Here is a 144,179-nt window from a genome sequence, read left to right as displayed (position 1 = left end):
GTTCTTGTTTAGCTTTTTTTATTTGAAATTTTAACATTTTATCATAATTCTTATATTCATTTTTATATGCAAGTATGTTGGGATATTTCCTATATTTTTTATATAACTTTTCTTTAGTATTTATCTTCAGTATGAGATCTTTAGTAATCCTTGATATGAATCTTTCAAATTTAGTATAATCAATTTTTGTTTTGGAGTATTCTTTATTATTTTTAATACTCTTTTGATCTTGAAAATCAATGTAACCAAGTATTGGATAGTGATCAGTAACGTGTGTTTTAAGTACAGAGAATTGTTGTAAAGTATTTTTATTTGATCTGTAAAAAACATGATCAATGCAAGTACCTCCTTCATGTAATTCTCTGGTTACTGACTCCTGTAAAGCAATGAAGCCATTTACAGCCATTATGTCAAGATAATGTGATACCTCATTATTATTCTCTAATATATTAATGTTTAAATCCCAAGTGATTAACATGCTTTTTTTTGTTTTTGAAATAAAGGCCTTCAACTCCTCATTGAACTGTGAAATAGTATATGAGTGAGATCTATATAGTAATAAAATATCAATATCACAATCTGGCAGGTTAGTACATAAGCTTTCAGCAGTTATGAAATTGCAAGGGTTTTTGAGGCTTTTAATTGATTTATTAATATACATAATGGACCCCCCCCCCTGATTTGTTATACGTTCTACAGTTAGAATATGTTTGATAATCATTCAAATGATCATAATTAACAATGACATAATTGAATAATTCCTCTTCCTTTAACCATATTTCTGTTAGGCATATAATATCTATATGTTGTGATAATGACCTCAAAAATACCAGAAAATTATCAGAATTGGATTTTAAACTTTGTATATTCAAGATGAGGATATTAATGTTCTTGCTGCTTTTTAAGGAATAATTAAAAAAATTATTTACTTCACATATTTCCTCCAGAGTAGGTTGTTGTTGGTACGAGTCTATTATATCATTTTCATTGTTCATCAGCACTCAACTTTTTGAGGTCTTCCTCATCCCTTATTCTTATGATTCTAGAGTCATCAAGTCTCCGGAGGAAAATTTTTCCATCTTTTGCCCAAGCATACTTGAAGTCGTTGCTCTTTTTAAACTCTCTGGTCAGGAAAAACAAACGTTTGCTCTCCTGTGAAAGATGTTCATTTATATATATTCTGTTGGATGCGAAGTTGGGGTTTACTGTATCAGCTGTCAATTCTTGAGACTTTGCCTTTTGTATCCATAATTTTTTTGAGTGTTCACTTGCAAATCTTATTATTATAGGTTTGCTTTTATTTTCATTTCTTGTGGGTACTCTATGCAGGTTCTCTATTTCTGTGTTTTCCTGTATCCCTATTTCTTGCTTTATTACATTCACAATTTCTACGATATTTTCTGAAGGCATCTCTGGAACTCCATTTATTTCAATGTTGTTTTTTCTACTCTTGTTTTCTATGTCATTTATTCTGATTTTGAGCTCCTTTACTTCTTTTTTTAGGTTTCGATTTTCTGATTTAATTTCTTTATTTTCCTTATCGATACTTTCAATGCATAATTTCATTTCACATGTCTTTTTCCCGAGATCCTCAACACACTGTGAATTAAAAGTAATTGCCTTTGCTATGTCAACTGTTTCTTTGTTCAGCTCCTCTTGTCTTGTTGCCAGTTTTCCGATTGCAGCAGTAAAATCATTTTTCATCTCCTGTCGAAGTTTCTCAATGATTTTTTCCAGTTTGTCAAGTTTATCGTCAAAGCCAGCTTTGATTTTTTCGATTCTCTCCGCATTAACACTTTCACACTTGGGGCATAAATAAGCATCTTTTTTTATTTTAGCCATTCTTCTAAAAGCACTCTCGCTTGTTCCTACACAAACCGGGTGTAGCATCAGAGCACATTTTTTACATTGAAATACCCCAGTCTTGTCCACAATTCAATTCAATTCGCCGACAATAGCCCCGGCAAATCGTCTAGGGACAATTTACTGCCGAATCCCTTTCGGGGGGGCTAATGCGGGTTTTTTATTGTTTATGAAAAAATATATACAAAGCAAGACAAAAGAAAAATATTTACATGATATATACATTATATACATAAAGATTTCACGCCGCTATGTAAACCGACATTTTTCATTTTTTTTTTTTTTTTTTTTAATGCACAACCATTCATAGCCCTGATCACAGTTTGTCCCGGGGGTCTCTTGGGCCGTGACTTGGTCGCTAACTTATTGTTCAATGGCGCCGTGTTGCTGCCTGTGCTGCCAGTCTGCTGGATCTTCTCGTAGGCTGATCTGGTCTAGTTGTGTGGTTGCCAATGTCTATTCTCCTCCGGTGGAGTTTTTCAATGCCCTCTTTTTCGAGATAGCGCACGAGATTCTCAAGAGTTCGTGATTCTTTTTCGAGCCGGCTCATCCTCCTAAACCACTCCTTCACCAGCTCCTGCCTTGGTTTGATCAGGTGGAAGACTTTTGTGTAAGGGCAGCTGGTGGCATAGTGGAGTGGTGTGCCGACTTCTCCGCACATACATTTGTTGTTGTTAGATATTTTGAATCTCTCGAGGTAGCTGGGGAATGGTCCATGACCAGTAAAGAAAATGGCTTTCTCTCGGGACCATCCCACAGCCCTCCATCCGACTCGAGGTAGGATATCGTGAATCAGTCTGCCTGGGTGTTCAGGTTCGTCCCAGTCCTCCTGCCACATTTTTAATAAGTGACTTTTCAGAAGTCTTTTGGCATGGGAAGGGGGAAGCTTAATTAACATTGCGCTCTGAGCAGATTTGGTGGTTTTCTTGGCGAGTTTATCCACCAACTCGTTGCCATGGATACCAGAATGACCTCGCACCCAGTGCAGACTGACATTTCTGTTGGTGGTCAGGTAGTTGCGGATCTGTCTGGCATTGTGGTGTCGTGTGAGCGGGTCTCTTATTGCTTCCAGGCTAGCTCTGCTATCCGTGAAAATCCTTATTCTGTCCTCTGTTTTTATGGCTTGCTCTGTAGCCATTTTGAGGGCCCACAGCTCCGCTTGGAAGACACTGCAACCGTCCTGCAGCCTCGCGGCCCATTGATTGGTAGTGATTCCATCAGTCAGCCATATAAGGGCTGCTGCCGTCCCGTCCGCTGTTTGGGAGCCGTCTGTGTAGATTGCTTTGCATTTGGGGTCCACGAGTTGCTCATCGGTTGTTATCTGGGCATCGATGGGCTCACTGGCAGGGTGTTGGGTCCATCCTATCGCATTTCTTTCATAATTGGTTGAGTCAAGGTGTATTCCTGCTGACGTGATGTTTCTTCCCAGCCTGGTGAGTCTGGCGTATTTTGCAAGGAATTGCGTGATCAAGGCCAACGGAGGAGTACCTGCCAGCACCTGCATTGCCATGGTAGACGTCGTGCGGTAACATCTAGTCATGTACAGGAGAAATCCTCTTTGTGCGGAATTCAGCATGCGCTGCGTTCTAACCGTCATAGAGGACCCCCATGCGGCTGCTCCATATGTAATTATCTTAACCGCAACTTGGGTATAGAGAATCCTTCGGTATTTTGTTTTGAGGCCCCACTGCGGTCCCGCTGCATTCCGCATTCGCTGTAGGGTCCTCATTGCCTTTGCCTTTTGCTCCTTCATGTGTGCTAAAAAATTTAGTTTGCCATCTATGGTTAGACCTAGACACTTGAGGGTAGCAGAATGTCTAATTGGCTCCCCATTCAGTTTGATAGTGGGACGGGATTTCTCACTAAACCAAATGTACCGGCACTTGTCTGCAGCAATTTCCAAGTCGTACTCTGTTAACCAATCACTGACTATCTTCATCGCAGTCGCCCCTCTAGCCGTCACGCCATTAATTTTCGGGGCCGATAAAAGGAGGAGGACGTCATCTGCATACGCTTGTATTCTCACTCCTTCCGGCCAATTGCGTTTGAGCAGTTGATCTGCCACCAGGTTCCATAACATGGGGCCCGAGCATGAGCCCTGCGGGCAGCCTCTGGTCTGGTGATGAGAGACGAACTGTCCTTGTGTCTCCATGCCTATAACTCTGTCCAACAGGAGATTCTCCAGAGTTGCTGTTATTTCACGTGGCGCCGGAATTGATTTTAGGAGCTTTCGGAGAATGGGGAATCTCAGTGAATTAAATGCTCCTTTTATGTCCAGGGACACAAGTGCCACATAGCGGTTGCTTCTTTTTGCCCCATCGATGGCGTCCAGCAGGTCACAGAGTGCCTCTTCTGTGGAGCGGCCCATGCGAAAGCCATATTGGTGCTGGTGAAAAAAATTCACTTTGTCGAGGTGATAAGTGAGACGTTGCACCAGAATTCGCTCCAGAATCTTGCCCATGTGTGGCAGCAATGTGATGGGCCGGAACGAGTCCAAGTTGTCGGGGGATCTGCCATTCTTAAGGAACATTAACACTTGTCCCGTTTTAAAAGCCGCAGGCACTGAATTCAGTCCGAGGCATTTGTTGTATAGGGCATCGAGGATATCTGGAAATTTTTCGTGTATAATGGTCAGCATGGGGATCGTTATTTTGTCAGGCCCTGGCGACTTTTTCTTGCCTGTTTTCGCTAGTGCTCTCTCGATTTCGTTTTTAGTAATGCTAGGTTCCGGATTGACATTGGTTGCGATGTGAAAAACATTCTCATCTTCGTTAGATATATATTCAGCCAGATCTGCGCTCTCATCTATTGGGTATAGTGTGTGTAGTTGGGCCTCTACTGCTTCGAGGATCGTTTTCTTCCCATCACCTAGGAGTAGCACTTGTGGGGGGAGCGTGGACTTTCTCACCGTAGCCTTGTAGACAGCGCCAAATGGGTTGACTGCACTATGACAGAATGCGCGCCATGCGTCCGTTTTTGCTGCTGTCATTTGTTTGGTGTAAATGGCCTTCTGCTTCTTATATTTGGTTAGGGCTTCTGCCTTGTTCGCATCGGCTGATTTCTCCCATCTTTTGTGCAGGGCCCTTAGTTTTCTTCTCTCTTCTGCCAGCTTAGGTGACCACCACCTCACCTCTCTATTAGCCAGTCTGTGTTGGGATTGGAGTGTTCTTTCGCCAATTAACTTTAACGTCTGCATGAGAGAGGTGGTGGTATGCTCAAGTTGCTCGATGTTGTTGCAATTTGATATTTTATCTAGCCAGTCTGTGGCTTGCTTCCCGAACTTGTTAGCAAATATTTTCAGTCTTCTCTGGGAGGAACTAAACTTTACTCTGTGTTCCACCAGAGGGGCGTCATTGAGCCACCAGTGGAGATACTTGTGGCTGCTCTGTGTGACCTCTTCCCCTACCTGCCAGTTAGTTGGGCTTTCCTGTCTCGTATTCGTTAGTGAGAGGTCTGGCCATCCTTCTGAGTCCCCGAGCTGATATGTCGGTCTGATGTTATCCCCGTTGAGGATATACAGATCTCGCTCTATGACCATATCCAAGATGGCCTGTCCCCTATCGTCCTCCCGTTTATAGTTCCAATAACTATTTTTACCGTTCAGGTCCATTGCAGTATGCGTAGGTGTAGAGCCTGCTTTTCTATATATTGTTGAAATTTCCTCCAATGCTGGCGTGATGTCTTGAATTGGAGAGCAGTAGCTGCAGATGAGGATATGCTCTTTCCCCATCAGGCCGATTTTTATTGCAACCGTGTGGTCGTGCACCGCCAGCGTTGCTCCTCTAATATTTGGATTTGGAATAAATATGGCAGCCTTTAGGTTAGCAGAGGACCATTTTTGCCAAGCCATCGGGATCCCCTTTAATTTCCCGTTTGCAACCCATGGCTCTTGAACGAGGATTATGTCCACCCGGAGTTCTGCCACTGTTTGCATCAGTTGGTTTGTGGCTTTCCGAGCATGGTCCATGTTAATCTGTAAAATTCTGACTTTGCTGTCGGGTGATGGATTTACTCCCACGTGAGAAGGAAGCAGTTTATTGGTTGATAGTTTAGACATACCAAGTTAGTCACCGATGCTCTTCTCTTTTCCTGTCTTTAATGACGTTTGATTATTGGTTTGAGTGTCTCTCGACCTGTGCTGCACTGCGCTGCGCCCCGTTATATGCTTTGAAGCAGGGGCAGTTCAGACTTGAAGCCATATGATCTGACCTGAATCGGGTGCCCTTTGCCTGGTTTGACCACAGACAGTTTATGCAGTGCAGTTTGTTCATCTGGCAGTCCCGGGTATTGTGTCTGTCTGCGCATTTAGCGCAGAATGGATCGCCTGATCTGCAGTCTGCTGCTTTGTGCCCGAATGCTTGGCACTTAAAACAGCGATTGGTGACCTTGAATTCCGATATCCTGTAGTCCAAGAAGCCCAAGAGTAGATGTCCCCTACGCAAGGCTTCAACACTTTTTTTACTTATTGGTACCTGAAATACCAGGTGTCCGGTGTCTGGGTTCTTAGAGCGTAGGGAGGTCTTGAAGATAACCGCGTCTTCGGGGGTGGAGAAGGCTTTAGCTAGTAACTTTGCCACCTTCTCTGAGGTCGATGTACGTCTAACCTCCCTCACCATAATATGGTGTCTTGCTTTGCCTGGAAGCTTTGTATCTAGGGTTTCTCTCAGGTGCTCAACGTTAAGTATCGCTTGTCGAATGGTCTCACTATCCCCCTCACTGAAACAGTCAACAGCAAAGCCTCGGGATATTTTTCTGATGGCTTTGATTTTGATCTCATTTTCACAGGAGCTGAAGTGATCTTCTAATAAGTATGGAATATTCGTATCTTCCCCTTCCAGGCGAGGGTAGATCAAAACTGTGTGCACCGTATTGCGCAGCAAAGCCTGTGAGTACAGCTGGCGTGAGCCAGTATTCCTCCACGCCTCTCTTAAGTTCTTGTTGGGATTGGCAAGGCTGCTTTCCTCTCCGTTGCCTCTGTTTATCCTTGTCTCAACTCTCTTGGGTTTGGTGTTGTCTGTCGCGGTTCTTTTTTTCATATTGTTTTCTATTCCCCCTGCCACTACTTTTCCGATCCCTGCTCCTTCTCTTCCTTTACCATCTTTAGCTTGGGGTCTGCTTACCGTTCTTTTGTTGAGATTGTATGTGGCATTGCTACTTGTTGAAGGGGCGAGATGATTGTGGATTGCTATTTGTAGTCTTTCTCCATAGAAGCCACTGTTGATCCGGATCTTATCATTTGACTTGACTTGTTCAGTTTCTTGCAAGTTGTGGACAGGTTTGTGTTGGCCGCGGTTGTCATGGCTCTTCTCCTGTCCATGGGAATTAGTGGTCATTAGTTGTGGCATCTTTTGGTGCGTTGCTGTGGGCCCTGAAGTTAATACGCTCTTATTTGCTCCAATGTCTTGATTCCGCGGAACACCTGGATGCGTTTCAATATGGGGATGTTGTGCTCGCCACCTTTTCCAGGGGTATCCTGCCATCGCCAATAGTCTCTCCTGGCAGCTCTTTTGTGTGATACTCTGGGGTACGTTCTTTCCCACTTCTGTTTCTCCAGCCGTGAGATCCTCACTGATTGAGGTGGGTACTTCCGAATGAACTTTCTGCTCCGCAACTTCTGCCTGTACGCTTGACGCTCCCGATCCCGTCACTGGATCCTGTGTCTTAGTACTCTCGTTGCACGCTGTCGGGCTGGATTCCTCCTCTGTTTGTGTCCCTACTGATGTATGAGTTTTTTGTATTTTATTTCCCGCGGGTTCCTCTTCTCCCGGTTTCGACCCTTCCAAATCGTTGAATCTGTGGTGCCCCCCTCTACTTGCTGGTGGCTGTGTCCACTGAAGGTTGTGATTATCCGACTCATCTTGGGGCATATCGTAGGCCAGTGGGTCAATTTCATTCGCCAAATACAACTGTAGTAATTTGCTCCCATTCGGGTCATCCGTGGGAAATATTTGCCCGTCTGCCGTCCTGAATGTATCGATTGCAGCGTTGGGGGCGTGGCTAATCCTGGCTTGATCTATAATTTCTCGCAGGAGGTTGAATGCCTCGTGTTGCCTCCCTTTCGGTACCAAAGGGCGCTCTTTCTTACCCCCTTTCCTTGGGGAGGTTAGTAGAGTCCACAGTTGCTGTGCCGCTTTTACCTCAAGATGCTCTTTTTTTAGGAATTTTGTCACCTTACACTTGCGTTTAGAGGGTGTGAGCACCGGCCTGAGTGCGCTCCCACATGCTGACTGTTCAGTGTCCCCTTTATCAGGGGGAGGGGACGCAAGTTTGTTTGTTTTCTTTTTTTTTAACGTTATGGCCTTTCGCTTGACACGTTTAGGCCAGGGAGTCGATATTTGTCCCTTGTTTTTTGGGGTTGCGAGAAAACTACAATCGGCACTGTTTTGTGTTTCCACTTCTGTGTCGCTGGTTATCCATTCCTCAGAGTGGAGATCGGCATTAAAGCCCTCCTGCAGCAGGCTGGCCCCCTCGATGCTGCCATTTTGGGGGGTTGAATTAGGACGGTCCGACATTTCCAGCATAATTCTTTCCTCAGTGGTATCGGGTGTCCATATAAGCAGGGATCTCTTCATTGTTTCTATATAACCCCTCTTTTTTTTTACGAGATGCAAAAAAGAATAGTAGCAGCAATTCACAACAAAAATTTTGCAGTCCAAAAAAAAAAAAGCGATGGGGGTGGAGAGGTTGTGTATGCAGGAATCGTATTTACACGAGGGAAAAGAAGAAACACCCCTTGAATGGCTTGGGGCGAGTTTGTGTGGACGATTTCCTTTCCCTTCCTCACAGATTGAGTGAGAGAGGGGGGGTCGTTGTCACCAGCTTGTCTTCCTTCATTGTCCTTCTTTACATATGCTCGTAGTGTTTTCTTCTCTCTTAGGCCAGTGGAAAGAAAATGGCGAAGAAGAATATTTAAAAATGTTATGGAGTCTGAACAGCTCGATCCATAGAGACAAAAATCTTTAAGGTGGATTAGCGCCTTTCACGAGTCTTTGGACTACTAGTGATTGAGATCAGAAATTTGGGCGGGGGAGTATATCTATTTCCCTAAGGGGTTGCTTCGTGAAAAATATAAAGCAGATGACTTACCCCGTTATTCAAAAGTGGATTTCCATTTACGGTTATCCAATATGATACGAAAGAGGCGAGGATCACATATCACTGTCGCAAAAATATCGCCTGTATCCCATGTTGAAACAGTCCACACCCGAATACACACACACACACACACTCACAAAAATGTTGCTTTCTGCTCCTTGAAATCAGACCTGAACGTCAGAATATCGTGATCAAAATTATCCAGAATATGCGCCGCGAATTACACTCTACAAAACAAAAGCAAAACTTGGGTTTTTGCTAACAGTTGATTTTTACAGCAGCTCTCGCACTCTCCGGGCAGGGAAAAACTTGACCGTCGGCTAAACACATACGCGCCGCAGGGAGAATGGGGGAGCTATCGTATAGAGAGCCAAACTGGACACGTCTTAACCGTATGCCTGTTAAGACAGCACTAGTCTTGTCCACAACGGCACCTTTACAGTTCTCACATTCCATACTTCCCGATTTTTTTTTATGTTTCACTTTTTGACTCACAGATGTCACTACGATTGTTGTTTTGTTGTGAATTTGTTACATGTGCTTTTTATGTTTACATTATATATTTTGATAAATTTACGTGAATTTTATATTTTTCGTGTACTTGGTACTTACATTTTTCAGAATACAATCCCTATCATGTAATACCTTGTTAAAATTCGTCTAATATTCACAAAAAATAGAGAGCTCTCGAACGTAGGTGTTTGTAAACAAAGGCGGCGTTGCCAACCGCCAGTTAGAGTCATACAGTTAGATTGGAAATCGTTATTTATATCAGTCAATGGATCTGCGAATGCAAGTCGTCTTCAGATTTTATACGAAAGATCCTCTGGATAAATCGTCCTAACGTAAGAATATTTTGCCGTCACGGGTCCAACAGTACTTATAGTTGTGTTCCACTTAAAATTTTCGCACTTTAAGGAACAGTACTTTTAGTTCGGGTGTGAGATGTTCGCTGAAATAAACAGAGACGTCCATAAATCTTGGATTTATTTCGGAGGCCCTGATTGACGGCACATGGCACATAACCATTTTTTGTTTTTATCGGCTGTGAATTTCCGAAAAGCTTTTTCACTAATACCACCACACAGATATGAATTTGAATTACACTTAGAGCACTGGATTCGGTCAGAATCCACTACTATGATATCCGAGCAGGACTTAAAAGACAATTCCCTAGACGTTCGATACTTAGATAAGTCTGTTCGTAGTCCGATTCCTTAGACGATTGTTATATTTAATGAAGCAAATAATTAAAATTTTGAGCGGATAAAAACAGCTAGTAAACAGAGGTTATTATAAGTTTTTTGAGGAGCGAAAATAAAACGTAACCGCACAACGTGCATGCTGTTGCCAAAAAAAAAAAAAAAAAAATATTCGACATAGATTTATTCAAGTAAAAACACTTTTTGGTGCTTCTCCGAACACAGACTACCTCTAATTTGCTTTCTTTTAATTTTTGTGTACGTATTTACAGAAATTTCCAATTTTTTTCAAGGTATTTCACCCTATTAGCATCAATGCCCCCCCCCCTCCCTTTTGAATTTTTTCCCAACCACTTCCTGCCAGCATTTGGAGCTCTTCAACTGACGCACTGTTCAAAATGCCATTTAGCCTATGGGTCGCTGCTTTTGCGTCTCCAAATTACATGGAAAGTTCATAAATTTTCTACAAGGTAGTGTTCTAATCTTTTTATCATTTGGCACGTACTCGTATCGCTATATCATTACGGTACTTTGATAATTCTATCTGCCATATTTTAGGAGTTGTTCCAGATTTTGTGAAATTTCCTGTACTTTATTTCTCTGAAATATTTGTCCTTATTCAAGTGGCCATAACTTTCGAATGGATGAAGGTAGAGCAATGGAACAAGTGTCAAGATATACTAAATCGGACATGCGCTACACGATCATAACCACAACTCCAGCCCGGTAAAAAAACTCTTGAACAATACATTATAGCCCGCTGATCTTAGAACATACGACCCCCCCCCCCCCTCCACTCCAGCGGTTCTAATCTGTTCGTGGGCAAGCAAACTTCCTTTGTGTTCCTTTCTTTCCCTTTTGTTCGTTGAAAAACCGATTCCAGGTAGGTCCAGTCAAGAATCGTTCACAACACCGTACAAATTACTGAACAACCAGTTGCGAATGCTTTCATTGTATGATCCGCGCGCTAATGTATACTTGCCTTTACAGGTAGAAAATGATTATAAGAGGCTGCACATACATCAATGTATACGCGATCTTCAAGTGGTCATAGCTATTAAATGGATGAAGATAGAGCGATGAAACAAGAGTCTAGATATACTAAATCGGACATGCGTTTCACGATAAAAACAACCAAAACGCCATCCAGTGGAACATTCTTGCACTTTTTTACCTTGTCTTGACAAATCAACGGACTTTGAAAAAAATGACAATTTAAATTTGTGAAATTCTATTTAATGAGATAATATATAAAGCTTACTCAAATACAACTTACTCAAGCTTACTCTGGCTGTCAAAATTTTTAACTTTTAATACCATTTATTACTACTAATTTCAAAAACTATCAATGTCTCAGAAAATTTTCTTCAAATGTTACGGGGTGAATTTCGGTATTAAATCAAGAGTTGCAAATTTGACCAATTTGCATTTTTTTAACTGTAAATCGCTTAAAATCTTTGATTTTCACATTACTTTAATTTTAAAGAGCTAAGAGCAACCTTTTTCATCTCTCAGCACACTTTTTTAACAAAGCTTACTCAAATTCATCATCTTTATTAAAATCATGGATGAAGATAATTTTAATAACATACAAATTATATTATGATAATTTTGTGCTCAGATGACAAAATGTTATAAGTCACACTTTCAAGGAATTTTACTTCTTTCTAATGGAATTACTTCATTCTAAATTCTTGGAATTCTTTATTATGGAAATTTTATGGAATTTTTATTCCGGAATGTCGTTTATTAATTTTTAGAAGGTGGCAAAATGTCATGTCTCTTTCAGTTTACGAGAAAACAACAGAGGAAAATTGTGATGTCAAAAAGATACAGAATCACCTGTTCGCAAATTGTTATTTGCAATTTTCCGTCTTGGAAATTTTAAAAGAGTGACTTATAACATTTTGCCATCGGAGTACAGAATTATGACCATAAATATTAATCTCGCTTATTTACCGCGATCACCGTTCCTTTCGTGAAGTACGTTTTGATGAATTACGATTAACAATAAACTATTGTTATATTTCCCACCATCAGAAATACTTTAATACTTTTTTCAATAATATTTTAGTTTTTACTTACAATTGGTAACTTTTTTTCCACGACATGTGGGAAAAGAAAAGTGAACCGAAGCACCGATTAATTCGTTTTATTTATTTTAAACGCGGAATTCCTTTTCATTAAATATTTAAGTATTCAAAGCTTTGAATTAAACATTATTTTAATGTGTTATTTATGTACTCGGGAGCTTCGATTCAACTAGTTTCGTCCATATATTTTGTAGCCCTCTCTAATACGAGTGTTGTCTTTGCGGAACACAGTGAGATTCGCTACAGACACATTGCTATCTCTGAGTTCAATATTAACATGCCTGCAACGTCGTCGAAATAACCTGTAGGCCCCCAGTTTGGGCAGGTCCTTTGTGCACATCTACGACGTATCCTAAATCACGCTAAAGAACAGACAATTCGAATACCGACGACCCATCTCTGCTATTAGCGGTCAATCACACGAAATATATGGACCCTCGCCAATAAATCTTTTCAAGAGCAACGTCGAAAAGCACTAACACTACGCTCTATTTTAACCGTTCTACAGTGGCCTAGGCTGTGACGAGCATAAAATGGCGTTCGCGCTCCTCAAAAGAACGGGCGTCTTTTTAACGAGATCACCCTTCGACGAAGTGAAACTAGTCAACTGAGATCGGTTCCGGAGTTTTTTTTATAGGATAATTAGTTTCATTGTTGGGTTTTCAAACAGTTGTAATTGTCTATTAACATGTGATTGTTTGAACCAAAAACATCGCCAAACAGTGGATAGACAAGTATTTGTGCCATTGTTGTCTAGGTACACATTGTTTCACAACTATGCAAGATGGTGGAAAAAAGTTTAAGGACAAATGAAAAATTACCATATCTTGAATACTTTGGGATACGTAGAAATTTTAATTACAATTACAAGTAGCTATACAGAACTAAAAATTTTTCAGTGAAAAAAAAATTGAGGAGTGCTGAACTGTCTCAGAAAAAAAAAAATCTACGTGATAATCTCGTGTGATAGAAGTGAAACTTCTAGGTTTGACATGACTAGATTCCCGAATTTCCAAAAATTTGTAATTATAAATATGCCAATGTAATATAAATTATGTCAAATAAAGTTTAAAAATGCATTAAAAACAGCTTGCAAGCATGATAAAATAACCCGACAATGTAATTGAGTAAAAACTTTTTTTAAATAAAAGGTGCGTTATGACAGGGCAGCCAATTAGGAGCTGGCACTGCGACGTAACAATATTTGCGTTTGCGTGCGAAATATACTCTCGTGTGGCCAGGGGGGGGGGGAGGGCGCGTAACGGTGGGTAATGAAAAAGGTGATCAACTGTCTTTGTCCGACACAAAGCATCTACAAATCCATCCAACCCCGCCCAACCTTATTTTATTATACCCAAGAATGTTTATGACATTCCTCCCACCACCACAACCCATCTGTTCTCGGACCTTCATCATTCAATCTAATCAGTTGTCATGGCGATGCTTTGACGTGCGATGTTTTTGTTGGCGATGGGGCTGATTTAGGGTGCCCCGGAATATCACATTATCACATTGCCCGGGGGCCCATAGTGCTTATAAGACGGCCCGGACAATATTTAATGCCTTATGTTTACGCAAGGATTTGAAGTAAATTCTTCGGTTTGGTAAGATTTATTCTAGTACCTCCTGCTTTACCGCACACCAATTTCGATCATATCGCCATACAGTTATTACCGACTGAGTTGGGTCGGAAATAATGGTGCCATCATTCCGACCTCATTCTGAGGTGGTCACCCCAGGTTCGATAAGGAAAGAACTTGTTCCCAATTTTCAACCCTGGGATTGAACTCGTGGACTTGACGGTAGCCTTCATGGTGGTAGACGAGCATCTTACCACTGTATAGCTCGTACGTTAAACCTTCCTAGCTGGCAATTCTAGCAAGGAAGCCACGGGTAAATTTTTACTACTATTACTACTAAACCACACATGCACATCGTCCATATTACTCTGTGGAACCTCTAATGAATTGGTACATGTGGGAATGTGCGTGTACGTGTAGTGAAACCTGACGTGAAGTTTGTTTCTGTGTATTGCTTGCTATGTGTAGTGCTGCCATCAGCCACCAGTTTTTCTAATTATGAGTGAAGTGTAATGATATAATAATTTATCGTTGTAGGCCGGTTGTTCTCTGTGGCGAGACTTTTTAATGGGGAGATCGGCTCGCATTTGCGCCTCGAAGTTCGGAACCACAGGATACCAACTTCAGCCGACCACCACTCTGCGTGCGGTGAGATAAATTTTTACTAGGACGAGAGCCGTAAGTCCTCGTGGATGGGATGGGGTACGTCAAATCATCAAAGCTCAGTATCTGTGACATGTAAATGAGTCGTGGTGAACCATTTTTGGAATCATTTTGCTTCAAAAGTAATAATTTTTTCTCAATTTTTTTGCTTTGTTTACGAGAAAGGTTCTTCCATTTTTGCACTGCCTGCAAAAAATTTTTTTAGCCACCACAACAGCATTGTTACTTAGCGCGACCGGTTGGTAAATAAACATAATTCTCGACAACAATACTTTCTTGATGACCTTGAGCAAGGTCAGCTTCCAACAATGTTTTGACATGACATTGAACTTTATTTGTTTACATTGTAAAAATGATTTCCGAAATTTTCCCTGCGCAGTTATTTTTTATCAAATAATGCAATTATCGTAACAATATAGAGTTTTGAGATAGAAAATATGCACAGTGGGATAATTAACAATTAACATCTTTCGAACGGAAACAGATGGAGACATAGAATAAAGCTTAAATGAGATAACCTAAACATGTTTTATCAGATTAACACCATCTTTACGTCCTCTAGCGATAAATTTAAGAACTTTTTTCGTATTTGATTTTAATTCTAAAGCCGGAAAAATTGTGTACAAGAAAAATTCCAATTACAATAATATAGAAGGATACTACAGTGGAACTTCCTACAACGGACATTTCCCAGTTAGTGGTCACCTCCCATTAACGGGCACTTTTTGAATTACACGTCAACGGCCTCAATATATTTTACTGCCAAAAAAAGATGGACACTCTCCTTCAGCGACAAAACATTCGGTCCTAAGCGTGTCTGTGGTTGAGAGACTCTACTGTAATGCAAAACGATTGATATCTCTTCAAAAAATGATCAAGCATATTCTGTTCCTGAAGTGTAAACGTACGAACAACGAAATTTCGTACGATTCGATGGATGTTATAGTTTTTCTTATAGGTCCACACAGATGTTTTTGGACTGTCTTCTTCATAATATTGATTCGCAGGTGCTTACGAGATGGGTTGTTCAAATCCCCACTTTAAGTCAGAGCTTCTTGAGCTATGGATCACGATTCAAACTTGATTCGCAAAGGCTTCCAACATGGGTTGTACAAATACACGAAGAGCAGGGGCTGTTGAGCTATTTGGGCCACGACCGAAATTGGATTTTCAGTGTTTCCGAGAAAGATTGTACGAATCCACTTACAGTCAAGAGTTTTTGAGCTTTTCTTTCAAACCGAACTCTTGTCTATCACCATGAGCAATTTACTACCGATTTAGTTGTGCTGGAAATGTGAGTGTGTATACCTAGCAGTCTGAGTGCGTACATGGTATTGTGCGTGAATTAGTGCTGTCATCTGTATTTCAAATTATGAGTGAAGTGCAATGATTGAACATTTGTAGCGTTGTAGGGCTGTTGCTCTCTATGGCGAGACGTTTTTACGTGGAGATTGGCTCGAAGTCGGGAACCACAGAAAACTAACTTCAGCCGGCCACCACCATGGCAACGGTGCGATTCCAACCTGGTTGCTCGCGATGCGAGTCCGTCACTATCACTACTCGACCACCACAGCTGCCAAGTTTCTGAGCAGGGGTCACGAACCAAACTTAATCTGCACGGGCTTTCGAAATGGATCGTACAAATCCATTCACAGCCAGGAGTTCTCAAGCAATGGGTCACGACCCGAACTTGATTCGCTGAGCCTTGTTAGATGAGGCTTAGTATCCACTTAAATTCTTGTTATGGATGCACTTATTGCATCACTGGTTTCAGTAATTTTGAAAAGAAACCGTCCCATGGATCATGAAGCTGATCTTGTTGTTGATTTTGGGTCGCGGCCGAAAAAAGATTAAGAATCAACTCTTGAGTTCTTGTTTTCTATGAATTTCGACGGTGATTTGTCAAAGCGTGCAAGTAAATGCAAGGAAAAAATACGCACACACCCCTACCTACCTGTTTCGCAATTCACTTTTTTCCAGAAAAAGAAACAAAAAAGAAACCCGGATATGATGACAAAGGAAAATTTCGAAAACATGTGAAAGATGCTCAAAAATGAGGACGTCAGGTAACCCTATGTTTAAAGCAAATTACGTCGGAGCCGTGGGTGTTCGAACATCCTCAAAATTCTGCATCATAGAGAAAGCCCCCCCCCCCCCCCAGAATTAATTCTAAAATCAAAATCCTCTTCATAGAACTCAAGCTGAGCACTCACATGTCTGAAACACTTCCGACCAGGCCCGGATCTATGGGGGAAGGGGGTTGACCCCCCCCACACAAGCGGAACATGTAATATTGCCCCCAATGCGATAATTCATGATATTTTCGTAACTGTTATGTGATAATATTGCATTTAATCAATCCGTTGAAAATTACCTGCATTCACGTTTTTAATTAAATAACAGTCAAGTAAACCTCGATTAAAAAACGGGAAGAATCGAAAAAAAAAAAAAATTGGGACTGTCCCGGAAAATACGGGACAAATTGCGGGATGTATGGTCATCCGAAATCATTTCTAAAATCGCCCCCGTCCGACAGCGAGCACTAGATTCGCCCCTGCACTTGTGTCGCGTATTATACTGTATTGAATATTTTGGGTTATATTGCGTATTACGCTGTATTGCACAAGGTGAGACACTGCGTGTTGTGGTTTTTTGCACATTGTGGATAGTGCTAATAACGATGCGCCTGAGTCGTATGGGTGAGTGAGTCTTCTTAACAGCCAACGTTTCCTCACTTACTATGGTTACCATTATCCGTGGAGATGACAGCGGACCAAATGGTGGAACCTCCTCGGAAGACCGTGAATTACTTTGACATGGCGCTATGGTCGTCTTAAGGGCATCATAGGCTTCCACCCCAATCGACTTTTTTGAGGCCCTACCTGGAAAATTCTCAAAAATTTCAATTAGTTCTCGTTTCTGTGAGGCCCCTCTTCTCTTGAGGCCCCCGGGTCGTGCCCGGGTGGGCCCATGCCTTAAGACGGCACTGCATGGCGCTCCTGATTGGTTGGTGGTTTTTTGAGTTGGTGGTGTGAGGCTTCTCTCAGGAAAGTTCGGAATATGTTGGTTGCGTTGTGTTCATCTGGGTCTTCTGAAGCATTTAGTGCTGGGTCTTATTCAAAAGTGTGGAGCCTACTTTCTTCTAATGGAAATTCCCTTTGCGTTTGTAAATCTCTATTGCTTCGCAGTTTTTCATTTTTCTGCAGTCCTATTCGTGAAAAAATTGGCTGAAATTTGTTCACGTGACAAATTTGTTAGCATTTGTGGGAAATTTCGAGCTCATCAAACAAAGAATTTCTCGAAAATATAAAAAAAATAAATGCTGTGCAATACATATTTTTCGAGTGTGAAACATACTTGCCTACATATTTTTTCGATAGATAGCAGCACATTTTGAGGAACATATGGGGAAAACAGTTAGTCCAAAGAAGACTGACCATATTTCCTCGAGAAAAACACGGTAAATTCGATTCGCAAATACGAGACATCACCGATTGCTGCCAAATGACAGTGAAATTGCTACTTATGGCCCAAAACTAACGAGAAAAATTTCTAAAATACCACAAATAGCTGTGTTTTCAACACCCTAAAAGTGTGAAAAGATTTTCAAAATAAGCTAGTTTGTGGTGATTCGGGAATTCCGAATATTTTGTTTCTCATTAAGTGATGCAAGTCATTTTTACCATCCAACCCCAACAGTTTCCCCTTAAGCAGGAGCGGCTTATGCGGGGTACGACCGTGGGGTGTAGACACCACGTTGGAAATGAGGGCTCTAGACCAAAAAACAGTACAATCTTTTCAAAAGAGGGACGTATGATTACGCACATTCTAGTTAGTAACGGTAAACTATATATAATGTGTGGGTTTTTTTTCTTTCTCAGTAGTTTTGCCAGGATCCGCAATGGTAAAGTGCTTTCTCTATTTTTTCTTTCTGTCAAACCGAACACGGCCCAGGCTCTATCGGCTTTACGGAGAAAACTTTATTGCACACAATCAAATAGACAATAGATTAATAACAAATAGACAATATTTGTTATTATATTGTTGGGGCCAATCGCGCAGATTTGCAAGAGTAGTGTATCATCCCAAGGGATAGGAAACTTTCTAATGTTGTCAGGGCCGTCTTAAGAGTATCACGGGCCCCCGGGCCAATCGATTTTACGGAAGCCCTACCAAACAAATTTTCGGAAATTTCAATCAGTTCTCATTTTTTGTGAGGCCCCCGGGTGGGCCCATGCCTTAAGACCGCACTGAATGTTGTTTCTATATTTAAAAAGGGTAGTAGAGAGGCTGTCCAATTATCGTCCATTGAGTTTGACGAGCTCCCTTTGGAAATTATTATCAAAAAGCAATCGGCGAGAATTGTGTATTTACGGACAATCAGCATGGGTTCATCTTGAATTAAATCGGTTAAACAAATTAACTCGTTCACAGCTGCCTGTCAAATGTGAAAAGCAGCAGGCTTCTGAGGAAAAAAAGTCAATAAGCATAATACTCTGTATGGTTTATGAATGTTGAGGAGGAAGAAAACGCCAAGTAACAATAATTAATGTTTTATTACTAGTTTGACCGATTTCCATATAAACAATTCCAAATCAATACGCTGTGTCTGAACAAATGTAAAACCCGTCTGGTGCATGAGAGTAAGACCCTCGAAACGTTTCCAAGACGTCTAATATTTAGTGAAAATACAGTAAAACCCCTTTTAACGTTCGTCCCTCATACGCGGTCACCCCTCTTTTATTGAATATTTTGGGTTATATTGCGTGTTGTGTATTGCGTATTACGCTGTATTGCCTAAGGTGAGCCACTGCGTGTTGGGTTTTTTTTGCACATTGTGGATAGTGCTAATAACGATGCATCTGAGTCGTATGGGTGAGTGAGTAAGTCTTTTTAACAGCAAACGTTGAAATAAATAAATCTTTGAGATAAATTTGAAATTGATCTCTAAAAACTAACGGGTTAGGAACTAGCAATAACTATAAGAGAAATATTGGGTAAAATCATCAGCGACGCTGGTAGACTGGTCCCGTAATGAAGTAATTATTAAGTACACAAAATGACACCCATCAACATAAATTTTTTTTTAAATCAAAGAAATTTTATTTAGCCCAACCTATATACATACAAATCACAGTTGTGGGTGAGTTTCACATTAGAGGAAGGTTTCAAATTTTTTTTTTTTTTCTCATTTACCAAGCAGCTAAATCACAATTAACCAGCTTGTCCAATCATCAACAACCTCTTCTTTACCGCTCATTCCACTAATTACACAACACCAATTTTTTATTTATTTTCCAGAACACTGTGAGCAAGTACCTCAAATGATAACAATAATGATTAATATTATTTTTCTGAACTATTTCTTCCTAATTTCTTATTTGATGTATAATTTCTTTTTTTGCGTATATAAAAAAAGAGCGCCTTGTATATTCTAGATAAGATTAATGAAGCTGATAAGAAAATTCGGTAATTTTTTGAAGGAAGTCCATCTCTCCGGGTACTCTTTAGGCATGTGCATCAAGGTTTTTTTTGTTTTGGGAGCTACGGCGGTAATTTGGTGACACCAGGGCGGTGTAAAATAATTCACATTTATACAGATTTCTATCAGATTCATCCTAGGAATTTAACTCTCTAATTAATGATGTGGTTTAGAGAAATTGGTATATTTCCGTACAACTATTCTTAGTGTGTATTATATAGCATTAGGAAAAGATATTTGTGTGTAGTTTATATTTTACACGTTCGAAAAAAACAAAATCAGTGTGAGAACATTTTTACATGTGTGTGTTTATCCAGGTAAAGTGCACTTGAGTGATTTTTTTTCTTCCCCGAAACATCTGATAGTGATTAAACATTTGAAAAATCAAAACACTTTTTTTTATTATACATTTTTTTCCTCACAGTGTTCTGTTTCGATGAAGAATCTACTAAATTCACACTGAAGAAGAAAAAAGAAAAGGAAAAGAAATAACAACAGCGGGGGAAAAATACAGCTTACGTATATAATGATAATTTGGTGTTTTTTTTTTACACTTTTATGGCGCAAACACACAAACTTCAAACTGAAATGGGTACTGATTTTTTAGCATATTTTTGAGAAGAAAAAAAAATCAAGCCATACGTGGAGAGTTCAAGAAGTTTTTAGATGTGGTCTAATTATTGGCACAATTATTACAACTTTTTTTTTGCCAATTGTTACTGTTAATCTCTTGGCATATGAGATTCGTTTTGAAAGCCAATACTAACTAATACTATATATTCCCCCTACTAACCCTTAAAAGAATCATGGAACCCTTAAAGCAGAGGTTCTCAACTTCTTTTGACTCGCGGAGCCCTTTTCAGTATATAATTTCTATGGCGGAGCCCTGCGTGACTCGAGGAGCCCTTTTTGTATATAATTTTTATGGCGGTCCCCCTGCAGACATCTTTTTTATTTATCTATCAAATTTACTGATTTATTTTATTTTCCTTGAGTCGCCGCGGAGCCCCTGGGAAGTGCACACGGAGCACCGGCTGAGAACCACTGCCTTAAAGAAATCATCATGGAACTTATTAGATGTGTTTTTCGTGTTATATAATTCTCTATGGTTTCAAAAGAAACTTCTAGGAGTGTCATAAGTTTAGTCTTCCGTTATATTGCTATTCAGATTTATATACGATTCCGTTTTCAAACCTTTCCAGTATTTTGTTGCACTATTTAGTTTCTGTAAGCGTCTTGTGTTTGACTGAGAAGATTAGAGTAACAAAATTTTTTTCATGTGCTTCATCTGGCCTACGGGTCAGCAACGGGAAAATCATTCCCAATGGTGAAATTTACTCTCGCTGGATTACTTATGCCATCTACAAATGGCGATTCCATGTCGACAATGTAGTACAGAAGACACAGCTGCCAAACAATCACCTACCTGCCCAATCAACATGAAAAATCGCCGCTTGAAACACATGATACTCCACTTTCATCCATCCCGAAATCTTGTTGCCAGAACCTGAATTATTTTTATTTATTTATTATCATTTCTTTCTGCCTTTTGATGATGCCGAATATTTTGACGTTGTTGCCCGTCTTAGGGATTGGCTTTTATAATTTAAATTTCAAAATAAAGGAACTTAGGTTCAGCCATCCACAGGAAAAAAAGCTTCGATATCTCTCAATAGATGCCAAGCATTCTCCTTAAAAAAGATATGACATGATACCCAAGAATTAAGTTTTTTGTATCTAAAAAACTTTTTGAACTCCTCCCGTAATAAACCAAACAGCTTTTTACTGGCCACATTCGGCGATTTCCCAATTACATCTACATACATTTGTAGCAGCTTCACAATAACATACACAGCCATGTACAAAAATAACTTATTATTTATCTGTTCCAATAAATATATTATCACAAAAATAGTCTTTGAAATGATTTGTTCACAATACGATAGAGACAAGATAAACCAAGTATATCATGCCGAAGAAAACATTTTTTTTTCTCATTTTTACCAATAATTCACCAACATTTGCTGAAATTTATCAATTAAATGAAATAAAACACACAAATTTTGGACGTACCTATTAATGCAAGTTCGCGTAAACTTTCCTAGAAGACTTTGTGAGAGACAAACATCAATCGGTGCAATAATACAAAGAGTTTATGTTTCTTAATAATATTTCCATCCAAGCCTCGCAAGTATAAATCAACAGACATAGCCAATCACTGCTGCATGTATAACTAGGCACACTTTTATTTTTTTCCTCGTGACATCGAAAAGTTGTTGCATAGTTTTTGTTGCTTTTAGAACAAATGGATGGAAGGATAGGGTTTTATACTTTACTCATAGATATGCTCAGCTTGATAAAAAGAGGGATTACTCATTCGACTTTGCACAGTAATAAACACTTTCGAAATAGGTCTCAAGTTTTGCGACACCCAAAAAAACAGCCAAAAATTTTCTATTTTGGCAAGATCATTAATTCCAAGTGGTTTGTAACCGTGACTAGTTCTGTTCAATAGATGTGTAGGGTAAATTAAAGTTGAGTATCGTGCAATTTCCTTCTATAGCTTCTGTTACAACAATGAAATTGGTCCGACATGAAAATACATCATACCGAATGGATTTATTTGGCCTGCTGAATACGAATGTCATCATGAAAAACTTATATTGGCTATTGTTTTTGAGATATTATCCTGTTGACAGTTAAAAAAAGGGGTTTAGGAATGTTGGTGTATAGTAAAAAAATTGGTAAGGACCACCGTTACTAGGGAAAATGGGCAACCTCGATGCTGGCTGACTACTGTTGAACAATATTGTAATATAAAGTATGTATCTTCCTTATGTCCAGTACAAGCGCAGTGAAAAACGACGAGAATGAATTATCACGTTGTAATGTATTCATTGAAGTTGTGCCTGGTATAGTATCTATATAAATGTGTGTTGTTTTTTCTTGTATATGTATTTTGTTTTTTACATACACATTTTGTGTTTCAATGTATTGTGTTGTAATAAATATAGTAAATTGCAATTTCAGAGAAAGCCGTAGCCAATCCAACTTGTGCTTTTCAAGCTTTTCATGCCGTCTGAGATTCGAAGGTTGGCAATCATAGTTCTAGATCCTACTCGATCTAGAGCTTGTCTCTTCAACAAACTATACCGTTGTCCACTCCACTCCTTCAGGTCCTCCGTCCACATTGTACTTGGTCTTCCTCTTTTCCTATATCCTCTCATGTATCCTTCTAATATCAAGTGTCGTGTCCTCTCCCGCAGACCCTATTGGGATGTGTCCAGGATACACACACTTCCACTTCCTCGCCATTGCATTTCTTATCCAAATGTCGAGATTTCCATTTCTTCTCCTGACTTGTTCATCGGTGATTTTTTTCAGTCGACTTTATTTTTAACATTCATCTGTAGCACATCAAATGAGTTTATCTTTCTTTCGATTTCCTTGTTCCATGTTCAGATTTCACATGTATACAGTAGAACCGACCATATGTAGCATCCAAGGAGCCTCGTTTTTAATTTCAGGCGTAGGTTCCTCCTTAAGAGTTTCTTACATTTCTAAAAGGATTCTTTAGCAAGCTGAATTCTCTTTCTTACTTCCATATTTCTTCTTCCACCATTTGTTATATAACTTCCTAGGTAATTGAATTTATCCATTATTTCACTGTTTTCCTTTTCTAAAGTAAAACTGTTATTTCCTTCTTTCTCATTAAAAATCATCATTTTTGTTTGCATTTATTTTGATGCCAAAATCTTTTCCTGCTAATGAATTCCATTGCTCTATTCATTTCTGACCTTTTGTAGTTAATACTGCAGTGTCATCTGCATATCTTATGTTATTTATACTTTCCCCTCCTACTTTAATACCAGCAGTGGTTTCGAGTACTTCTCTAAAGAAGATCTCGCTGTAAATACAGCCGAATTCCGTTATAGCGAACTCCAAGAGACCGGAGAAATCACTTCGTTAAAATGAAATTTCATTATAAAAGAATTCTACGTTTTTGCATTGTTCTTATGTAAACTTATCTGAATGATTAGAAAAGTATTCGTTAAAACGAGAATTTCGTTATAACGGTATTCGTTAAAACGGGATTCGACTGTATTAAAAAGGGTTTTTTGGATGTATTGTTTAGATCTTGTGTTTTTAGATGGTATAAATATGAACTTGATCACCACTGCAAAAACAACTGAAATTATTTGCTTTGAATACTTGTATTTATATAACACAAATGCGTAGAGTCAATAAAACAAAAACAAAAAAAATTAAATTTGCGTATTTCCCTTTGAAAAAATAGAAAACTAAAATTTGTGTTCCATTTGCCCTCACTTTTCCCTACGTGTAGCCCTAACGTATTTATGTTGTCGGTGTTGTGTGGTTGTTTCCGTATTCTTTCTAGTGCTGCCACCTGTGTTCCAAGTGAGGACGGCAAATGTTTGAATTTTCATGTTTTGTAAATATCATGTTGAAGGTTTGCCTGCTCTCTGCGGAGGAGACTTTTTTTAAGACTGGCTCGAATAGGAGACATTACTGCTAAGAATCATCTGTGCTCGATTCCCGTGGGAAAATCGCACCGTACTCAACTGTCGCCAACCCTACTACACCTTGTGGTATTGAGTTATTAATTTCATTGACAAAACCACCTGGCGTTTATGATCAAACAGAACTGATTGCATTACCGAAAATATCTCATTCTGGGGGCATGGCTGTTTTCTGTATAGTAACAAAATTTTCTTCAGATAAGAGATTTCAGGTATAAGGCAAAGTATAATTTAAGAGGGTCTGGTTTTGAATAATTCAATCAAGTATCTACATTTACGTGATACAGGTATTTCAAAAAATAATGGAAAAGTATATATCGTGTTCTCTTGCAGAATAAACAAATGATGAATACATAATATTTGATTATGCCAATCAATTCTTTCTTACCAATTACTTGTGAATAATATTCAGTTTGCTGATGTAGAATCCTCTTATAACAATGAATACAGTGCATTTCAGTTGGACTATGATTCAAATAATTACCGATGAAAAATTTAGGTCGGGTACTATTCAAAATTGCGTTATCCTCACAATGGATGTAACGGCACAACGTGATGAATACGATGTATTCTTAGAATCAATGAAAGAAGTAATTTCAGAATAAATAAAGTCATCAAAAATGGATGAAAGAAACAAATTAACCTTTTGACTACGAATTAAAAAAAAAATACCCCGGCTTTCAGTGAAAATGGAAAAAATAGGTCACAAGTAAGGCCAATTTAGCATCTGGAAATTTTTCTTTTGGGACATATATGTCCCGTTAGTAGTCAACGGGTTAATGATTGATAGATATTCATATTTGTTGAGGGAAAATAATTGCAAAATCAATAAAAATAAGCATTTTAATAATTGCCGAAAACTCTGGGATGATGGGAGCCTGCTTATTTTTTGCCCGTTGACCGTCCTTTCCCAAAGACCCCCCTACACGACCTTGTAAATTCGAAATCATCTTACAATTCTAAATACTGAAGTATAACGAAGTGGTCATCGGGCTTCGAGGAAAAACTCAATTTGGCCGTAATATTTGAAATGTTGAAGACCCTCATGAATTACATAATTATTTAAAAGGAAATGATAAAAATCTAATGATAATTATTAATGATTGTGCACCTTAAATTCTTCTACAAATTCTACTTTCAATAGAAAAACTTATGAACGTAAAGTTATATACGAAAATATACTTCTTGTACCACTTGAATCTAATTAAACATAAAAATTCTCAACTGAGTGGCAATAGCAATTATTCATATGCAAAGCAAATTAAATAAAATTTTTGGGACTTACAAGTAATGTGGTCCCAATTAAAGTGACGTAAATTATAAAACAATTATATTTCGTTAATAGTTATAATATGGGGAAAAAAGTTATTTTCAAGTTAATACCAAATTTCAAATTGATAGTCGAAGCTATATATTGAAGCCTTTTTATGCTACGTTGAGAAATATTTAAACCTAAAACTGTAAAATAGCATTGCTTTTTCTATGCTAATATTTAGCATGAGAAATCACGTTGAAAAAATGCTATACATGTATAATCAATACAGCATTTGAACTATGTACTAGTTAAATACTTTGGATACGACACAGGCCTGCGATGGAAAAGCAGTCTGAGAATTGAAAGCTGATTGTTACAGATTTATCTTACGATTTTTCACCGTTACTTAATATCTGATTTTATCGTTTTCATCGATAATATTTGGGTTAAAATTATGCATATACGTATTGTTATTCATTTTTATTATTTAAAATGAATAAATTAATTAAAAGTTATATTTGCAGGCCTGTGTGATCAGCATTTATTTCCTGTCTCAGAAAGGCATGAAAAGATTGACTGATATGAGTTTCTTCCCATAGAAAGGCATTTAAGTACTAAGGCTCTCTTTTATACGATGCTTTGTACCTCTAACATCAAAAAAGTATCCAATATGACCATTGATATTCGTATCATTGAAGCGATTATAACATCCAAAAAACAAAATCCAGCGTAAAATGCTGAAAACGCTTCTTTTAAATGCACAAGATAAGTGAGATATTTTTGGAAGTAAAATCATAACTAAAAAATCTTATCTGTCGTAGGTGGAAGCAAGCAAATTTCATAGCAACTGTGCCGTTTATCTATAATATAGCTTGAGCAATATATATATCATATATATATATATACACATACATATACACGCATTTGAACACACACATATATATATGTATTTGCAATAAGGATGGAAGAAAGTTGAACATTGATTCCAGTAGTGTTATTATAATTTTCTTTTCTCGAACTAACATTAGGAATCTTTGAATAGGAAATTGTATTTCCAACTGTTAATGTCCCAAAAAATGTATAAGGACTCAAAATAAAAATTATGTAGTAAGGGGGGGAACATACAACACACAAGCAGTGAACATGATGCACATTGGAAAAAAGATTACTGAGCACCTGGTGAGAAAATAAATGCAAAAGCGACGATTCTCCAGCAGTTTCTTTTTTGAAAAAATTGGCTATCTTTCTCATCCATAGATAGATAGCGATTAGAACAATGGCAACTTGTTGATTTATAAGTAGTATAACATGGCTAAATTATAATAATTTTTTTTAATATATATATATATGTATATATATATATATTCATCTTCTGATGATATTTCTTTTTTCTTAAAAAAAAATTCTAAATTCCTAAATCGAACAAATGACTAGAACCACCATAAATTCTTTCAAATTTTTCTTCTTCTTCTCCTCTTTGAAGGCAAAAAAGTCCATCTCTATACAAATCCTTATTTATTAATTATATTTATATTATATGTGTATAAGTAACGTCTATCACACGAAAGTTTTATTTATTTTGCACGAATGTGCTGATATTTTCACTATAATATAGTTTTTAATTTTTAATTTAATTTTTTTTCATAATTTCAAGATGATTCACTGCCTGTCATGGGTAGGTCTTGAACTGTTAGTGGACGATACCTGCGTCTTCTGTAAGAGAAGAAGAAAAAAAAAGGCAATCATAACTATAACTATTATACAGAGTGTGCATAAAATAAATTGTGTGACGGTCGGTGAGGTGTATACGGAGTGGCGAACATGGAAAATTCCTTTATTTAATGTTAATACAGAACTTTACATTAACGTGCGAAGCTGACAACCCTTCGCCATGAAGGTTAAAATCGAACCCCTCGTGAATGTCTTCGTCCCTCGATAAAAACTTGAATCTCACGTGTCTCGTGAATAAAAAGTACTACTGTACGTCCTTGTCAACAGCTTGCCTGTTACATAATTACATAATCCCCCTCGCGGACGTCCCGGCAAGGAACCAGCAAAAGTCGTTGTGGATGGTTGTTCAGTGTTCCTGGAAAAAAGAACCTAGAAAAAAGTATGAGGACATACGCGTGTTTTTCCTGACGTCGAAGAAAGAAATTTGCATTTTTCTCATGTTGGCGTAACAGTCGAGACTGTTTTGATCAGTTGTGAAATCAGATTTTTTTTTTTTCTGAAAGTGCGAAGATGCCAAAGGCAGCATATTAACTGGACATTGAAAGGGCGATAAGCTTTCTCTCAGAGAAAACGTGATGCCTGGCCATGGAATGCGAGAAGAATTGAGAGAGATTGAAAATGGTTGGTGACAGTTTCGTAAATGGACCCAATAATTATGGACTGAAAGCTTAAACAAGAAGGTTTCTTTCTGTTACCGTTCGTCAAAAAAAAGACGATTATTCACAGTTCTTACGAGAAAAAAATTCTCTGGTATAATTCAGAAGAAGATTCAACTTGCTTTGTACAAGTCGAACAGTGCGTAATGTGTATAAGACAATCCGAATGTCTAGTATGCAAAAGTGAAGTGCAAACTTCTCCTTATAAAACAGCACAGACAAAAGCGAGTTCAATGCACCAAAAAGTATGTAGGTTTTGGTACACAAGTGATATGTTGTTTTCTCTGATGAAAAGAGGTTCGATTTAGATGGATCTGATGGTTTTAAATATTACTGACATGACCTAAGCCGTGACAGAGCCATATTTTCTAAACGCCAATTCGGAGGTGGATTAGTGATGGTTTGGGGAAGTTTTGTATCCCAAGGAAAAAGGATACAAAACTCCAATCACGTTCATAAGCTGCAAAATGACCTCAAGGGGAGTATCAAGACATTCTAGCAGAAAATCTACTACCAGAGGCACCTCTTATAACTTCTGTACAGTATTTGTTTCAGCAGAAAATTCTTCTGTACATGTATCAAAGTCTTGGTTTGAAGTCAATTCGGCGGAACTCGTTAAGTGGCCAGCCTGGAGTTCCGATCTGAATCAAATAGAGAACTTGTGAGGCATTTTGGCACGAGAAGTGTATAGAAATGGTACGCAGTATGGAAATAAACATGATTTTATGGAAGCAATCAAACAGGCTTGGAAGAAGATTCCAAAGCAAGTTATTTATGACTTAGGGGCCGTTCAATTATTACGTCATCATCGATGGGGGGGGGGGGGTTCCGATTTGCTGATGACAGGGGGGAGGGGGGGGGGGGTTTGAATAATGCTTACGTCAGCAACCAACCTTTATGAAAATATGAGTTAGGATTCAGAGGGGCAGAGCTGATGACGAAATTTTGCTGACAAGGGGGTGGGGTCAAAAATGGCTAAAAATTTGCTTACGTAATACTTGAACGGCCCCTTATCTCGATCGGTGACATCCAGAATGATGAAGATTGTAGGGAAAAGAAGTATTTTTTTTAAATGTTATCCTCATATACTTTTTTCTAGGTGAAGACGTAAAGTCCAGCAATTTTTTTCTGAGACAGTGTAGCACTCATCAACTTTTTTTTCCACTGGAAAATGCTTAGTTGTCGTATTCATATCAACAGGTTGTCGAGATATGGTAATTTTTCGGTAGTCCTTAACCCTTTAAGCTGCATTGACGAGATATATCGTCTTCATAAAGCGTCTTATTTTATCACACGCAAGCCCAGATATTTTGCAAAGTTGATTTCTCAATGGAAAAACATTTCCCTATACCCCTTAGTTTGCACCTGCCTACTTCATTGAAATTGATATGACATTTTGAAGGGAGGTTTAGTGATTTGTAATTTCCACTTATAAAAAGGATTAAACTTTTTCCCCAGCACCTTATACTGTAGAAATGAATTACCTTTCGGGCGAAACCCTTACCTTTACTACTAGGGAAAGACCAACGTGTGTAATAACTGAAAAATCAACATATCTTCAAAACTTGTAAATGTAAATACAGTATAAGGCAATACTAGGGAAAGATCAACGTGCGTAGACGCAAAATTGCAAAAAGGAACCTAACGCAAAATTGCGTTTCGGAATTGTATGAAGAAACTTCATATAATTCCGAACCGCGTTTAGTCGTGGTTCCTTCTTGCAATTTTGCGTCTACACACGTTGATCTTTCCCTAGTATTGCCTTATACTGTATTTACAAGTTTTGAAGATATGTTGATTTTTCAGTTGTCCTTGCACCTCCCTCCACCATCCTAGGAAAACTGGAATCAACCATCTCCCATATTTTTTTTATAGTACGTGTTTATTATAATATATCACATGATGAAACAACCTGGTCTATTGGTCCCGGATTGTAGTAGTAGCCGTGGTAACCCTAATTATGAGTTAATTGCCCCTTTTTTTGCTCTTGTAGGGATGAATTGAAGCAAAATTAATGTTATTAACTAAATTTTCAAATCTACGTGTTGTGTGTGTGTAATGACACATGCACGTCTGCAACCTGTCTTGGGACTCGAATTTTTTGTGGTTTGTTTGTTGTAGTATCACATGTTCGATAGGAGCAGAAACAACTACCATTAAATTTCGTTCAGTAAAATTTTACATATGGTAGTTCATAAGCGGATACGGGTTCTTCGAATGGGGGGGGGGGGACATTACCTTGTAAAACAGAAAGCCTCCACGCGAAGTTTGTGACGTCATTGTAGTCGTCCATTTCACCTATAGCCATTGGATATACTGCAAAAAAGATTTCGCATACGTCGGATTGCGATATCCAATGGCTTTAATAATTACACTCCGCCACTAATTTTTGTTTTCATGTGTTCCTGGGTGAAATGAAAATGTACTGAAATTGTTTCATAATTTTTTGGGGATGACACCTTAGGACCCTTTCCTGTTAGATATTTTATAGTATCTATTGAAATATCGTTGTTTGATAGATGGGGAGCAACAAACAAGCCCGTCGGAATTTGAGCCCTGCACCTTCTAGTGCAGACGGTGCGAAAAATCAAATGATGGCTAAATCGAGAACTTACCTGTATTGCGAACAAGCCGGGAGGTTATCGGCCCTCATTTTTGGCATTGCTGTGTCGCTCCTGTATATTCCTTTCTGTGTGTCACCAGGTACCCGGACGACGTCGCACTCGCCGTCTGCCTGCAGAATAGGCATCGAGGCAGTGACGAGGGAAGACGTCTGTAGGATATTCTGTTCGTTCTGCTTCTGTCCGAAGTAACCTCCTCTTCGGCTGCTGCCTCCGCGAATGATATCCGCGGCGTTGTAATTTTGAGATAGCGGTGGCGGGGGCGACGGAGCTGCAGCATCCATGTACAAGTGCCCGTCCGATTCAGACAGGCGCTGCCTAGTTTTGGGCCTCGGGATCCGAGAGACTCCGTTGACGGCCCCGGCTCTGTGACGTCTCCTGGGGTATTTGCCCCTGCCGTCATAGATATCTCTGTTGATTTTGTCTTCCGAGGAGTTTTCTTTCACTTTGCGCGACGTAGGGGTCTGTTGCCTGTCTTTCCGGAATTTCGTATCCCAACTCAAAGACCTCGCGAAGAGGTCGCATCTCCTCTGCACGCTGCTGCTGCTGCTGCCACCGTTAGCGACCTCGTGCTGGTTGTCCAACCTCTCGGAATCGTCTCTTGAGCTGGAGGCACTGCGACTGCTTGGCAGGTGGATCGCGTGACCGGGGCTAGACTGGAAATGCGAGTCTCGCATCGAAGGCGAGGATCGGTCGTCCTTCTTGATCCTGGGCGAGAAGGCGCTCAGCTGCGCGCTTCTGCGCCTCTCGTTGGGGCTCCGACTGTGGTCACCGGGAGACGACGTCATGTAGGACCTCATGTTGCTCCCCTCGGCGATCGACCGAGGTCTCCTCCGGCCCTGCTGCTTCGACGCCAGCGGGAACTGTCGGCATCTCTCTTCGGCGGCGGTCATCCTCGTCCTCTTCCAGCTGTCGGAATCGGTGTCCGGAGTCGTGTCCCGACGAGTGTCCAGCAACCTCGTAGGAATGGTCGAGGGAAGGACGTCGTCGCCGCCCTCAGGCGATTGGGCGTAAGGCTCCTCTGGAAGATACCGCGTCTGCACGGACCGTTCCGCAGCTCCAGACACTCTCGAAGGAACGTCGCTCTCGAGGTAATTATTTTCCTTCTGCTGACACGATTCGTTCTCCAGCGGGGAATCGTGGTGGACTCTGCCGTTCGGGAAAGGCGATATGCGACTAGTATCTATTGCTGTCATTATAAGCTGGTCCTCGTTGTCTTCGTCCTTCGGAGGTGTCTCGAAATCCTCGTCTTCCTCTCTGCCTCTCCTGCCGTGCCGGAGGATATCATCGGCGGAATTCTCTTCCTCTGGTTGCCGAGCATCGAAATAGACCGATGGCTCATCTAAATTCAGTCGGGTTATTTCGGTGACTGGTGTCAGTGGGGATTTCTTCTCTAACGTAGGGCTCTCGACCTCCACCTTGATGACGTTGCCCACCCTCCTGTCGGAACTCCACTCCACGGTCGTCACGACGAGTTTGTTGAAAGGCTGGTGCTGCTGCTGGTCCTCGCTTTTTCGAGTGTCGCAAGCGATCGGTTGATCGGAGCCCGATTTCTTCAATATGCTCCTGGGTCTAGGACTCCCAGTCACTGGGGCCGATTCGACGTCCCTGCTGAGCCGCCTCGTTGGCTTCGGTTCGGAATCGTCTCCTCGGTTTTTCTGGCTGGTCGGGACGCTGTCTTTGGTCAGGCCGACAGTCGGGCTGTAAGTGACGTAACTCCGAGCGTTTATCTCTGCCGAGTGCCGCTTCGCTATCCCCGGTTTCTCATCCGGCTGCTGAACTTGAGGCAGGAAGGCCAGGGGTAACGAGGCTCTCCTGTTCCTCTTCCCGTCCAGTGGGAAGAAAGTTTGTTCGGACACTTTGATGACTTCCTTGACGTTGCTTTCGGAACTGCTCTGTTTGAAGCTCAGGCCAGCTGCTGTCCTGAAGGTTGTTGTCAGATCGGGGCAACTCCAGCTCCAGGCTTTGTAGGACAGCGGAGACGAGTCGACGTTCGCGGTGACGACGACGTTGCTGCTGGCTCTCCTCTTCCCGGTAGAGTCGATCTCATCAATTTCTATGACTGGCGCGATCAAATCGCACGCAGGTTTCAGGTGTTGCGTCGCTGTCACCACCGACAACGACGACGATGGCACTTTACGGACCGGTCGGCGCTTGGGCTTCCAGCATGGCTTGTCTTTCAGGAACTTTTCCCTCGGGTCACCCAACGACCTGTTTTCCATTTCGAGTATATTTTTGATTGGAGGTATATCGGATAGGTTACCGGAGAACCTTTTCGGTGGCTCGACAATATCCGTCATCGGATCTATCGTGTTATCCAACGACGCCGGCGGTCTGAATATCCGAGGAGATCTCGGAGAGGTGTCCAGCTGTTGCTGGCCCGATAACGGCCTGTGCTCCGGGGAAGTCAGTTGGTCCTTACCTGCTTCTATTTCATTGTCAGTCTCTTCGCTGTCGTCGAAAGACACCTGCCATTTCGAAGCGAGAGTAAGGGCCGCCGCACCGTACTTGGTCACCTGTTGTAGGGCGGAGATATTGTCGTCGTCAGCGACGGCAACCTGCGTCACCGAAATGTCCCTGGAATAACGAGTCCGGCCTCCGCCGCCACCCGAATAAAACCTACGGTGTCTCAGGGGCTCCCTCAGCTGTTTGGAGTCAGGAGAGCAGACCACCGGCATCGAAGGGGATTTGGGCGTGTCCGGGGGTCTCCTACTGGAATCCTGATGGCTGGCGTCCACATCCTTTGGCTGTGGACTGGTTCTCTGACTCCGGGGGCAAACGACTCCTTCTTCGCGAGCTGACGACCATCTTCGATCCTGCTCCTCGATGCGGAGCCTATGCATGCTTTGGACAACAGCATCGCTGTCAGCGAGTTTCTTTTCGGGCAGGCGGTCACTCGTTTCGGCCACTTGTTGTTGGTGGCCGGGGCTCGTTGTCTTTCTGCGGCCTTCTTTCCCTTCGGCGGCGTTCAATTCCTCGATCTTCCTCTCTTCCTCTTCTTCGTCGTCGTCTTCTTCCTCTTCCTCCTCTTCTTCGACTTCCATCTTCTATTGATGTGAATTGGAAGAAAAAAAATGCACCGTGTTATATGCTGTACAACATTGTCTGGTACTTGATAGCAATATATGAGGCCAATTTTACACATTTTTCTCATTTCGGACCATGTGGTGCTAACATTTTCTGTGCAATATATTTTTTTGACATTTAACGTAATTTATTTTGGTGGGGAAGAGGCGAGGGTTTCTTAGTTTAGGGTCGATCCGGCGACTTTTCACAAGTACCATTTGGGAGAAATTTCTAGGAAAAACCAGCACAAATACAAATACAACGCCACAACAGGCAAAATGCCCAACGAGGTGGCACAGCAGTATGATCGAATGTAGTTTCGAAATCAGTGATTAAACTACATTAACCGATTTTTTTAAAAACTGATAAAATCCAAGTGAAAAATTTTCATGTTTTAACACAATTATGTTCAGCATATTAAATTGCCTAAAGCGGGCACACAGCCCTAATTTCTTAATCTACTCCTATATTTGTTTATATCTGCCGAATAGGTGTGTGAAATGAATGCAATATATTTTTATAGCATCGATTAATCATCGATTAATCAGTCGATTAACAATCGATTAAAAAATTTTCATTAACCAGATAAACTTTTTAATCGTTCCCACCTCTAATAAAGAATGGAGATTTGACTCGTATTTTACGAGACATTCCTCTAATTTTGGCTATGCCAACTTTTTTACGAAATTTCCCGTATTTTTAACCTTACTTGAAACGACGTTTATACGAATGCATCAGGAAATAAAAGATAATTTTCATGAATCGTAAATTGCATTATGATAATTATGACTGCATCATAGTTAATTATGTGATGCTGTTATAATTAATCATATGAATGGTTTTCTCACGTGACCTCCGGATGTTCTTGCATATGGCATTGGATAAATAGAACATATGCAGCTGTTTTCACATTCTCAAGTGAAAACAAATGCCTGCTCTGTAATGAATCTGTTTCGAAAAAGGGTTTGTGTGCAACAAAATATTTCAAGCATTCTCCACACACTTTGTGTTCAGTTATTGGACCGAATCCAAAATTTAAAACGTGCGTTCGAGCGATAATTACCTCGACTTTGCCGTCGGGTCCGACGTTTTCGTCTTCCTCGGCGGCCTGCTTAGCGGCGTTGGCCCCACTGTTGTAGTAGTAGTTGTTGTTCTCAATGAGTTGCGGCCTGGGAATGTTATCAGGGACTTCCTGGAGGTACTGTATGTGCTGCACCGCCTTCGAAGGAACCTGCTGTTGCGAATGTTGATGGTGGTGGCTCTCCTTGACGCCACCAGACTTGCCCGTCTCGTCTCCGGCCTTGTAATTCTCACCGTGGTCCTCGAAGCTGGCCATGATGTTGTCATCGAGCATGTTGTCTGTGCCATGAGTTCCTGGAGGAACGGTCCTGCTCACGAGAACGGAAACACACAAAATTATCGGTATAAGGAATGAAGATATTCGTTGAATTATCGATATTCAATGAAGTGTGCTTGTGTGTGTGTGTATGTGACGAGGACCAAAAAGGCATGTGCAGGAGGGTGCTCAGGGGGCCCCTGCCCCCGAAGCCAACGGGAAATTCGAAAAAAAATGTAAAATTTCGAAGAAAAAATTGAAATATCGAAAGAAAATACTCTTTGTGTTACATTAACCAATATATGCTATATTAACCAATTTCTGTTAATTGAAACGCTTTTTGAAGGGTTGGGACTCAAAATTTCTCGGGAAGAAAATTTTCATGCTCCCCCCCCCCCCCAAGTTTTTGTGACCCCTCCAAAGGTCGATCCTGCGTGCAGGATCAACTGCAAAGACGATCCTGACGAGGACTTACCTATATTTTTATCTATTACCATCTAAGACGCGTTCTTGACCTATTGGTAGCGATCCAAAATTAGGTCGCAGGAGCTTCTCGGATAGGCCGTTCAATTCCACTAACAGCCAGGGACCCTTGGGCTATACATAACAACTTAAACTTGATTCACAGGGGCTTCCGAGATTTCTCGTACAAAACCACGTAAAGCCCAAGAACTCTTAATCTACGGGTCGCAACCCAAACGTGATTCGCATGAGCATCCGAGATAGGTTGTATAAATCCAATTACATCCTGGGCTTCTTATGGGTCACGACCAAAACTTGAGCCCAAACAGGGCTTTCGAGATGGGTCGTACGAATTCACTTTCAGCCAGGGATTCTTGAGCTGGTCAAAACCCAAACTTGAGTCACAGGGGCTTCCGGGATAGGGCGTACGAATCCAATTACAGCCGGGCGGCCTCATATGGGCCACGATACAAAGTTAATTCGTCACTGGTTTCATTAATTTTGTAAAACAAACAGTCCCATGGGTCGAGCAGCTGATCTTATTGATTTTGGGTCGCGGCTGAAAAAAAGTTAAGAATACCCTCCCCCCCCACCCCCCCTCATTTTAGCCATACTTACCCGGCTGGTGGGGGCTTCGAGATAACGGCTGGTGAAGTGGTGACCGTGGTCGTTATGGAATTGTCCGTGTAGTTCTTCTCCCAGTCGAAAGGATCCGACTCCTTGATCCCTCTCCTCTTCATGCAGCGTTCGAAAAGCCCGGCCAGCATCGCGTAATCGGGCCGATCGAAATAGCCCAGGGACGCAACATGATCCAGAAACTGTCGGAAATCGGATGGCAAATGTTTCAACAACAGACGGTGGTCGTACTTCTCCTTCATCGCACCAACCTGGAAATTAAAAACCGTCCTTGTAGTAGAGTAATCGCTCGAATTTCACATTCAAATCAAATCAAATCTATTAATTTTCACGCGTACAGAAAGATTTAAACTTAATTTTTGTAGAACATATTTACCCTCCAGAGGCTGTGATGCCTGTACGGATGATTAAAAACTTACATGATAATTAATGAATAGAATATATATATTTAGGAAATACACACGACATGAACAGAAACAAAAAAGACACATATGAAATATAAAAAAAAGACAAAATTATGAAAGTCAAATAAAAACGTAATGATAAAAGACATTATTTCATCAGTATTTCTCAAAGTGTGCGTCGCGTTTCCAAAGGGGCATAAACGATGACATGGCGAGGGAGCCGCAAGTCGAAAAAGTTTGAAAACTATATATATATACAGGGTGTCTCAGACCTCTATTACTAAAATGAAGGACGAGGGTGATTGTACACGTCAAGCCAAAAATAAATAGAAGTTGGGATCATAAATAAGTTTTTGGTCAGTACATGCGGATTTCATATTTTTGCCTTTGGCACCATGAAAAAAAGAAAAGAAAAAGAGTCCTACAGTAACCCTAGGAGTGGCAAGGGGGAGGGGGGAACGTATTTGAACACCCATACCATTACACGAGAGGCCTTCAACCTTTTTCTGGTCGTGAGCACTGTCTGTACCAATCAACAAAAGAAGAGCTCCCTACGGCAAGTTTGACACATCAATGCATGAAATCAGGGTGATTTCAATCCATCAGTACAGTTTGTACAAGGCGGGGAGATTTTACTTGGAAAGTTGATCTATCTCTCTCTCACACACACACACACAATGCTCGCGAGCACAAAATCGAAGACTCTGGGTGCTTCAGGGAGCGTGTTGAAGATGCCTGCATTACACCATTAAAGCAAAGGTCTTTCCAGCCAAAATTTGAGTCCGTTTCCCGGACCCTTCACAAGATTCCGGATCTGGAAAACGGATCCTTCACAAGATTCCGGATCTGGAAAACGGACCCTTCACAAGATTCCGGATCTGGAAAACGGACCCTTCACAAGATTTTGGATCTGGAAAACGGATCCTTCACAAAATAAAACTGAATGAAAAACTAAGTTGGCATTTCATGTCTTTTATGATAGATTAACTAGATCATTCCGCTTCCCACAAAATTACTTACTTCCGTTTTTTCACAGAAATAAAGAAAATTTTCCCAAAAACAGGACCCTACAAAAAAAAAACTGGGTAGACCCCCTGATAAAAGCAGGAAAAGGCGGCTTAGATATATTTTGCTTCGATATTGCCTGTAACTGGAAGGAAGAAGTTTTCTTGCCCCCTCCTCATGACGTGAGAGGCCGGTCGTTCACTGGAAGCGACTTGAAGCGATGAACAAGTCGCGCGCAGATGACTGTATTCAAAGTGCTTGAAAATAATATTTTGTTTTAATTACCGCAAATAAATTAGTGTTACAAAATAAAACATTTTAATATAAAAAACGGTAAGTTTCTCATCGTGTTATATACTAATTGTGTTCAAATTGTTATCCAAAAGCATTCATTTATGTTTTTGACAGTTTAAATCTTTTTTTTTTCTTGTCAAAAACACAACCCTGAGCAGACGACGAAAATTTCTGATTCAAATGGGATCTCACGCCTGTTGTAGCGCGGTTGTTTACTGTTTTTTGCGCCATACACTAAATTTCTCTCTCTCTCTCTCTCTCTTCCCCCTTTTCCGCGTGAACATAGAAGCTGTATATTTGATAATTGCCGTTCATGGATTGTTTTATGGTAGTAGTGATCGATTTTAAATATAATTATTTATTTACAACAAGAACGCTTCTGCGAGTTTGTGTCAGATGTCTCATCAAGTACGGACTTCATAAATTTTCTCAACAATTTTGTTTTATTTTTTTCAATATTTGCTTGCGATTACTTAACGAACACACTCGTGTTCGCTGCACATGGAGTGCAGTCGTGAACTGAGTAGCGTGTAAAGGTTGTTTTCTGTGCACGACGTCAGACGTCCCCTTTGTCGTCGGACTCAATGTAGGGTCTTGCTGCTCGCGTTGCTTTCCGCATGCTCTCGCTTCCAGTGGACGACGCCCGTATCTTCTGAATAATTGGAAGCGATCCTGTGTGTGTTCCATTGAAAAAAATTGTTTGCCTTATCACACCTTTCATTTTTGAGTGCAGTTTTGAGACACCCTTTGTAGTCACAAAAGTGTATTAAGGCTGTGAGGAATGCTCGTAAAAATACTGTTGTCATCTATTTGGGTAGCCGAAGATTGCGGGTTAGACACTTTCGACCATTAAAATGTGTTATAAAAATATTTTTTGCATTTCTCAGTATTGATGATGTATTCTTTGTTCCCAATGCCATTCAAAGCTGAAGAAGTCAATTCATCAGGGTGTAGCGAAAATATCAGCGGGACCATCTTCGATTATTGACGTCAGAAATGTCAAATTAGGGGTGGGGGGAAACGTGTCTGTGAAAACGTTGTGTGCGGAAAATTCATTGCCACATACTTCAACGACATAACAAGTCACGGCTAGAAAAATTCACCATCAAACAATTCATCGACATAGTGACTGAGTAGGTGAGTAAGTCAGTGAGCCAGTGAGTGAGTCATTCATATAGTCACTCACTCAATTGATCATTCATTAAAGAAAGTCACCCACTCACTCATACGGTTACTCACATACTCGGTCACTCACGTATTCACTAATTTGCTCCATCATTCGGTCACTGGCGAACTGTTGTCGGTGGATTTTCCCAGCGGTGACTTTTTCGTCGGTGACTTTTCCTAGTTGTGAATTTTCTTATCGGTCAATTGCGACGAAATGTTGTCGGTGAATTTTCCGGCGGTTAATTTTCCGTAAATCCAGTGAAAGTCTTACTTGTTCCTTGTCTTTGATCTTCCTCCATGGTAATTGCCCGTTAACAAACTCTACCAGCATATAGAAAAGAGACCACAAATCGTCATGTCGACCCATTTCCTACAATTGAGGAGAGAAATTGAAGTTATAACTTCTGCAACTTGTCAACTATCCGGCTATGCACAGGTCCGTATTAGAAATTCAGACTAACTAACTCTTTACCTTGTTCTTGTGGGCGTTGATGGATGCGTAGCGAACGGTGCCACGGAACCCAGCAGCCGCCCTGGGGGCCCTCACTTCTCCCGTGGCTGTGACGTACTGACGGGCCAGCCCGAAATCCAGCATGTAGACGGTCCTGCAGGTGTTTGGCAACCGACCCATCGAGAAATTAGACTAGAAATTCATAAGGGAAATTAAAAGTCGTCACACACGTTGAGGTAATCACTAGTTAATGTCAGTGTAGGAAAAAGTACCAGAAGCCCTCGATTTGAGAGCCAGGAGCAACTTACAGGTTTGATGTCTCTGTGTAGGAACCCAACTTCGTGTATGCTCTCGATGGCCTTGAGGATCTGTAGCCCTAGCCTAAGCGTCGTGCTTAGGCTGTAGGCGGCCCTCGGTTGACTTCGCCGCAGCTCCGCCAGGTTCTTGCCTTGTAGTTGCATGACCACGTAGTTGAACCGCTCGCTCCTGCCGCATCCGATGAACCGACAAACGTGGTCTTTTCCTGCGCGATAAACGAAAACAGCATGAAGTATTTAGAAACCTGCTTATGATAGTATTTCACGTATTGCAATAGTATTTTAAAAACTGCATGGTGGAAGGAATTGGGGCGACTCCTGGTCATAAGAAATGAGAAGCCGGTGTTTCGATCTCACTGCAATTTTTATAGGGCCTCCACAGATCCAAAAACTGGGATACCCTCCTCGGAACGTGGGGGGGGGGGGAGAGAGAGGTCACGTAGGGCCACACACATACACTCCTAATGCACAGTCTGACGTGTGACAATTCGTCCACAAAGGAATACTTACGAATCGCTTGTGCGGTTTGATTAGTAGCAGTTTCTTAAACTGAATTCCCCAGAGAAATGTTTAAGACGCGACAGTTTGGGAACCCTTGGTTTAAGAGGTGAATTGGCGCAAAATGGTCAAATGCAGTTTCTCGTTCAAAACCATGGCTTTCTTCAAGTGCGGCTTTGAATCTGTGGTAACAGGTTGACAGACGGCAGATTGCTGAATCTCTAGGAAAAACTAATTGTGCTCCAGGCACATCTTCGTCTGGATCTGGAAATTTCACCCCTGGCACGTTTCATCCGAGGTACATTTCGCCTGTCCTGACCGTGAGAGAGACAAAGTGGGTGAGTGATCAAGTGAGTGACTATATGAGTAACCAAATGAGTGGTTTAGTAACCGTATTAGTGAGTGAGTGACTGCATGAGGGAGTGTGAGTGGCTGTATGGGTTAGGGGAATGACCATATGAGTGACCAAGAGAATGACCGTGTGAGTATGAGTGATAGTATGGGTGGGGGAAATTAACATATGAGTGATCCAGTAAATGACCGTGTGAGTGGGAGTGATTGTATGGGTGAGGAAATGACATATGACTGATCTAGTGAGTGGGTGGGTGATCGCATGAGTGGCTAAATGAGTTGGCAATTGACTGTATGAGTGACCGTGTGAGTGAGTGACTGTATGGTTGAGTGAGATATTATATGAATGACCAAGTGAGTGACTGCGTGAGTGACCGAGTGACTCATAGTGATAACTCATAGTCACTCAAGCATCCATTTGTCCATTCATACGGTCTCTCAACCCCTCCCCGGTCACTCAGCTATTCACTTGGTCACTCATACGGTCACTTAGTCACTCATAGAGTCACTTACTAGATCACTCACTTCAACACTCACACGGTCAGGGCAGGCAAATTCTCAGGTACGAAATTTCACCTCGGTCAGTATCTTTCATGCGAAAACATGTTATTTATGGGATGACCTGATACACCGATAATGAATTGACCGTTCTTCGGGTAGTCCCCAATATGCACGCTAAGAATGATGAATTCGGTGCATGAAAGTGATAGGAGAGAGAACATGCGAGTGACTAAATGCGTTCATTACCTTGTAGTTTCTTGAGGACAGCAACTTCCATTTTGAGCACTTGCTTCGCCTGTTTCGCCGACTCCAACTTCAGGGCGACCAGTTCCCTAGTGACCATGTCGAGGCCCTCGTAAATCTCGCCGAAACCGCCGCCACCGATCTTCTTCGTCTGTGTGTATGCACATATAAAAGAGATAACAAATAACATTAATAATCGTGAGCGATTCCGGGCCCCACCCTCATAAAATGTCCAACAACGTAACGATAATGAATCAAGCTGTTCTCCCCCCCCCCGCCCCCATTATAGCTCTCGTGAGCACCGACAGGCGCAATGACAGGACAGAATTGAAAGACACGCGTGCGACGAAATATATACTGGGAGAATAATGTCATTGGTAAGTGTTCGGTAGATTTAGCCAATTAAAGGTCATCGGAGGACCTCCGTGTCTGGAAAATTCACCGACAACAGTTCAACCTGAGTGAATGAACGAGTGAAGAGATGAACGGGTGAGCTAGTGAGTGAATGAAAATGATCGAGGGAGCAAATGAACAATGGAACGAGTGAATGAACAAATGAGTGAACGGGGTCACTCACTTGCTCACTCACAATGTCACTCGATAACTATTTCAGTAGGTGGGTCATTCACTTGATCTTTAGGTCACTCATTTCCTCCCTATGTCACTTACTCACTAGGCCACTCACTCACTAGGTAGCTCACTTCACCACTCGCTCACTCTATCGAATGGTCCAGTGGGGGGGGGGGGCGATAGAATCTACGGATCTAACATAGGATCCTATGGGTTTGCTTGAGTTTGGGAACGATGAGAGAAAAAAAAAATTCTGATGGGGAAATTTGTGTGTGAAAAAGAATGAAAGTTTGGGAAACTGTTATATTTATATAAACAAATACAAATACAAATACAACGCCACAACAGGCAAATTGCCCAACGAGGTGGCTGACTTAAGAGCATCATGGATTCCCCGAGGCCCTACCCACTACTGCTACACCACACATGCACCCCCCCCGCAACCCCCCAGCGAATCGGTACATGCGGGAATGTGCGTGTACGTGTAGTGCAACCTGACGTAAAGTTTTGTTTCTGTGTAATGCTTTGTTATGTGTAGTGCTGTCATCTGCCCCCAGTTTTACTAACTATGAGTGAAGTGTTATGATTGAATGATTTATCGTTGTAGGACTGTTGCTCTCTGTGGCGAGACTTTTTAACGGGGAGATCGGCTCGCATTTGCGCCTTGAAGTTGGAAACCACAGAAAACCAACTTCAGCCGACCACAAAAAACTCATCTCTAAACAATACAAAAATATTTTTTTTCCAAACAAAAGTAAGTATTTCTCTTCCTAGAAAGCCACGCACGTCATGACAAGCATTTGTATCCTAGTGAGGGAGATAACTTGAAAATAGGTGGCAATTTGTTGAGGCTTCGCAATTTCAAATGCGGCAGTTATAATGCGGATCAGGAAAATTTTAGAAACAGCTGAAAGGAATATTTAGAATATTAATGAAATAATCTGGCTTTATATAAAAACAACAACGTCAGTCTGATCAACCCTTTGAGTGACACTGACGAGATATATCGTCTCTTTATTTCAGCATTGTCGAGCCCTGATATTTTGTTAAGTTAATCTCTCAATGAAACACTTTTCACGATACCCCCTACCTTTGGCACCTGCTGAAAATGAGAAAGAAAGCCTACTTCGTTGGAAAAGATGCCACATTTTATTGAGGGTTTAGTGACTTCTCCGTGAATAACAACAGCGAGCGTTCGAGTCAACCCTCTCACATCTTAATTATTGACACATACAGAATCAAATTGTTACCCCCCATGCCCAGCTCTTGGCTGATTGTGGGGTTACGAACGGGCTCAGTAAGGCCTATGAACCAATTAATTTTTAAATTTTAAATAATAAAACAAAATAACTTTATATAATTTTGATTTACAACGGAATTATCTTTTTTTTTTCTATCTTAAAAAATTTCATGCCATTTTTATTTACTTTATAAATTACTATATCGTTTCTTACATTATTTTCTTTTCGCAACTAAAATAATGTGTGAACGTTATAATTATAATACAATACTATATACTGTGTTATAATAAACCACAAAAGTTTCCATTCCTCAGCGATAGATGCCGCTACAATATGGGAATCCATTCATTAAAATTGGTCGGTTATCGGGAGTAAGGTGCCTAGGAAGGAAGGGCGGACTTGTCGTCTTCGAACAAAAAACTGGTTTTGTCGCTAAGAAAGTGACGTCTAATCGCTAAAAATAAGCAAGACAGGGGGAAAGAGCAATTGGCTGTAGCGATAGACTTACATCACAGTTCACTCAAAGATGACGAATGAGTCAGCCTGAGAATTCGGGGGAGCCCTAATCGGGACGGGTACCAATCTACGATCAGAGAAAAACCAGCTAATTTTACGCGGGAATGTTTCGTTGCTAGACAGAGTTTTGTGCGATAGATGACGCTGTTCTATGAAATTGTCTTGACCATGTAGTCGATTTCTGATGCTTGATAGACAGTTGAAGCTCCGTTGTTCTGTGCTATCTAGCTCCGTTTTAATGAAGAAAACATCGGGGGGGGGGGAATATCAATTCGGATAGTCACTACTAGAGAGCCCTGCTGAATGCGAATGATAGAGGCAAGTGCTGAAATTACTCCTGCAACCAGCCAGTACGTCATGGGCGGAGATACGACCCTTTCAGCGTCAAAGGTGAAGTCGACTGGTGTAATGTAATGTGTGTATATATACATATATAAATTGACATAATCATCATCAGTGCAGTGGCGAGTCACCATAAAAAATTCTGTGGGGGGGAGGGGGGATCACGTCAAAATCGTTTTGCATTTTAATTAATATAATACGGGGAGGGCCTTATTCTCGAATGGGCAAGAGCAAGTATGGCATTTACACTGAACGTCATGATTTTTTTCCCCAACAAAAAAATAATTCCATGTTTTCAAAGGCAGTAATTCGCCGAGATATTAGAATTTGAAAATCGCTGAAAATGAGGGGAAAGAACCGCGTAAACTAACGGGCAAGCTCATTGGACGCTTCATATACTGTATGAAGGAAATATGGTCATCCCAGGTATTTATCGTGTTGCGTTTATTGAGGCCTTCCCACCGGAACACTTTTCGCGGGCCTAATGAAACCCTCTTAGAGGTCGTATTTTGTTCCGGGGCACCCCACGATTTGAAGAATTAAATAAATGACAACATTTTCTAGGGATTTTCACGTACATTTCAGGAGCCGCCCCTGTTAAAAGAGTATTTCAAGGATTTTTTTTTTTTCAATTTTCTAATTTTTCTACAATAATATTCAAAATTATGTTAAATTTCTGATCGTCTATTCCAGAGGTATCCAGCCTCCGGCCCGTGGGATCGAATGCAACCCGCCAAGAGGCTCCACCCGGCAAGAAAAAGGTGTTCCGGTAGTAAAGTATTTTTCTTTTTATCCATGTTCTGGTTTGGTGGTAGTAAAGAATCAATACACATACATTCCGATAGATGCCGATGCTTCTTTCATAAATATACGAGTAATCGGGATACATACGGAATATTCGGCATTTATCGGAAAAAAAGGCGAAAGCAGGTAAAGTTGCCAATTACAGCCAAAAAATTCTAAAAGGCAGGTAAAGGTTCCGAATTTCAGTCAAAAAATGTTTAGTAGGGAAATGAGAATTCGACGATTTCAGCCAAAAAAAAAAATTGTCAAAGGAAAATAAAATTTCCAATTATAGCAATAAAAATTTTAAAAACACAAGTTAAGGTGCCAATTTTAGCCAAAAAAATTGTAAAATTCACTTTTAGCTAAAGAATCTGCCTGGTTCGCGAGCAAGCTTAGCAGTATCGCAGGCCAACCGACCGGAAAGGTTGTGCAGTGAGCACCCCTATTATACTTTCAATTGAAGGGAACTCACGACTTTCCAGCGTTCCTTGACGACGTGCCCGGGTTGTAGGAGGTCTTCTGTCGTCATGCTGACGTAGAACCCAGAATCGTCACAGAGGACCACTTCACTCGACGCATTACTGTCCCCAGAATAACTGCAACAAGAAAAGAAAAGAAAAAAGTTAATGCATCGTATATATTAACTAGGAAAAGTATTTATGAAATTCGAGAAATACATTGAGAACTACCGAAAATCAAGAACGTATTGCGGACTATACATTGTCAATAAAATTGACTTTTTTCAATAAGCCCAGGACTGCCAATGTCTCCTGCAGAGGATTCGAAGACCCCCCCCCCCCCCGAGCCAGCGGTTCCCAATCGTTTTCAACATACGGACCCCTTTTCGGAATCGATTTTTATCGCAGAGCTCCTTTGTCCTGTCACAGCGAGTGACAGACCTTACACATCATGACCAAAAGAATGACCTGCAAACGAAGGACAGTGTCAGTGAGTAACCTAGAGAGCATGTAAGCATGTGAATGTCCAAAAGAGGGAACCTAGAGCATGTGAAAAGGTGTAAAATGATTAAAAGAGCGACCCAGCAAGGAACTGTCAGAGCAATCAAAAGAGGGACCTAGAACGTGTGCAAGCATGTGAGTGACCAAAATAATGTGGACCAGCAAAATAATGGAGGCCAAGCGGATTATAGCACAGGGCGGCGAATTCGAGGAAAAGGTAATCATGAAGAGGAACTAATTAGATTAGAACGGAGAAGAGCGGCGAAATCCGTGTAGCCCGCAGTCGGAAAAACCGCAAATGCGCCTCTGGGCGCCTCTCTTCAAAGAAATTCCAAAAAAAAAAAAATCAAAGAAATTCTATATATATATATATATATATCCTTTTTCAATCAAAGAAATTCTCCCCGACTTTAGAAGAATCCTTTTTCTTATGAACGATGGTCTTGTCATGACCCCCACATCCTGTAGCGGGGCCCTAGGCTGGGATCTTTTGCAGGCCCCTCGGTCAGACTTTTAACGGGCCCCTTCTGTAGTTAACTTATAGCGTGAAAAAGTAAAAAAAATGATAACCGTTCCTGGCCCCATGGCTAGAGCCCTGTCAGTCCCCCCTATGTGGGGGCCATGGGTCTTGTATAGGCTGCCCAAACCTATAATAAGCACGGTAAGCACTCTTAAAATAATAACTATGTGATGACTTTCTATTCGATTCGTTTCATGCTCGGTTTTTCATCTTTGGGCATGGTGAGTTGCTGGACGCCCCATGATTGCGAGATTTAGGATCTTCCAACATGGAAAACATGCATTGTATAATATTATTGCATTGCATTGCATAACAATTACATTGCATATCCGTAAATTCTTGCGGGGGGGCAAAGCGCTCTTACAAAGTTTATTGGGGAGGGAAGTGTGCCGCGCGAAGCACCCTGAGTCCTCAGGCCTAGGGGGTTCTTAACCTTTCTCAGCCGCGACCCAAAATCAACAACAGAATCAGCTTCGCGACCCATTTTTGTTTGTTTTCCGAAATTAAGTGGAACCACTAACCCAATAAGTGCATTCATAACAGGACCCTAAATGGATATTTACGACTCATCCAGGAAGCCCCTGCGATCAAATTTGGATCGTGACCCATAGCTCAAGAATCTCTGGTTCTAAGTGGAATTGTAAAACCCATCTCGGAAGCCCCTGCGAATCAAGTTTGGGTAAATAGCTCAAAAATTCCTGGCTGCAAGTGTATTTAAATGACCCATCCGAAGCCCATGGCAATCAAGTTTGGTTCGTGATACATAGCTCGAGAGACCCTGGCTGCAAGTGCATTTGAACGACCCATCTTCGAAGCCTCCCTAGCTTAAGGACCCCTGGTCTAGCCCAATATGGTGTGTAGATGAGGTGAACTTCTACCAACATACGTAGCTGCACAATCCGCATTGCGATAATTGAATCCATGACTCAAAAATAAAAGAAATTTAGGACTCAAAAAAGATTGCCAACAAAACTGAATATTTTTTTTACGAAAATAAAAGGACAATCGATCAATATTTTTCACGGAGGAGAGAATGCTCCTGTCCCGTAAGAACGGGACGCATGGCCTGAGTGTTAAAATTCGTCAGCATAGGTTGTGGCACGGCTTGTGGGAAAAGGTTGTCCACCCCTGTTCTAAAGATTAAAATATTCATTTCATTGTAAGTTTTGTCTCTATGAAATAGATGGCAGCACCATGGCAGGAGCCTTGGGAAATTTTTGGTGAAATCTTAACGGGTCCGAGAGCTGAAATATAAAGAAAACAATCGGAACAGCTTAGGTATGATCCCGATCCCCTAGCGACTTCTGAGGAGCCCCGAAAAACCCCAACTTTATACTATTTTTTTTTTAATTTAAGGGGCCCAATATTTTCCTTCTGCGCCTGTGGGGTCTCAACCGACTGTGACCCGCCTCTGATGTCGAATATTAGAAATCCGTGTAATTTTTTTATTAGCACAGAGGATCCGTGGTTGGATCCGAAAAGAAGGTTGGAAATCCCTGGATTAGACTGCGTGCAGACACGACTTTGAAGCGATCAAATCTCTCGGAGGCGTATTTTCGTAACACACAACTCTCCCATTTTCAGTCATTCCAATACTTATCCATCAACATGTAAATCTTATAATCCATTAATAAAATACAGTGAAATTTTCTTTTAATGGTCACCCCTTCATTTACGGCGAAAAATAACAATTAAGTTTCGTTTTAAACGTTTTTAATAGGAACCTCCTTTTATATGGTCACCTCTCTTTGACGGACGAATCTTTTTGTCCCGCCAGTGTCCGCAAAAGGGGGACTTATAATTGTATAAAATTTTACGCATAGTCAGAACTCCATGCAACGTCAACCCGCTTATAACGGTCTTAAAAGGTTTCCAGCCGGCATATTAAACGAATTAAGCAAACTGGGTTTATAGTTATTATTAAGTCACATAGCTTGTGAAAGCCTTTTTCAGTTAACGGAGGTGACGCTGAACTGATTTTTGATTATAAAGAATGAAATATAGTCAATCCGCGTTAAGGCAGCACCTCCTACAGATAGAAGGCTTTCGCAAGTTGCTCATGACGTCAGCAAGTAGTCCAATTTCCCTCTGAATATTCAGGGAAAAAAAAAATCCCTCTTCGTGTCAGTATCCTCGTTGTGCGGAAAAGAAATGATAGGGCTCAGAATTGGCGATTTCTATGCCCCATATCCAATCACCATGCGGTATTTGTGAGCCAACCAGGAAGATTCTACGCCAAAATAATGACGTTACAGATGAATTTGGCAACCCATACGGAGGCTTTCTAGCTCTAGGAGGTGCTGGTTAAGGAGTCACTCCTTGTCTGACTTCCCCCCCCCCTTAAGCGGAGTGACCCGCGAAACGGAGCCATGATCTCGCTACTCCCGCATTGCCCCCATTCCTCTATTGACGCATTCGATCATAGAAAATTACCTTTTCGTAATTCACAGGAGTGTGGGCCTTGATTAAAAACCGGATTATATGCGCCAAAAAGTGGCAAAATATGCACTTAAAAACGCTGAAATATGCACTAAAAATAAAAATAAATCTTACTTAAATATGCCGAGATATGCCATGAAATAAAAAATATGTGCGGAAAATGAAAATAAACCCATCTAATAATACCGAAATATGCTACGAAAAATGAAAAATAGACGCAAAAATGTAAAAAAAAATTATGCATTCGGAAGTGCCAAAAAAAAAGAAAAAAAAAGTTGTGAAAAAGTGCATTCAAAAATACCGGAATACGCACCAAATAAAAAATATGCCACAAAAAATACTTCAATATACCCTGAAAAGAGCATATGCATTATATACGAATATTGAAAAATACAGTATACGCGAAATAAAAAAAATTGCATTCAAAAATTCAAAATTTAATAAAAGTAAACATGCAAAATTAATAGTTTCCCTAAAAATGACAAGCATGCACAAAAGAAAAAATTTGCATAAAAAGAGAAATATGCAGTAAAACATGAAGAATATATGCACTTAGGAGTGCAAAAAAATTCCCTGAAAATGTTCATGTGTAAGAGTGCCTAAAAATATGCATTTAAAAGTGCCCAAAAATATGCATTTGAAAATTCTTAAAAACATGCATTTGAAAATTCTTAAAAACATGCATTTGAAAATTCTTAAAAACATGCATTTAAGAATACTTAAAAGATATGCATTGAAGAAGGCTTAAAGATATGCGTTTAAAAGTGCCCGAAAATATGCCCTAAAATGAATAATACTCAATGGCAGTGCCGTAACTAAGTAGATGCAACAGATGCACCCGCAGAGGGCCTGCTTGCAAGAGGGGCCTAAACGCAAATTCTTGAACAGGCACAAGAATGGAAAGTTACGGCACTACTCAATGACAAAATATTTTCTTGAAAAAATTAAAGAAATTTGATTAAATTTTCAGAATGGGACGACAAAAATAATCTTGCGAATAATAATTAATAATACATAAAAAAAACACTGCCCATAAAAAAGGATTATGGTTGCCTTATCTAAGTACGGATAGCTTCTCGATTTATATCCCACTGTGTCTCGCGTAGGTTTATCGTAATTTAAGTTAATTTTTAAATTAAGAAACCTTAATTAACCCTGCCATCTGAAATCGCGAAACACTAAAAAAGCTGAAGATGAAATTTTGATCCCATAGTCAACGCCTACGTTCGTACATAGTCAACGGGGGGGGGGGGGGGTCAACGCCTACGTTCGAAATCACTGATTTAGATGAAGAAAGCGCGAGGGGTTTCTTTCACTGAAGTAAGCGGAGTTTGGAGACGCGTTATCGGGAGTTCAGAAACACAAGTGCCGTATAGAACAATCGGATTTTTCCAAAAAGTGATCTGGTGAGCGTGGAGTGACGCGTTATCCGAGTGACGCGCTAACGAGGTTTAACTGTGTGTATACGTGCTTCATTATCAGTAATAATAATCACGTAAATATTGATTCGAAAGGGGATTCACTCCCAAAGATTATGATAATTTTTATGAATCCCACCGATCGTATACCATCGCATACCAGTCTATACGTTCATATTAAGAAAACATAGCTATAGACACAGTATAAAAAGATCTAATCCCGTATATTTATCTATCTCCGAGGATTTTCCCTGGTTGTGACGTGTATTCGCGTTCCAAGTCTCGGAGCTGATCCGTTAATTTTTCGAGACTGGGAAAAAGGTCTCCGGGACGGATCGATGGAAGACCACGTGGACCACCTTACACCAAAGTCGTTGCTTTGGCGTCTGCCCTCAATTGCTGCTTCTGCAGCTCTCGTTTTTTCCTCGCCCAGGTTTCTCATATTTATGTGAAACCCCGGAGAGAGAATATGGGTGTGTGTGTGAGGCGTAAAAAAAAAATTCACCAATAAAAAAAAACAAAATTTTCGGCCGTCTCTTCAATTTCACGGTCAGTCGAAGAAAAGCAATTCCGTGAAAAATTCTTCAAAAAAACGAAAATTTCTCGTGGATTTTTCATTTCTGCGGAGTAATTCCTTTGCGAAATAGAAACGCAAAAAATTTTGTTTTTTCTCTCTGAAATCGTTGAATTTATAATTACTTGAAAGTTAATATCCGTTAATAGACTTGGATATAACTTTGACCTTTCAGTATTCTGAGCTTCCTCGATAGTTATGCAAATTTTTACGAGGAATACAACTACTACTACACACCTCCAGGAGGTTTCTATTCTATCCCGGGCCATAAAATTGTCCCGGGTAATGGCTCAAAAGGACGACGACGATCACCATTTTCCTTTATCCCGTGTTGCAGGAAAGGATGGAATGATAACGATTACACTGTATGTATATGTCTTCCGGGAGAATAATGGTTGCTGTAGAGAAATTCATGTCTTAAATATATTCAGTGTTCTAAAGCAAGGGTGTTCAGACTTTTGGGATATGTGGCCACATTGGTATGAAAACGAGTCTCGAGCCATTTCATTGATCTGGAAATGTGCCGCGGGTTCACTGGAATCATTTCATCCTACAATAGTTCATACACCCACTTAAGTCACCCGCAATGAAGCTCCACAACACGGAAGTAATTGGCTCCGAGCAGTTTATTGCCGAACGGCTTGAAATCTGCAAAAGATGTAAGGCGGGATGTATCTGGTCTTATCGGATCACTTAAGCGATCTGTAAATGTGCCGCGGGGCCGCTCAAGTGATCTGGAACTGCACCGTGAAATCTAAGCGGTGTCCTGGCCCACTGGGCTATACGGCAAGATCTGTTAATCGGAAGCTGAGTGAGCAATCCCGCTCAAGACGTTTTCTTTAAAAATCAAATGTCCCTATATCAGTGGTGCGAAATAGTTGCATGTAGAACTATGCCATACATCGTCATCATTATGTCTCCTCTCCTGGGGGGGGCTCTAGCTTATCCCCAACCTAAATTAAAAACTATGCTAGGGGTTCCTACTGGGTGCCCATAAACCATATTCTCTACTATTGATCTCACCAATACCCCAGCATAAAAACAATATAAAATCAAACCAAAACTCTTGGTTTCAAATTAAAAGGATTTGCCGGTCTCAGTAAACAAAACATAAAATACGTATCACACAGGCGGGTTTCAAGCTCCCGAGTCGGTCACGTCACCGCACCGCTTCACTTAAGTGATCTGTAAATGTGCCGCTTTTAGGTCATTTTCGCAAAATAAGATTTGAGGCTACAGACTGCATCAGATGACTCCTGGGGACGTACTTGAGCGTGTATGTTCTAATTCTCACATTACGGTTTATATACAGGTAAGAAATATTTCCGGACAGTCGAGAAAAGCAATTTCGTGAAATTCTTCAAAAAAAAAAATTTCTGATGGACATTTTTCTCATTTCCAATTCCTTTCTAAACAAAAACGCAAAAATTCCGTTCTTTAAAGAAATCGTTGAATTTATAGTTACCTGGAAATTTAATATCCGTTAATGGACTTGGGTAAATGTAACTTTGACCTTCCCCCCTATTCCTCGATAGTTATGCTAATTTTTACGAGGAATACAACTACCACTATCAGGAGGTTTATATTCTGTTTCGGGCCATAAAACTGTCCCGGGTAATAGCTCAAAAGAACCAGGATCACCATTTTCCTTTATGTCATGGTGCCGAAAAGGGGGGAATATGATAACGATTACACTGTATGCATGTGTCTCCGGGAGAATGATGGTTGCTTTAGGAATGCGTATCTTAAACATTGGATGCTCTGAAATGTTCTAAAGATTAGTTTACGTGCAAGTAGGAAATATTTCCATGCATTTTTAAAGTCAGAATTCATGACATTGATGGATATATATAGATATAGTTTCACCCTATTTCACTGTAGGCCTTATAATTGGGCATGACACAGATTCACTACATGGACAAGGTAGTACTGATCAGTTTGAATTGCAAACCCTGACAGAATGAGTGCATAGCATGCTTTCAGAACAGTGATGAGCAGAAGGCAGTAAAGTTTACTCTATAGATCAGAGGTCTTCAACCTTTTTCTAGTCGCGAGCACTGCCTGCCCCCATCATCAAAGGAATAGCACCCTCGCGGCAAGTTTGACATAACAATGCATGAAATCAGGATGATTTCAATCCATAAATACAATTTGTACTAGGTGGTGGGGGGGGGGCGATTTACTTGAGACGTTGATCGAGTGCTCGCGAGCACAAAATCGGACACTAGCATCGAGCATTGTGGGTTGCTTCAGAGAGCACCATGGTGCTCGCGAGCAACGGGTTGAAGATGCCTGCTATAGATCTTTGGCCAGTGTAGATGCAGGTTGAGAGTGAAAACCATCGCATTTTACGTTCAAAGTCTCGTACATGCCAAAAGGTTCTAGTAATTTGCATATTTGGTCCTTACTTCTTCAAAGATGATGTCGGATAACTGTGAATTCATAATACAGTTATATATATGAGCCAGTGCCATCTTAATGCATAAGCCAATCCGTGGCTTTAAGTGCAGAGAAGACTTCACGGTAATGAGATCTGGGAAATTTTTCGAAAGAGCAAGCAAGTAAATTAGTAGACAGGCATCTCTTGCCGGGGGAGGGGGTGCTCAGAAGAATCACTTTACCCGGACGCCCATAATGCTCTTATGACCACCCTGATTAGGGCTTGACATACATTAGGTGCCATCACCATAACGGTAAAAAAAAAATCGGTATTAGAATCGTTAGAATAAAATTTTCCACCTGCTGTTGATAAGTTGAAGTCTGAGGACAACAAAAATTTTTCTAAATTTACGAGTAGGTTATGAGATGGGGGGTCCATGAATATTTCAATAAAGCCTGTGAATAAAATTAGACCGTGTTACTAATTTCCCAACTTGAAAGTTTCAACTGATGTAGGTATGCAGCGCATGTATAGACATACACAGTCTGACAGGGTGGCTAATTCAAATTGTTAGATTCGATTCGCGCCACTCTGTGTTTCTCACTTTAGTTGTTTTCACCTTCCTAACACTTGTTACAAAGTGAAAACAACCGTACACTTCGCATTAACCCTCCAGCCGCTGTCGGGCTTTGAGTTTTTGTGCACAATATAGCGGGGTATTTTTAACCGCTATATAACGCGATAATAGCGTGCCCCACGAAAATTTACAGAAACCGATTCAGAATTCCAGAATTAATGGAAAATTCAGAAATCATAAAAAAAAAACAATTCCAGATATGGTGGAAATTCAGAAATATGGTGGAAAATTTCCGGAATTTATGAAAGAAATTATTGCTGCAGAGCCCGGTGTGACCGCACCTGTTCCACACCAATAAGGGCGGCTCTGATTCGCATAAATGCAGATCGATAGCGTTCTGGTGAGCCAACACATTCTATAGCAGAAAGCCTCCGAGCGAAGCTTTGAAGCCACTGAAGTCGTCTATTTCATCTGTAGCCATTGAATATAGCAATTCGACGTATGCGAAATCTTTAACTTTTTTTTTGCAGTATATCCAATGAAAGTGAAATGGACAACTTCGGTGATGTCACGAGCTTCGCGCGGAGGCTTTCTACTATAGATGGCGATGGTAAGGTCATACAGCAGATAATTTGACCGAACGTGTTTCATTAGTTCTTTTTTCACCATCGAAACGCGAACAAAAACAAAATTAATGAAAGCATGAACAAAAAAACAAAATTGGTCAAAACACGAACGAAGCAAAAAGAACGAGAAAAACAAATATGGCGTCTTCACATGCCATCACACGGCTGACGAAAATCTGAAAGTTTTGATTTTTTTTTGCGACACGTAATAAGATTTCATAATCCGACACATTTTCACGTCACGTCAGCACAGTGTGAACGTACCTACAGAAGACTTATTGGTGGAATTTTATCCCACACGCGCATTAACGTGTGGTACCACGTCACGTCAGCGTAGTGTGTTTCAGCCTTTAATGTCGTTAGACACTGGTAATACGGCCATAGGCGTCTAAATGAGATCGGATGCCTTCAATAAATAATGGAGTCAATAACTAAGGACTCTCATCTCCGATCGATGCGTCAAAGACCGTGACCTTTAAAAAAGGTAGTGATTGATCGAACTCGTCAGAGATTGATTTCTCTGATTGGTGGAATATAACTGCAGATCCACAACCCACGCAAAAGATTTATTAAAGTCGTCATCCAGCGAAAGCTGAAGTATTCATTTGAATACAGCTTGTTGTTATATTAAGTTTTTTTTTAGTATATGTGCTAAGAAATGGCCTTAATAAAGGTGCTGGATGGTGTATTAATAAGATATTCAGGGGTTGTCCCCCCCCCACATCTTTGAGTGTGGCTCTTAGATTGGGATCTAGCACAAAAAGAATGTGTGCTAGATCTTCACAGCTTTTTATCAACTCCCCATGCAAAAATAAAGTGGCAGAACAACCATAATAATAAAATGATCAATCAATAGATAAAATGAAGATACTATTTGTGTGTGAAACAGATTCATAACATTTCTAAATGTCATTAAATCAAAAACAAATTCGTAGAATATTCCTGGCTCTATCTCGAGAATTCGAGTTCGTACCCCGAAGCGCAGTGTTGTTACAGTGTTCGGAAGTTACAAGCTTGGAATCGAAAACCAAGTTCAATTGTTCAATTCAAATTTATTCCCAAAATATCTACTGGTGACACACTCAGGGCTGTCCGTCTTATAAGAGCATCATGGGCCCAAGGCCGAATCGATTTTTCTTAGCCCCCCCCACCTCCTACTTGACTGTTTTCCTTTCGTTCAACCCAAGCACAACTCCGGTCTATCGCCATGGGCAATTTACTACTACTACTACTAGGCCAGACATGCACCTCGTACATATTCCTCTGCGGAACTTCTAACGAATTGGTACATGTTGGAATGTGTGTGTATGTATAGTGAACCTTCCATGAAGTTTGTTTCTGTGCAATTCTTGTTATGGGCAGTGCTGCCATCTGCAATCAATTTTTCAAACTATGGGGTTTTTTTTCAACTGGTAGTGCATGAAATGTAATGAATTGAAAATTTGACTGTTGTAAGCCTGTTGCTCTCTGTGGCGAGACTTCTTCAACGGGGAAATCGGATCGCATCCCCCTATCTGACTAGAAAAGCCTGTCAATTTACGGGCTTAATTTCGAATATCATAACCAGATCTCATTGTCATGAGTCCTTGCCCAGGTGGGCCCACACGTTAAAACAGCACTGGACACACTGTTCGGATTGTATACCTACCTGCGATACGATCTGTTAAAAAGGTTGTACCGCCATCTATTTTTGAATTGACAATAGATGAATTAATGCTTATATGCATGAAGAAGAATTACTTAATGGAAAAGTAATCAATTCAAGTTCAAATTAAAGGTAAATCGTTAATCTGATTATTTCCAATTTTTATCAGTCAATCTAACTGCAAGTAATATTTTATTATATAATTAATAATTTTCGCATCCTAAATCAAAGGTTTTCATTGAGAACGTTTCAACCTGTGCCCATGAGTAAAAATTGCAGTCGGGCATTGCGTACGAAGTTCAATTTATGTAATACTAAGCTGCACGAATCTTAAAATATATCACGATTGATTGACTCTCAACTGAATACGTTAGATTTAAATTTTGTTCCAATTAATTATGTTTATTTATTTATTCAATATTTGTTTGGCCGAGGCCTATATTTAACCAAAATTTGTGAAGAAATTTGAAAGGAATATTTTCAGAATTAAAAACAATTTACTATAAGTTACAATTTACTATACTCTCGTTAAAAAAAAATTGTAATGAAATCACAGTTAAAATTTTTTTCACTGTTCCAACTTTTCTTATAAATCCATACTATTTTTTTTTCATTGCAACAAATCAATTATTAATTGTTTCTGAAATTGTGAATATATCGATACTAATCGTTAGTAGAAATTTGCCAATTATAAAGAGCTAAAAATTTCTTGTCCGACTCCAAAAAAAAAACCAAAACAAAAAAGGAAACGGCAATCATTAACCAAAACCAAAGGGTGTGTTTCTTAAGTAAATCAGGATGAATTTCATGGACAAAATTTAAATACCATGTACAGGTGAACTTGTCTAATTGGAGTTTGATTAAATTAATTCCCTTGAGTTTTTTATTCAGTTTTTGATGTTGAAATTACCTGCTTAGTTCGATTTTTATTTCCATTGTTTTGAATGATTCGAAGTTTGATTTAGATATGCCATTTGCAAAAGGTCCGTTTTCACAAAATTCTTGGCTACCTTTTTTGTTATTCTTTTTTATTTATTCCATGGTTTACTGATCTTTTCCTGAATGTAACATGTAACCTACATGAAAACATTCGGCTCCAAGTAAGAAGCAAAAGTTTTTGAGTTCTGAAAAATCGCACCTTATATTCTAATAAAATGTGTTGGAGATTCATGTTTCTTCAGCGTTATTGTTCGTTCATTTTGGAATATCAATGATGTAGCTCAGAAACATTTCTCACCATCTCCAAACGAGGTTCATACGCTTGTTCACCTCTAGAAAACGAAATTGTGGTTTGACTCACGGATGTTGAAAAGCTCGAGAATTCCATCCTTCATTCTATGCATCAACTTGAAGACTTTTTACAATGTTTGAGAGCATCCAAAAGGAAACAAATATGAAAATTACAAATGAAACATTGTTTTCATGATCGTTTACGGTTTATACAACCACTAGTTGCAACAACAAGGAAACTGGCGTAGTAAGGGCCTTCTCACACCGGGATACTGATGTTTGGTAACTAATGGGAGACTGGTATTCAGAAGACGAACACATCGAGATTATATTACGATGTGATTGGTATAAGCTCGATGGACGAACATGTATAATTCAATGGAACTCCTCACACGAGGATATTGGCGTATTGGAGACGAAATATCCAATGCGACGGAGTCACTTTGCGACTAGCATGCTAGTCGAACGCCAACATTTGTTGCTCCCAAGTGGGTTAAGAACGTATTCATCCTTGTAACACACTATTCACTGAATATGTTACCCGTATTTTTAGCATTTGGAAGTCCCGACATATTTTAAAATAGAAATGTCCCGATTTTGTAACGAATCATACTTGTATCCGCTATCTTCAGCACAATCAGGGGTATAAACAATTCGCATAATGTTATAACAACACATGTATACAGTCAAACTTGGTTAATTCGAAGCTCAAGAGGACAGCCAAAAAGTACGAATTATTAAATTCATGAATACAGTATAGGGGGTAACTACACTTTCACGAAAAATCACAAATTCTTAATCACGTGAATAAATAGAGTAACCATTCAGGATATGGTTACTCCAACCCCCCCCCCCCGAGTAGTAAATTCTAACACAGTTGACAGATTTAAAAAGAAATACGATGAACACATTGGCGTGAATTGGGAAGCTATCTGTACTTGAATGTCAGCCATAAATATTTTTTATGTGGGCATTGTATTATATTTTATCATGCATATATAATTTTTATAATTGAATTTTCAATTGGGTTGCTGTATTTTAGAGAAATACATGGCATCTACATTTGCCATAGGCATCTTTTCTCAGCCACATGGATGGGCATTTTGCCTGTTGTGGCCTTGTATTTGTATAATTCGTTCAATGCCTTCTTATACATGAATTTACCTTTTACATCATGAATTGGATAACTCGAACTTTTTGGCTGTTCTCTTGAGCTTCGAATTAACCAAGTTCGACTGTATACATATTTTGTTGTAATGAAATTATGCAAATTGTCTTTACCCCTGATTGTACTGAAGATAGCAGATATAAGAAGGATTCGTTACAAAATAGGGGCATTTCTATTTTCAAAAATGTCGGGACTTCCAAATGCGGGTCACGTATTCACCCTTTTTCTTAACACACTTGGGTGCAATTTAACAAAAACCAATTAATTATTAGTAATTATTTATTTTAAAAAATCCTCTGACAAACAATTAATTACAAATCCCTCAAAGTCGTATGAGTATTTTTGAGGGAAAATTCAACTCTATATACACACGTGCACATTTCGAAAACGCTGGAAATGAATCAAATCCCATGGTCTCATTCCGTAATTCCATCACGTCACTGGAAAGGAGGAATGCTACGCCACTGGCCACACATAATACATACCATTCTAATATAAATCTTTCACTCCCTTTCTCTATGTATTGAAACACAACTCAACACGACCATTTAGCCGGTCTTAATGCGAGTTTTGTTTCTTTTTTTGTGCTCAATTTAATTTCCACGAACCGGGAATCGATGGCGTAAATCATTCAGGTGAAACCTTCCGCCACTGCCACCACCGAAAAAACTAGGGATATATATACATAACTATAGAACTAAAAAAAAAATACGTATTTTTATATTGGAGTAAAAAAAGATACACATGGTGAGACATCTAGCGGTGGATAACTATAACCAGGATAACGTTCTTTTCTCCCAACTCAATTTCAGGAAACAACGTTCAAATGGACGAATTGACTGCGTCCATTTTTGTTTTTCAATTCTTTTCTCTCTCTCGGACGAGACGGGAAAAAAAAAATGCTTTCGAAAACGTGATTATTGATTTTTATGGGCGCCGGGACGGCTTGTTCTGGACTTGGGTCATTAGCTTGCTTTAGCATCGGGTGTAGACGGCGATGAAATAGTTTCTATAGTGCTATAGGCGAATATATATTTATAAATGTATTTCGCAGACATTCCGGAACCCGTTTCTCTGTAAAATGCTCTCATAATGGCCGGTTGATTCACCCCGTTCTGTGGGAATAATATTATTTTTCGGGAATTCCAATTTCTTTCATTTTCAGTAAAAATGCAGAGAGCAGGGGAAAATAAATTATTTCAAAAAATGCCGAATGCATTAAATTAATATTAAACTTGTGTTATCAAATGACAATTCAAAGCGCAATTGCTTTGAACTTTTAATGCTCACACCAATGGGAGATTTCAATTGTAAAACTTCTTAATTGATCATGAATTATATATTGTAACTTTTCTACAAATCAACATTTATTGAATTATTATAATGCTTGAAGTGTTAAAATGATTTTTAGAATATTGCATTTAAGTGTGCATGAAAATTTTCTGCCTTATTCTCTTAACTTACAGTAAAAGATGCTTATAATGCAAGCTGTGTACGCTCCTGGATTACTATGCTTGTCAACAGATGATACTGTAAAACTTGTCAATATTATTTAACAAAGAACAACTGGAATAAATATTTAATTAATAAATTTCATTTATTCAATGTTTTATAATTACATCAGAAAGTCTTTAATTGGAATTTTACTTATTGAGCGTGATAGGTTTGGTAACGTTTCGGAACAAATCGAGCTATGTCATTAGATTTGTCGTTATTACTACGTCGCGTCGTTACGTACGTTATCATTACGTTACGTGAGTCGTTGCGGGGGTGTTTGTAGAAAATATCGTTATTACGGTGTTTTAACCATTTCCACGTTTTTTAAAAATTCCACTGATCCGCATTATAACTGACATAACAGCAATCACCAAACCCTCTGTCCAATGATACACCCCCCCCCCTTTTCAACTCCGAGAACAATAAACTGAGGAAGAGAAATGCTCTATATTTCTATCTTCTATTATTTATACAGTACGCATATTCCTTTCATACTCCGAAAAAACGGGGGAAACGGTATATATTTCACACCTTCTCTCTTTTTTTTCTCGGTTATCAAAATGAAAACAAAAGCTGTCTCTCCATCCACTGGCTGTTGATCGACGGAGGGAGGGGGGAAATGGAAAACATGCTCGAGTAGGGAAATAACCCAACAGAGTCGTCTCTGGGCTTGCAATCGCCGAAATAAGAGAATTTTAAGGCAGGGAGATATTCCGTAATTGCCGAAATATAAAGCATCAAGTTATGTGAATTACCTCATCAATGTCGCTGAGAGAATTGAAGTAAAGCTTCTGGTATTTATTGTTCCTCCAGGGCCTCCTTTACAAGACACGGAGGTCCACTGACATGGGATATCAACTATAATTCTCTCTAATCGCTTATACAGTAGAACTTCTCTTAACGGATATTCCTCGTAGTGGATGTAATATCCCGTGGAATAGGCCAAAATTGTACAGTATTCACCTTGTATTAGCTAATGTTGCCCCCCTCTTGTGGACGTAATTTACATAAGTGATATGAAGGGTCATAACTTCGATCGCAAAGCAATAACGTTTCAGTCAGTATTACAATGAAACCTCCCATAACGGACATTCCTCCTTTAGCAGACAAAGTTTGCGGACACTTTTCTGAATTACGCAGAACACCCTCGATGGATCTTGCTGTCCATTAACAGACACTCCCCGTTAGCGGTTTTTCGGTCCCAGGGGTGTCTGTTATCGAGAGATTCTACTGTATACTTAACCATCTACGATTTATCTTTCTACAAAAACGGATGTAATTTGGTGCTGCTGGCATATTTTTAATTGAAACAATACATATCAACACAGTAATTTAACTAATAAGAGTGCCTTTGGATTTTCAATCAACTAAAATGATTAATTGAGGGAAAAATATAGTTTGCCTTGATTTTATTTAATGTTGTCTGTAAACGGATAATATTTTGCTCAGCAAAGTTTAATAGTGGGATAAAACCTCCGATTTTATTTCCAATTTCCCCCCCCCCGCTCAATTTGGCGCAATTTTATAAATCTCTAAACACGTCAAATTTTAACAGTTCTCAAGAAATGGCACCGACATGGAATCAACTCTGGTTAAAAAAAATATTGTAGTTATATAGCCATCTTGTCTCCGCCGGGACTCGAACCCAGGCCCTCTTGCATGACTTTTCTTACCGAGTTCACCTCAGCATGATATCCAGAAAATAAATGTTTCCTTGATATCTTGAGCTGAGAAAAAAGCCATCTATATAGGAAAGCTTCGTAAGTTTAAATCAACAATGGATTGCTTCCATGAAGTAGACCCATTTCTAGAGCGCTTTTCACATGTGGAAAAATTTATAAAGGAAGCGTTGTTATAATACTCTAACACAGCGGTTTTCAATAAGTGCACTTCGTAGGGGCCCCGTTGCCGCTTCAAAAAAATAAAAAATAAAATAAATCAGTAAACTTGATAAATAAATAACACAATACGCTACGGGGCTCCGCCATAGAAATTTGTTACTAAAAAGGGCTCCGCCGAGTCAAAAAAGTTGAGAACCCCTGCTCTAATACCTAGTTTCCTCAAACTTTAAGTTCCAACGCCCCCATTTTCAGATATTTTTTTCTCTCATCGCCCCCGCTCCCCCGAACTCAAGCCAACCCATAAGATCTTGTGTTACACCATCGCCCCTCGGGGGCGATATTGTCCACTTTGGGAAACACTGCTCCAACAAATTAATTGGAATTTAGAAGAAACGACTAACAGACATTATAGAGAGAAGACGCCCGGACAGTGAGAGATTGGTGGTTCGATTCCCCACAGAGGAATGTGAATTTTCTTTCCGAACAACATCTCGATCTCCGCTTGGTTATCCAGGCTTTCGTACTTCGTAACAGACATTATGTTGTGGTCACATGTAACCCCCGCGAATAAGGGGACGACGACGACTGTATACACATTTTGTCTTTTAGATTTCCTAAATTCATTCATAAAATTAGAAAATTGTTATTGGAAAAATTTCATTGGCAGTTTTTGATGGAATATAACGTTGAGAATGAATTTACATGTGATTTTCAATGCTACTAAAAAAAAATCCCCCTATCACATTAAAACATAATAGGCTTTTTTTTTAAAGAACTCTCTTTTTATTTTAATATCATTTTTATTTTTTAAAGTTTTTAGGGCTTTTTTTTTAAATTTTCAGAACACTTTTTCGAGTTTTCGGGCCATTTTCCTGGGATTTTTTAGGACAGCAACATACGGGCCTTGGTAATAATGGACGACATATTTTGCATTGGAAATCTCCTTGATACTCTTGACAACCCGTTCCAGACTATTTAAAGTTTAAAACGTCCTAAATGTTTCCGAAGATTTACTCCTCGGGGTCTCTCATATACGAGTGTTGCATCGTGGCATCCCATTAATTCTCATTACACGCGAAAATCCGCAAAATTTTCCCGAAGACAATTAGTTACTTGCGCGTACCTCTATATTTCTTGAAATTTTGTAACTGAAAATTTTTAAACATAAATTTTACCAGTTTTAAAGAAATGCGAGAGCATAAAAGATGAGTTAAAGCAAATTCACACGCACACAATTACATGGCCCAGGACATAGCTTGTGAACTCTGCATTTATCGGGAAAGCTCGCGAATTGCTACTGTAATTGCAAAAAAAAAATCTTCACTTTCGGGAATTTTCGAGCGAAAAATCCCTCTGTACTCCCCACCACTCCCAAAATTGAATGTTCTAAGGTCATGATGACATTTACATATTGATGATGACATTTGCATAGTGACGATGACATTTGCATAGTGATGATGACATTTGCATAATGATGATGACATTTGCATACAGTGATGATGAATGACATTTGCATACAGTGATGATGAATGACATTTGCATAGTTAAGATGACATTTGCATAGCTATGATGACATTTGCAAGAACAGTGTACCCATTCCGTTTTTCAACAGTCCAATCGGTAAGATGTTTGGTCACTCATGTGTTTTTTGACCGTGAATCCCCTTCAATTTCCAATTTTTTTGCGGGATTAAATTAGTCTAACAATGACAGAAAAATTTACCATGACCCCCTCCCCCCCAAGCAAATTCATAGTGTAAAAAAAATATATAGTAATAGTAATATCGAATGATTCTTCCGGGACTCAAAAATCACTATATAGAAAATATCCATATGTGATTACAAAAACATTTCTGATATTTTCGAATACAAAATCTAAAGCCACAACAGGCAAATTGCCCAAATACATATTTTGTTTAAAAAAAATCTACCTATTTTGATTATGAAAATCCGTATTTTGCATTAAAAAACTCTATTTTTTTTAATAGAATATTTCATATTTGTTCACTAAAATATTCCTTATATTTTATAAAAATCTATATGTTAGAGCCACGCATAAGGCCTACATACATACATGACGCGTTCCAACGTGTACCGATTTGTTAGAAATACCGCAGAGGAATATGTACGGTTAAGTAGTAGTAGCAGTATATATCTGAGGGCCCCACAAGAATCGCCCGGCAAGTACAAAAGACTATAAAGACTAGACAGAGTAAACGAGCGAGACAAGCAGAGACCATAGACTGCCCACCTGGGAGGGCCCCCCCCCCCACTGATGGAAACAAAGCTCAACTGGCCGGTCCCAGCACCGACAGGCAAAGTCTAAATGAAGAACAGAACTATATTGTACTGCACTGAAATCGGAACTGTCTTATTATGTATGGACCCTACATGTGAGAGGGCGGAAGCTGCGCCGCATAGGCACCTGTTGCGTGGCAGTGCCCTCTGAGCAGCACCACATAAGCAATTGCTAGCGAAGCGGATGTTTTTTCGGGCTGGGCCACGAAATGTGGGCCAATTGTCGCGCAGCAGCCAATCCGTATTTATTTTCTTAAAATCCATATTTTGTGTTTATTAAAATTCATATTTAGTTCACGAAATTCATATTTCGCTTATTAAAATTCATATTTTGTTTGTTGAAACTCAAATCTTGTTTACAAAATTCACATTTTATTCATTAAAATCCATACTTTGTTTACAAAATCCATATTTTATTTATTAAAATCCATATTTTGTTCATTAACATCCATATTTTGTTTAGAAAATTCATATCATGATCATAAATACTCCACATTTTGCATATGAAATTTCATATTTTGTTAATTAAAATCCATATTTTGTTTACAAAATTCACATTTTACTTTTGCTTATTAAAATGTACATGTTGCTTATTAAAATCCCTATTTTCTTTTTAAAATTTATATTTTGTTTACGAAACCCATATTTTGTTTACAACAATGTTTCTTGTCTCTTCTGTACTTCCAAAAATCATTTTATCGGATAGATTTTTTTTGTAAGGAGTCCACCAAGAAATAAATCCATCACAGTAGATGTCGCCTCTATCGTATAACTTATTATAAAAGAACTTTTATATTATAATAATCTTTTTTTTTTCTGAGATGAATCATATCCAGTTAGCGGTCTGGTCATTTTGTTTCTTCTTGCTACTGACCTACGCTTCGCCACCATGTGCTCATTATCAGAACCTCATCATGACCGCATATCTGTTATCTCATCAATTTAATGCTGACACGAGAAAATTCCTCCCCAAAGGGCATTCATTCCTCGATCATTATGTTCTCTTTTTTTCCCCTAGTTAGTTGGTGTCTGGAGAAAGAAGACGCTCTCCGTCTACGAAGAAAAAGACATTCTGTTTTGTCTCGGATGAGAGAAGACATCCCAGGATAATGCTCCGAAGACACCCGATGAATCAATTAAACGTGGAGAGATTATAACAGTTAAATTAACTCTGACTATCCACTATTCATTCCGACTCATTTATGATTGTGCAGAAATGTCGTTAGCAACACATACCCATGTCCTAATGATTCTGATAGGGCCGTGGATGAGATACTCGATACAATGCATGTTCATATAAGCTTTTTAGAACTGTTATATCTATGTATGAATGCCTTTTTGCTTTCCTTAGTTGCTGAACTTCCTTGAGATTGCTGTGTTATTGTTTTACAGTGTTATAATGTAACTTAGCATTATACATAGTTGTATATAGAAAATACTTTTTTCTTTTAATTTTCCAATACTTTAGGGAAAATAACTTTCAAGCGTGGCTGATAATGATTCGGTAACACCGTCGAAAAGTGGTGTTTTTGAGCAAACAATCAGTAACAATGTCTCGTTGATCGTTTTAGTTGTCAATATGCTGTAGGTGTATACTGTCTTTACATGTATTTTGTACAACATACAACAACAAACCGAACATGACCCCATTCTTCCAACAATGTTTCAATATACGAGTGAATATCTTCCACCAATGTTCCAGTATACGATTGTATATCTTCCAACAACGCTTCAGTATACGATTGAATATCTTCCAACAATGTTTCAGTTACAGCTCAAACAAACGAATCTCTTTTTTTTCCAACAATGTTTTGTTAACAATTTAATTATAATGAGAAAACATCTTCCAAGAATGTGTTTTGGTAGCAATTTAATTAATAGGAATATCTTCTAACAATGCATTTCCGTAAATATTGAATTTAAATGAATATCTTCCAACTATGTTTCGATAACATTTTAAATAACTGAATATCTTCCAAAAAAATTTCAGTGAGTGAGATTCAATATTAAGTGGATTTTTCTCAACTAGTAGTAATTCGAATTCGAACAAGTGAATGTCCCAAAACATGCTTCAGTAACAATTAAAATGAACGCTCTCCGTCATATTTTAACAATATTTTTCGACATTAATTCAGTTCATTTCAAAGTTTTCCTATAGCACCAAAACAAGAAAGTTAACGAGTGACTATAATCTCCCAATAATGATTCTGCGACCATTGTTGATGAATTTCAGACGTTTACAAGAACGAAGTCAATATAGTAATAATTCTTTTATCCAAACGATATTTCACGGTCGTATTTTATTCTTGAAACATTCCAGGACCATAATTACCCTTCAAAACATCACCCCATTCATCGATTTTAAAAATAAAAGCAATTTCAAGATTTTTGTTTTGTTCAAATAAAAGGGTTGGCAGAAACTTCTCTACTGTCACGAACCAAAAAAAAAAGACATTCGTAGGAAAATTAATTTCTTTTACACATTGTTTAACCAAAATACAATGTAATTTAACGTCCCATTCTCTACAAACGCCCTGTAAGTACGACTACAACTCTTAATGTTTTGTGTCTGACAGTAGGTTCATTCGGCTCTTTTTTTTTTGCGGCCGCCACCGAACATGGCGCCGGCAATATCCACTACAGTGCCAGATACAGCGCCCACGCCTATTTCGTTGGCAAATAGGCGTCTGATTTTACATGAAAACATGTAGAAGAAGGGGGAAAAAATGCATTTATTGCCTCCCACGGTCTTCTCTACGAACATGTATTGATCCGTTAAGAATCTCCCCCCCCCCACCCGCCCTCTCTTTAAATACACAGGAAGGAATGTTTGCTATCTCTAGGAAAAATGTTATTGCCACTATACATGCGCATAGTAATGATATCGAGCAAGAAATATCCCGGGGTTGATCCAACATTGCCTTTTTTTTGCTGGGGGAGGGGGAGGGGGGGGGGTATTTTAATATAACAAATTGAATAGTATTCGTAAACTATCGTAGGAGCACGTACGTACAACTCGATGGTTTCATTGCTTCCAATGAAATATTCAATGAGTTCTTCGTTGCTGTTTCCGATTTCATTACAATGCGTTCAATTTTGAGATTTTGCAGTTCTATATTTCTTTCCTTGGGTACAATTTTAAATTGAAGTCACTATGTACTACAATAATGTTGATGACACTGAAATTTTTATTGGGTATTATTGAACTTCGTAAGAATTTTAACTCTTTACAGTCCAAAGTTTTTTCGGTACTCCGTTCCTGCAGTTCGTACTTTATATCATCGCGTCCCGATGCATGATCAACCCGTGGCCCGCGGGCTAAATTTGGCCGTCGGAGTCATCTGATGTGGTCCGCAACTCGAACCGAAATTCGTAAAAATTTGGTTTTGTCTTTTAAAACTCAATTTGAAACTAAAATCATCAGTTTCTGTTAAATCAACGAAAACTTCGTTAAATTTGCCAAGAAAATTTGATCAAAATATTGATTAAAATATTTTTAAACACGTACTATGGTCAACTATCCAAAATTGCTGAACAAAAATAAAATTATAAGGAATTACACTGTAAAAGTTTGATCAAAGATCTTTTACAAAATTTGAAGAAAAAAAAACAACCAATAAACCTATTAACATTACATTCGTTCGAATGTAACCGATCATGCTACGGTTATATTCGATGAAGTTTTATAAAAACTTTTCTAAAACTTTCATAGCGTGATCCCGGCCTTAGACACCCCTAATCGGTTTCTTCAAACAAATCAAGTTAATTTGCAAAACTTTTAATAAAAAAATTCTCAATTTAAATTTCGAATTTCAATCGGAGATTATCGAATCGATTAACTCCACTGAAATTTTCAACTGCGATTGGCAACTGATCGATTAAACGACATTATTAATCGATTAATCGGACCAGCCCTAGGTATATTTGGAATGTCGAGAAGTCCACAGTTGAATTTTTACACTTTCATTTCAGAACCATCGTTTTTTTTGAGGTTTTTGCTCCTTTCGGGGACATTTCGTGAAAGATCCCCTCATATATATACATCGAAGACAGTGAAAGCAACGGGTTATTTTCCAGAAGCGATTGAGGAATCACAGTTTGAAGAAGAAGAAGCAGGAAGTGCTTCAAGGGACATCTACTTATGATGGATAACTGAAACAGTACATTGACAGCTCTAGCTTTTCTTTTGAGAATGGCCGAGAGTAAAAATAATGTAGCCGTGCTCGAGGGGGAAAGTACGACGACGGGGTCGACATCGTAAAAATGACTAGACACGTTTAAAAATGGAATGCCGGCTGGTTGGCTCGAAGAAAAAGAGCAAATTACATAATGCCTGCTGTTTTGGCCAAGGAAAAAGAAGCACGTGACTCGAACTACAAGGGCAAGAAGGGGTAAAAAAAAAAAAACAGTTAAAAATACTTCTGTTTCATATTTAATATCCTTAATTGATTTTTTTCCCCCTGTCTCTCGACATACGAACTAGAATGAAAATCAAAGACACTCAGAAAACTTCCGTGATTGGGAATTCATATCGATTACTGTACGTTATGGCGGAAGTTTTTCCACTGGAGATATTCAGCACACGCCGCTTAATATGATCACGTTAGGACTCGGGGTTTCTGATAATAATAACTAATTGATTGCTATATCCGAAAAATTTCGATAGTGAGTATGATGACCATACATCCCGTTCCTTTTTCTTGTTATAGGTTTCACAATGTAGAGAATCGTGGAATTTTTTCTTTTCTTTTTTCCATTCTGTTCTAAACCGGGATTTAATTTTTTCTTTCAAGTTAAAAATCTTTCTTTTTTTTTCACTTAGAAATTGAAGGACTTGCAATGAAATGTCTGATATGTATCATGAATTGCGATGATTTTTATAATGTACGGCGCGTTTCACAGATCCCTTACGAAAGTCTTCCGGCCGAGGAACTGTGAATATGGTCAGTTGAAAGAAACTGACCAAGAACTGAAGAAAGATGCTTTTTTTCCTTACCTAACACAAGCCTTCACTTATATACTTGACTTTTTGGAAAGAAATTGCAAAAGAATCACTAGTACGTGGATCTCATAGCGGCTATTACCAGCACCTCCTCTACTACGGCTCGATTAGGATATTAGGAACTGAGTATCCAATTTTTCGTCACCAAAAGGGGCCTTCTGACCTAATACATGGTCTTGCAGGTTGATAACGATAACTTATAGGGAAAAATAACGATAACTAAAAAGGGGAAAAAACTGAATCCGGTTCAACCTTAGTTTGAAAGCATGCAAGGAGGAAAAACAACTTTCAACGAGAAAAAGAAAAGATAACATAAACCGAAGTCTTGGTGACTATTGAGGAATTTTCCCCCCATGTTATGATATTCGTCCGCTGCAGACTTTCTGAAAGTGATAACAATACCCAAATGTTAACATTATCCGTGACTAATAAGGAGACTGGGACAGCAGTTAAAATATCTATGGACGAGGTGCATGTATGATTTAGAAGTAGTTAATATATCTGTATTTATGTTATTGCAGATACTGCGCAGCCCGTGTATTGATAGTCATCTTTTGTATTCTTCTCTAGTTGAAAATATCTGGCCGTTCTCCAAGAGAACTGCATTTACCGTGATGTAAGCTTGAAAAATTCCCATTAGTCCGTCTACAAATAATAATAATAATTACTTTCAGTAGTATGTTCCATATATGAAGATCAATGTGAAGATGCGTATTTAGCTGGAGTAATTTATTATACTCTCCGTATTTTATTGTTCTTATACGCTTACTGTAAGCTGTCCGTCTTTGTTAAAATCCATTTTCATTAGCGTACCGAGCGCTGTTCTCATTTCAGTATAATGTATGGTGAACGATCGATGATGTGTAGAACCTATATATTTTCTCGGATATGATTATTATCTTTGATCCCTCTGTAAATAACGTTAGTGTAAATAATACTAATTATTTATTGGCTTCACAATAAGGGGGAAAAATGCCAGTTTGTCTTCTTTTTTTTCCATATTCCTATACTCGGTTACAACGACATCGAAGATTCCGAGAAATTTTGTCTTTATAAGCGAGGTCAACATTTTCAAGATCTTCTGAATATGATAAACAATCAAATGCAATCAAACACAGGGTGCCCAATGAATTCGCAAATAGTTTGAAAATTCATAAAAATTGTAGAAATTGGTGTATTTAAATGCAGTTTTTGTGAAGAGGTTATTTTCAGGAAAGGAGATTTTTTTTTATATACGGACAAAAATCCCTAGTTTTAATTTTTGTCGATAGAGTGATCTTCACAAAAGCAAATCACTAGGAAATATGCAAATCATAGTCTCATCAAATGCACGATTAACAGCTCGTTTCTGAATTTCGCCGTTATTGGCGCTTATATAAGGTTTTTGATTGTTACGTTGACATTGGTGGATAAAGCACTATTGGTGAAGTTGTTTCATGTACTTTCCACACCACGAATAGCCGCCTGAGATAGCTTTACGGACACTTCGGACACAGAAGGGATTAAAGCAAGGTTCAGATCCAGAATTCTGAGGTTTGCTTCCGTGCAGTTCTCCCTCTATCGACGAAATTTAAACTGTTTTTTTTATTTCCGTGCCAAAAGAGTCTTTATTCATGGAAATAATTTTTTCGCAAACTGCATTCAAATATACCAGATCCTTCAGTTTTTTATGAATTTTCAAACTGCTTACGAATTTGGTACCTGAAGGAAAGACCTTCAAGTCCTTGAGGTCACAAAGTGTGTTTTTTACGTTTATATGTTTGTATGTACGTATGTATATATTCCTGTGTCTGTTTATATGTTTGTGCTTTCTTATATTAAAAAAAGAAATAATGGGATACCCTTTACTACATATTAAGCTGCATTTTCTTGGTGATAATGGTGACCATATATTATCGAAAAATACGGGGAATCGGAATCATACAAATTCTCGTCAAAAAGGTTGCAAATCGACACTGAAGCCGTCAATTACTGCTCATAAACAGCCTTTTCCAACTTTGAGTTGGCAATTCCTTTCAAAAAAAGCTCTAGTTGCCACGACGATTACACAGACCTACAATACAAATATCTATACATTAAATTTCGAATTTAACTTGGATTTGATTCGATTGGATTCACAACGTTTCCAAATTAACAATTCTGGGGATAGATGCAGGGCCACAACTGGAGGAGGAGAGCAGGCGGGTCTAGTGCCCCGGGCTCTGCACTAGAGGGGGCACCGAATTCACCCTCTGTAACTGCTTCTTCTACATTACATGGTGGTGCCAAAATGCGTGCTTGCCCCGTTTGAGAAAGTACCTAGTTGCGACACACACACCCGCATACACACAGTTAAGTTTCATCAACACAAATCTGACATAGCTCCCATATTAGGTGTGAAAATATGTGGCAGTTAAATGGTGACAGATTAGAGTGGTGGACCATCAGGGACGGAAAAGAAAATCATTCCGCCAGAAAATCGCTTCGCAAGGATTTACATGAATAGAGGAATTAGAAGATAAGTGTCAGAATCTTATTTGCTTTAAATTCAGACCTGAGTTGTGCTCGGTTTGAAAGAGAGAAGGTATTGCTGACGTTATAATCGAGCTGTCGTCGTAACTAAGGTCACATTACAATCGAAGGCGTAATAACCAAGATGCCGTTACCTAAATCGTTACAACCGAATTTGACTGCAATTTAGTGAAATAATCAATTTAAACCGAGGTCATTAAAACTGAGTTTGACTTTAATTTGGGGAAATGAAATGCTTGATATCATTAGTCTCAATGAAACATGCTATGAAAAACACACTTTTTTCCTTTTATGTGTTTCATCGAAGAGAAAAATCAGAAAGGTTCGTCTAAAACGAGAAGAGACTTAGCCCCTCCCACCTCACGATCCAACAATCCAATCAGATCGATTAACCACAGAATCAGTTTAGCGCAGATAAAGATCCGGTTGATTTCTTAATTTTGAGAGCTGTTTTGGCATGTTATGATTCAGAAAACGAAACGTGTACGGTGGAAATTGGCGCAGAACATAAGAAGTTGGCGACCATTCAAATCAGCCGATCTTCTTTTTTCAAAGAGGTGTGTCCACGTCTCTCACACTAACGCCATCTTTGTTTTAGCAATTCGAAATTCTCAATACTCTGTACTTCATCGGAATAATTCACAATCTCAGGAATTTCTTCTTAATGTTTTGATATAAAAATGAAAATATTTTGATAAAAAATACCTCATCCGAAAAGTATAATGGTTGATCTATTAAAAAATATATCGATTCCGTTCGATTAATGACAGAAAACGATTTTTTTTCGTTTAAATTGAAACGAAATTCCTTAATTTAGAAAGAGAGAGAAGACTTTTCATCAATTTCCTGCGAAAAGCATGGGGGAAAAAAGTTACAACTGAATTTCGTATTGATTGGATCGCTTATATATGGCTGATGATTAACTAATCCATTAGTAGTCATAGAAACGTATGAGGGGGAAAGTGTTAATTGAGAGATATAATCGAAAATTATTATTTCCTTTTTACGTATTTTGGTAATTAGACTCGAGAAATATGAAGGCAATAATTATGGTAGAAGAAGAAACTAATTCAATTAATCGATGCAAAACAATTCTTAAAGATTTATGAGATTTGCAAGTCTGTATGCAGAGACCTGTTATAACAATGCTTTCCATTTGTTCCATTAGCCCAGCGTTATAAAACGCAAAATTCCATTGATATGCAAATTCCGTATAATTTTCAGATGCTTTAATAACAAAGCTTCCACTTTTGTTTTCGAAAATTCACTTTCCGTGATAATTCTGCGAAATTTTCCGACTTGAAAATAAGTGTGTTGGAATCACTCGTGTGCGCGTGAATTAACTCAGTTTTGATACCCAATTAATTCATTCTAAGGTTTAATACCTCGTGAAAATTGAGTTTTAACTCACCAAGTTTACTCGGTAAAGGCCCAATTCTTTAAACTTAGTTCCAAGGACCAGGTTCGAATGGTGGCTTTATTGTGTATTTTTTAAAAGAAATTGTCCTTCCCGTGTAACAATCATTTTCAAGTATTGCTGCATTTATGTGTCAGCAACAATGTTTTCAAAAAAATACAGCTTGGCAAAAATATTTGAAACAATGCCACAGGGCAACAATGTTTTTCAAACAATGCTACTTGGCAAAAATATTTTTAAACAATTATACACGGCAACAATGTTTTCACACAACGACATGGGGTAACAATGTTTCCAAACAATGCGACAGGGTAACGCTATATTTTTCAAACAATGAAAACAATGTTTTCAAATGATGCAACATGATGCCATTATTTTTAAACACAGTGGCATATCATAACGTTCTATTTTTAAACAATGGCACATGCAAACAATAATTTTCACGAGTACTACATGATAAAAATATCTTCAAAATATGCCTCGTGGTAACATCGATTAACGAAAATTTCTGCTCGTATCGATATTTTTTCAACGGGTTGGAATTATAACTTTGAGGATCAAATTCGAAAGATAGATGGCAGAACTTCTCATACACACAACATGCACTATAGACTTGTGCACAAACCGATAGTTTGCATTGCAAAAACTATTTGAGGTGGGGGGGGGGGAAGGTATAAAGTGGTTGTCTCTCCCCATGGCAGGGGTTCTAAACCGGGGGGGAGTCTCGGTAGCCTTCATTTTATGGCATACGATGTCCGTGGAGTTCATCTTATTGGCACAAAGGGCCCGTAAAATACAAATTAACTTTTTGCATGTATCTATAGAAATGTTGTATAATGGTAGACTGGGGTTGGTTAGTAAAGTACAAGCAGTAACAATTATCTCTATAAACATTACAGATAAACTATACTCACATGGTACAGTTACAGAAGCATTTCCATTCTTTAGTAGTGTTAAAACGTTAAAATCTGTATTCAATTCAGTTGATTCGTTGTATAGAAACCGTTTGTAGTATATATATAAGAGCTATAATTAATAGTATAATTGTAACATAATTATAAGTTAATAAACTAGATTTTTGTAATAACTGAAAGCAAATAATAATTAAAAGATACTGAGGAGGTCTTTCTGAGAACATCTAGCAAATATTTTTTCGGTATGTACTAGAGTTAAGATATCTTTCCGAAGCTGTACAACAAAGTTACGTATACAGTATTTCCCATAAATTTTCTTATTTGCATACTAACTATTGTATAACGAATTAATGGATTTTTGTTGAACAAATATCCCGAGATATTAATATTTCCAGCTGCGAGAAGCCTTGCATTTAATTTTCATAAAACTGTCCATGAATATTAATTTATTTTTGGCATCCTTTTTACCTAATCCGCGCTCTCCAGTTGCTTATCGCATAGCCAAATTCTGATATTCTTTTATCTACACTGATTATTTATAATTCTTTCTAGCTAATTAAGAACGTGGATATGAGTTATTATAAAACTAATTAAAGCTCGGTTAAAACAAGAGATTAGTTACTAGACGTGGCCGAGAGAAAATAATAACCCAGCAGAAAATTACTTTAATAATATTAATTTCAGTCACTGTTTTATTGATGACATGTTTGTTTTTTCCTTGAACAATGTCATCGTGTCACTTCATTATAGTGAGGCATCTCAATTCTATGGAAATTCTTAAAATTGAACAATTACAGTCGTCTGATACCCTGCAGCAGTTGTTCATAACCTGTTGTACGTGGCGGGCCAATCAGACAAACACGAAAAATTATCACCAATGGTGGAAAATACGAGTAAATCAATAAAAAAGTGCTGAACAATGTTGTTGTAGCGCAATCTACAAGAAGGGTGGACAAGCTTCAGGAAAGCAATGCATTTCTAAAGAGTACGTAAGCTTCCTACGCATTTATAGGAGTACACAAGCCTCGTGCTCATGCTTGGGGGTATGCATTTCTAGGAGCAAAGCACAAGCTTCCTTCTTACTTTAAGAGGTGCGCGAAGAACTTTTTGCGCATTTAAAGGGAAGGGAGGGCGAAGGGGCGCAAGCTTCCCACGCATTTTCAGGATATATTGCTTAAAGCAAGAAAGGTTGGGAACCAACTAGTCTAGATTCATGGTGAACTGGATGTTTTTGCCCCGTAATTGAGGTTGTAGGAGTTGTTTTCCTTGCAATCGGAATAAAAGTCCCATCAGGGACTATTTATGAGAAACACTGAGTCGTACCTAACGACCCTTGAACTACGTGCTTCCACTGTGTTGGGCTAAAGTTTGAACACGCATTTGCTTCTCCTAAGAAAATATCACATAGTTTCCATAGTGTACAATGACCATTCTACAGATTCCCTTTCATTTCTATGCATTTTGTGTTTCAATCTATCTCAACACTAATACTTCCGCATATAACTTCGTTATAGTCCTTTTATTCTGGAAAAATTTTCCTTTCACAGTGAATACTTTTAGCTGATCTATATGAATCCGAAATCTATCAACATAACAGCCATCATTTGTTGGATCATAGTGTTGCTCTTTCTGAATTTTTGATCTCCCTTGAAAGAAATTTCGCCCATTACACAATTTTCGTCTTCGTTTACGTCAGAGCTGTCACCTCCTACTTGATGAGGTTTTAAACTAAATTTGACATCTTGAATTACGACGACTTTTAAGTGAAGATTGATTGTGCCACAGTAGCAGCAATTCGTTTTTTCTCGTTTCCAAGTAGTCTCCATGGCGTATAATTTTGATTCTTTTATGATCCATCGTGTCTCTCCATGTAGTCGTGCTCAAAATTGTTGGAGGAAAACGGAAAAAAAATTTCCGATCCTCAACTATTAATGACACTTAACAATTATCGGAGGTGCTTTCTTCGCTTTTTTATCGACTGTCTGTAAAACAGTAGAACCTCAATTATCCGACGTGATCAAAATCTGTTCGTCGGTGAATCAAAATTTCCAGACAATAAAGTAATCAATTTAAAAGTTCATAATCATCAATCAAAATAATAATAATAACTGGATACATAACGCATGGAATGCACAGTATAACACAGTGTTCTTCAACAGCCAGTCCGCGATCTGTAAGATTTCCCGCCAAATCATATAAACACGACATAATTTTGAATTCAATTAAATATTATACGCTCCTTTTATTGGTTTTTACTTCTGTCTTAGCCGTCAGCAGGTTTTTTTTTCGCCTTTTTTGCTGGTCCGCAAAGACCAGCCAAAAAAGTTTTCGCATTTATTCATTTTTCAACGGCCCACAAACTATTTTTTCCTATTGATTTTTTTTGAATGTCCTCAAATTATTTCCCCCATTCATTTATTTTTTGTTCCACCACAAATTATTTCTCTCATTTATTAATTTGTCACCGGTCCGCAAAATACCTCAACTGCTTCCACCGGTCCACACAGTTGCAAAAAGTTTCAAGAATACCAATATAATACACATGATCACAATTGGTTCATTCATAGAGTTACAACTGTGTCACTGCTTTTTTTTAAGCAACATGATTTACTGTATTTTCTGATAAGTCCAAGTCCATCGTTACTAAGAAAAAATCGACTTTACTACGTACATCTTCGTCCTAAAATTGTTGTAAAAAACCGACATCAATCAGCATTTAAAGTGGCGTTTATTGACAATCTTATTTCGGAAACACGCATCACGTGACTCTAATCTCACTCGAAACAAATTCAATAGATGACAGCTAAAAACAAAAAAAAAAGTTGTAAAAAGCTTAGAAATGGGATCAAACCCATAAGAATTGGATCTGAAAAGAAAAACTCGTGACAGCGTGAATATTTAACATACTTTCGAAAATAGAAATCCACAAAGCCGGCAAAATTTCAAATTCAACAGATGCCGTTCTTGAAATTGGTTTTGCATACCTTAAATCCAATACCTGAAATAAATACGCGTTAATAAATTTAGATTTAAGTTGAGAAGACAAACACGATCCAATAATAAAAAATTAGCTTCTTCTAGAAAGAGGAAAAAAAGGATTAAAAAAAAACAACTCTTTCTTATAAAGCCAATTTCCAATTCAATAAAAATCACAGATGAATCGAAAAATAATATTTAAAAACAAAAATTACGTATGTTTTTCACAGAAGAAACTAATATAATTTCTGTCGTTGCCATCTAGAATTTCATGACGAGAGGAAATCATATTTGAATAATAAAATATAAATATCAGAGAAACGATGACGAACGAACGAGTTCTAGCGAAAATCTTTTATAGAATTTATTTTGTAATGATGAAATCAAATACTGGAAGAACAAACAAATGGAATTCAATTTTTTTTGTTCATGAAAAATCATGTAAAAAAATTTTTTTTTTATTCCCTTTTTTCTCAACACGATAGATAACAACAGCCTGGAGCCATTTTTCTTCAGAATAAAAATTGAATCATCTCGGGCTACCGGCTCTAGATATGGAAGAGTTTTTCTTCGTCTTATAGCGGATGCTTTTTCCCAAGATATAATACAGTTGTGGAATGCCCCCTGGTGTTCGTGATGTACACTATCCATTAAAGTAAATGTAATTTTTTTTTTTTTTTAATGTACAGAAATAAAATTTTATCGAGAGCCATAATGGATTTATTTTTTTTTACTTTCAATCGACAACCACTAAAATATTTTAATGAAATCGAATTTCTTGAAAGATTTCATTTCGTGTGGATTTTTTTGATGATAGGGAAATTCATTTTTATCTGAATGATTAAAATAGAAGATAAAGAAAGGTAATATATTCTTTATGAATATTTTTATTTCCTTTTGATAGAAACAAATCTCAGCAGCTCTGCGGTATTTAATTATTCTAACTTATTGTATGATTAACTTGTCAGCGAGTATTCAAGTACTATATTCAATATAAATAAAGATGTTATAATTAATTTTGATTCCATGAGATTTAAATATATGTTTTATAAATCTTGCAAGATAAAAAAAAAATTCACCAATATGTCATATACCGTGTTTTGTTCAAATGCTAACACAGCGAATTCTCGAAATTTATTTAAGTTTTAAATTTTATAAAATAATTTATTCATAACGATTTGTTAAACAACCCTGATTTAGTTCAACGGTCTCTCAAATAATTCTCACATTCATGTATTTTTTGCCGGTCCTCGTATTACTTTTCTTATTTATTAATTGCCCAAAATTTTTTTCTAATTTATTGTTTGTTCCAAATTATTTTTCTAATGCATTTATTCTCTTTAATAATTTCCCCCCTAACTTTATGTATCCATGAGTCCTTAAATTATTTCTCCTACTTATTGCATTTTTTGCCGATCCAAAAATTATTTCATCTATTTTTGTACTTTTTTTGCCGGAAATTTTTAAACTGCTTTCACCAGTTCACAGTTGCGAAAGAATCAAACAAAATTGGTCTAAGAAACCCTTGAAATTTTATTAATGGTCTATGAAATAAATTTTTTTTTTCTAATGTGATCTTCACGTATTCCCAAGGGATCAGCATGATCCGTCCAGGGAATTTGTTAGTGTTAGTAAACATCCATGCCCGAACCGGGATTCGAACCCAGACCGACAGACCAGATACGACCCAGGCTCTGTCCCTCCCGGGATATAAGCCTTTTACTTTTGAAATATTAGACCCTTGAACCCAGACCAGCACAGTGAGAAGCTAGTTCCCTAACCACTCGACTGCCAGGCGGCTTATGTATTTCCTTAATTGAGGAAAATAAATATCCATGTTCAGACCATGAGTTCATCACATTTTAACGAGCGTGGGTGTTCAAACATTTCTACTTGCGGAGCATTCCCTTTCCAAAAATGCTATTTCGGGCCGTACAAAAGTCAATTCCAATGCCATTTGTTGATGAGAAACCTCTCCAGGGTTTCACGGAGCTCCGGTTGAAAAACTCCGTAATAGAATGTTGTTAGATTAGTTTGCGTTCCTGCAAAAGTTCTCATTGTTTAAAGTATTCATCGAAAAATCATTGTTGCCTAAAACGATAAGATAAAAGAATTGTTGCCTAAAACAATCTAAGAAAAATTCTTGTATCCTGCACTGTTTTACTAGATTCTTATGGGATGGACGACTATACGCCATCACTTTACAATCATGTTTATAATTTTGATTGGACATTGGTGTTGATTGTTTAGATTTTATTTATCTGTTATATGATTTCAGTTTGACGATTTTTTTTTTGTACAATTTATTTTTTGTTGCCTTCGTCTGAGGTGACTATGTTTCGTTGTTTTTAATAAAACTTTCCGGATGCACCCATCACTTCGGGAACACTTCCATATTTCTCCGAGATGGGAAGCACGGTGTGTCCGGTCTTCAAAGGTAAAAGTGTTTGCACTGTTGCTGAAAGAATATACAAGGTGTCCAATAAATTCATAAATAGTTCGAAAACTCACAAAAAATTGATGGAATTGGTTTATTTTTTACAGAAAAAATTACGATTATTCATCGATAAAGGGCGCTGCACAAAAGCGAATCTATGGAAATCAGAGTCCTATAGAACGTAGACTGTATGATTAACACTTCATTTCTGAATTTTTCTGTTATTGGTTCTTTTACGTGAGGATTGCGATGTTGAAATTGGTGGAGTTTTACCTGAGAAACGAATCGCCGGCGGAAGCTTTACGCATGTTCCGGACACAGAAGAGGTAAAAGAATGGTTTAGGGTCGAAATTCTGTGATTCACTTTCACATGCAGCGCTCTCTCTCAACTAAATTTTTTTTTCTGCGCCAAAAAAATTCCCCGTTCGTGAGAATCAAACCTCGTTCAAATATAACAATTCCTTCAGTTTTTATGAATTTTTAAACCCATTTATATACGAATTTACAGCGCGCCCTGTACTAATGCTCAGAATGCTGCTTGAAGTCCTATAGTACGACCTCAACACTTGACGCAGTTTTTTATATTAAAAAAAATCATCAATAAACAATAGGAATAAATAAATATATAAAAAAACTAAATAATTATAAATTATAAAAAAATAGGAATAATAAACAATTTTAGGAATGCAGCTTTACCAGTAAAAAGGGAAGAAAATAAATATAATACTCAAATGTCTGAAATCATTTTCCAAAGAACAACTCTAAACGTCTACGAGTTATAAAAAACACACGAGCAACAACACTATCGGAACATCTCGAAATTACACAAGCAAACAACGGAACATGCCTAGTGAAGATGAGCTAAACCGTAAATTTATGGGTTGAACTGCCGAAATAAGCTATTAGTACGGTTATTTGTTTAACCAACCAGAAATATGAAACAGTACACTTCGTAATAATGATAATAACGACCGAGTAAGTTAAAACATGTATAACAGAAAAGAAGAGCGATGGCCCAGTAAGTCTTATTAGAGTCTTTTAGTGACGCTCTAGTAATTCTCCTTGAGAGTTATCGTCTCTCCCGTCCGAAAATTCGACAAAATTTCTCCCAAGAATCCACGGTTATCAAGACAAATCTGCAAGAAAAACCTTTGCTTTTTTTTAAAATTATTTTTCTTTAGAACGTGAATAATTTTTCTATAGCGTTTATGACGTAAAAATGCGTCTTTTAAATCTCCTGTCGATACTGGGAGCGTTCGCAAAAAGTTTCGTGGTGAAGTTATTCAAACACTCATATCTCAGAAAGAACGCAACGCAAGTCAAAAGCAATGGTATTGTCAGATGCACATGGCAATGGTGCACCCAATGATATCACTCCGGTTTCAATATCTCTTCTCGTTTGGGTATCAGGCCCGCTTCCCTGATTCGATACAAATTGTTTTCCCGCTATATCTCGGGCAATTCACAACTAAAATAGACGACATTGGTATCGTTTGTTAGCTATTCCGGAGACAAAGCCGATGATAATGACATAATGCCATGATGTCATTATCATCGGCTTCGTATGAATATACGTAATAAAATTATGCCAGTTCCTAACACGTGATTCAAGGCACAAAAAACGTATTTATGTCAGAACTTGCAGCCGTGTCTATGACACAGCCTATTTCCGCCTCCCTTTTAAGGAAATCAGCAGCTGGCAACAAAAGGGGGTAAAAAATCACTAAATTACGATCATTTAAAACCCATTATCCTTATGAGCAAAATAATCGCGTATCAAAGAAAAAAAGCCAATGACAGAACCAAATGAGAAGCGCTATTAGTTTAATTCAATTTCCAGAATTTTCGAGAAATTTGTATGTACATGAACGGTAAATGTGAAAAATCCGGTTATTTGCATAATCACCGACCATTTTGGCAAGTGTGATAAATTTCACTAAATTTATCACCTTTACCAGCGATAACGCATAATACTCACGCGTCGTTGACAAATATGATAAATCGTACGAAATTCGTTATATTTGCCGGTATAATCGCCATTTCGTATTGGTAAATATGATAAATCGGTCTTATTGACATAAAAAAATTTATTATTTAGATGGCCGTACTTTTGTGAGCCAGAATCTGAACCGGATATCCCCGAAATAACTTCTATAATTAACTCGTATTTGGCGAATTCTGAAATTAGACCTTGATATAACGAACTCCTATTCAACAAATTTTACAATTACACCCCGATATAATGATCTCTAATTTAAAAAAAAATTACATGAAAAACTTCTACTGCTCAATGCATCACTCTACACCATGGCCCATCCTGGCCCAATGTTCCTTGGAAGTTCGTTCTATCGGGTTCTGACTATACTCATCAAATATACTTGACTCATTTGGGAATTTTTTCCATATTCATCAAATTCACCAATAACTCGGGGGCAGGGGTTCTCAAACTTTCTTTTTCCACCCGCGGTGCCCCTTTCAGCACTTATCCGTAGCTCCACAGAGCAGTTTAACAAAGAATATCTTCGAAAAACCTTTGTCATGACTGCCGCTCCATGACACCCCTCACAAAGGCTGGCCGTGCACCAGAGTGCCGCGACGCACAGTTTGAGAACCTCCTGCACTAGGGTATTATGCATAATCACCGGTAAAAGCGATAAAGTTCAAGTATTTATCAAATTTACAAGCTACGCTTGGATATTATATACATAATCTCCGATAAAAATGATAATATTTTTATTAAATTTACTAACGAAGTTTGGGAATTACGCATAATCACCGGGAAAAATTATAATTTTTCTAATATTTTCCAAATTTACCAACGATGCTTGTGGATATTATGCATAATCACTGGTAAAAGTGATAAATTTACCGAAGTCACCGAGACGATTGACGATTATGGATGGCAGTATGCATAATAACTGATTTATCACATTTACCGTAACATTACATGCCATAGACGGTGCCTAATGCGTTTACCGAATTGTTTCATACACCTTTTTCAATTCTTCTTACTTCTTACGGCTATGAATGCAGTATGAAAGGACGAGGAAATAGAGGATTCTATAAATTTTTGCTCATAAGGGATTTCAAGATATATATATAATTCATATTTCCGAAAGAAATAAAAGTATACTAATAATCTTGTTAGGGCGTATAAATTGCGTTTTCAATACGTGATGTAATTTCTCCAGTTGGGTATATATTGTGTTGCGCTGTGTAGCAGAACTACGCGGAGTTTTAGTCCTGCGGGGAATTTTTCTCGGCCGGGTGTTATTTATTAATTTTATGGTACTTTTGAGCATTTGAAAAGCAAAGAAATAAATATGCTACCGCATTCTTCGGTTAGGTTACCACGATAACCAAAAGGTACAATTGCAGAAAGTTCATTGTTGGAGCTGGAGAAGTCATCGTTGCCGGGCGATTTAAGACAATGAAAAAAAACTAATAGTATGATATTACATGGGGTGTGTCCTGTAAGTGCTAATGCGGCCTTTATTTCATCAACCGTCCGTCGTGGACGTATAGTTTCAATTAAAAAAATTCTCGAAAGACATTAACAAATTACCTTGTACTAGTTTTAAGAGAGAAATACAGTGTGCAACAAAAAAAATCTAAATTTTTATACGGTCCCCTCCCTACCCTGTCCTCTAAGTTCCAATTAGAAATTTTTTTGCCCTGTTTCTCCTGGGGCCAGTAGAAAAAGTTTCTAAAATAAAACAATATTCGCTTAGATATTTGAATTCAAAATTCTGAAAAAGTTTGGAAAGGACAGCATAAATGAGGAAAAGGAGCTTTGTCCGTTAGTTTTTTTCTGTTCTTTCATAACTTTTCTTCCATTTTTGAATTCAAATATCTCAGTGAATATTGCGCTTAAAAACGTGGAATTTTTTTTCTGTTAGGCTCAGGAGATATGGGGTAACAACTTTCTAATTGGAAGTTAGAGGACAAGGGGGAGTACATAAAAATTTAGATTTTTTTTTTGACACACACTGTGTTTTCACTCTCAATACTGGCGCAGGGTAATTTTTGAACGCCTTTTTACAGAACTATAATAAGAACGCTTTAAGAACGCATAAAAATTTAGATTTTTTTTTTTTGTCGCACACTGTATTTTTACTCTCAAAACCGGTGCAAGGTAGTTTGTGCACACCTTTTGAGCATTTTTTGAAGGGCAATTATACTTCTACGACGAACAGTTAATGAGATAAAGCCATCATTAGCATTTACAGGACACCCTGTATATGCAGATATAATAACTCATAGTAGCTTCGAGCGCTTTTACTCAGAAAAGCGGTAATTATGGGGAAAATATATAAAGTAGATTCTCGACTAACCGGCCCGTACTGTCCTATCCAGCCTAGTTAAAAAGTAATTATAAAATTCTCAGTAAGAAAATGATGAATAATTTACTTTCCCGAGGCGTTACAAATGTGATCAATGAAATAAGTCAAAACAATTTTTGTAAGAATTAAGCCTCGGTTTTATGTTAATATTTTTGTTTATTTTAACCCTTCCATGGCATGATAAAAAAATACTGAATCCCCTTCAAAATGCCACAACATTTTTAATGAGAAGTAGGCTTGGTTCTTATGATTTTCAGCAAGTACAAAGTATAGGGGATGAGTTCTCCATATTGAAAAATCAACTTTACGAAACATCTGAACTTGTCAGTCCTAAAAAAGGATTTTAGGGAGCATTAACATTAACATTGTCAAATTTATCTTTAAAATATGTACGATATTTTCATTCTACAAGTTTTTGAAACGTGTACAGTACATGACAAACATTTACAAAGTACGCGCCTGTACTTAGAGGGCAGAAAATAAGAGAGGGTTTTGGTATAAAACGGGTGTTTCTGATGATGTGGAAGGGGGTATGGCATGAAGTGAGCATTTATAAAGCTCGAGCCGATCCGGCTTTTCTGTTATCCGGCCTACCCTTCCGTCGCATTATACCGAATAGTCCAGAGTCTATTATATATAAAAGAATTCTATTTAAATTTAATTTCATAATTGTGAAATTTCTTTAATGATGACTGTGATGAAGGGCAACGTATTTTATTTTTGTTACTTTCAGTCTTTTTTTGTAATTTTGGGGTCTGCCCAATGTCTATGGGTATTTTTTTCAGTCATCTCGTTGACAATTCACCTGTTGTAGCCTTTCAATTAGTATTTTAGACACATATCGATAACTAACATTTAACCAATAAGATTAGAATAAAGTCGGGAGACACAATGAGTAGTTCAACACTGAATTTCGACAATTTTTTAATCGACGTATATCAAATTTTTCCTTAGCACCCCGAAGTTCAATAAACCCTGCGGTTAAAAGATCGGTTAGACATCAAATATTTAGTAGACCTATCACAATCACAGTAATTCCCAGAGAAAGTGACGTTGAGCTCAAGTCTGTCGTTGGATCGATCAAGGGGGGTGCTTGCTGACGCGGAAGGGATAAAATCATATTAAGGGCAGTAATCAAGCCAGTTACTCCACGTCCCCTTCGGGCGCCGCTGAAACGTCTGAGATCCAGCGCAGTGGTGTCGCGAAATATTTTAAATTTTAATCCCATTCCGAAACGTGCCACGAACGTAAAAAGGAGGAATCTCTGATCAGTTCCGTCTTAAGAGCATGATGGGCCCTCGGGCCAAGTGGTTTTTCTGAGGCCCTACCAGGTGAATTCTAGAAAATTTCAACCGAATCTCATTTTTGTGAGGCCCTTCTTCTCTTGAGGTCCCCGGGCCGTGATCGCCTGCCTTCCACCATCTTCCAATCTGTCTGGCCACACGTTGGTCGCAGAACGACAACAGCATAGAGAGTATTTTGAAAGCAAATATATTCGCCAAGGAACATTGGGCCGAGCTAAGCCAATGTATAACCAACCTATGTCGCTGCTGCATCGGGGAAGGTAAATATTGGCCCAATAAGTGCAAATAGTGGAATCAAATTTTGCTAATGGTGAAGCGGCAACACTACTCGCCCATGACTAAGGCCACCCTTGGTACGTATTGGGCCAGGCTGGACGCGAGTGTTGAAATTCGCTCAATAAGATGTAGTCATCCATATGGTAACTTAGTTAATCGGATAATGTCATTCGAGTATAGTTAGCTACTCCTTTTCATAACTATGACGAAACAAATCGATCATTGTCTTCGATGCAGACTATAGTTTCCATCGTCATCGTTGTAAGGTCAGCACTTCAAGCCAATCGATATACACCATTAGTTACACACACTCCGGCTATACCAAAGAAATTTCTATCGGTTTTTTCAAGTTACCTTCAGCTGTTGACAGGTAATGTCTCAACAGTCTGAGCACCACACTATATCAATACCGAATACCGATATTCTTCTCCTGTATCATCATCATTCAGTATTGCGATGAATCGACATTTCCCCAAAAGCGTTTTTCCTTCATCCTTTCACTTCAATTTGAACCTTCCTTTTCACCTTCATGAGTGGTTTTTTTGGTTTTTTTTGCTGGCGTCCTTGAATGTTGGGCGTTTGGGTGGGGCAAAGATGAGAAAGTGCCAAAAAACACTCAATGTAAAGAAAATTTTCAATTCCAGTGAGAAAGCTCATGAAATAAATAAATGATCAAGGAAAGACGAAGCTTTGCTTTCAAACTGATGTTTTTTTTTTTTTCATCGCTCGTTCACTGTACCCGTCGCGGTCAGAGTGAGTTGGGGAGCCCAGGGCAATTTTTAACCCCCCCCCCCTCGCAGCGAGCCCCAATATTTAAAAAATATATAAAGGGTTGTGGGGGGTCTTTATCCCAGAAAGTCATATATAACTACAGTTTGCACAGAAAAATGAAAGTGCAGAAATAATTTCTGAATTCATAAAAATTTAAAATCGATGGAAGAAACAATTTCAGAATCGATGAAAATTTACAATGGAAATCCATCATCGTCCTTCTTCTGCCTATGGACCCCCTGTTCGGTTTCCAGGCCCTGTTGGCTTTAGACGCCACTGACTGTACTATAATATTCATAAGCGGGCATAATAATGGATAGAATAATTTAATATAGCATAATAAATGAAAACTCCTCTCTCACTAATAGTTACTATCGACAAGAAACCGCATACGATGCTGTATACTCGTAGGACAAATACGGGAAAGAACTGGTGTGGGCCCTTATTTTTCACTGGGCTTTGTTTCTATAGAGTTACAGTATTAAAAAAAAAATTAGATTTATTCCCCGGTTTTCAAGTCCGGTCAGCCTTTCCCCATGTAGAAGGCTCCTATGAATGCATGATCTAAAGCAGTTTTTCCCAAGTTGGCAATATCACCCCCCCCCCCAGGGGGCAATAGAAGCTATGGATTTAGTATAGGATCCTATGGGTCAGCTGGAGTTGGGAGATCGATGAGGGGAAAAAAATTGTGAAGAAGGGAACGACGGAACAAAAAGTTTGGGAACTATGATCTAAAATCTGAGAAACTTATGCATTTATTATCAACTAGCTGGCGTGAAATACAACTAATTCATCAGCTTAAATTCATAATTGTTGATCGTCCTCTACTTTTGTTAACCCTTTGCGGTCCAAAGGTTTTTTCGACACTTCGTTAGTATTTTTAAACCGCAATCACAATTACAGGAAGGTCCCTGGATGCTAACATTTTTGTTTTCTGAATAGCTTGTAAGTTTTGCTAGGAAGCCGAACTCACAGGGACACTCACATAAAGCAACGTTTTTCCTGATGTTGATTCCACGCACTGCAAAGGGTTAAACAAAACGCTCAAGTCTTCACTAGACTTACTTTCGACATTGCTTTTCAAAATATTCTACATCGGGGGAGGGGGGGGGGTTTCCTTTTGGTTTCACAGACCCTTTGTGCCAATGAGACGAAAGCCGGGACCAGGGCCGCTACTAGATGCTTTTTCACAAGGGGACAAACCGGCATTTTGGTGCTCCTTCCCATATAGAAGAAGTAGTTAAAGGGTGAATTCGGCGCCCGTTCTGGTCCAGCGCCCAAGGCACAAGACCCACCTGCTCCCTCCTAGTTGCGGCCAGGGCCGGGACCACACCCCCCCCCCCTTTTTTTTTAGATTAAGATGAAGGCCACGGACCACTTTACGTAATAATATTTCAGCATATATTAATGCAAAAACAACAATTTATTTCTTTCATCAAAGCCAACGGACCGCCTGAAACCTTTCCAAGGACCCACAAGGGGTCCGTGGGCTCCTTATTAAGTACCACTATTTTTCAAATACGGTATTTATTTTCCTGACATAATTAATCATCCCGAAAAATATGAAACCTATATTTGCATCCGCCGATTGTTTCTTTCCTCAATCTATAACGATAATTCTCCCGCCTACTATTATCGAATCTGATAAGATTGTTGATTCAGTCAATAACGTAAAACAATATTTATATCGATATCAACCCTCGCATTCTCTTGTATAGACCACGGCTGAATAACATTCAACAAATAGATAAATATATACAGTATATAGAACATTTGAGTATGTGAGATAAGAATAATCATTCTCATTCAGAGTGATTATATTTTCGAGTGTTTCCGGGAGTTTCCATTTCCTGTCGGAAGAGGGAACAGGAAATGGCAATTTACAAAATATTTATGGTTACAAAATGGCTTCCTAGTGGTTTTAAATTTTTGAATTCTTCCTGACTATTGCGATAATTATAATGCTGATAACAACGGCGTTCCATTTTTAGAAACGGTTAACGTTTCCAGACATTCGGTGCATTAGAGTACACAGTCATCATACAAATCCTTCCCGTGTGAAGGAATTTAAAAAACTACAGTTGACGCCGCTTATTAAAATCACGGAAAATGTTTGATCATTTCTGTCGCACCACGATCATTTTCTGCACACGAGGGATAAGTAGACCGGGACCTATAATTTATTGTCGATTCCGAACGGCAGCCTTTTTTTTTTTATACTTGTCGAGAGGTTGGCGCGCTAACCCCCTCGATGTGGGGACTCCCTGCGGTAGCAATATTTTCCTGTGGTCATTAATAATGTTATCATTTGGGTATTGGAACGAACCAATATCATAACATGAGAAAAAAAGAAGTTGTAGTTTGACTTTGGATAATGTTATCGATTTTTATTCTGTCGAAATTTTTTTTTTTTTTTTTTTTTGTGCATTCTGAAGCTAGGGTTTAATTCAACCAAATTTATTTTTTCCCTGTGAGTTATCGTTATCAGGCTGCAAAAATATGAAGGAGGCTATAGAAGGCGTTCTCTCCCCCTTCTCCCTTGTTGACAAACATTTCCGTACTTTTTGTCGTAATCAATGCTTAGTATTCACTGTGAAGGGATTTGTGAAACGTGTTGTGTGAGCATTATAAAACATATCGTAGTTCGTGATACACATTAGACCAAGGGTTCTTGAACTTTTTCTTCCGCAACCCAAAATCAGCAACATAATCAACTTCGCGACCCATCGGCTATTTTTTATTTAAAACTTCTTGTGTTATTTCTGATGAGCAAAAAATCTTAAGTTTTCAAACCTAGTCAAACTCATTCCATAGTTTTATAATAGCTAGTCCAACAGCCTACCAGTGCCTGAGCCTAAGGCATTGAATCAAACGGTGGATTGCAGGTTATCGAAAGCCTTCAATAAGCCTCAAACTATTTCTGTAATAAATTCTGAATTTTCATTAATTCTGGAATCATATTTCTCTCTTTAATATTCATTAATATTATTAAACTATTTCTCTGTTTTTAATTTCCGATTATCTTTTACTAACTTCGGAATTATTTTTCATCAATTCTGGAATCATTTCTCTTTTTATAATTTTCAATTATCTTCAATTAACTTAAGAATTATTTTTTATTAATTTTTAGAAATATTTTTCATAGATTCTGGAATGACTTTTCCATTAATTGAAAAATTTTCATTCATCCCAGATGGTAAATTTATTCTTCCGACTCATCGCTCCGAGTCCCTGCGACCCAAGTTTGGGTCGCGACTCCATAGGTTAAGAACCCCTGCATTAGACAGTTCCATTCTAACGACTTACAATGGCTGGATAAAAAAAATTCAGAATTTTAACTCAAGGGGAAGGGGGAGTCCTATTTTAGAATTTTTAGAATAGAATAATAATAAAATTTTTAAAAAATAGAATGATTGAACAACTAATGACGTGGGAAAGAAATACAGTCGTTATCCAAAACCCTTTTACCATACGTCTCGTTCGACCGAACGAGATGTATGGTTACCCATACTTACGAGCGAAACTTTTCGGATATAGTTATCATATGGTTATTGTTATAAGAAACCTCGAGTCCCGAGTCTTAGCGACGTGGACTGTATTTCCTTATTTTTAAATACGATATAGGTTAAATGCAGTGATATTAATGATAATTTTACACACACAAAGAGAATAGCCATCTGCACCAATATTAGCAAATATCTGAAAATGAATCTCATCAGTTTTCTATTAACATTTGCCTTCCGTAAAAGTTATTCGAGTGTAAGTCGATTACTGTCACGCTTTCAGAAAAACAGTTAATTTGACCTCATGGCAATTCTTAAGAAGAACACATAAACCTTTCATTTATTCCGAGGCAAATCAACCTGCTTGGGACGGGGGGAGAGAGCACGTTGGAAGTTTCAACCCACAGAGTTTGAGGGCAATCGACAGAACCCCAGTTATTCTGCTTTTATGCTGCCCGTGAAAACAACACTGGGGGTGCATCCATCTCGTACATCTGTGGCGATGCTGTCGGCAAGAGTGTGTAGGTGTTGGTTTCGAATAGCATAAATCTGCCAACACCTCGTTATGTGTGCGCGCCTTTTCTTGCCTCTCTTCCGCTGTTTGGGAGAGAAGGCTTTGGTTTCTTGCAGAGTAGAGATGTCTTTTAACTGTGTGTCCGTGTATTCTTATTTCGTATATATGTGTTAACGTGCCGTGTGTTTCTTCTAATTAATAAACCGTATATTTAACCGTATCTAGAATTGAACAGTCTTAGTGGAGTCAAATAAAATTTAACTATGGATAAATAGCTACTTCAATTTAAATGTCATTATCACCTCCGGCAACCACATATGGTGCCCACAAACTGGTGACTCAGGACTATCGGATATTACCTTCTGAAACCACTGTTCCAGTTCAGCCTCGTACGTTACAACGAATCATGAATACATCTCTGCAACGTGGATTTTAATTTCAGTTTCGTGGTGAGTGAATATTTCTCTCTTTCGTAGGACTATTGCCGTCTTCATTCTTTCGCTATGGCAAATCCGCAAGCAACTGCTAGTCAGACTGAACTTTCCCTTTCGGGAACCGAAGTCTCACGTGTTTCATTCCGTGCGCCTCCATTTTGGGAAGCCGACGTTGATTTATGGTTCCTTCAAGTGGAATCCCAGTTTATCACGGCAGGCATTACCGCGGATAAGACGAAGTTTCATTCGGTGATTTCCGTTCTCGACACAAAAATCTTGTCTTACGTGAGTGATTTAGTACGTAATCCTCCCACACACGATTTATATGAGACTCTAAAGAAACGTATTCTTTCCCGATTTGCTCAATCTGAAACTGCTCGCTTGAAATCTCTTTTTCATGAGTGCGAGCTAGGCGACAAAAAACCGTCCCAGCTACTTTGTGAGATGCGAAACTTGTCGAATAACACAATCAGTGATGATGTTTTGAGCACATTATGGCAGCAAAGATTACCCGTCAGTGTTCAACAAATTTTGTCGATTTGTCGGGATCCTCTTGACTCTTTAGCTCAGATAGCTGATCGCATATTAGAAGCTTCGAGTTTCAACGCTGTCGTTTCTCAGGTGTCTCAACCTCCTCTGCCTTCTTCAGAGTTGCATGAGCTTAAAAAAGAAATTGCATCGCTCGCTACACGAGTCGAAGAGCTCTCTCGTTCTCGAAACCAATACAGAGGTCGGTCGCGAAACAATTCGAAAACTCGTGAGCGGAAAAAATCTTCAGATCGCTCCGATCGACGCAAATTGTGCTGGTATCATGCTCGATATGGTGAAAAAGCACATCGTTGCATTTCACCTTGCCAGCACTCGGAAAACTAGTGGGCAATCCTGTTACAGCGGCGGCCGGAGATTGCCACTTTCAAAGTCGCTTATTCATTTGTGATAGAAAATCGAAAATTCGTTTTCTTGTTGACAGTGGTGCAGCTGTGAGCTGTTTTCCTAAATCACTTGCCAAAGTTTCCAAGCCTGACGACCTTTCGTTATATGCGGCTAATGGCACTAAAATTCACACATATGGAACTAAGCATTTTGAACTTGATCTCGGACTGAGGAGAATATTCTCATTCAATTTCTTAGTGGCCGACGTCACAAGTCCTATTTTGGGTGCCGATTTCTTGGAGAGATTCGGTTTACTTGTTGATGTCAAGAATCGCCGGTTGGTTGATAATTTGACAACTCTATACTCTCTTGGTGTCGTTACCACTGGTCCTTCTCTCGGTCTAACTACAGTTTCTGGTGCCACTACATACCATAAAATTTTGACCAAGTTCCCAAATCTCACTGGTTCAATTAGACCTTACGTACCGTCAACGTTTCGCCGCGCTATTTTTGATGCAGTGCACAACCTCTCCCACCCTGGTGCCAAAGCTACTACTGAAATGGTTCGCAGACGATTCATCTGGAAATTTTTAGAAAGGGACTGCAAAGAGTGGTGCAAAACTTGCATCCATTGCCAGCGATCCAAAGTTGGTCGTCACACACATTCTCCTATTGGTGCATTCGGATTACCTTCCGCAAGGTTCTCGCATGTCCATATTGACATCGTGGGTCCACTTCCACCAAGTAAAGGAAATCGCTACGTTGTGACTTGCAGTGACCGATTCACCAGATGGCTGGAAGCTATTCCTGTACCCGATCAGACTGCTGAAACTGTGGCATTCGCTTTCCTGTCGAATTGGATCTCCCGTTTTGGCGTTCCAGAACGCATTACTACGGACAGGGGTTCTCAGTTTGAATCTGAACTCTTCCGATCTCTTGCGAAGTTGCTGGGTGTGGACAGGGTGCGTACTACCGCTTACCACCCACAAAGCAATGGAGCCATCGAGAGATTCCACAGGGACTTGAAAGCTGCCATCATGTGTCACGCCACTGAAAGATGGGTTGACGTTCTTCCTACCATTCTACTCGGGATACGCTCAAGTTTCAAACCTGATTTTGGTGCTACGCCGGCGGACATGGTCTACGGAACATCTCTGAGGTTACCAGGAGACTTCTTCAAAGATTCCGGTAAGCACACCTCAAAATCTGATTATGTCACGAACTTGCGTATGACTATGTCAAAGCTTCGTCCTTCGCCTTCGTCCAATCATTCCTCAAAAAACATTTTTGTGCACAAGGACTTGGCCAGATCCACACACGTTTTTGTGAGGGTTGACACTGTAAGGCGTTCGCTACAGCAGCCTTACCAAGGACCTTATGAAGTTTTGAATAGGACTGATAAATTTTTTACTTTGCGTATCAATAATGAATCTAAGTGTATTTCTATTGATCGTTTAAAACCTGCATTTTTGTTTAATTCTCTCGAATGCAAAGAATCTAATGTTTGCAAATCATCTATATGTAATGCCCCAGCCTCGCCACAGGGCTTCGTCACGAGGTTCGGACGGAAAGTCCGTTTTGTAACACCTTATCAAGCTTAACGTCCTTCGGACTCGTGGGGGAGTACTGTGGCGATGCTGTCGGCAAGAGTGTGTAGGTGTTGGTTTCGAATAGCATAAATCTGCCAACACCTCGTTATGTGTGCGCGCCTTTTCTTGCCTCTCTTCCGCTGTTTGGGAGAGAAGGCTTTGGTTTCTTGCAGAGTAGAGATGTCTTTTAACTGTGTGTCCGTGTATTCTTATTTCGTATATATGTGTTAACGTGCCGTGTGTTTCTTCTAATTAATAAACCGTATATTTAACCGTATCTAGAATTGAACAGTCTTAGTGGAGTCAAATAAAATTTAACTATGGATAAATAGCTACTTCAATTTAAATGTCATTATCACCTCCGGCAACCACATATGGTGCCCACACATCCATGTCACATACCATAGCCATTCTTGCCATAGCTCAGGCAGGAATACTCCTAAAAATAGTGTTATCATGACTCGTACTTTACAAGACATTTCCATGTTTGTCAATTTTTTTTCACCGTCCCAAAAATTTTGAACGAAAATATCTCGTTTTTTTAAACGAAGCGAACTCTTGAATTTGTAATCTTCATTGAAATCATTGATGAATATTTCAATAGAGATCTCCAAGGCAATTTTCATGGCTTTTGAATTACAACATGATAACTATTATCATAACTATTCATCGCACATATTTATCGTGTTTAATGTTTATTCGTGAAATACATATTTAACCGAAATTTTTGTCGGGATGAGAAAAACAACAGGAAAATACGGGACTGTTCAAAGAAATACGGTCATTTAGTCACTCTAATTTCAAGAAATTCACTAAAACATCAAAGTAGAAAGCTTTTTCTACTAAATGGGACTCAAATACTTTCATATCACGACCCATGGAAAATTCAAGAGTGCAAAAAAAACATTTTCTCAAAAAATTAGGGTCAAGATTTGAGCTTTTTTTCCTCCAACTACCAAACGATCCATGAATATTTCATTTTGAAACGAAGGAAAGACAAAAGCTTTGGAATGTAGAAATATTTCCAGAGAGAGAGAGGTTGTGTTGTGAATTGTATTTTTTACCCAATGTTTCTGTATTCCCAATTTACTCGTTGTATTTCATTCTCCCAACATGCCATGGCAACCCATGACTCACACGTGAAAAGAGATAGATACTGGAGGGGGAAAAAAAACTTGGAGAAAATGTAGGGGAAATTTCTGGATGAAAACGGGAAAGGCCAGAGAGAGAGAGAGAAGACAGTAGACACAAAAGGGAGGAATGAATGATTCACACTATTCATTGATCCAAGGGATCTCTTTCTTTCTGCAATGGAATATATAGGAAGGCTACAAGGCAACAGCAGCTGGTGCCCACAATTCCTTGTATAGTATTACAAGAATGGAAAAGGAGCCAATCCAAGAAGAAAAATTCTTCGAGCATCCCCTTTTCCAGTATCACATAAATTGGGAGGAGGGGGGGGGGGAACCATACTTGTAGAGAAAATATAGTAATGACATAAACAGGCTTTCATAACGACAAAAAAAAGCTCAGCTTTATTGCAAAAAGTAGAAGTGATCCTACGCTAATACCTATTACAAATACCGTATATCTTGAAGCATCGTGTTCAATAAAATTATCAGAACTTCTTTCTGAGCGTTTTCATCCTGACAATGCAATGTCTGGATGCCTCGCGTGGCAAATGTTCTTGTACAGTTTTTGGCAAAAAAAAAAACTGCATTGATGAAAACTTCATCAACTGCACAGCTCAAAATTAGTCCTCGAAATTTTTTTTTTTTGTGCTTCAAACGACTGCTAGGAAGACTGTTGTATGATTAGAAGTTGTATGATAAGAAGTTGTATGATTATTTGCTCACAAAAGGCCAATCCAACAGGATAGTCGAGTGAATAGCAGAAAACCAAGTGGTTAAATATTTTTGCGCAGCAGCGCAGAAGGGCGCGGTAACCCATGACGATAAGACACTCGCCTGAAGTACCAAAGGATGTTTAGAGGTGTCGCGAGTTCGATACCCGGTTCGTCCTCGTCAGAAACTTTCCTGACACAGGGGTACAACAGAAACGGCGATATGACCACAGAAAACGATTGCTACCGCAAGGAGTCCCCCCATCTAGAGGTTAGCCAACCTCTCGATGAGTTTAAAGAAAAAGCTGACGTCCGAATTCGGCAATAATTTGTAGGTCCCGGTCTAATTAGCCTTCGTGTGAAGAAAATCGCCGTGGTGCGACAAAAATAATCAAATAAGCAGTGCAGAATATTGTTTTAGAATTGGGGATTGCTCATGCCGAAATTTGATAGAATTGTAAATCGAGGCTGTAAGAGCAAAGAAAGAAAGACAGAAAAAAAAGCAAAAATGAGAGAAGAAGAGGCAGATGAAAGAAAGAAAGATGAGAAAGAAAATGAATGAAGAAAGATGAGAAAGAAAATAAGTGAAGAAAGATGAGAAAGAAAATGAATGAAGAAAGGTGAGAGAGGAAGAAAAATGTAAGAAAGTGAGGGCGTAGAAGAAAAGGCATCAGGTAAAGAAAAAGAAATAGAAAAGGAAGGAAACAGATGAAAAAGAGATAGGAAAGAGAGTGAAGAAAGGTGAGAGAGAAGAAAGAAACAAAAATACAACAACGAGAGAAGGATGAAAGAGAAGGGAGATGTGTGAAAAAGAAAATAGAGAGAGTAAAGGGGAAACAGGTGAGAGAAGGAAAAAAAGATAAGATGGGAGAGAAGAGAGAGATGAAAAAAAGGAGAAGAAAGAGCAAGATGAAAGAAAAGCACGGAAGAAAAATATACGTAAGAGAATTAGAAAAAGAAGGAAAAAGAAATAAATAGAAAAGAATAGATAGAGAAACATATGAAAGGATAAAAAAGATAGGGAAGAGAAGAGAGAGAGAGAGAGAGAGAGAAGAAAGAACAGAAAAAAAGGCTAGAGGAGAAAGAGAAACATGAAATAAAAAAATAGAAGGAAAAAAACAGAACAAAGAAGAGAGAAGAAAGAGAAACATGAAATAAAAAAATAGAAGGAAAAAAACAGAACAAAGAAGAGAGAAGAGAAACAGAAAAAGAAATGAAAGAAGAGAAATGGAAATGAAAGACGTCTCTTTCTTCTCATTAAAAAAAAAATCAAGAAATGTACAAATAAATAAAATAAATTCCGTGACAGTAGCTCCTTGAATGAACATCAAAACCCAAAATGCTCTTGTCTCATACCGTGGAGGGGGCCATCGTGTATAATAATAATATTATAGCAATTTGCGCAAAGAAAAAGAACTGTACTTGGAATTTTCATATTTCCTATACGCATTTCAAAGGCTGATCAGGTAAATTTTCCTTTCGCACCTGGTATTATCGTTCGTAATCTACAGCATGAAGGACAGGGAGTAAAATGTCTCGGAATCGATTTTCATTCTTTCTTCGCCCCCTTCTCCTTCTCTATCCGTCGCAATCGATCTCTGCCGAAACGCGACAAATCGATGTCAAAAACTGTCGCAAGAGGAAGAAAGCAACTCGATTTTCCAAGGCCATTTTCAATGATTATCACAGGAGGGCACTGACCATCTACGCATAGGCCTACACGTGATAAAACATTGTATTTTCGATGCATGATTTCGATGCATCTTTTCTTAATATCAGCAGAGACGCAATCTTCTCGTGTGGCAACGGAAGAACCAGCAGAAACTTGAAGTAAAGTCTCCTGGTTCTCAACCTGTAGACATATGGCTCGCTTGGAGTCCGGGATATTCTTAGAAGGCCGTTAAGGATGACACATAAAACGGTACAGATATGGAGACAAAAACAGACAAGTGGAAATATTGGAAATAAAAGGGGAGGGGAGAGAGAGAATTCAGACTGTTTGTTAAAACTCTAATGTGGTCATCCCCCACAAGGGTGGAGGTAAATTTCACTGGCTTGGGGACCTGGACGGTTCTTTTCATTTTTTGTTTTTTCACACTATAAGTTGACACTACATCAAAAATGAAAAAAAAAAAATTGAAAATTTCCAAAAATAAATGCTTGGGTCTGAAAATCATTTACAAATCTTTGGCTCACGAGGGGCAGAAATACCGCATACCTGAACCAGTGCTGCCTTAACGCATGGGCCTACCCGGGCGCCTCAAGAGAAGAGGGGCCTCAGAAAAACGAGTAGTTGAATGTTTCGAGAAGTTATCAGCTAGGGCCTCAGAAAAACCACTTGGCCCGGAGGCACATGATGCTCTTAAGACGGCCCTAACCTGGACCACAGACTGGAAAGGTTGTGCGCCCCTGCACTAAAGCTGAAGACTTGTAGTGAAACCTTCATAGCTAGATTCACCTTCACAGTTCTCGATATATTCTCAAAATATTTTTCAATCCCCTCAAGAAGATAATTTGTAGATCAGCCAACCGCAGACGAAAAGTGACGTGGGGGGCACGACACATGAAGGCAATCATTTGCCGATCCGTCTTAGTCTGGAGCGGTCATCCCACCATGAATTCATCAGACTGGAAGCAGAAAGGCAGCTGTCAAAAGTCCGAATAATATTGGAATGAGAGAGAGAAAGAGAGAATCTTACTATATATATCTCTCTGTGAAGATCAGTTTGAAGGTAATAGAACAGTATAGACGTCCCTGTTGAATTTTTTTTTTCTTCAATGAATTTTGACAGTCATATCTCTGATGTTGATAGAATAAACGCACCGTGAATGAATTATGATTGATGAACGATTTTGGTATGCTGCTCGAACACGAAATCAGGACGGAAATTATTACGTGAGGATTCTATATTCAGGATGATTCAAATTGCTTGTCTACAGGACTATCTTTGGAACCATTGACATTAAAATTATACTTCCAATTACAAAATGCTTTTAAATATATGACATGCAGTTTCTCAAAATGTCTAAATTGATTAGTTAGTTATTAAATAAATTTCGTCACTATAAATAAGTTTGTTAATCAAGAAATCTGCTGTTGTGGAACCGATAGTTGAAATAATGATCACAAATTTAATTTTTTTCACGGTACTTTTACCTTGTCGCGGGCCGCACAAAATCACTTCACGGGCCAGCTGCTGGCCACCCCTGGTTTAGATCATTCCATTTGTGTGCAGTCACTAAAAATGTAGATCACGCTAAAACAAAGTCACTAACACGGTGATGAAGTTTGAAAACATAGTGGTTTTGCATCTTCAATGCCTCGATAAATATTGCATTCGAAAATTTTGGAAAGCTTCGCAAATCACTTTTCTATAGCAAGTTCTACATTTTACTAATTGGAGTGCTCAAAAACCAATCAGTGTCAATCAATAAAAATTGAAAATGAGATAAAAGGAACTTTTATTCTGTGGTCAGTATAAGTAGTGCCATCTGCTGTTGCAAAATAAGGACAGCGACTTGAATGCTTTGGTAACTGAAATTTTTAACAATGAAAAGGCACTTGCAATGCGAAAATAATTTTCAGAAAATCGGATTCACTGATTGGTTTTTGAGCCTTCCATATTCGTAGTTTAAGCCCACAAGGACTGTATAGAAGGTTTTAATTTCTCTCTCTCTTTATTTCATTATCGATGCTATACGAATGAAATGATAATGTCAGAGTCATAAATTATGCTGCCTAGAACATTGATAAATAAGTTCGAATTCCCGATCCGATAATTTTGTATAGTAGAGGAATGTACACGAATATTCATTGAAATAAAGTAAGTTCACACTGGGACACCTCTGCTGCCACCTATTAAATAAGAATAAAACTATTTGTTATAAATTCTCCAAGTAAAATCGATTGTTGGTTTTATACCGCTGTGCCACTTGAAAATAAATAGTTTTTACATGGTATGAGAGAGAGAGAGAGAGAGATTATATATATTGTTAATTTTCAGGATGCATACCAATGTGAAACTTATGCGCCATAATACTGGTTACTACAGAGTCGAACGCGGGGAATGGGGAGGTGTGCTCAGGGGACTCGTATACCTTTTCCCCGAAGCCAACAAAAAATTAGAAAAACTGATATTACGGTGAAGAAAAATTGAAATATCGAAAGAAAATACCCTTTATAACGTTATATTAACCGATTTCAGTTAATTTAAATGCTTGGCGAAGGATGGTAACTCAACATTCCTCGGGAATAAAATTTTTGTTCCCCCTCCAAATGTACGCTCCTCGGTTTTCATATTTTTATGTTTGCCGCAAAATTAATGCAAATATAACGCCACAACAGGCAAAATGCCCAGTGAGGTGGCTGAGAATGTAGGTGGCAGTAAGCAATTAATTTTTTTTCTATGTTTTTCAAAAATGTCTACATAAAAACATAGCAACCGGTATTATAACGCATAAAATTTGCGCCGGTGGCATCATTGAGATAAAAAGCACATGGTATACCATATATATTCATTTTCACACTGCACCAGAGTTGCAAAGATATTCCTGTGTGGACAAACAATTTCACTCAGCTTCCATCAAGATTAAGCGCGTAATATTCACATCCCCTGAGCACCAACAACAGTTCCATTCCGATTTCATTGGTTTAGCCCAGAGGTCTTCGAACTTTTCCCAGTCGCGAGCACTGCCTGTAGCCATCATCAAAAGAAGAGCACCCGTACGGCAAGTTCAACATACGAATGCATGAAATGACGATGTGATTTTAATCCTTGAATACAATTCCCTCAATGATGTTTAATGGGTACGTTGATTTCGGGCTCGCGAGCACGAAATCAGACACGAGCATCGAGCACTGGTACTTCAGAGAGCACCGTGGGGCTCGCAAGCAACGAGTTGAAGATGTCTGGTTTAGATCAAAAATCAAATTTACTTGAAGAATTATAGCTAATAGTTTTGGTTTTATTGATAGGTGGCAGCAAGGGTCCAACAATGTTTCTCTCATGACAAAATATAATAAATTAGGTTAGCAAATTTTCCTCCCATCATCTTTTTTATTTTTTTTCCGATTCGCAAATTATTTCGCCCAAATTATGCCGGTCCGCCAAATTGTTCACCAAATCTCACCAGTCCGCAAGTGGAAAAAGGTTGAAGAACACCGGTCTAGCGTATAACCTTCGAAGTTCCATACTTCATATGCAAAAAAGTTCTAAGAAAGTTCTTATTTTCTTATGTATACGACCCCTCAAAAAAAATTACGAAAGAAGTCGCATGCCATTTAAAAACTTTTTGATGGAAGTATACATTTAATTACGCGTTGCAAAGATATTCCTGTGGACAAACAATCTCAATCAGCCTCCATCAAGATTAAAATCATGTAATATGTTCATGTTACGGTAAAAAAGTGATAAATCGGTTATTATACATAATAACCGGTTATTGTGCATACTTACCAATCGCCTTGGTAAGTTTCATAAATTTATCACTTTTACCGGCGAATACGCATAATACCCAAGCGTCGTTCGTAAGTTGGATAAATACTTAAAATTTATCGCCTTTATCTGTGATTATGCATAATACCCTAGTGTAATTGGTGAATTTGATCAACATGAATAAAATTCCGAATGAGTCTATTATGTGTGATGAGTCAACCCCGATATAATGATGACAAATTTTACGATCATACCCCGCTATGATATAATAGCTACATGTATGAATTACCATGTATAAGTATATCATATAAGTAAGATTTATCATGTTTATACCAACGGCGCAACGCTTAGGTATTATGCATAATCGCCGGTAAGAGGAATTAATATTGAGGGAAATTCATCAAACTTACCAAAATGCCCCGGTATTACGGATAATAACCGGTAAAGGTGATTAATCTAGCGAAATTTACCAAACTAACCAAAATCTTCGGCTATTATGGATAATAACGGGATTTATGGCATTTAATGTAACATCTCCTAACCACCAACTACAGTTCCATTCCGATTTCAACAGCTGTCTAAATAAGCTAATTACTTGACTTATAAAAAAAACTATAATTACACACGTAACTAAAAGTTTCCCAGAAAATCAATATGACTTTTTACCCTCTCAATAGACACCAAACAACTCGTATCAAGTCGTATATCTGCAAATTACAGTAATTCCGGGAATCTTTCAAGCTTAAAAAAAAAAATAAAAAATCTGATTCGTTCAGGCCCTTTATCAGATCATAATTACTGCTTCAGACAGGATAGAAGAAAATGAACATTTTCCATATTATATCCCCGTGATCATTATCACGTTACTTGTCAGGAATTGAGAACGCATACGTACTAGAAATGGAATATCGAAAGTGTGGATATCTCTGGAGAGGATCGAATTCAACTCCGTGGAAATGGGAAAGTGTTTGTCCGTTAAGATAAGAAAATATATACAGTGCTATCAAATTACACACTAGATTAGAATCTTTTCTTGTTGTTATAAGGGGGGGAAAAATGAAACACAGAGGTAACAAGAGAAAAAAAGGGTCATTGGTAAAGACAAGTAGGCCACACGTTACCATACCTACTTCTCACTGAAGTGGTGTGTGTGTGTGTGTGCGCGCAAGAGCATGAAAAAAAAAGAAATCGACCAAGGATCTGTTGAAAACATGATCATCGAGGACGAGAAAAGAAAGATTTGGATGATATGATTGCTGCTTAGTCCGTTTTGTGAGTCTTTTTTTGTGGTTTAACCGCTATGGCACGTGCACCGCATAGCCAAAACAGCTTACTGAAGTTGAGCATCTGAGCCACGCTTTCATGACCATCGAGGAAAAAGAAACACACACACTCTCTATCGTCTTTTAATTCTCATCAGGATTAAATGTAGAAGAACAAGATCTGAGAACCATTTCGAAGATTATCGGTCTTAAAGAATGTGGGATTGGGAATGTAGGTTTTTTTTATTGGATTTCTGCCAGCCTTTATTTGGATGTCATTAATGCTCTATTCCGCTGTGTTTCTCATCAACCTTGTTGGAAACAAGGACCAGTAAAATGTCTGAAACTATTTGACGGGCCGCTTGTGTCCCGTATTGCGGGACATGCGTGTAATTTTCGTTGTTCCAATTTTGTCCCGTTTTTTCAACTATACTGATTTAAATTTGCATTAATTACCAAAGTCGTTTTACACTGCGTTTTCATAACATAAATTATATCATGAAAATTATGGCAAAAGTTATAAACATTCATCTTGAATATTCGCCAGGTTTAGTGTTTTTTCCACAATTCCTCAGCTATTTTAATTACGGTCGGTGATTGTGTCTACTTTTGATAATGTTTGTGATGAACTGATGACTGTTGGCGATGTCCCGTATTCTACGGATTATTAGCCAAGATCCCACTTTACCGTATTTTTCTTAATGAAATATGGTCATCGGATCATTTGAATATTTTTTTCGTGAAATACTGCAGGTTTTTTGCTAACTGCGATTTGTAGCAGCCCTTTATTTCCATACCCTTCAGCAGTTGCAGCAGCAATTAGCAAACTGCATTTAAAGCAAGTAAATTGCAATTTTGGACAAAATTTAGTGATGTCCTCCGTACTCACGATCGCAATATCCTGCATTCTCCTCGATGGTGTAGGAGAAACCTTAGTATGAAGGTATAATTTTATTTGAACTCATATGGATATTACTGATATAAATTGAAGTGGTTGAATAATTTTATCAAGTCTGCCTGCGGACCACCTATGTCATCGTCGTAGACCATAGGCTGAGGAACCTGCTGTATTGAATTACAATATTATTAGGCGGATGTAACACAAAAGACCTGTAACAAATTTCCTATTATAGCATTCCTTAGGCCGGGATAGGCCATGATTACACTATATAAGTATTGTAAAATTTCTTTTATAAAACTTGAGAAATGCAACAAATATGCGCATCGATTATATTAGAGCAAATGTAGTCAACAGGCTTATTGGTTGCTTATATTTTATCAAACGTTTATAGTGTAATCGCGGTCTTATTCACAATCAGTACTTTTCCCTTGCTTAAGGCCGGCATTACACTACAAAAGTTTGATAAAAGTTCGTTTATAAAACTTGAAAAAAAATGCAACCAATAGGTGGATCAGTTTAAGTTCGCTCGAATGTAACAAATGTGCTTATTGATTACATTTTTCAAGTTTTATAAAATAATTTTTCAAACATTTATAGTGTAATCCCGGCCTTAGGGCCACTGTTTGGCTTAGCATGCTTGAAAACAGCACTTTTACCTACTAGGAATTCATAAATACGTTCATCACGTGGAAAACATAGACACAGATGTTCACTTCAAGATCCTGGAATGAATGTTTCCGATAGCCGGGATTACATTATACAAGTTCGATAAAAGTTTTTTATAAGACTTTAAAATGCAACCAATAAGCGTATCGGTTAAATTCGGGCGAATGTAACCAATAGGCTTATTGGTTGCACTCTTTTAAGGTTTACAAAACTTTTATAGTGTAATCCTGACTTTTGAGAAGTATGTTTTATGTATTCCAGTAGGACTATGCATGATTGGCCTTTGGAGGGGGCACAAAGAATTTCCTTCAGAGAATTTTCAATTACACTAACCTTGAAAAAGCATTTTAAATTAACAGAAATTGATTCAGATAGAGCACGAAAGGTATTTATTTTCTTTCCAAATTTAATTTATTTTACAAAGATATGCGAAAATATCGTGAAATTTTTAACAGCCTCCTCCCTGCGTGAGCCTCTGCATTCCAGGGCAAACTCCCTTATAAGCCGGGAAATGAGGGGGAAAAACATTATGAATAAATAACCACGAATGTGAGGAATTTTAAGAAATTCCTGTGTGAATAAAGAATTTGTTCCAGTTCTTGTTTTGTTTTCACCTAATACCAATCTAATTATCTGAACTTTCTGCGCATAATCCACTTACGCAAATTTCATTTATCAATAATGAAATCATGAGAAATAGAGAAGCTGTTGTAAGTCACGTTTTCGCTGAAAAAATCGTATATACGACATCCATAAATCTTTAAAAATTGCTTTTTACAAATTAATTTTTTGAATTAATTTCTATTCCACAGGGAATAAAAGCTCCAGTTGATACGCAGAGGCGTATAATCTACAATTAAAAAAATTGCTAATTTTTGAACGTAATCCACGAACTGTACGCAGGAAAATACAGCAAATATCGCGGGGGTCCCCTAAACTTCCATGCTTCAAGCATCCCTTGGAATGCGTACATAACTTGTGCACGCTTTTCTAATATTTCATCTCCTCGCTCATCATAATTAACGTCTGGAACCTGTGTCTAAAGTTTTTCCCTGCCATTAACTGATTATTTTTTCACGAGCGTCTGAACAGTCCCCCTCACTTACTTGACCTCTGATACGCGTTCTGGGGTTTAAAATGCGGAATGCGAGAGTTTGATGCCGAGTCCTGCCCTCAGGGCTATTACAGCGGCTTACAAAAGGCCTGGCAGGCTGAAGTTCCGGGATTTAAAACCACTGCGAATAGCGCTTTTATAGGCCAATAAACACCAAACGCGTCAGTTACGCTCATCGCTACACACACACAATGCTGTGCATGTACAGCCCAATAATTACTCAACTCACCCCTTTTGGTTAAAAATGTAACAAATTTCCTAAATGGCTATAGATTTGGTTGTGAAGGGCTTGAGGGGAAAATCCTAAAGATTAATATACAGGGTGTTTATAATGAAAGTTTCCGTGTTCTAACTATTCATCCGAATGCAGCCAAATTTTCAGGATATCTTAATGAGATCATGCGAGAGAGATTTATGCAGTAAAAAAATAGTATAATTTTTAACCACAAGGAGGTGCTTTTTTATTGCATTTCTTTTCTTCTCCCTCGCCTCGACCGGTTCCATACGGCGTACATACTAAGTTTAAAATTGAAATACGTCCACCAGAACGGGTGCTATATGGGTCTGAGTAGTGTCAGTATACTGACGGGCCATATATAGGTCTGAGCAGTGCCAGTAAACTGAAACTACTCAGACCTACATAGCGCTCGTTCTGGTGGACGTATTCCATGGACACTTGGTATATACGCTATATGGACCATGGAAAAAAAAAGGAAAATTCAATAAAAAAGCGCCCCATATATTCACCTGTTATATATAGTCTATACATCTGGTATATACGCTATACGGGCTGTGGGGAATAAATGAAATAGAACAACACACATTTTCACCTGAATTGGTTAAATATCTTTCCCACGGTCTCATTAAGATACTCTGAAATTTTTGCTGTATCCGAATGTGTAAGTTTTTACGGAAAAACTACCCAGAATGCGTAACTTTTAACTATAAACACCCTGTAGATGACAGCGCTAACTTCACACACAACATTAGACACGCACGCAGACTGTTGAGTACACACACACACACACACACACTTCCGGCACCACTCACTCGGTAGTAAATTACCCATGGCGATAGATCCTCCTCACCAGATCATGGCTCGCTGCTCTGTCTCAATGAAGAGATATGTGACGATAGACCAGACTTGTGTTCGGTTTGAGAAAAAAGAAGTCCTCAAGATTAATTTAACTGTGGGCCGCGTAAATGAGCTGGGTGAGGGAGGAGTGGGGGGGGGGGGCTCACGATAGATTTTCCAAAATTTAAACGTCTTAACATAAATTTATTTTATTCTTTCTTAACGTAGGTTAACGTATTAGGTTTGAAGAAATCATAGCAGTTGCAGATTTTGATGATAGGCAGCCCTACACAATCATTCAACTTTTATTGGTTGTCAAACACAGGTCGATGCATCCGTTGAATGCTTACATACAACCACGACCACTGAAATTCCGAATTTCGGTATTTCAAAACATTCGAAAAATGTAGAGTTGATTATGCACATAATGAATGGTATCAGTGCAGCACCATCTACTGAAGTTATATAAATTTTACCTGAAGTTATATAAAAACGGGGGGAATTCACCAATGAAAATATTATCAAAAGGGAGTCACGCTTCAAAAAGTTATGAAACACTGATGAGACAAAACAATTTAATAATATTTAAATAAAAGGCAATAGCAGAAAACTTCAGGCGAAGAAGCAAAATTTTTCATCGCAATGGGATCAGTTTTATGCCGTAATCTCAATGCAGAAACACTCCCCCAAGCCAATCGATGTAACAACAACAAAAGACACTACCTCAATGTCAAATTCCTATTTCACAAGATTCTCACCTGTATAAGAGACTAACTACTCAGTCAGAATACTAGGAACAACATCAAACACAGTACCGAGTGGGAGACGGTTTCCCCATCCAAACACCTATGAATCATGATAACATGAGCATTTCTTTCGCCAACTTTTTAGCATTTCTTTAAAAATGTTTTGGAGGGAAAAACCGAAATTTATATATATTCAAGCTCTCTCTCTCTCTCTCTTCAGATAAGTAGTATTGAGGAGAAAAACACACCGGCGAAGCTTGAGAGAAAAGTGAGCACCGAGAGAGAGATAAAAGCATAGCACCACCACGAAAGCAAAGGAGCTGTTTTCCTATTTTTAGCACACATATAATAAGGTTGTCCTCTCTTTGAATTTTTTTTTTCTTATTGCTCTTGCTATTCCAAGTCGTGCAAACGGTGTGGTTTTGGTTCTTTTGCGTTCTGTATAAATGTTATATATGTGTTCCCAGCAGCTTCTGCTATGCCGCCGCCGCTGCTGGTGTTGTACAGCCGCGTCTCCCAAACCAGGAGTGAATGCTGCGGCTGTGGTGGCTCCACGTCTACTTGCAGTCACGTCACCATGTTCTTCACATGGAAAAGTGTACAAGTAGATAATGTACGTACGGAGGATGAGAAATAGATGTTTTAAACAGGGTCATGAGGGATGGGTCTTGGCTGGAGTTCAAAGAAATGGCAACGATAAGTCTACAGAAGAGGAATGATGATGGTGATGATGATAATAACAATACAGTTTCGCCTGGGGGGAAAAAGTCGGAATCACATATGAAAAAGAATTAAGTGGATATAAAAGGTTTTTCCGTGTTTTGCTCGAAATAACCCATTTGATTTACGGAAAATTCACCGCCAACAATTCATCGCCGCGCGATTCACCGATAGAAAAATTCCCAGCTAGGAAAATTCCCCAACAAACTGGAACATGACTCCCACTCTGTCCCCAAAGGGGATACAAGCAACACCTCCTATAACTGCAGTTAGCTACAGACGGCGTTGATGTAAGTGGTTAAGAAGTCATGCTACAAAGCACCGACGAAAAAATCACTGCCAACAATTCACCGCTAGAAAAATTCACCAGAAAACAATTCATTGATAGGATAACTCACCGACGGAAAAATCACGACTAAGAAAATTCACCGATTACAGTTCGTGACTGACTGAGTGATTGAGCAAGTCAATGAATGTGTGAGCGAGGGAGTGACCAAATGAGCTAGCGAATAAGCTGGTGAGTAACCGAGTGAGTAACTGTACGAATGAGTGAACTGTACCAAATGAGTAAGTGATCGTCCAAGTGAATGACCAAGTAGGTGGGTGAGTGACCGAGTGAGTAAGTGATCAAGTGAGTGGATGAGGTACCAAGTGAATGAACGATTGAGTGAATGAGTGAGCGACCGCATGAGGGACAAAGTGAGTGAGTGAGGGAGTGCATGAGGGACAAAGTGAGTGAGTGAGGGAGTGCATGAGGGACAAAGTGAGTGAGTGAGGGAGTGCATGAGGGACAAAGTGAGTGGGTGAGTATCCATATGAGTGAATGGGTGAATGATCGAGCGATTGAGTGAACCAGTGACCAAGTGAGTGGGTGAGTGACAGTATCTTAGTCACTCGTTCACACTCCACTTGCCCGCAGTGGGTGGTCAGCTGAAGTTGGTTTCCGTGGTTCCAAACTTCGAAACGCGAATGCCAGCCGATCTCCCGTTAAAACGTCTCACCACAGAGAGCAACAGGCCTACAAACGGTATAAATATTAAATCATTACACTTCACTCACTTCTGAAATATAGATGGCAGCACTGAAAAATCAAACACAACACTAGATACCCACTCAGACTGTTAGGTACACACCCTTACACTTCCGGCACAACTCACTATGTAGTAAACTGCCCATGGCGATAGACTTGAGTTGTTGTCGGTTTGGAAAAAAATTTCACTTGCTCGCGAGATCACTCATTCTTACTCACATTTGCTCATCTGCTAAATGCTTTACGTCCTGACGCACTTGATTAATCACTCACTTTGTCACTGACTCCATCCACACTCACTTTATCCATCCACACACACTTGCTCACTAACTCACTCACTACGTCGATGAATTTTTTGACGAATTTTTCATTCGTCGATGAAATATTTGTCAATGAATTGTTTTCCGACGAATTTTCCTAGCGATGACTTGTCATGTCGGTGAATTGCGGGCGGTGAACTTTCCTGACAGTAAATTTGCGGGGTCGTGAATTGTGTCATATACATGAATTGTTTGTCTGTGAATTTTCCTAGCGGTGGAATGTCATATCGATGAATTAGTTGTTTGTCGGTGAATGACCGATTCATGGCGGTGAATTTTATCAAAGGTTAATAATTTTCGTGGCGGTGAATTGTTGTCGGTGAATTTTCCCCACACGACCCATTTACCCATCGAGATGGATCTGTGGATGAAAAAATGACTGATTATTATCATCAACATGGTGGTAGTGATAATGAATATATGCGTGCCTTTGCGTGACAATAAAGATTCAACAAGAGTGTTACGATGTTCAAAGAGATTGCAAAAAAAAAATCTAATATTCATCCTCTATCATAGAACGGATGTTCGAATTTTCTAAGATTTCAAGAAGCCATTCTCTGTAGGGAATGTCTTTGATTAGCTGATCGCGTGCCGGACGGTGGCTTGTCGTGTCGAGAGATTTCGACAACGTCGTGGTCCCGGGTTGTGTGTCTCATTCTTTTGCATGGAGATACGGAAAAGAAAAAAATGAGAGAGATTTTCATCAAGTGATCCCCACAGAATGAATATTCGGATAGCCCCATACGCCTTCGACCGTTTTTTCACCGTTGCACGAGATCTTACATAATAAGTGGCATTATTCGCATATCTCTGAACTAACCTGAATGTAAAAAACTGTATGGAAGCTCTATTGATGGTGGAATGTATTCATTATATGAACTGGTTCATTTTTGTGGTAGCAGCAGCAAAAAAAAACCCCACTTAACGGACACCCCCTCTTTAACGGCCAAAAAATAATTTCCCCATGTATAATAAAAGTATGCATTCTAAACCCCCATTAACGGTCACCTCCTCTCTTTAACGGACGAATGTTTCTGTCCGAACAGGAGAGGTTTTACTGTAAGACATGTTGAACCTGTAAAACCTGCAAGACATGTACATGCTCAGCCCATGACCCGCGGACCGAATGCGGCCTTCGGAATTATGCAATGTGGCCCAACACCTCAAACCTAATTTTTAAAAATGAACTAAGCGGCACGTTTAAAGATCACTCCGAGTGATCCGCGGCACAATTCCGGTGGGCTTGAGTGACCCGCGGCAGCTTTCCAGGGCACTCGAGCGGCCCATGGCATATAGAAAATCTGATAAAATATACGTCACAGACACATAGAAGTTAATGAATGGTAGATCTGGCGAGGGGCGATTTTTTTAATACAGAAAAAATTAGTTTACATTTTCATCGATAGAGGGTGCTGTACAAAAGCGAATCTATGAAAATCATAGTCGTATAAAATGCATTTAACAGCTCATTTATGAATTTTCCTGTTATTGGTGCTTTGGCGCACAAGGTTTCCACTGTAATACAGCCCCCTTTATAAACAGAAATCTGAACTAATTCTTTTCCGTACCAAAACAAAAATCCCCCTTCGTTAGAATAACTTTCTCGCAAACCACATTCAAATACATCGATTCCAGCAATTGTTATGAATTTTTAAAATATTTACGAACTTTTATGGGACACCCCTAATTAGATTAATCCAAACGTGACCTATCCATAGACCCAATTAATTTCTATCTGCACCTGATGCTTCTCAAGATATCAGCGTTCAAAATGTGACCCATTTCCGTCACGTTGAAAATATCCAGGATTTCATTCAGTTTGGTCAGGTAGCCAGACTCGTAGACGTGTGTGTGCGTCAAAACATTTCACCAAAAAAATGCCTTATTATCAACAACATTTCACGCATTACCATAACCCAACAGAGAAGGAAAAAAACAACAACAAATATTACATAACATCATTTCCACAAAAATAATTACGAATGCAACGCTTACACGTATGAAAACAATTAAATTTTGATGCTATAGTCTGCGTGTATCCTTGATTCGAAGCAGCATCTAAACTGAAATTTCTCATTAATTTTCCCGCCAGCGATATATCTCATTCTCCCCAGCCCACCCCCCTCCCGAGAAATAATCGTTTAAACTTTCAAATTACATCCCCCAGCTAACACACACATAAAAGGAAAATACGTAATGAAAAAAACACTGAATAAAAGAGAATAAAGAGTGGAGGAAAAAGAACTCTGTATGGAAGAAAGTGTTTGATATCTCACTATACTATATACAAGTTTTCGAGAGACCGCCATCAATTTTTCACATAGCTCTAAGCATAACAGAGAAGCAATGGAAAAAAAAAAACGTTTATCTCTCACGGAAAAGGAATCCTTTTTTTGTTATAAATCGTTTCTACTTTTAACAGAAAGTAGAATAAAATTAAAAAGAACACATAAAATATCAAAAAAAAAAAGTAAAGAAAGTTCTTTCTTGTGTGAATTCTTTCCAAACAAATCTACAATATACAGAAGAAGAAGAAGAAAAATGGCTTGAGAGTGTTTCTCTATACCACGTTCTCATTTTGGCCTCGTTTTCTTTTCCTTTTACTTAACCTCGAATCCTTCAAAGAAAAGAAAATATATGTTTTTTTTTTCCTTTCTGATATATACCAGTCTCCTAAGAATCGTGACTAACTACTCTAATACTAGAACAAACTAGTAATACTCGATAGCGTATTTAATAAAAAAAAAAGGGGACTGTTTTATTATGACCTTTTTCTTCTCTTTTCTTAAGAACTGTTCTCTATAGAGTTGTTGAACGTGCACCATCTACCAAGAACTCTTTTATGCCTGTATGCATGTACTATTAAGGAAATGCTTGTCCAAAGATACCAGCAAACGCCTTGAAGGGGGGAAACGCAAATGAAAAATACACTACTAAATTAAGAGGCGATCACACTCGTACACTGGAAAGTGATTCAAAAACCTTGATTCAAATGTAATTTATTCAGCCTTTTTTAGACGGAATTGAAGCACGTAATGCAATTTGCATCGACGGTAATAGGTGCATTCTTGACTTTTTTCTGGGGCTTCCTTTAGCCGCAGAGTTTGCGTCGACTGCACTTAATGTAGCAGCACATTAAAAGTACGTACAGTCATACCCCCGACTTACGTCAGAAATTCATTCCAAGAATAACCACTTAAATTTTTCAACTGATCCGCATTATTAGGAGAATGAGACAACCAAGTTTTTTCTTTGTGAAATCTAATGACCATAGCTGTATTTAATGACGACATTCCAAAACTTCGCCAAAAAAAAAATGCCGAACGTGGGAAAATTATCTATTATGGTTGAAATTACTTTTTTTGTGTGACTACAAATTTGAAGTGAATTAAAATGTATCTCATGGGAAAAAAAATTGTATATGACAAACATGTACTATAAATATCTGTATTACTAGTGATACTGATAACTACCGTATCGTAATGTAGTTTATATGCTGCAAAAATAATCTTCATCTATCATTTCAGTTGAAGTTACGAAATCAAATATTCAATTCTCCCATTTGAAGAAGCCTCGTTGCAGAGAGCGGGAAGGTCTTCAACACGATATTTACGTGCACAGTACAAAAGTGCACAATATGATTCGTTAGAAATTCCGTAAAGAAAAGTGTACAAGGTGCATGTACGGTTATGCCTTCAAAAAATCCAACGACGGGTCTGGTGGCACTATCATATTTGGCCCAGAGGAAAGATTTTAGTGGTCACAGAGCACCGGCCCATTTCCGGTCTAGTCAGAACGCTTTAAGCGTTCAGCTGACTGTGCCTGTAGAGCTTCTGGATCCTTCTGTCAAATCAGACGCGACCCGAACTCTGTCTCTTCCTGAATGTAAGCCTTTTATCCGTGTGGGTTGGGTCGCGCTGGGAACATTCTGGATCCCTCTGTCACTATGCAACGCAGTGGCCAAAGACGACCCAGTTCCACTTTGATGAGATTAGCCTGGAGGATGAGAACGCAAACCGAGATAGACACCGAACCCAAGTACGCGCACTCGCGAGAGTACAGCAGTCAGGCAAGGATATACAACTTGCGGTCAAGACAACGACGATCAGCAATAAACAATCGGTCATCACAGCAGTGACAACTGGACGTGACCATAAATAAGGACCAATGACTACTGATGACTCGATGACGACAATCGAACCAATATGTGCATACTTGACGATATGACAACATGGATGACTGTGATTAGCTGATTCACTGTTATTTGAAATTTTGCATAGCAAAATTATCGACCATGATTCGATTAATTGACGATATACTACTCAGTTTTTATAGGATGAACGATATACACCATCACCTTTAATCATATTTATAATTTTGACTGCCCATTCACGTAGTTCATATAGGGTGATTACATAATTCCCCTTGCCACATATTACTGGCGAACCGTTGATCCTAGAGAGGCATACTTCGAATTAGAAAAATTATGGATGAAAAACAATTGTTCATTTCAGGGGTTTAAACATCTTCTACTCCATCATTCAACTTTTTCCAGGGATGGGAGGGGGGTAAACAACATGTACTCAATGTATGTATATATATACCATTTTTAGTGCATTTTCAAAAGCCAGGGGGGGGGGGGCGGGCCCCCCCCCCCCCGAAATGACGGGCCTGAATATAGGTGCCTTCTGTTGTAAATGTGTGCAAGGAACATAGCCAGAGATGAGTGCGCATGCGTCCTCATGTCGAAGTTTAGGAATATATCTCGTAACTCTACTTCAACGATTTCACTCGCATATCGAGTGTATAAATAATATCGTTACATTAGAACCCCTGCTGCCATCTACATGAAATATAAAAAATACTAAACATCAGCCTGCTTAAAAAACCCCGGAATAAAACACTAAATAATTTTTTATTTCCGGTTTATATAAAAAACAATTACATTCAGTGGTAGGTATATACGAGGGATCCTTTCTTTTCCAGATAGTGGAGCACTTATTTCATCTGCACAGACCTGTGGTTTCTCTGCTCAAGGAATTTCGATATCTGCGCCAAATGACAACCTAACTTGCTACCCTATACAACAATATAGGGGATTTTTCTCTGCTCAGCAAAAAAAAACTCAGTGTGCAGGAAAGCTTTCAGCCACTTTTAGACTCTAAACGTCCATACTTTGCAAACTTATTAACATTGAAAGAATGCCTTTCTTAATTACTTTTGTCCATAACCAATAAAAGGGGAAAATATTATTTCATCATCAAACACATGCCTCCTATAAAATATTTAAAATAGTTATACAGAACAGTATCATATGAAATGTAAGAAACATCATTGAACTGGAAACAACGGTTCTGTGCAGGTGAAATGAAAGAGAGAACGTGCCCACTATCTGGGAAAAAAAGGTTAGAGGGCACATTTCGTGTAGGAATAACATTTTTCCTTTTCTTGCAAGCATCTCGGTTTGGCGCCCACAACCTGGCTCTCTAGTCAGATCTTTTGTGGACCTATAGTAAATTTATAGTGTAAAAAAATAAATTATAATAATAATACGATTTGTCCCGGCCCCCATGCTGGAGCCCCTGCCAGGGCTATCCTTGGGTAAATCACTTAAACCATTGAGGATGGATGCTTGGTTTCGTATTCGGGAGATACAATCGAATCCCGTTATAACAAACTCCAAGAGACCGGAGAAATCACTTCGTTATAACGAAATTTTCGTTATAACGGTATTCGTTAAAACGGGATTCATCTGTATTCACAGACAATTCAGATGAACACCCTGTGATTCAATTGATTAGCATCATATTTACTTCAGTTTCTGTCAGAGTTCTTGTGCGTGTGGTTTTCTTCTGGTGATGGTTACATTCAAAGCTCTTGATCCGCGAATATCCCTCCCAATAAGCTCAAGGGACTCCAACCTCGTGGCTACGCATTGAATTTAGGGCCATCTTAAGAGCATCGCATAGACATCCCAGGCTAGCAGGGCCTATTTTGTATAATTTTTCCCCCTTAAGGGATTCCCAAGAAAATGTCTGCCCCGGGGTCCCGAGAAGGCACGCTACAGCCCTGCAGGCAAGTGATGTTCAGGTGCCTCTATCGTGTTGAAATTCAAAGCCCACCAGTTTTACATACGGTACTTTCTTTTTAAAATCATATTGCGGGATTTCAAATAATCATGAGGCTCCCAGGTTACTTTACTGGACACCCCCCCCCCCACACTGTAGTGGTCGAGTGGTCATAGTGACGGACTCGCATCGCGAGGACCTGCGTTCGAACCTCACCGGCATCACAGTTATGGTTGGCTGAAGTTGGTTTTCTATGGTTGCCAACTTCAAGGCACGAATGCACGTCGATCTCCCCGTTAAAAAAAGTCTCACCACTGAGAGAAACAGGCCTACAAATGTTCAATCATTGCACTTCACTGACAATTTGGAATATAGTTGGCAGCACTGAAGAATCAGACACAACACTAGACACGCACTTAGACTGTTAGGTACACACACTTTATTGCAGACCCTGCCATGAAGCTGAGCTGCAAGAGACCTCAGCAACGGGATAAGTCCAGGGACAGAGTCCTCGCGCGTTCATTCTTTCATTGTAGGTAAGGGCTCCTAGGCTATTTCACCAAACACCAACTCTGACCATATCGCTATACTGCAATTTGCTGCCATTAAGGAAATGAAGGCGCTGTTTATCGGTGGTCACCCTCAAGCTCGTTAGGGAAAATATCTTATCTATATTCTTCCCTGGGTTTGAACCTGGGACCCTGACAGCAACCTTCGCAGTGGTTACCACCACGCCTCTCGGGCGCTAAGGAAGACTCCTAGGCTGGGATCTTTGGTGGGTCTCCAGGTCAGACTGTTCAAGGACCCCCCCCCCACCCTTTGTCATGAATTTATTGTATGAAAAACAAAAAAAAAATATCAGAGAACCATCTCGGGGCCCCAAGCTTCAGCCCAGCCGGCCCCCTCCTCCTTGTATGGGCCATGCGAGGACCTCAGTTGCCGAAGCACGTTCACGATAAGAATCACAATGATTCATGACAATAAATATGTATATCAAGAGGTGGGGGTGCCTAAGCCCTCTTTCATTTTGCCATGGGACTGATGCTTTTGAGACGACAGTAGAAATACTTTGTTTCTGGGAAAAATATTCAAAATTGGTTTGAGTCCTCCGTGGACCAGCCTTATTATCATCAAGGATTCCGTGGACCAGCCTTATTATCATCAAGGATTTCGTGGACCAGCCTTATTATCATCAAGGATTCCGTGGACCAGCCTTATTATCATCAAGGGTTCCGCGGAACAGCCTTATAATTATCAAGGATTCCGCGAAAACCTTCACGTTGGAAAAACCCCCGTTATAAGGTGTCTATATCGGACGATATTAGAAATCCTAATTTCATTCCCAAAGGGCACCGCGGACGTTAATTTGGGAATCCCTGTCCTACATAATGATTCAATAAAAGAATTATAACTATTATTATTATTGGATTTTTTTTTTGACAACGTTGCCCTAGCAACGGAATAAGTCAAACTCAAAGTCTTGCCAAGGAACGTGTCCCGAAAATAATAGTATAAAAAAAAATATTAATAGTACCCTTCTCTCTGCCTTGTTATAACAATTCTTTTCCACCCTCCTATACAGTGAGAGGGAAGGGGTTTCTTTATGGGAAAGTTTCCAAGTTTTTCGGTGGATATTTTTTTCCCGATAAACGGAATATATACCCCATGCCCATAACTTCATGTTGTTCAATAATAAAATATGTGGAATTCTGAGAATATAAAAGGGGGATTTTTTCTTCTTTTTCAAGAAAATGGTTAGATTTACTCCTCTTTTAAAAAGAAATTTCTATTGAAATATTTGATGTGATAGAGGAAGTTAGAGGAGAACATCAATATTTTGTTGTTCCTTATAAAGAGTCTTTGTGAATCCCTGTGTTTTTCATATGGGGGGGGGGAATAAACGCTTGGCAAGTCTTGTCCTATAACGGTGGTTCTCAGCCTGTGGTACGAGCACCCCTGGCCCCTGGGAGTACGTGATGGGCGGTCGAGAGGGAGGAGTAAAACGATTTTTCCGCATTTAATGCTGTTTTCCCCCAATTTCACTCCATTTTTCGAATTCGAATATCTTAGCAAATATTGCAATTAGAAACGTGTGGAAATTTTTTTTCTTGGCATCAGGAGAGACAGGACAACTTTTTAATTGGGTTTTGGGGCACACGGGAACTGTATAAAAAGCTATATTTTTTTTATATTTTAATAACTCTACAATTCCTTGTAACACGGAATGACATATTTGAAAACTTTTTCTAATTGTAAGTGTGCCTCTAGGATCAACGGTACGCCAGTAAAATGCCATACGCCCTGTTTGCTAGGCACTCTTTATGATAAATCGCCTGACGTGGTTATAACAGAAAATAAGTACTATAATATAACTATAACTATATAAAAGTTGGTGTTTCCGGCACGTCCCATTGATCAATATTCCTGACTTCTCTCCGTGCAAGTTATTACGTTGTATATATATACGAATAAATTAATTTAGCACCACCTCGATCAATGAAGCTAATACAGATTATCTGATTCATTTTCTCCATTTATCCAAATTTAAGGGTTGTTATTTGTGTTGTCTTACCCTCCTAAATATTGGTGTTATTGGTACATTAATTAATGTATGAAGGAAAAACATAAATCAACACTATGGCTGTGATTTTCGCATGTCACTTCGCTTCGTAGAGTAGACACGCAAGTAGCTTCGCTTCGTAAAGTAGTGTAAAAGATGTTTCATCAAACTTTTATAGTGTAATCCCAGCCCCTTAGAACAGGATTTCTGAACTGTGCGTCGTTAAGCTTTGTCAGGACGAGCCGCGGAATGGCTGAACTGCTTATATCACGTAAGCAACACAATCTAGTCGTGAGTCGGATAGCGGGGGGTATAATTGATTCAACAATACTACCAGAAGAATACCAGAGAAGGACGACCTCAGAGGGTGGGAGTACAGTAGACTTATTTGCAGAGAATCAGAAGGTACCTGAAGGTTGAGGGTGCCTGTTCGGGACGCCCGCGAGCGACTATCTTACGAGCGCCCTGGTCCGACACCTCCTATCTTCCACAGCATGGCCCAACCCAACAGGGTAAAAGGCTCATATCCCTAACGGGACTGAGCCCAGGCCTTGTCTAGTCTTCAGAGCCTGGTCGTGGTCGGTCCGTTCTGCTCTGTTTATGAAATAAGAGTGTCGTTGTAATCGATTTCTATGTAAATCATTGTGGAAATTCAAATTTTCTAACAAAGATACGGTAATATCAAGCATTATTAGGAAGAATTCATTATTATTCTGTTTAATTATTATTATGTCTAAAAAAATCATTGTTGAAAACACGGATTTTTACTTCATATTGTTTAGTCCAGTGTTTCTCAAAGTGAGCGTCGCGGCTCTTAGGAGCGTCACGGCGAGCTGGAAATATTGGTTTGTGTACCTATTCATGCATTGAAGTGATTCTTTTATGTGGGAAAATATCTGCCCAAACTATTCTGGAGAGCCACCGATGAAAAATGAATTAGGTAAGGGCACAGGTGACAAAAGTTAGAGAACCACTGTTTTAGCCGTTTAGAAGATTGTTTCCAGAATGTTAGGCAATTGGAGCATTTTATTTTTCAAAACCATTGTCATTTTTTGTTTTGTTCTGAAGAATACGTTGTTATATGGAGCATTGCTTATATAATATAATCCATCGTCACTTGAAGTATCATTCTATTCGCATCTTTGATGCATCATATGGACTGCACAAATAATTGATCATGATATTAGAACAAGTGGCATTTACCAAGTGGAAAATATCATTACGCCACTTGCCTGAACAAGTATGCATACTTAAATAATCGCAAATCATTACCATTGATTCATTCACCGCAAATAACCATAATCTTAATCTTGAAAAATAATCATAACGACCCTTGAAAAAGTACAAAAAAAAAACCAGCCCGGGGAAAACGAAATCGACAAAAGAATATTCATTTTTTTTCTTACGGCAGTGGCGTAGACAGAATCAAATTCCCTCTCTTTTTATTTTGTTACAGATTCCTTTACTCTTTTATCCATTCTATTTATTTTATTCATTTTTTTCAAATTCAAGTGCAATGCAACCATACCATGGAGATAATCCACAGAGATACATGCATACACACAGTGGCGTATTTTGCAAGTTGCAACAGTCTATTTTTATTAAGCATTATTGAAAGAATCTGTTTTAATTGAGCATTATTGAAAGAATCTGTTTTAATTGAGCATTATTCAAAGAATCTGTTTTAATTGAGCATTATTCAAAGAATCTGTTTTAATTGAGCATTATTCAAAGAATCTTTCGTCATTAAGCATTGTTGAAAGAATTCATTGTTTCTTAGCACTACTTTTTTTTTCATTCTATCAAACCGAGCACAGCTCCAGTCTATCGCCACGGGCAATTTACAACAGAGTGAACTGTCCCGGAAGTGTGTGTACCTATCAATCTGAGTGCATATCTAGTGTTGCGTGTGAATTTTTTAGTGCTGTCATCTATATTGAAACTTGGTGCTACTGAAAAAAATACATTGTTACTGAACACTACTGAGAGAAAAACCATTGTTACTCAGTACTACGAGAGGATCCATTGTTACTCAGCGCTACTGAAACAATTTATAGTTATTAGAAGTGTTGTTGAAAGAATCCATTGCTATCTAACACTACTGAAAACGTGGTGTACGCAAAAATCCTTGAAAAAATCCATTGTTACTTAGCACGATTGAAACCATTCATCGAATTACTATCCAATGTTGTTGAAATATTTCATTCATATGAGTAGCATTGTTGGAAGAGTTCATAGTTATTTGAAGCATTGTTGGAAGAGTTCATAGTTATTTGAAGCATTGTTCAAAGAATTGTTGTTACTTAGCACTACTGAGAGGATCCACTGTTACTTAGCACTATTGGAAGAATTTATTTTAGTAAGCTGTTCGAATTCATTTAGTTATTGTTGACATTACAATTGTTGAAAGAATTCATAGTTATTAGAAGCATCGTTGAAAGAATTCATAATTATTAGAAGCATTGTTGAAATAATTCATAATTATTAGAAGCAATGCTGAAAATATCCATTGTTACTTAGCATAGTTGAGACCATCCATTGAGTTTCTCTTGATTGCTGCTGAAAGAATTCATTGTTATGGGAAGCATTGTTTAAAGAGTTTATAGAAATTCGAAAGATTGTTGAAAGAATTCATAGTTATTAGAATCATCGTTGAAAGAATCCATTGTTACTTGGCTCTACTGAAAGAATTCATAAACATTTGAAGCATTGTTATCGATGCATTCTGAAATCATTTTGACCGAATTCCGAACAAATCAACGATCATAATAATAATTGTGACATTTACCAAGTGGAAAATGTCATTACATCACCCCGAACATACACGCATACTTAAATAATCACAAAAATCATTATCAGTGATTCATTCCCCCGCAAATAACCATAATCTTAATCCTGAAAAATAATCTTAACGATCCTTGAAAACGTACAAAAAAAAAATGTCAGCCCGAGGCGAACCGAACGAAACCGACACGAGAGTAATCATATTTCATTTTTCTTTCGGCAGTGGCGTAGACAGAACGAAATTCGCTCTCTTTTTATCTTGTTACAGATTCCTTTACTTTTATTCATTTTATTTATTTATTTTTTCTTCAAAATCTTGTTTTCAAGTGCAATGTAACCATAACATGAAAAAAGTCGACAGAGATACACACACACACACACACACACACACAACACAGTGGCGTGTTTTGCATGTTACAACAGCCTTGGGTCACCATTGATCCGTGACTGCATCCGCGACACGTGACCGCCGCCCGGCCTAATTTTTTCGCCTCACTGGGTGCTGCTGCTGCTGGATTGCCGAGTCTCCTTCTGAGGAGGAGGGGAGGTAGAAAGACAAGTCGCCAAAAAACGCAGAAATATGCCGTTTTCTTGGATACTGTCCAATGCACTTGCCTCGAATTCGGTATCTGTACGATATTTGGCTTTTTTTTTTATAGTCCAAGTTTATAAATACCCGAGGAAAAAAAGGATCTACCCCCCTCTGCCGGCGGCGGGTCGCTAGTTGTCTGATTCGGCGCGTCACTGTGTTTTATTGTGACGAGGGCAACCGTGAAAACCAAGGTGATGCGTTTCCATCAAACAACTGTTCAAGTTTGCGACACATAATAAGATGCGGCATTACGCTCGAGACTGATATCTGTAAGAGAGCTTCTTGTTCCTTTCATCATATCACTGAACAGAGGCGTATTTACAGGGAGGGGCTTTGCGGGCTATAGACAAGGGTGGCAAATTTGAGGGATGAGTGACTGAAAAAATTAATGGAGTGGGAGAAGGCAGCACAATTTGTATAGCCCACCTTAAATCCGCCTATGCCCAGGGAATGAGAAAGTAGATCAGTTATTGAGTGACCAAACGAGTGAGAGAATCTCCAAGCATGATGTGAGCGAACAAACGAGGGACATAGAATCTAGTCTGCAGGCATGTGAGTAAGCAAAAGTTTGACAGAGGGAGGGACCAGGTCAGTTAACGGCCAAAAACGCGACCTAGAGCGTAACGTGTGGAAGCATGTGAATGACCAAAAGAGTGACCTAAAGCGTGTGCAAGCATGTGAATGGTCAGAAGAGAACCCAGAAAGCGAAGGACTAGGTCAATGATCAACCGAAAGAATGATTTTTCAGAGAGTGTGTGAGCGTGTGAATGGCCAAAAAAGTGACCTAGAGCAGTGTCTCCCGACCTGGGTCCGTGAGTACTTTGTAAAGGGTCCGCAGGATTTTTTTTATTTACTACTATTAGATGAATGACACCTTTTGTGCTGTGAAAATTTAATTAATTCAATTTTTTATTATATGCAAATTATAAAAAGAAAAATGATGGATTTTGAATTTTAAGGGTAGGGCGGAGTGACACAATTGACCTTCTGACGCTACAGGAGGGGGAGGGGTCCGTGGTGCAATGACCTTTGCTGCAGAGGGTCCGTGACATCAAAAAGTTTGAAAAACACACTCTGTCCTAAACTAAAAAAACCTGGATTTGAAGCTTCGTGAATCCGTTGAACTGCCAATTCATGCGAATCATAATCTCAACATGGCCTTGATAAATATTCATACAAGTTATGGCAACATCATCTTAATTTTTAGAAGAATGATGATATAACATCAAATGATTCAAAATGCAACTTTTGATGAGTCATTGAGCACAATCGGAATATTTTAAAATTATTCAAACTATACTGATCGCAGTGGAATCAGTCTAGACAACTCGGTAGACTCTCGACATCGCCGTGTTGCCACAAAATATTTATTTTAGTACAATATAAATAGACACAACAGCAGATGAAACGCGCGATCACACACAAAAACTAAAAACTGATCAGGATTTTCATTGCGGCTTAAATCAACATCAATTCACCGATGCAAGCACAGGGATAATCAAATAAATTTCCATTTTATGTAAATTCATATTTTTTATTAGTAATAGTAAGACCCTTTGAGTTAATAATTATTTATATACAGGTTTTTTAGGTAAGTGGTAATTACGAATAATCAGCATAGAAATTTATATTCAAAATATTTACCTTCTGACAGCTTGAGGGGGGGGGGGTCTTTTAACATAGGTGGAAAAATCATGCTCCAGTAGAAATATGAAAAAAATATTATTTAACTATTGATTTCTCTCAAATTTGGTACGCATAGTTTTGATTGTATATGCCAACCTATGCCAGTGCAAAATTTTACATATCTTCTAATACATCTAATACTTATTTTTTGCAAATTTTCATAAAAAGACATTATGAATCCCTCGCGCGCATAAGACACTCTACTACTACTACTTCTAAACCACACATGCACCTCGTCCACGTTCCCCTGCGGAACTTCTTTAGAATTGGTACACGTTGGAATGTGAGTGTACGTGTTGTAAACCTAACGTGCAGTCTGTTTCTGTGTAATTACTATATACAATTGTTACGTGTAGTGCTGCCATCTGCCATTTATTTTTCGAACTACGAGTGGAGTGTAATGATTGTAGATTTGTACCGTTGTAGTCCTGTTGCTCTCTGTGGCAAGACTTTTTAACGGAGGAGATCGGCTCGCATGATAAAATAGCACGCCATCAATGCAACTGAATAAAAATTGATTTAAAAAAAAGAAAACTGCTCGGTTCAAAAAAAAAATGATGAGAAAGATTCATATTTCATTGGCTCAGTCTTATTTAAAATGAAATTTTAGTTTTACTTAACTTAAATTTTAAAACTAAAAAAAAGTTAAATATATTTTTTTCTATAACCCAAGTTGTATTTATGATTGGATCTTAAATCTTTTTTTTTTCTTCCTTTTATGAACAGTTTTCTTCATTTTGAACAAACTTCTATTTAATTACTGTTCATTGATGTCATGCTATTTTATCACGCAAACCCAAGGTGTCTCTTCTAAATTTCTAAAAAACTAAGTATTGAAGTTATATTTATATATTAATAATTCTATTGGCATAGGATAGCATACACACTATACAATTAAAAATATGTGTGCTAACTTAGAAATAAAACAACGATTAAGTAATATTTTCAATGATAGTAATATTTAATATTTTAAATACTTAAGTAATATTTCCGCTTAAAAGCATAGTTTTCCAGCCATTTTGTTTCATTGCTCCCTTCTTCAGAGAAATGTTTTCTCTCTCATCCCCCCCCCCCCCCGACTCAAAGGAACCCATAGGATCCTACGCATAGACATAAGATTAACTTTTAAGATACATTAACATCTGATTGATTGATAAGATTTAAATTTTTATAAAGTTTTCATCGTATGCTGAATTTTTTTTGAAGACATGTTTTATTTATAGAAATACAGTCGAATCCCATTTTATAGCAAATTTCTGTAGCAATATACAATTTTTATAGCAATAATTTTTATATACAATTTTTATAGCAAATTTCCTCACATGTTGATTTTTTTTTCTAAAGTTGTTTTATTTGTAGAAATACAGTCGAATCCTGTTTTAATCAATACCATTATAGCGGAGGGGAATCTCGTTTTAATGAACATTTTTCTAATCTCCTAGATAAGTTTACATAGGAACAATGCAAAAACCTGCAATTCCTTTATAACAAAATTTCGTTATAATAAAGTGATTTGTTTTTTCTCTTCGAGTTAGTTATAACAGGATTCAACTGTAAAATTACTGTATTTCTCTGCCTACATGCCACAGTGCTCACATTTTTGAAAAACATAATTTTGGAGTCTTGTAAGGCTTTTTTTTTTCCAAAGGACCAAGCCCTACTTGTGCAACTATATGTTGGTGCTATGTGTTGTCCTTGAGTAGATTGGTGAAACCTCTCATCAATGTGTACGGCTGTCATGAATCATTGTGAGCCAGGCAACGCGCACACGACAGATGTCTAACTTGGGACAAATTGATGACGGTTGGCACATCAAAAGGAGCTTAGAATATATATTTTGGATTGGCTGGGTTGTATATGGGGAGGGGAAGAGAAGAAAAAAGACGGAAAGCAAAAGCATGCAAAGCAAATGTCTAAGCGAATAAAGCGTATGCAGATGCACCTTAAGAAATTGGCTGTGGTCATTATCATATTACATTCAAATACTAATTAAATTACATTTCAGCTACTCAGAATTTATTGTTAGCATTCAGTATTTTCTGTAAAATATTTGCTTATGGCATACAAGAAAAAAATAATTAAATTTTTTAGAACTAAATATCATCCCTCTATAAAAATGTGGCTCTATTTTTTGTACTACTGTTCTCTTCAATACGGCTGATATGTCCGTGCAGCACTTATTCAGAGAAATACAATATATTCCGTTTCTAAGATAAACTTGTGGCTATGGGCATTTTTTTCTCAGCCACCTCGTTGAGCATTTTGCCTGTTGTGGCGTTGTATTTGTATTTGTATATAAGATATAGTTAGGTGTTATATTATATCTACGATCCTGTGTTATACTCGTAGCTTCTATCACCCACCATGGAGTGATATTTCCCATTTTGGGAAACAATGCACTAGATCACTAGCTTTTCACCATGTTAAAACGTAGGAGATCCCCTCAAACATTCTTATTCCTATATTTTACTGGCTAGTATTTGATCCAGTGTTTTCCACTAAAATATATATTTCATAAAAGCCGAAAAGAGGACCACAAATGTTCTTTCTTTTGCCCTGTTCCCAAACCCGTTAAGACAGCCCTATTTTAAACAATCACCATAACGAAGACATTGATAGATAGGCCATAATATTCCGGGGTTGTGTCTTTTTGAAAGACATAAAAACTGTCGATTTTCACTCTTGTCCTTCAATCTCCATCAACCAGTTCAAGATACCGCCGATATCTTACATACGTTAGAAAAGGCATGCACACAGCTGTTTTTTGGTAATAACAATAATAATAATATGAGGTAGAAGAAATGGTGATGTCTAACGATGTATGAAACGACGGTCGTCACAGGAACAAGTTATGCTAATGGGGCGAAAAAAACAACATAAACAAATAAAAGTCGTGCGACTATTTCATTATTTTTGGAAGGAGCTCCATAATGAGGTAAGAAAAAAACCAGAAACCTGTACAGGTCGCATTACTATTATCATAACATTCTAAGATATTATTATTTTTTTTTTTATCTTATATCCGCATGATTAGTTTTCTTTCACTCACTATTTAATTTAAATTACTTGTGTGGTAGCTTTTAACAGGTGTTTGTAAATATCCATTCTTTTTTTTTATTTTGCCTTATTCAAATTTTAATATTGATGAAAAAAATTGTTTACATTAAAATATAAACATTTCTGCTCCATGCTTGATTATCTGTAGCGATTTATATATATATATTGATGCGGGAATATACGCGTAATTCCTCCATATACACCACTAGCATTTAATTAGATGTAAACCGCAACGTGAAAAATGGACGTGACTCTGCATTCTTGAAAGACGTATTGTTTGGACTCTATGGTAACCAAAGTAGGTATTCCGAAAAGCAATATTGAAAAGGTTTTTTTTTTTTTTGGAGTGTGTGGTAACCAAAGCAAATGTTTCGAAGAACATTTTTGAAAACTTATGTTTTCGGAATGTATGGTAACAATATACAGTCATGTCACGATAAGTCGTACTTCGATAACTCGAATGCATGTTTAAGTCGAAGTTTATACGCGGCCCTCAAAACATTTTAGTGTTAAAATTTTCCATCAACTCGAAGTTTTCCGGAACGAGAGAAATTTAAAAGATAACATTTAGCAATAGAATTTAGCATTTAGCAATAGAAATAAGAATTGCATTTAGCAATAGAAATAGAAATAAGAATTTAGCAATAGAAATAGAAATAAGAATTTAGCAATAGAAATAGAAATAAGAATTTAGCAATAGAAATAAGAATTTAGCAATAGAAATAAGAATTTAGCAATAGAAATAAGAATTTAGCAATAGAAATAAGAATTTAGCAATAGAAATAAGAATTTAGCAATAGAAATAAGAATTTAGCAATAGAAATAAGAATTTACGAGAGAAATTTAAAAGATAACATTTAGCAATAGAATTTATCATTTAGCGATAAAATTTATCATTTAGCAATAGAATTTATCATTTAGCAATAAAATTTATCATTTAGCAACATAATTTAGCATTATCAACATAATTTAGCATTTAGCAATAGAAATAAGAATTTAGCAAAGAAATAAGAATTTAGCAAAGAAATAAGAATTTAGCAAGCAATGGAGTTAAGAATTCAGCAATAGAATAAAAAATTTGCAGATTATTTGTGTGCTTGCAAAAAGCGTATGACTTTCTCATGAAAGAAGGGCAAAAAAAGGAGAGAAATTGCCAAAAATCACAGAATATTTTGCCAAAAATATAAGGCTCACCCTTTTCAGGTGACTTTTCAAAATTTATGCGAGCTTTCAAATGTGTTCTAAGGATGGGGTTGACGAGATCCAGCCCGCGGGACGATTCTTAATATAATTTTTTCACTATACTATAGAAGTCTGAGGGAAAAATTTCGCCTGGGCACGCCAAAGATTTCGGTTTAGGGGCCTTGTTGAAGGATGTGTTGGCCATTAAGCGACAAAAATACAATATGCAGTCAATGTATTTTAATCCCGTTTTTCACAGTGCCTTTGAAATTTTGCAGAACCCAGAGCGGCTGCCGAAAGTGTGAGTACCTAACAGCTGAGAGCGTATATAGTGTTGTGTCTGATTTTTCAGGTGCTGCCATCTACATTTCAAAAGTGAAGCGTAATGATTGAATATTTGTACCATTGTAGGCCTGTTGCTCTCTGTGGCGGGACTTTTCAATGGGAGATCGGCTCGCATTTGCTCCTCGAAGTTGGGAACCAAAGGAAAACTAACTTCAGACGACCACCACTGTGGCGACGGTGGGGTTCGATCCCGGGTCCTGTAATGTCTTCAGCATCGTGGCAATGCCAATTTCTGTAGTATCACATACCATAGTATTCTACATATTTTCGGCATGTTTCGTCACATGTATATGCCATATTTTCATATGCTTCCTGTAATTCTGCTGCAGATTTTAATTCACTGCACTTGTGTATCGTTTTGTTCTGCATTTCTGCATCATGTAATACGTTATATTTTCGCTTCTATATTTCTTTGCATCTGCTTGTTACATGCACAGTGCTTTTCTACATGCCATTTTTCCCCTAGTCGAATTTTGTATCTGGCATAGTATTTTTTTTGCATTTGTGTCTTTTTGTGATTGTTGTATACAATATTGTATATATATATATATAGCAGACCCCCCCCCCCACTCGAGGGTCTGCTGCTGCTGCTGGCGACGTGCATATCTCACTGTAGCACCTGCCCACTGTAACCTCAATTAAGAGTGTGCTTGCCCACTGGTGGTGGTCTTTCGGTGCTCCGGCGCGTTGCATCGCTCTTCCACCATGGCCCAAACCCTCTGGTGATATGTCCTCCTATATATATCGTGTATATGGTGTCCTCCTCCTGGATAATGTCCAGCTTATGTCCTCGTACGGGAAGGGGGGGGGGGTCATGATCTGTTTCGGGTCCTCGCGATACGAGCCCGTCATTATGAGGACGTGAGAGCCACATGAAGCAACCAAAATGTGATATACAGTCCGATGTAATTTTATCCCGTTTTTAAGCAACTTTAATATTTTACGCAACCCGGTGTGGGTGCTCACGTCGAACGCCACCCCCCCCCCACTCCACAGGGCCTGTTTCTCGCATCGCAACCGGGACATGCACCCAAGCCCCGAAGTTGGATTTTTTTTGTATTATAGGTCCCCCTCTCTTCTCACTACGCCTCTGTCACCAAAAAATAACGCAAATATATATATATATAAAGCCCCATGAAATTCATATTTGCATCTAGGGCCCGAACTTTTGAAGAAGAACAGGTCCTGCCAGCCTCGTGTTATTTCGTTCGTGCATTACTCAATCCTGTTCGGAGAATTACGTGTATAAAATCAACATAAATCAATTACTCTCTTCCTGAGAATAATTTCATGAATACAACTGATAATAGTGTATTTTTGAGGGGGGGGGGCCGAGAACAGCCCGTGTTCGGGGGATGGGCACACATGATGCACCCTGTAAATCAGTTTGGGCATCTCTCTGCAATAAATTTATAGATTAAAAAAAAGAAACATTATATAAAAAGATTCATCCAGGGCTGGACTCCATGTGGGGGGGCATGACCATATGCCGACATGAATTTTGACAGCACCAGAAGTTTTCTCGAAGACATTACATCAGCACATGCCAAAGACATTCCATGCAGACAAATACTTTAATGACTGCTAAGGTAGGGATTTATTTACCTGTGTAGACACCATCGATGGGAAAATGAATACCAGCCTGGCGACCAATCACCAAAAGCAAATGAAACATTGGGGTCCAGGTATTGACCCAAAACCCTGCCCACACCGGCTTATTCGCCCCCCATCGCCCCCCTTTTCAACGCTTTCTCTACAGAGAGAGTTGGGTTTATTATTATTATTATTTCTTCTTCTCTCTCCAATGCAAGAATTTCAGGTTGGAAGGGGAAGAAATTATATATATCGTGTTATATAATAAAAATTATAATTATCCGCAAGAAACTCACCTTCTTCACTGTCTTATCGCTTCCAATGGCAATAAATGAGTCCAGATCGAATTGGCTATTTAATCCCAAAGTAACGGTTTCACTCAATGATGATGATGATAATAATAATACAAGAAGCACCATCGTAGAAATAGGATGACTCGAGGGAGCACCCGTCGCACTAGACGCCATCGCTAGCGACGAATAATGAAAGAGATCATCTCTCTGATATTATGCGGCACCGCTAGGAGGCGGGACGAGCGCAGCAACGCTCCGTGGAGGTGAAAAGGGGGGGGAGAGTGGAAAGAGATATTTAGCGGCATCTAGTAGTGAGAAACACAAACAACTTCTATATGTTCAATTATATGAATGTTATAGACCATTTTTTTACTTTTTTATAGAATATGTTAGTTTCTGATTACTTGATATCAAATTATTTAAATTATATATCTCTGACATTTATTTATTAAAAATAAATTAAAAAAATTTAAAATTAATAATATTTATAAATAACATAATTGATGCTTGACATTGAGCCATTTTTCATCTTCAGGCTCGATTTTCATGATGAGCCAGATCATTTGCGTTGTGGAAATATCAGTTCTCCCGGAATTGCTTAAGTGTTACACCGTTCAACTATCATACATTTTAAAAAAAATTTAGCCGAGATATATATTTTTAGTTATACCTAGAAGGATCAGGACAATTTCACCGGTGACGTTATTAGGCACTTTCACAGCCATGCGCAGCAAATATTTCGTCGAATCATGCCATCGAATTGATACTAATATAGATATGCTCACTTCGGCTAATTGGAACTACCCTTAATGATTGACTAATTACGAAATAGAAATGATAATATTGCTAAAAATATAGTGATGCAAATTACTAACTTATCGAAAAGCTAATAGAAATTTCAGCACGTGATGATTGTTTTTCTTCATTAATTCTTGCCGAAATACTGAGAAGTATTTACTGAAGTAATGATATTACAATTTGGTAGGTATAATAATAAAAGATCCAAAGAAAATTCATGAGAAATTCATCAGGGACCCCCTTTATACGAAACGCGTTTTGACGCATTTATATATAAAGACGTTATATTTTGTGTTTACTGGGTAGGAAAAAGGAAAATATTCTTCTACTATGTTCAATGCATTCAAATATTGAAATACATATTCTCAAAGTGCGAAAAATTTTCTGAAACCGTCGAGTTTTACAGACGAAAGTGAAAGAAAACGATCAACACTGTAGTTGCGAACGAACTACAGTGTTGATCAGGCGGCTTGAAAGTATTTCATGCGCATATCATTCATGTGCCAGTGTGCGTTTTCAACAACATTCGACTTAGCCTGAAGAAATACTCAGTCGATTTATAAGAAAAAAACAGGGAAAACTAATTTCCTTCGTGTTGAAATTAGCTAAAAAACTTAAGATACCCTTATTTGCACAGGGATCAGAATTTTGCTAAGAAGAAAGAACAAGCTCTACTGTATCAGGAAAAAAGAGGTGTCAGGTCCCGTGCAATGCAATAAAACTTTTAAAAGAATAAATATTAATAATGATAGCAATATTAATTAAATAATTTTTCAATGCGTAAAAGAATGTGTATGCGGAAAATGGGTTGTTATGTAACGAAGGTATTGAAAAGTGTAGAAAGTGTGATGTGGGAATGCAATTGAAATTATAACGTTTAGAATATGTAAATATTTTTTTTATCAGTTATACAACGAGAAACTTTTGGGTAAGTACGTATTATCCTCTTCAAACCTGAGCTAACACTGACCGTTATAGAAAATCTTTTCTCGATTGATTTGTGTTTATTGTATGTCAAAATGGCCTTTAAAAAGAAAAGAAATTGGGGAAAAAATTAATTAACTTGATTATTTATTTAATTAATAAATTAGTTAGCTCCCCTTACGCATACCCCCAAGATTGGATTTCAAATAAAATCATTAAAAACCGTTAAAAAATAGGTACACATGCGTGTACCTCTGGAGCAAAGAGGTTAAAAATAAAATTTAATTACAAAATTAATTTGGAAAACTCCGAGTTTTTATATTATCTTGCTTACCTACACTCATACCTAGATTTAAACATTAAAAAACTTACGAAAATCGAGATTTTATAATGAAAATCAACCTCCGGTCATTTTGACAGATGTCGTTTCTTCTAGCGTTACGATTATGATGTTCTTGACGACAAAATGTTCAATGGTATCCAATATATTTTGGGGGCCCCCTCTTGTGAATCATGATTTCTCTAAATGGCACTTTTGGGAAGAAATCGGCACGGTATAACAAAATACAGAATGCTAGAAAATATCTACACTGATTGAAATGTGCGGCTTAGTGCATTTTTTACAAAATTAGGTTTGAGATCGTGGGCCACGTCAGATGACTTCCGGGATCACATTTGACCCGCGGGTCATATATTGAGCATGTATGACTTAAGAGGTCACAGGGGACTGAACTTTTACGGGGCTTTTCAAACTTGTGTGAAAAATTCTCAGAAATAAAACTGAATCGAACTGCCAATAACCAATAATTCCGAATAAAAATCTTCAATGAATTAGGGACCCCTGTATGACTACGACCTCCTAAATTACACAGGCTATCTAGGTGGCCGTAGTATGACTCGGTTCCTGTGGCGTAGACCCAGTTTTATGAATAGTTGCTTTGACAACAGGTTTAAAATTTACACTGGTGTCTTAACGGTAAAAAAAAACCAACAACTATAGACGTGTGTCACCGAACTCGAAACGATGGAGATAGACACGATCCTTTTGAGAGTACGATTGATGAATAGTATTAACAACAATCATTAGAGGACTGCATAATCGCATTTCTTAGAACAATAATAAAGAAAAATTTTGACTTTCCACAAGATACCTAAGTTACTTATCAAGATTTTCTCGAGTGTTCCTCGAGAAAATTGTGTTAAAACAACCGCAACATTCGCTCTGAAACCTTGGCATTTAATACGGTATTAAAAAGGTATTATGCAGATTTTTCATGCAAATGAAGCATTTAAAGTGATGGTTTATTCCCACGGTCTTACATAAGCATCAGTTTTGCATATTATAGGATGCGCTGGTTAAACTGCATTCACGCGGAGATCTTGACTCTACTGCCCTATATTCCAAGTAAGTGACGGCAATGAAAGGTCACAAGAATGGCTTTTAGTTTCGGTTCGCAGAGGGGACAGCGCTGCGTATTTTTCTTTTACAAAAATGCACTCTTGGTAACCGTTACAAATGCCACTAATGCTCACAATATTAGTGAATACATAGCGAGGTATTGCATGACTAATATTGTGAGTGACTCGATTGTGTAATGAGGACCTACAACTCTTAGCTTAGGATACCTTCAATTTCAAGACAGTCCTGAACCCTATTGCGGCAATTTACTTACTAATTCCTAATCAGTGTTTTGCGGCTACCAACAGTGCCATCTTAACAGCATCGTTGGCCTCGGTCAGAGTTATGTTCCGGGCAAAGACACCTCCCTTACCAGATATGGTGCCCGGTGTGAAAATAATAGCGAGGCTAGCGGATTCTTGACAATTTCTGGTTCCTAAAATGTTCAGGACCTCTTTTGTCTTGATTTTATATATTTATGGGGGAAGGTAATTAGCATACAAAAATCCATGTATTATTGTAAAATATATAGGAATGCTGAAAAATATTCATACAAAAAAATTTGAACACACAATCAAGTAAATTAACACAAAAATTAATGAAAATTCAACCACTGGAGATAATTTCAAACTAAAGAAACAATTCCAAAACTAATGAAAATACAAAATTGATTAATTAGAAATTAAAAAAGTAATTAAAAGAAATAATTGCGGCACTTAAAGAAATTCATCACAAGTAATAGAGAAAATGATTCCAGAATAAATAGAAGAAATTATTACAGAATTGATAAGAAAAAATGATTTTCCAGAATTAGTAGAAGAAATTATTACAGAATTAGTAGAAGAAATTATTACAGAATTAGTAGAAGAAATTATTACAGAATTAGTAGAAGAAATTATTACAGAATTAGTAGAAGAAATTATTACAGAATTGATAAGAAAAAATTATTACAGAATTGATAAGAAAAAATTATTACAGAATTGATAAGAAAAAATTATTTTCCAGAATTAATAGGAGAAATTATTTTCCAGAATTAATAGAAGAAATGTGTGTGATTTTTTTTGAATTAATAGAAGAAAAATATTTTTCCATATTTAATAAAAGAAATGATTTTATTTAATTGATGGAAGAAATTATTCCAGAATTAATCGAAGAAATGTTTTCAGAATTAATCGAAGAAGTGATTCCAGAATTAATCGAAGAAATTATTTTCCAGAATTAATGAAAGAAATCATTTTCTGGAATTGATGGAAGAAATGATTCCAGAATTAATCGAAGAATTATTCCAGAATTAATCGAAGAATTATTCCAGAATTAATCGAAGAATTATTCCAGAATTAATAGAAGAAATGGTACCAGTGCAGTGAGTGACCAAAAGAACAAGGGACCAGGATAATGATTGACCAAAAGAGTGACCTAGAGCGAGTGCAAGCATGGGAGTGACCAAAAGAATGACCAAGAGACAAAGGCGCATTCAGTTCATAGGTGTGCGGCTCAAGCGGACCAAAGTACAGGGCGAGGAATTCGAGGAATGAGTGATAAAGAAAATTAGACTAGAATGGTAGAAGGCAGGGGCGTACGCAGGATCGATCTTTGGAGCGGGCGCAAAAATTTTCTTTCCGTTGAAGTTTTAAGGTAACACTCTTCAAAAAGCATTTAAATTAACAGAAATTGGTTAATATAGCAAAAAAAAAAAGAAAAAAAAAGGGCATTTTCTTCTGATATTTCAATTTCTTCCACCGAAATATAATTTTTTTTTCTAATTTTTGGTCAGCTTGGAGAGGGGGGGGGGAGCCCTGACAACCCGCTGCGTACGCCTCTAGGAGAAGGGCGGTATAATTCGTGTGGCCCACTGGTGGCAAAACCGTAAGGCCATCTCTGTCCCTAAGGATGAGGAGATGATATACCCGTTTGAAGGAAACCCTTTTTTCTGGATATTATACTGTGAGATGAACTCGGTAAGAAAAGTATGCTAGTCTCCACCGGGAATCGAACTCAGTCCTCTTGTAATCCGGGGAAGCACGCTATCCATATACACCACAAGATACATGACCATTCCTTCCTTCCTTCCTTATTTACGCCCTGTAGCGTGACAAAAACAGATCAAAAGCGACTCAATTTCGATACTGCACTTTGGTTCAACTAAAATTTTTCTCAATGACTTTTAACGAAGTTATTTTTGTTTCTTGATGTCACTGTTGGCATCTACCATGCAGATCTGTCAATGTTGACGGATCTGCATGGTAGATGATGTGTGAAGATTCTTTTAATGTAAATAAAATGAATCTTAGAATCTCATCTTTATATAAATCACCCATAATCCGCGCAAATCATTATTCATCAGAATCATATCGTCATCATAATGTATTCATTGATGGCATGTTTTACTAACCTATATCACACATTGATCTGGTTTTATTGACGATTAAAAGAATGAATAACAATATAACTTTCACGTATTTTTCTTTTTACATAAATCATGGATTTACACATTACGGATTGGCATCGGATTACGTTGCTAATGGAATCCGAAAACTCATTTAAAAAAATCCTTTTTCGGAAAGGTGTCGATTTTCATCTTCCTTTGGACAGTCGAATCTCAGCGATCAGTGATGTGAATCTTTGATTTTATTGCTATAACTATTTGTAATTTAACGTGATTTGGGCTATTGTTATAGCGATCAAGAGATGTATATGAGAAATACTACTTTTCTTCTTTGTTATATGAGTAATCAAATACTCAGTTGAGTCAGACTAATGTGAACACTAGATCATATCGATTTGAGCGGTGCTGGCCGTTCGCAAAACTATCGGAAAATTGTCAGGATTTGTGATGGTAAGATGCTGGAAGGTTGTTACGTTTTTCTAGATCAAAGCAGACTTCATTCCATTCAATAACTCGAGAACCATGGTCCAGAGAAATATGTATTTATAATTCCTAGTATTTGATGTTCAACACTTGCCAGAAATATTGTTTGAAAACTTGTTTTTAAAAAAAAACCTAAAATAGAGGAATTTATATCATAAGTTTTGTAAGAAAACCAGGTATCTAGCGACTATAGCGTCTACCAAAATTATTGGTAGACAAACCGTGTCTACTAAAAGTATTGTTCGAACAGCAGTGTCTTCTCTAACTACCATGGATGGAGATACGCCAACCCCCCCAGCATCAAAGGTGAAGTCGACTGATCTAATGCATATATGTATAGATGAATTGACATCATCATCATCATCGTGCCCTCCAGCAATAATGACCGTGCCCCTCCAGACTTCCAAGTCTATCTCCGCCTATGCTAACTATTAATGGAGAAAAAACTGTGACTGCATTTGTTGACGAAACCAATTTTATAATTTTTTAACCAAAATTATTTCTAGAATAAGTTTCCAAAAGTATTGTTCAAGAAATCCAGTTTACCAAAAAAGTACATTTCGAGAAATCCAATTTACCAAAAACACTGTTCAAGAAACCTAATTCACCAGAAGCATTATTGAAATCTCATTTAATAAAACTGTAGTTGAAGAAATATAAAATTGTTGTTGAAGAAAAGTAACTTATCAAAAGTATTGGGGAAGAAAGCTGTAATTTACCAGAGGCTTTGTTGAAGGTACCTGTAATTTACCAAAAGTATTTTTGAAGAAAGCTAATTTATCTTTTTTTTTGGAAAAGAAAAAGAAACCTAGTTTTCCAAGTGCATTATTGAAAAACCTAATTTTTAAAAGCATTGCAAGAGAAAACTAATTTAACAAACGCATTATTAATCAAAACACCAAATTCACACAAAAGTATTGCTGAAAAGACTGTATTTACCAAAAGTATTGCTGAAAAGACTGTATTTACCAAAAGTATTGCTGAAAAGACTGTATTTACCAAAAGTATTGCTGAAAATACCGTATTTATACCAACAGTATTGCTAAGAGTACCATACTTACTAAAACAATTTTTTACACTGGTAATTCTTATATTAAATAGGTTTTTGAAGAGAAAAATTCTGACTAATTTTTTGGAAAAATTTCCCCCATAATATGTAATTATGCGTTAACACACACACACACACCACATATTCACTGAAAAAGAACCAAAAAGAGAACAAGTGATTTATAGGACCGTAACAGGGCGACACACGGTGGATCAACATCCTTAATATTTTGATACGTTCTGTATTTCCACACCCGATTAGCTTACGTCCGGGAAATAGCTAAGAACAGTGTTTCTCAATCTATGGTCCGCGGACCACGATGGTATAGAGCAGAGTTTCCCAAACTTTTTGTTCCATCGCCCCCTTGTTCAAAACATTTTCATTTTCATCGTCCCCAACTCAAACTAACCCATAAGATCCTATACTTTTTCCAAGGCTTCTACCGCCCCCGGGAGCGATATTGCCCACTTTGGGAAACACTGGTACAGGTGGCCCGCAAGCAGACTTGATAAAATTAATTCTAACTGAATGAAAAATTATTCAACCTTTGTAATATTGATGTCAGTATTTTTTCCTTATAGGGTCAAATAAAAATTTTACCTTCATACTTGGGTTCAAAATATATCACCGGAGAAAATGTCGGGATTGTAATCCTACGAGGTAGGATAAATACGGGATGTATCACAAAATTTAGTCAAAAAATGCAATTTTCTAATTGCTGCAGGGTGGGGGAAAGGAAGGACTGCTACAAATCAAGATAAACAAAAATGTATTTCAGGAGGGGGAAAAAAATTCAAATGATCAGATGACCATATTTCATTGCGAAAAATACGTAATAAATTGGGATCTTGAATATGGTAAAATACGGGGTGTTGCCAATTACCATCAAAAATGTTGCCAGAGGTAAGCACAATCACTAATTGTTATTAAAATTGCGAAAACAAAACGTTGAACCTGAAAAATACATGAGATGAACACGTTTCATAAAAATTAATTCTAAATCTTTAAATGTAATTTGAAAATGTATAAATTTGATTTGATTTGTGAACAATTATTGTCATAATTATCATAATATAATTTATATATTATGAAAAAAACGCTATGTATATTCCTGACCTTTATTAATATTACAAAATCAATATTTATTGTATAAAAAAAATCGGAACAACCAAAATTAAAGGAATGTCCTGTATTACGGGACACAAGTGGTCCGTCAAATTGTTTCAGACCTCTTGGTTTCAGTAAGGTTGAGGAACGCTGGCTTAAAGTATTATCCCGATTTTCCATACACATTTAGAGTCCCCCCTCCCGGAAATTTCGTGAGTAATAAATTTCTAAATAACCGTTTGAAGCATTTTTAGTTGGAATAGTTCAAAGTTACGTTCAAATTTTTTTTTAATACAAAAATATCAACAATTTTTTTTTTAATCTTTATCAACAGTGGATGGTTTGAAGATGATCTGTCTTTTGATAAATACGAAATTTCTTAACGGGATCAGTCAAGTAATATGCAAATTAGACATTTTTTTTTTTTTTTTTGCACACCGGTGTAAGAACTGAAATTCCAATCATTTTAAACACGATTTTCCCAATATTACGAGACTTACAGTTTGTCCTTGTTCCGTGAATCCAGTCTGATAATCCGTGGTGAAGCTCTCGCACTAAAAAAACAGGTAGAAGAACACCTATCGGAAACAAGATGAGCACCCCGAGTCCGCTTTGAGTAACAGTCAGCAGAAAATAAAAATCTCATAGTGCTCCGTGCACATCTCTACCACCGCCGCCATCTTCTTTTCTACGTGCCATTCCTTAAGAATGATGCCATCCATATTTCTGAACGTTTTTACACTTTTATTTCTATCTTCACGTGTGTATGTTATAACAACTAAAAACAAGGTGAGAGGAAAGCCCAACAACCATCAGCCATTTTTCTTTCTTTTTCTCTCTTCAAGAGAAGGTCTTTCGTTTTAAGTTCGTTGCCAAGAATTTTTTGACACTGATGTGATTCTTGCGTTTAAGGGGCACGTTTCAACAACCGAAAAGTTCATTCCAGAGAAGAGAGAGCAGAAAAGAATACCTGGCAAGTTTGGCAAGTTATCCGTGACTCGCCTTTCTCTATATCCCGTTAAACTCTCCGTGACTCCATGCTTTGAACACGTGAATGGATACTTTTATGTATTTATATATTTTTAGTCCATATTGATATATAACGTCCAGTTCTCTTAGTGGATGATCCAATCAATTTGAGGCCGTCGGTGGTACTTCTTGTTATGACTCGTGAGGACGAGTCTTTCGGGCATCTCTCGACTCTCTGCTGTTGCTCTTCCAAAAAACACACTCAGTCGATGCTATTTTTTGACACTGGCGCCTTTCTACCTCCTCATTTGCCTTTAGAAGAATCCGCCCCGTATTTTTATTTTTATTTCCCATCCTTCACTGCTCTGTGTGGTTTCGGATCGAACTTGTGTGTATATGTGTGCGACTTGAATTGCTTACTGGAATTTTCAATTTGTGCATTGAAACTCGGTTATAACGACAACTCGGCTATAACAATGATAATTGGTGGTCTAGGCTGATTCCGGTAGGGAATAGTGTTAATGAATCTTGCTAGATTTTTTTTTTTCATATCAAAAAAGAAATTTGAATAGGATTTGATTCATGAATTCCTAATTATTAAATTGAAGTCATATGTCCGCAGGATTTCTTCCTTTTATGTATCATACGTACCAGCTTCATTTGGGAACTATTCATAATCAAAGTGATAATGAAGGAACATTTGTCAAATTAACCAAGATGATTGGTGATTATGCATAATAAAAAGCGGTTATGAATAATCACCGATATTTATCACATTTACATTAACATATAGTTGTCGTGTGACTCATGGAATAAAATACGGAAAAAACTTGCCTATAACAATTATTATTAATCTAGCAGTTTAGGCCCCCCCCCCCTGGTTGTACACACGGAATAATTTTCTCAAAAAGTGTTGGAAAGTAATGAAAATGCTACTCTGTTAGTTTTCAAATTCAAGTAAAATATAAAACATTATCAGGAAAAAAAAAATTTTCCTGTCGCAACAATAATTTTTTTCGACCAATTCTGGAAATTTTTGGATGGCCATTGATATGATATTGAAAAGATATGTTTCAAAGTGGGGGAAGAAAAGTAGCAATATACTACAAACCTGAAAAGGAGGACAAAAGGGCGAAAAACATTCGCCTGTGACGTCATGAGAGTAGTCCAAAAAAGACTACCCAGGATTAAGGCGATATATAACAACTGATATATCCAACGCCTATACCTAGGATGGCCTCTATGGTGGTCTAGAGGTCAGAGGTGCGAGGACCCGAGTTCGAACCCTACCGTCGCCACAGTGGTGATCGGGTGAAGTTGGTTTTCTGTGGTTCCCAACTTCGAGGCGCGAATGCGAGCGATCTACCCGTTTAAAAGTCTCGCCACAGAGAGCAACAGACCTACAACAAAATAATTATGAAATCATTACACTTCACTCATAGTTAGAAAAATTGATGGCAGATGGAAGTACTATACAGAAACAAACTTCACGTCAGATTCGCTACACGTACACACACATTCCAACATATACCAATTCGTTAGAAGTTCCTCAGAGAAATATGGAAGAAGTGCATGTGTGGTTCAGTAGTATACCTGGGATGCTTGTCATAGTTTGAACACAGTATTCTATATTTCGTTTCTTCTTATGTTGGCGTAGAATCTTTCGAGGTGACTCACAAATACCATACGGTTATTGTATGAGGGGCATAGAAATTACCAACTCCGTTCCGAGATAGTGTTTATTTTCCACACAACGATAAAATAATATAGTCACCAGAGGTTCTCAACAACCGGTGCTTCGTGTACACTCAGGGGAGCTCCGCGGCCGCTCGAGGAAAATGAAACAAATCGGTAAATTTGATAAAAAAGAAAAGATCCACGGGGCTCCGCCATAGAAATTATATACTAAAAAGGGCTCCGCGAGTTAATAAAGATTGAGAACCGCTGACCTAGAGAGTTTGCACAAGAACGTGAATGAGCAAACGAGTGACCTAGAAAGTTTTCAAGCACGTGAGTGAGTGAAGGAGTGGTCTCTAAAAGCAAAAGAGTTACTCAGGGCGTCTGCAAGCATGTGATAGACAAAAAAAAAGGCATAGAGCATGTGTAAACGTGTAAATGATCAAAAAGTGAACCTATAAAGCAAGGAACCATGCCAGTGAGCGACCAAAAGAGTGATATAGAAAGTGTGCAAATATGTGAGTAACTAAACCAGTGTGCAAATATGTGGGTAACTAAACCAGTGTGCAAGCATGTGAGTGACCAGAACAGTGTACACTCATTTGAATGACTAAAGGAGTGACTTAGAGACACGGGTGTATTCTCAGGAGTGGGGGGAAGGAGTCCAAGTGGGTTGTAGCACAGGGTAGCGAATTCGAGTAGTCAAAAAAATTAGACGAATGGGAGAAGAGGGACACATATAATTCTGCAGCCCACAGGTGGCAAAACCCATAAATGCGACTCTGGATTCAAGTGCGTACGCAAGGGAAAGGGGGACTCGAGGAAGATTGTATATTCGTGAATTATTAATGCGGAGGGAGGAATCCGCCCCCCCCCCCCACAGCAGTTTTTTATTTGGGAAGTGGGGTGGCTCGGTTATGTCACATTATGACCTACATGCATCGAGAGCTGGAGACAAACAACACAAAAAAGCTACAATCGTTGAAAATCCTCCTTTCTAATTTGGAAGATGGGTAGCAGAACTTCTCATTAAAACCATGCCTACTGTTTGTCCGTAGTAACATTTCACTTTATGGAATGTAACATTATACGTTAGAGGCATGAGCTGAGATACGGCATGGGGCGAGGCCGTTTGTAGAGCATCCTGGGCTCCACGGGCAAAGTGATTTTTTCTTTTTTTTTGAGTCCCTACCACTCGACCTGACGAGGCATTTTTAGGTTCGAAAATTTTAACTTTATCTTATTTTCCCTAGACCCCCCCCTCCCTGTATTTGAGCACCGCCCCCCCCCTCCCCGGATGTGCCTGTGTTGGCCCATGCATTTGCCCGGAACTGCGTTGAGCTATATTTCCGCTCCAATTTATTTCCCGACATTCTCCAGACTACATTTTGGAAATTAGTGGCACATCTGAATAACTCAGTTCGTTAGTTAAAATTTTCCTAGGAACCTCTAACTGTAGTCGGATATAGACTTCAAAAGCTGGGGGAGGGGCACGACGATGATGATGTAAATTCATATATTGCATATACATTAGAGCAGGGGTTTCCAACGTAAAGTTTCTCACGGAACCCTTGATGATAAGGAATGAAGCTATTCTACAGAACTCGATTTTTGCACATTTATCCGAAAAAAGTGTGCCCTACTGCCGTCCGAACAACACTGAAAGAGGGCTTAAGCCTGGTTTTCCTAGGAACAGGTTACCTGCACCGTGTGCAGCGTGAAAACGCTGATTGGTTAAAAACCCTGAATTTCAGGTTTTTAACCAATCTCCTCCTTTACGCTGCATACGGCGTAGAAGTTACACTCCTAGGAAAACCCGGCTTTAGACACCTCCTCTCAATTTACATATTTATTCTCATAAATCATTGTGCCAAATGTTATCGTAAAAGCTCCTATTTAACTGGTACGTGGTCCCACAAAGGAGGGAGAAGATCTGTCAGGGCTCCTGCCCGGGGCCCCGAGATGATTCTTATCAGATGTGTGTGTGTGTGTGTGTGTGATTCTATATTTGTTTTTCACACTACAAATTCATAACAGAGGGGTCCGTGAAGAGTCTGATTTGGGGCCCACCAAAGATCTCAGCAGGGGCCCTTCTGTGGGATGTGAGGACATGTGGGGGTCTCTCCGTGCCGTGCCAGGTTGCACTCATGTTTGAGACTGACGAAGATGGAGCCCCGTGTGCCTATTCGGAGGTATATTCACGATTTGATTATAACCATCACCAGAAGACTCCCGTTTGAGAACTCACATATGCTTTAATCATGATGCTAATCATTGAACTACTTATAAGGTGTTCATCTGAATTCCGGTGAAATAATTCCCTCAATACGAAATCAAGCATCTATCCTCAATGGTTTTAGTAAGCAATATGACCCCTCACAAGAGTAGTGCTGGCATGGTGCAGGTCTATGGGGGTGGGGGAGGGTGATCGGGGTGATCACCCCTCCCCCAAGCGAAATGCTGTAATTCACCGAATTTTCGGAGCTTCTATATGATAATATTGCATTTTCAATCAATCCGTTGAAAATTACCCGTATCATCGTTTTTGATTAAACAACAAATTCAAGGAGTTTTCAACTGAAAAACTGGGCCTGAGACTATTACGGGAAATACGGGACAAAATGCGGGACGTATGATCGCCTTTAGATCCGCCCATGGGACTAGCAGGACCTGCACAACCACGTTTCCCTGCTCACAGAATCTGAAAAAAAAATGACGCTTTTTCTTAATTACTTTTGTCCATAACCAATAAACGAGTAAAAATAAAATTTTATTAGCAAAAAATGTGCCTTCTAGAAAATATTGAAAATAATTATACAGTACAGTATAATATTGTAAGTGAGAAACATCAATTAACTGGAGCCCCTTCCGCCACCTATCAAATGAAACTGTTACGATTCTTCGCATTGAAATTATCAACCGGTTTTAGATTAATATGCCATATGTAAGAAAAATATATATGTAATATTATTTCATAATTTTATAAACAATAATATAAATTAAATCATTGAATTTGCTTCAAAATTTTAACAGTTGATAATTTTATGCGGTAAAGTAACGTTAGTATAACATGCTAAAAAAAATCGTAAAAGATGTAATTCATAATCAAACTGGTCTGCGATTATAATCTTTCAAATAAACAAACATTCCTTTGGATTATACAATCACAGAAAACCAAGGGTAGCTATAATTTTCAAGTTTTATACAAATACAACGCCACAACAGGCAAAATGCCCAACGAGGTGGCTGATAATACTAACGTATGGTATAACGGCTGATAAGCTGATTTACTAACGTTGTTGTACCGCACACAAATAACAATCGTTAAAATTTCGGGACAAACTTGCTAATTCAATTAATATAATTGCTTTTTAAATATTAACTAGTATCATATCATGTTGATTTTTTTTCTGTAGCAAATTAATTAAAAACCGGTCGCTAAATCTAATCGGAGAATTATAACAGTTTTATTTGATAGGTGGCGGGGTACTAGTTCATTGATGTTTCTCTCATTTAATACTTAATATGGTACTGTATAATTGTTTTCAACATTTGCTAGAAGGCATATTTTTTGCTGATAAAATTTTATTTTTACCCGTTTATTGATTATGAAAAAAAATGCCAAAGGGAGGCAACATTTTTTTCATGGTGAATAAGTTTAGAAAATATGGACTAGAGTCTGAGAATGCTTCCGTGTACACAGAATTTTGCTGGGGGAAAAATCCCCTATATTGTATAAGAACGTCATTTTGTTTGTACAGATTTCGAAATTTTGTGCGCAGGAAAACAGTTCTTTGCACGTGAGGATCCTTGGTACCACCGAAATAAAATTTTCATTCAGTTCAGCTCAGCGAGATTTTTAAAGCGGCTGATGTGTAATATTAATTATATTTTATAGCTCACAGCAGGAGTTCGAACGTAACGATATTGCTTATTATTTACGTAGTAAATATGCCATTGAAAAAAAAAAAGCGTTGTGAGTGATTGCCAGAAATTCCTAAACTTGGGCATGAGGACGCATGCGCTTTGGCTTGTTCCATGCATGTGTTTACAACAGATGGCGCCACTACACTATCAATGAACACAAACACACAGCAATTGAATCGTCAAATGGAAAAAGGGGTCATGTCACATTTTTTTAATTTTCATGTTTTAATGGATTCGTGTAATAGAGACGCCAACTCATCGTTTTATGGTAAAATGGGCCAAGTCTCGCCTCTAGATGCTGAGAAGAAACGGATGTTAAAAGGAAAAAGGTGTCAAGTCCAGGGCATGACCCCTTTTTACATTTAGTTCTCAAGACCGCTAACAGGTTTTCCTGTTGACTTACCTTCATAAGAAAGTTTTTGTTTTGCTGTTATTTGCTATTTATTGTTTTTTGTTTAAAACGTAGTAGTTGTTATTATGTAATTATGTTGTAATTATTAGTACAGAAAAGAGGAGCAAACAATTTTATGATGCAATCATACAAGTTAGAGCTTTGCCAAGAAAACAGAGATATTTTCCTCTGCGTATTGGCTATCCTTACCTCGTATTCCAGTGCAAGTCGGTGCAGTAATTGACGCTGTGATGCTAGGGGGAAGGGGGCTGCCCCAATGTTCGTGCCATCCTAACGCATGGGCCGACCTGGGGCCTCAGATGCAGAAGGAGGGGCCTTATATGATAACATCTCACAAAGAATTTCTAGTTTAATCATGAAAATTTGTAAAAAAAATCAATTCTAGTTAGGTTGAGGCCTTCTGAAAAATCAATTAGGCTGCCCCCCCCCCCCAATCTGGAGCAGGGCCCCCAGGCCAGACTTCTCACGGGCCCATTTATAGGGAATTTATGGCGTGAAAAAAAATGATGAGAATCGTCCCTGGCCACTGAGCCTTGTCCGTCCGTCCCCCCTTTCGAGGGGGCCATGATGCTCTTAAGACAGGCAATAGGAGCCGTATTTGTGGTGGGGGACGTCAACACATTACTAGGGCATAGGTGGAGATTGACTTGGTTGGAAGTCTGGGGGGGGGGGGGCAAGGTCATTATTGCTGGGGGGGGCACGATGATGATGATGTCAATTCATCTATACATATATACATTAGATCAGTCGACTCCACGTTTGACTCTGGGGGGG

General features: G+C 38.4%; 1 protein-coding gene across 2 annotated transcripts; it reads right to left on the bottom strand.

The window, feature by feature from the left end:
* Positions 1-27,314: 27,314 nt before the first annotated feature.
* On the bottom strand, positions 27,315-137,153 carry LOC149088099 (uncharacterized). Of its 2 annotated transcripts, none has more exons than XM_089244314.1 (10): positions 136,921-137,153; positions 45,441-45,564; positions 41,517-41,664; positions 39,912-40,126; positions 39,625-39,795; positions 39,424-39,522; positions 36,265-36,533; positions 34,912-35,236; positions 30,777-33,829; positions 27,315-27,487 (listed from the first exon to the last, which is right to left on the bottom strand). In XM_089244314.1, exons 1-10 carry the CDS (start codon positions 137,064-137,066, stop codon positions 27,424-27,426), a joined length of 4,614 nt encoding a protein of 1,537 aa, XP_089100440.1. In that variant the 5' UTR covers positions 137,067-137,153; the 3' UTR covers positions 27,315-27,423. The 2 variants fall into 2 exon arrangements, with proteins under 2 accessions (XP_089100440.1, XP_089100449.1); XM_089244323.1 differs by lacking the exon at positions 136,921-137,153 and adding an exon at positions 128,279-128,490.
* Positions 137,154-144,179: the final 7,026 nt, after the last annotated feature.

This window comes from Pholcus phalangioides, unplaced genomic scaffold, assembly GCF_987345545.1.
Source record: "Pholcus phalangioides strain wild (caught in Gottingen) unplaced genomic scaffold, Ppha-v1.0 ptg000003l_1, whole genome shotgun sequence".
NCBI lineage: Eukaryota > Metazoa > Arthropoda > Arachnida > Araneae > Pholcidae > Pholcus > Pholcus phalangioides.
Note: the sequence above shows the minus strand (reverse complement) of the source record. Positions and strands in the feature narration are given on the sequence as shown.

Coding starts and splice junctions, on each gene's coding strand:
- LOC149088099 (XM_089244314.1), bottom strand. CDS start 137,066: ATGAGATTTTTATTTTCTGCTGACTGTTACTCAAAGCGGACTCGGGGT. Junction 45,565..136,920: donor TCACGGAACAAGGACAAACT/GTAAGTCTCGTA, acceptor TTCTTGTTGCAG/TTATTCTGGGGACAGTAATG. Junction 41,665..45,440: donor TCAAGGAACGCTGGAAAGTC/GTGAGTTCCCTT, acceptor GCATACACACAG/ACGAAGAAGATCGGTGGCGG.